The following is a 143,883-nucleotide window of genomic DNA, read 5'->3' on the forward strand; positions in this document are numbered from 1 at the left end:
CGGAAAATTAATGCGTATATTAAAGGTGCTATCTCAAAGTTGCATAATGCTGGTTTCCAGACAAAAATATTCAACTTTTGCTATAAAATGTAAGCATTATACCTTCAACTCTATACCCATAAACAATTACAATCAAATAAATTAATTTTCTAGTAAAAATAACAAACAAAATACCCAAAACATTTTCATTGAAGAATCTTTAGAGAACCATCAACGAAATTGCACGCGTTCAGATGACCCGAACACTCCTTAACGTTATGGGAAGGGAAGGGAACTGTATTAGCGTGCCCACATCCTTACTGTTCAGGCACGCCCACCATGGAATCGGGTTCTGACTTCGCCAGCCCACGATTCCATGGCGGGAAGGGGGGGGGGTGGAGTTGGGTGGATAATAAGATGATTGGGGACAATTACCAGATTTGGACGGTAAACCGGGTTCTAAAAATCCTAATATTAATAATGTTAACGTTATGTTGAGATAAGCGTACGGGCTCCCATTTTTATAGGGGGCAGGCTGGATTTTGCCTGAATTAAAGGCAAATGCCCGAATCTGGATAACAACATTTATTCACATTAGCATTACTACCAAACAGTTACACTGGGTTGCAAACGAATCACTACGCATTTTTACACGGATTACAATTAATTTTGAGGGTAGAATGATAGAAATATATGGGAAAATGGTCTCATGTTAGCACATTTTGCCCGAATATCTCTATTATGTTTGCCCGAATTTGAGGTTTTGCTCCAGCATTTGGGGGGGGGGGGGGGGGGGGGGGTCAGTTGTCCCCCAGCTCCCTGTCTCGTACGGTTATGTATGTCAGGTGTATGTTACCGACAAGGTTGCTGTTTTGTGCAACTCATCTGTATCTGACGGTCTTATCTAGCCGCAGTCAGTTATCCAGATTTTGTGAATTCTCCTGTTTCATAAGATGAATAAGATATGAATCTAACTGTACTGAACACGACTTTGTTTACACGGCGTGAAATAACATCTTCGACATTCCCGAGTTATTTATGCATACATTATGTAGTTTCTTATCACAAATCAAGGTATAAATCGTAAAATACGGCACTTGCGACAATGATATAGCAAGAAATTAATGCCATTGTTTTCAACCTAAGAGAAGAAACCCACTATTTTTACAGAGGCTACTCTTTTTGATTAGCATATGGTGTTTATATATTCAGTGCATGAACCACATTTGGATAGAGGCACGTTAATAAAATTACGTAACATAATATATTCAGTCTTCGTCAAACAGGGTCAGACATAGAACGGCTTTTGATATACCAGTCGTGGAGCATTAGTTAAAATATGAAAAAATATGAAAAATAAATATGGCATAAAGCGCAATGCCATTTTGTATAGGCCAAATTAATATCAAAGTTGTTGATGACACGGAATACAGCATGACGTGGCCTGGTATCTCCTGCTATCATCATTTGTTGTCAGATGATAGTTTGTGAAGGTCACGTGCTGTGACGTAAACAGTGAAGCAATTTAAGGGGGTTTTCTCTTAAATTATCGTTTCAACCGTATATCGACTTTATTTAACAATAGCAATACTACATCATACACAATATTATACCTCTGCTAAGACAGCCCAAAGTATTAGTGCGAAAAACCTAAACAAGAACGAGCATATATCATTGCATTTGCAAATGAGCGTATTGTCACTTCAAAACTTTCTATAAAACGCCCACAATATCCTGAATTCTGGAACTGATCCGCAATATTCGGATTCTTTTTTGCAAATTCGTTATTATTTTTTAAAAGAAACCATGGGCAGCTATTTTCACGTACCAACCATTAACCCATGACTGGTACGTCAAAGGCCGTGGTATGTACTGTCCTGATGTCTATATGAATGTGAATAAGAAATACATCATGCTTCTTTGAATAGTCTATTTGGCGGCAGTAGAGTTCGTTTCTCTCGAAATCAGGTGTCGAAATAACCACGTTTGACACCAAACAGCCACATAGGCGGGCCGTAGCCCAGTGGTAAAGCGCTCGCTGGATGCACAGTCGGTCTAGGATCAATCCCCGTCGGTGGGCCCATTAGGCTATTTCTCGTTCCAGCCAGTGCACCACGACTGGTATATCAAAGGCCGTGGTATGTATTACCCTGTCTGTGGGGTGGTGCATATAAAAGATCCCTTGCTGCTAATCGAAAAGAGTAGCCCATGAAGCGGCGACAGCGGGCTTCCTCTCCCAGTATCTGTGTGGTTCTTAACCATGTGTCTGATGTCATACAACCGTAAATAAAATGTGTTGGGTACGTCGATAAATAAAACATTTCCTTCCAAACAGCCACAGTTTAAACAACGCTGAGGTTTCATTAAACAGATTTTAATGTTCCTTTCCATGTCTACTAGTATGTCGTGAATAACGACACTCACACACAAGTGACTGGTGTCAAGTCGCTTGCTACCACCAGGCACCTATGACGACTTTCCCGCGCGTAACTTTTACGGAGTACGAATACTTTGATACCGAGCATTTCAAAATTCGTTTTCAGACATCACGTTTGATAGCGCCATACTAAATGATATTTTCTGGCCTGAAAGCAAATGGTGTTTGCAATGGTCAAACCCAGTGTGTGTTACTCGTTTTACTATACGGAATAATCCGCGACCATCGTAACCGTGCTTTGACCTTCCTTTATGCGGTAATCCACCCTTGTTTCACAAGGCGGCCTCGAGTGCGTTGGGTGTGGCGCGCCAGTTTGCAAAAGGGCATAATTTGAAAAGAATGCTTTGGAGTACCTTTAAGTAATACATGAAAGGTGTTCTTCACCAGTGTTTGCAGTGCGCCTAACCTTTGGTGTCCGCTCAATCTGCCCTCACCAATGGCTTAACACCGAATGTGTACCTACGCTCTCGTGTGTGTATCACAAGATAACTACTTCATATTTGTTTGTTTGTCTTATAATGGCCATTGATTTCCTATATTTCCGAGTAAGTCTGGCGCTATTTTGGGTGTACACCAACACAAAACGGGGGTGGATCCGGAGTAGGGTTCTGGAGGAGGTACGACGCTCCCGAGCGTTGCTAGTGTCATAATTACTAACACCTTAGAGTACAACCATAGACGTACGGGCTCCCATTTTTGTAGGGGGTGGGGGGAGGAGGCAGGCTGGCTTTTGCCCGAATTCAACGAAAATGCCCGAATCTGGATAACAACATTTATTTATATTAGTATTACTACCAAACAGCTATATAGGGCTGCAAACAAATCACTACGCATTGTTACATGGATTACAACTAATTTTGAGAGTAGAATGATTGAATTACTTGGTAAAAAGGTCTCAGGTTAGCACATTTTGCCCGAATATCTGCATAATTTTTTTAAGAATTTTAGGTTTTGCTTCAGGACTAGGGGGCAATTGTCCCACCTGCCCTCCTGTGTCGTACGCTTATGAGTACAGCGAATTTATGAAGTGTCATTATTACTAGTACCCTAGAGTACAACGAATTTATGAAGTGTCATAATTACTAGTACCCTAGAGTACAACGAATTTATGAAGTGTCATAATTACTAGTACCCTAGACTACAACGAATTTATGAAGTGTCATAATTACTAGTACCCTAGACTACGACGAATTTATGACCAGCCCGGCTAGTACCTCTTGTTAGCTGCATTCCCTACCCCAAAATTCAGGATCTGCCACTGTCGCTTTCGTCAGGACCCTCAGAACGTCTGATCAAAACTGCACGATGATACTACAGTGGATCCCTGCACATGTAGGAGTTGCAGGCAACGAACAGGCCGACCAACTGGCCAAAGCAGGCTGCTGCCTTCCACAACCCAACTCATCGCTATCATATAGTGAAGCCAAGACAACATTCAAATGTGACTGGAAGACGAGGAATGGTGGATACAACCCTGACTGTGACAGCATTATCCAACTAGGCAGAAAAGAACAAACTTTAATCGTCCGTCTTCGCACTGAACATTGTGGTCTAAAGAAGCACCTAAAAAGGATAGGACTTGCAGAGGTGGCCCAGTGTGAATGTGGTGCTGAAGAGCAAATGTCCGGAACACGTTCTACAAACCTACCCGCACCTAGAAGAAATTCCACAGAAACTTTGGACGGAAAACACGTCCCTCAACACCAAACTCTGGGGATCTGTCGACGACCTCCAGAAGACGGCAAACTTCATCGCCACATCCGGATTACTGATATGATGGCCGTAAAAAGATTGAAACGCAGAAGAAGAAGGATCTACCACTGTGAAAATAACCAAAAATAACGTATATGAAATAGTGAAGCTCAGCTTAATGCAGATGTGTTAAAATATAAGTATTCCTTTCTTTTCCGTATCAAATCCGATATCCACCATGATCAACATAATGGACAATAATTATATTTGGCGAAGCGTAGCCCAGTGGTAAAGCGCTCGCCTGATGCGCAGCCGGTCTGGGATCAATCCTCGTCGGTGGGCCCTTTGGGTTATTTCTTGTTCCAGTCAGTAAAAGTAAAGTTTGTTTTATTTAACGACGCCGCTAGAGCACATTGATTTTGTATCTTATCATCAGCTATTGGACGTCAAACATATGGTCATTCTGACACTGTTTTTAGAGGAAACCCGCTGTCGCCACATAGGCTACTCTTTTTACGACAGGCAGCAAGGGATCTTTTATTTGCGCTTCCCACAGGCAGGATAGCACAAACCATGGCCTTTGTTGAACCAGTTATAGATCACTGGTTGGTGCAAGTGGTTTACACCTACCCATTGAGCCTTGCGGGGCACTCACTCAGGGTTTGGAGTCGGTATCTGGATTAAAAATCCCATGCCTCAACTGGGATCCGAACCCAGTACCTACCAGCCTGTAGACCGATGGCCTACCACGACGCCACCGAGGCCGGTCCCACATCTGGAAGAACAATGATGTGAAGCAGTGCTAAACTGAAGGCGGCATCAAAACAAGATCACCCCTCAAACGATTCATGCTGATAACACTAAGTTCAATATTGCGGCGAACACTGCGTAATGTGCTATTTAACTGCTGGAAACAGGTTTTTGTTAAGGCGGGACGTTTGCATTGTTTATACCTGCAAGTAAGAATAACACAATATTATTGCATTACGCACAACGGGATAATGGCAGTCGAGTTGGTACAAGAAAATTAATGTTTGATTCATTCATGAAAAATATTAATTCGCATGTTTTCGCTTGAGTATGGATTGTAAATGTTGGATTACCGGCTTTTTTCAACTAAAATATTGGTGTAAAAACATGATTTAGAATCATAAAATATATTCTTACATCCAGCCTTGGTTTTAAATGAATACGCTATTCAAATTTTAATGGCATCTAAGATGAACAAAGTGGGGTTACATAACCGTTTAAAGGTTTACAGCTTTACAAATGTGAACATCAATATGCCTTATGTTTTGCTTTATTCCATGGTAGTTAAAAATACAATTTAAATATTTGAAATGAAAATGTGGATAGCCAAACAAAACAAAAATGAATGAATAAATGAATGAATGAATGAATGAATGAATGAATGAATGTTTAACGACACCCCAACAAAAAATAGAGGTCGGCTATTAGGTGTCAAACAAAGATAAGTACATCATCATGATTATTTAAAGAAAACGAATTGTATTATAAAAATAATTTAAAAACCCAAAACACGCACACACTACACGCACCTCCCCCCTCAAAAAAAAAAAAAAAAAAAAAAAACCCCAAAAAACCCCGCAACCACCAAAAAAACCTAAAACCCAAAATAAAACGTCTCGACATTGTCAAAACGCCCTTTGACTCTGATCTGTGCAGAGATACGATTTTTTTATTACTTAGTACAATAACCATTTTGTCTTTCAGATTTATTCTGTATGATTTTCTGTTGACATGTTTAACATGTTTGCTGCCATTTCGGCACATCTTATCAATCACAGAACATCTTATTTTATAAACCTTTTACCACTGCACGTACTAAATCAACTTACCCGTATTAATATGTCCTACATCAAGTGTCAAATGTCTGCTTAACAATGACACATTTACTATGCAGTATTTGACCCAAGAAGAACCCCGTTTCGTCTTACTATTTAATTCAATGGCTCTTTAATCCCGTGCAAGAGAAGCCGCCCGTATGAATGTGTCCCAGCGTTCCGTGCGACACGGCTGCTAACTCTTAGTTCGCCGCATTGTGTGGTCTGCAAAAACAGCATAACAAGACAGTAGAAGAATGACAGTCATGTCCCATCCCCAGACGTTATTATTGTGCCTAGTTGCGTACAGGCAAAACCACAAAAACGAACATGCACGCACGTGCACATAGAGAGGCGGTAAAGAAAAATTGACAGATGGAAATTGAGCGAGAAAAAGAAACGGAGATGGGAGAGAGAGAGAGAGAGAGAGAGAGAGAGAGAGAGAGAGAGAGAGAGAGAGAGAGAGAGAGAGAGAGAGAGAGAGAGAGAGAGAGAGAGAGAGAGAGAGAAGAGTTAGATATTAGAGAAAGCATAAGGTGGGATGGAAACATAAATATTAATAATATTGATTTAATAAGTATATTGAAGGCCACAAACTACTGGTATTCTCCTCTAATACATTTACTAATCGTGGATTCTGTTATGTGTATTCTGAAATAATTTAAAATTAATGTCTCTGCCATTGTCATACCTGCAAAATGTCACACGACCTTCACGTGTGATGTATGAATGCATGAGTGACAATGGCAAAGTTGAAGTTTAGTCGATGGTGCAGTTTAAATAAATCTAGATAAATATTCGCAACCACGAAAACAAATCCCGCACACATGCCCAAACCTTCACCATGTAAAAAACAAGAAAGAAGTTTTGTCAAAACCAGTGTGGCATCAAAGACAGACCAACTAATGTAGGCATAAAATATAACTATGTATTTCCTTTATTTAAGATTTCAAAAATACCCTATTTTTCAGTTCATACATCTTGTTGCTGCTGCTAATAGAATTTCATTTTCGCAAGCATATTCATTTCGTATAGCATACTGCATTTCGAAGTATACTGCACGGAATGGTACCTTGGCTTACGCATATGCCAGAACTTTAAGAGTTTTGACTGCACAATATAATAAAGTCTCTTTCATTCAAATAGCTTGTACGTACTATCCTGTCTGTGAGATGGTGCATATAAAAGATCCCTTGCTGCTAATCGAAAAGAGTAACCCACGAAGTGGCGACAGCGGGTTTCTCTCGCAATATCTGTGTGGTCCTTAACCATATGTCTGACACCATATAACCGTAAATAAAATGTGCTGAGTGCGTCGTTAAATAAAACATTTCCTTCCTTCCTTCAAATAGCTTGTAATTAAAGTCCTGAGTTTGGACCATACCATTTTACAAGCAATGACCCTGATTCACGACCCTTTTAGTGTTTGTTCTATTATTATAATAGTCTGTCGCCATACCCTCCTATATCTTACGGTTTGAATATAATATTAATAGCTATAGCCAAGCTGAATCCTTCACTTTGTTCAAATAGACTGGTTTGGCGTAAGTAAGACAGAACAAGCATTGTCAAGTGAAGAGTACCAGTGTATTCCACTGCCCACTGAATAACAGACACGTGCAATGACATGTAAGTCGAATTACAAGACATTCTTGTCAGGTGTGCTGGAGGTGTGTCGCAATTATCAGCGTAAATCTACCCCGGAATTACATTAACCTGCAAATCCCCTACACGAGACATGAATATGCTGTCTTCACCACATGACTACGAACGTCCGACACAAAAGCAAATACAGATGTTTATTCTTGAAAATGTAATAGTCGAACAAACACTCGCAATACTACTTTTGTGCATAAGCCCTACTTACAAATAATAGGTCTTAGCGACGTGAAATAATATGGTGTCATCATCCTAAGATACAGTATTAAGATTTGAAATAAAACACATCAACGCAAGATCGAATCTTTTATTCGATGGATCTGATTTGCGAATTCGGTAATGCTTGGTCTTAGTCTTAATGTTTTTAACATGCTCCTATACCACTAGGGCTTCGAGCATGACCACCCCGGGCTCGGCATCTGGATGCCAGTGACCCAGTCCGGGGCTTGGTTTTTTTTTTACAGCGGTGATGCTCGTATATGAATTTGCTGATGATTGTCTTTCGAGGTTGTGGTTCCTGATTTGACGTTAGTAGTGATCTTAGCGCTAAGCACGCTTCCTAAAAAAGGGGCCCAGGTCTTTAGGTTCTGTAAAATTCGTCTTGAGATTCGGTAAAAATATAATTTGCAATATAATTCGGTAATAATCGTTTTGACATCAATGATGATTGACTTCGAATTCAGCGATGGCTCATCCACCCTTTACTAATCAAAGTGGGGTTGTTTTTTTAATAAACGTTTAGACACATAGATGGGACTCTAATAGGTCTGTATGCTGTAACCTCACCGTGGTGCAGGGGTGTAACATTCTCTTTGAGAATGGCCAATACAGCACAAAATTGAAGTTTTTAGTAAAATTCAGTATCCGTAAAATTCTGTGATATTTGTATTTTTGCACAGTTCTTTACAGTGTTTTTGTTTAAATCTTGAATTTTTATATTGATGTTGATCATCACTTTATTTATTTGCATGACCATAGTTTGACACCCAATAGCCGATGTATTTTTCGTGCTGGGGTGTCGTTAAACATTCATTCATTCATTCTAATAGGTCTGTAAGTTTCAATATGTACGGAATTATGAAGGTATCATTCATAGGTAATGGAATTTTGGGAACAAAACATTTCAGATGGCCATCCAAATTCTGTTTCAATGAGACCATCTACACTAGCTGATAGCAAGTAGACAACCAACAGCCAAAACCACAAGTTCACAGCGACGACAGTAGCATGTACATAAAAAAATATTTATCAAAATAAAATCAGCATGAAGAAGATTGGGGTTGTTTTGTGACAGTCTCGTGTGGCAATATAAAAGTGAAACAGCCGAACAATGCTTTATAAAATAAAGGGCAATAAAACGATGCGCAATGTTATGGTCTCGCGCGAGGCCAGCACGCGCAGTAATGTAGGTAAGTAGCGCGCGCGTAACTCGGGATGAATCACTTGACCGTGTCGGCATGTGCAGTTTAAAGACCGTGTCAACAACTGTTTTCCTACACACACACAGCTTCAAGTTGTTTACGGGTTAAACGCCTTATAATCATGGCTAAACAAGAATACTTCCACAATTTCCATTCATGGGCAACAAACACATGTCGGCGGCAGGTAGATAATGTATGTAGGTATGAGGATGACGCACTGTTTGGTCGGCCCTACCTCTCCTCGTACCTGGTCAGGCCTGTTCAGCGAGTCTGTGTTATGCACCTAACGACGATTTGAATTTTTTTTAAAAAGAAAACGAATTAACCGTCAGATTAGACATCGCGTTGACCGGCCTTGGTGGCGTCGTGGTTAGGCCATCGGTTTACAGGCTGGTAGGTACTGGGTTCAGATCCCAGTCGAGGCATGGGATTTTTAATCCAGATACCGACTCCAAACCCTGAGTGAGGGCTCCGCAAGGCTCAGTGGGTAGGTGTAAACCACTTGCACCGACCAGTGATCCATAACTGGTTCAACAAAGGCCATGGTTTGTGCTATCCTGCCTGTGGGAAGCGCAAATAAAAGATCCCTTGCTGCCTGTCGTAAAAGAGTAGCCTATGTGGTGACAGCGGGTTTCCTCTAAAAAAAAAAAAGTGTCAGAATGACCATATGTTTGACGTCCAATAGCCGATGATAAGATAACAAACCAATGTGCTCTAGTGGCGTCGTTAAATAAAACTTTACTTTACTTTTAAGGCACACTCGTATCGCATGCGGCCAGTTGCGCCGTGGTACGAACTATATTGGTCACTCTTCACCGGCCTCGGTGGTGTCGTGGTTAAGCTATCGGATATAAGGCTGGTAGGTACAGGGTTCGCAGCCCGGTACCGGCTTTCACCCAGAGCGAGTTTTAACGACTCAGTGGGCAGGTGTAAGACCACTACACCCTCTTCTCTCTCACTGACCACTAACAACTAACTCACTGTCCTGAACAGATAGCCCAGATAGTTGAGGTGTGTGCCCAGGACAGCCTGCTTGAACCTTAATTGGATATAAGCACGAAAATAATTTGAAATGAAATGAAATGGTCACTCTTCTCCTAAAGACCCGAAGTTTGTGTAAATGCAAATTTAATGTCAACGATACATTTCAATAACACACTGTTGCTAACTCACATTAGAGTGCGTTTGTAAGTTTGTGTGTATTTTATAGCAAAAAAACACCAACATTACACTGGAGAAATTTGTTACTGCTTAGAAAAGAAAATAACAGATATTAAACGTCAGGCTTTAATATTATGGCTTGCTTTTAAACATCCATATTCTCTGTCGTCAGTGGACTTGTTCATCCTTATAAAGTAATATTTACGCAGACTGGAATAGTTCATGTTATTACTAAAGACACACAAACGCCCACACAGAAGCCACTGTAAAAAGCAATAGTTCTTTTGATATATATTTTTTGTTATCTTTTGAAAGCTCTCTTTTCTGTTAATACACGTAACATCTGCATGAAAATATGCACTAAATTATTTAATATATTAGTTTATAAGAGTGTGAATCCTTATATTTGTTTAAGTACAAATTCCAAAACTCAATAACAGGACTGTTACGATGGAGTCTCGAACTGTCTTTATTCACTTTATTTCTTTTCATTCATTTATAATGTTTTAAATTAAAGGATATATTGGGCCAAATTTAAAAAGCCTGTTTTAGACTTACACGCGTTTAACTACATACATTTACAATGCTGAAAAGGTAAAGTTTGTTTTATTTAACGACGCCACTAGAGCACATTGATTTTTAATCTTATCATCGGCTATTGGACGTCAAACATATGGTCATTCTGACACTGTTTTTAGAGGAAACCCGCTGTCGCCACATAGGCTACTCTTTTTTACGACAGGCAGCAAGGGATCTTTTATTTGCGCTTCCCACAGGCAGGATAGCACAAACCATGGCCTTTGTTGAACCAGTTATGGATCACTGGTCGGTGTAAGTGGTTTTCACCTACCCACTGAGCCTTGCGGAGCACTCACTCAGGGTTTGGAGTCGGTATCTGGATTAAAAATCCCATGCCTTGACTGAGATCCGAACCCAGTACCTACCAGCCTGTACACCGATGGCCTGCCACGACGCCACCGAGGCCGGTTTACAATGCTGAAACACATGCGTTTAAAGAGACATTCCCGAGTTTGCTCCATTGTAAGATGTTTCCGACAAATAAAATATTTCTACGATTAAATTTAAATATTAAATATATTTTCTTGTTTAGAATATCAGTATCTGTATATTCAATGTGTTTCTGATCGTTTTAATATTTGTAAGAAGCCCAAACTGGATTTTGTCTTCAAATAATTTCGTACGTACGAAAAAATCGTTTTTAGGAAATAAAATGAAATTTAACCTTTTACAAATATTAGAACGATTAGAAACACGTTTAATATACAGCCACTAATATTTTATACAGAAAAATATATTTGATATGTAATTACAGTCGTGAAAAAGCCTCTGTTAGTCGATGACATCTTAAAACTTGCAGAAAACTCAGGAATGTCCCTTTAAGAAAAACAGGCTTCGTAAAATCGACCCCATATGTCTAGAAATATGATTGTAACAGAATACTATATGTTGTTCGAAAAAGTGAAGTCTTTCTGTTTGTTCCAACATGTTTCTACAAACCAGTTTAGGATTTTAAATATGTCCCTACATACCACTGTTATATAAAATTAATTCCGTTCAAACAACTGCCAATACATTCCAAAATATATAACACTAAGGTATGTTTTATTGTATGTCCTTGGACATTAATAATTATGCATATGCAATTACGCCTGAAAAGAAAAGCTACGATTTTTTAAAAAAAAATTTGGCATATTACAGCAATCTATGTTGGAAACCGCATAATCTCCAATCTTATGTAAAGATCATACTCCTCTATTTTTCAATATTCCGTCGACAGACCTAGAGAATTACCAAGGGACAACTCGACCATGCGTGTTACAAATGTGATTAGCGGGTTTACATAGTACACCGTATTCACCCATTGCCTCAACCCATGCCAGGAAGGCGATTTTAATGAATAAATTTAAATGTTTCAAATGCCTGAAGTACAGTGAAATGGGAACGCAGAAATTCCCATGACACTGATTGTACCACCATGATAATTATAACACTTCTATAGAATTTAAAAAAAATTTATTTGTTGTAATTAGGCATTGTTCTTTATTCATATATTTGATTATATCACGAAAATGAAGGAGCTGAAAATGTCAGAACATAGTGATATTCACCTAAGAGAGAAATATGGAGTCTATCGTTGCAACATTCAACTTTAAAATAGAAGTGATATATATTACACCTTTCTACACAGATTTGGTTTTGTCTGGCATTACTCATCTTATATAATTTATAGGGGATCAAGTCATGCTCCCCCGGAAAATATATTGAAAAACATCGCTTGAGCAGGTAGAGATTAATTTTCTCCTGCACACTCGTCTGTATTTTGTATAATGAAAATATATCCGTATTTTGGTTGATTCAAAAGATGTTAAACGACTTTGCATAAATTGTGACATTGCCCTCAATATGTCACTGGTATCGAGAACTGAGACGTAAAACAATGAAAATAAAGAAGAGATGACATAAAATACAATCAGTGAGCGCACAACATATTACTACGTTATCTCTCCATGGAGTATAAGTTGTCCTGAAGAAAAATGCCAAAATATTACCATATTTAGTTTAGAGGTACCCTTTTTGTCTAGATAAAGAAGACTAGATCTTCATTAAAAATAATATAAAATAATGAAATGTCTTTTCAAATCTTCCTTTGATGATTATATGTAGGCTGACCTCTGTAGCATTTAAACAACTCATTGGTTTGAAGTTACTTGTTATTTTTATCACTAAATGATAACAACTGTGTATGTGGTATGCTGCCGTTTACATAACAGCAAAATTAAGGGGTGCTCTGGCTTAAGGGTGGATAACTTAATTTTTATTAGGCTATCTCAATGTTTTTTTTATGATAGTTACCAAGCAACTGTACTTCCTAAAAACAACAGTTATGTAGTTTTCTATATACTGCGCTATTTTTAACTGAATGTATTGTGATATAAAAACTGTATTGAAATTCACGAAAACGTAAATGTTGGTGTGCATCCTACATTGCTTTATTTCAATTTTCTTAAAACCTGTACCCACAGTCATTTTAGGATGCACTCGGCCCTGCTTACTGTATTCGTTAAGCGTGATTGCAGCGGGTTTCCGCTCGTACCCTCTAGGCTTTGTTAGACACCGAGTAGTTGTAGTTTAAATTATGATGAGGTCTCCCCTGACAAATATTCCTCCAAGTTCCTGGTAAAAAACTTTTTATATATAGATAAGAGTTAATTTTTAATATACTTTTTAAATCTTTTTGGGCGTTGCTCATTTTTCTTTCAAACCGGCCTCGGTGGCGTCGTGGTTAAGCCATCGGTCTACAGGCTGGAAGGTACTGGGTTCGGATCCCGGTCGAGGCATGGGATTTTTAATCCAGATACCGACTCCAAACCCTGAGTGAGTGCTCCGCAAGGCTCAATGGGTAGGTGTAAACCACTTGCACCGACCAGTGATCCATAACTGGTTAAACAAAGGCCATGGTTTGTGCTATCCTGTCTGTGGGAAGCGCAAATAAAAGATCCCTTGCTGTCTGTCGTAAAAGAGTAGCCTATGTGGCGACAGCGGGTTTCCTCTAAAAACAAAACAGTGTCAGAATGACCATATGTTTGACGTCCAATAGCCGATGATAAGATAAAAAATCAATGTGCTCTAGTGACGTCGTTAAATAAAACAAACTTTACTTCTTTTTTTTCAGAAAAAAACCCCATTATAAAGATTTGTATAAGTAATACGATCAAAATGTGTTTACGATATTATCTACATGAAAGAAAGGTAATGGGCCGACCTTGCGAAACCCTGTTTTTCTTAAACACAGGTGCTCAAGCATTGTAAAATGTATGTATTTACACGCATGTAAGTCAAAAACAGGCTTTGTAAATTCAGCCCATGTTGAATACTGACCGCACCAAATGTCGAGATGTATGTTAAGACATCAAAACAGCCAGTTTAAAATATGCTGAGTTGTCGCTGAACACACCTTCCTTTTCATTCATTTACTGTACACACATATACATACTTTAGTATATAACACAACGTAAGCTAAGAAAACTAGTGGTTAATCCCTCGTGACCTAATATTGGCTAGTCTCGACACCCACGCACTTATGTACGTGTAAATAGGCCATCCCAGAGATACTAACTGCTTTACTGCTAGTAGTCCGCGGTTGTTGTGACTCAAGAATGCAGAGGTGAGCTACTAACGGATATTCCGGCCCCACACCTGCACCGGAACTTAATACTGCAGACCATACAAGTTATTGTACGTAATTAACGAATACGTGAATTATGCAGGTGGAATAGCCACATATCAGTATGTTTCATGTTGTATTTTAGTCACATATGTGCTTAGCATATGCGTTAACTGTTAGATAATATATAAATATAAATATATATATATATATATATATTTTTTTTTTTTTTTTTTTAAATTTTTTTTAGCATGAGCTTATATATACATATATATAGTGAAACTCCTCTAAACCGGACACCCTCGTGACCAAGTAAAATGTCCGGTTTTAAGTGGTATCCGGTTTACAGAAATTTAAAAAGGGACCATGAAAAATGTCCAGTTTTGAGGGGATTCCGGTTTATAGAGGGTCCAGTTTTGAGAGGTTTCACTGTGTGTGTATGTATGTGTATATATGTATAAAGCTCATGCTAATTGACCATAAATACATCTTCCACCTACTTAACATATGGCTATTATAGATCAATGTGCATTTACCATATGCTGTACATGCTGACATATGTCTCAAATATGTTCATACTCCCTTTGATGTTGCCAGATCTCTATTATTTAGCTTGGTCTTCTTTTTGTTTTAGGATGTAGTACCCTGATTTATTTTGCAAAGTCCATTTTATTTTGTCAGAACTTTTTCATTTTGCAAAGTTTCTTTTTTCTTTCTAGCAAGGTCTTTTTCCTGTTGTCAGAACCTTTTGTTTTCTCTCAATGTGTCTTTCATGTTGTCAGAACCTATTGTTTTCTCTCAAGGTGTCTTTCATGTTGTCAGAACCTTTTGTTTTATAGCAAGGTCTCTTTCATGTTGTCAGAACCTATTGTTTTCTCTCACGGTGTCTTTCGTGTTGTCAGAACCTTTTGTTTTATAGCAAGGTCTCTTTCATGTTGTCAGAACCTACTGTTTTATAGCAAGATCTCTTTCATGTTGTCAGAATCTTTTGTTTTCTCTCAAAGTGTCTTTCATGTTGTCAGAACCTATTGTTTTCTCCCAAGTTCTCTTTCATGTTGTCAGAACCTTTTGTTTTCTCTCAAGGTCTCTTTCATGTTGTCAGAACCTTTTGTTTTCTCTCAAGGTCTCTTTCATGTTGTCAGAACCTTTTGTTTTCTCTCAAGGTCTCTTTCATGTTGTCAGAACCTTTTGTTTTGTTGCACTTTAGGTCCTTTTTATGTTACCAGAACCATTTTTTCCATTTACAAACTTATTTTTGCATTATCAGAGCCTTCGGTTTTTTTTGTGCAAAGTTTTATATCGGCTGTCAGAACCCTTTTTATTTTGAAAGACTTTTTGTGTAACCAATCTGGGGTTGCTTTTTTGTTGACGACATCCTCTTTTATTTTGTAGGGTCTCTTTGTCACTTTGCTAGAACCCTTTTTTATTTTACATAGTTATCTGCTTTATCATAAGAGTCGTATCCTTTATGTTGGCAGGCTCATGTTTTATCTTTCCTGGTATCTTGGTTTATTTTGTAAAGTCTGATTTTATTTTGTCCGGCTCCCCTTTTATCTTATTAGATCTCTATTTTACGTTATCAGGTTCCCTATTTTTAATCTGGCTTGCTTTCTAGATTTTTTTTTTTATCAAATGATTGTACCAGTAACCTAATTTTCGCTTCCTGAATCACACATTTGAATTTATGGCTTTTTTGTGCTTGAAAAGAAAATTTCATTTTGATGCAAGGTAACCAGATAATCTATTTGCCACCTCGCGTGAAATCTGAACTCTATGCATCATACACTATGTGAGAATACACAGAATAAAGGAATGTCAAAATTACAGTGTGTATCTTGCAACAAAGAAACATCCTGAAGCGTCTTCAGAAATTCCAGCCTGTGGTATGCATTCGTTTAAACATATAGCCAACGAGCTTTAAAGTGTTGTTGTTTAAGGGAAATACCTGCATTTGATAGCCAGTTCAGTCGTAAATTATTAAGTGTTTTGATGCAACTGTGTTTTAAGACGGATTTTTCTCCGTCAAGATGCACCCATGTATGACGAGTCGAAGCTAACCGCAAAAATGTAGCTTTTTTTCTACAGTATTCTAAAGTCATTTGGAATTTACAAACGGATTGAGAACAAGACACAATTACAAATGTACTTCAGAAATATTTTAATCCAGTATTTAAAAATATGTCTGGGGTGTCATTCATTCATTCATTCATTCGTTCGTTCGTTCGTTCATTCATTCATTCATTCATTCATTCATTCATTCATTCATTCATTCATTCATTCATTCATTCACTCATTCACTCACTCAACACCCACCCATCCATCCATTCATTCATTCATTCATTCATTCATTCATTCATTCATTCTTTGTTTGTTTGTTTGTTTGTTTGTTTCTTTCATTCATTCATTCATTCATTCATTCACTTATTCACTCACTCATCCATTTATTCATTCATATATACATCCATTGACACAAACGCATGTCGTGGTTGTGGTTTACAACTCATGACTCAGATGTTTTATTTGTTATATATTTAAGGTTGCACATCACCATTAAGTTCACCATGCATTTCAATTCAAAAACTACGTCGGAATAAATAGTGTCAAAACAGAGAACAGTTCATGACATTAAATCATGCTAACGTTTCAAGCCATTGATGAAAGAACAAAAGTTGTTGTTTAATAACATGTTGGCATGTTTTATACTATAGCTAACTTAAAATGATTACCGCAATTAATTGAAAGGAGAATAGGAAACTCACTACCTGGTCATTAACGTAATCAAACCGAAAAACGTGGAACCAGGAGGTATCATTTGCACTTTCCCAAAACAGCATATACACCGGCATCCGTGGTGTCGTGGTTAAGCCATCGCACATATTATTGGCAGGGTGTGCCCAAGACAGCGTGCTTGAATCTCAATCGAATATAAGCACGAAAATAAGTTGAAATGAATTAATAAAAACAGCACATACCACTGTATTCGATGTTTCCAGGCGCAAGAAATTGTACATGGAATCGATACAGTGGCGAGTGAAGTTTCTACGGGGGTTCGTGTCACGGTTTATGCTTCCCCGGAAATAATAGATTTTAAATTCGATTGGAGCGAAGGTTCGACCACTGAACCCCATCTCCTCTCCGTGCACAAGCACCTGGTTCCATTCGTGGGACACTAGTATAATTGGGACAGGAGAACCCCGAATCTATCGACAAATCGTTACATTGACTCTGCATGTTCAATCAATTCAAATGCAATCAGTTAAGGGTTTTTTTGTGGGTTTTTTCTTTCAGTCTGTTAAATCTTACATGTGGGAACCGTCTGTGTGTCAATCGGGCTTTACGTGTATCGTGTTTGTTATTAGACCTGTCTAATATACAACGAGATATTTGACAGTCCTTCACAAGTACCCGGGCTTGAATCGCTAAGATATGTAAATTCGTTTGGACATGGCCCAAGTAATGAGTATTGCACCCGGAATAAACTTGTAAACTTGTATACCCGAAAAACACTTAATCAGTGTATTCTTATGTAAATACGGGTTGTTTTTCTAGCACAAGAATTCCATATATTTTCCAGTAAATAGCATTTAACGAAATGTTACAGCTTCGTGTAACGTTTATTACTCGGATCATTTTTAACTAGTGTGTGAATCATCTTTATACAAGTGCGCATGAACTGCAACACTGTGAGAATTCGTGATTTAGTTAGCGTAATTTAACAGAAAATAAATCACATGCAGAATAATAAAATTTAAAAATCTCTTTAAAGAGGTTTTCCGACCAACATAGCCGTTTTAACCTTTAATGCTATGCTCAGACTGCAGCAGAAAGTTGCCCAACTCGACGGTTGCGTTGAAATTTATTCAACTCCCGACTTACTTGGCCAACTTTCTGCTTGCAGTTAACAGTCTCATCCTAGCATAACACATTTTCTTGTTTAGAACATCAATGTCTTTGTCAACAGTGCGTTTGAGGTTGTGCTAATATTTGTAGTCTTAATATATATATATATATATATATATATATATATATACCTGCAAATATATATATATATATATATATATATATATATATATATATATATATATATATATATATTGCAGGTATATATATATATATATATATATATATATATATATATATATATATATTTTGAATGTACGATGTAAGGGTACTATGGCAACACACTGAGCACAACCTCGTTTATTATTGGCATGTTTTGTTTTTCATACACGTGCAGTAAAATATATCTCTAAAATGTGAAATATTTCATGGAAGATAGTCGTAGAAGACAACTTCACAGACCATATGATACTATTACGTGAGCTTACACTTCAAACTGCACTGTGTGAACGCATACAATAAAAGAAAAATCAGCAAACATATCTTTTATTTTTATATAATATGTAGCATTTCTAATATCCGCGGGCAAAACGACAGGTTTACCTATCACATAAAAGTTCGAAGAAAAAGACATTAATTGGTAGAGCATGACTCAGATGTAAATGTTTGCAGTGCATACAGAAGCATAACTGTCTAAAGCAGGATTCTGTACTGTATGGCCTATTAAGGTCCTAAAGGAGTTAGCCCTTGATGGCAGAATATGTATGAATACAGACCTGTCACTTACAACAAATCCAAACTCGTCAGTAGCTAACAAGCCAAGTCTTTATAATACCTCACAGACATCGACATCAGATGGGACCCTATGGACAGACCAGATACAACACCATTAGCTAACTTTCTCTCTCTCTCTCTTTCTCTCTCTCTCTCTCTCTCTCTCTCTCTCTCTCTCTCTCTCTCTCTCTCTCTCTCTCTCTCTCTCTCTCTCTCTCTCTCTCTCTCTCTCTTTCTCTCTCTCTGATAGAACTGTAGCTACAGAACGCCAAAGAGTAGCGGGCAAACAATAGAAATTATATTTTAATGATGAAGGGTAATATCTGCAAAACGATTATAGGCTTCGTGATGGCTGATTTTATTGGTTACTGTTAGACATCAGTCTAGAAAACCAAATTCTAGAAATGAATGAATGAATGAATGAATGAATGTTTAACGACACCCCATCGGCTATTGGGTGTCACACTATGGTAATGTAAACAAATAAGGTGATGATCAACATCAAGGTTTAAATAAAAACAGTGTAAAGAACTGTGCAAAAATACAAATATCACAGATAGATACGGACTTTTACTCAAAATTTCAATTTGTGCTGTATTGGCCATTCTCAAAGAGAATGTTACACCCCTGCACCACGATGAGGTTACAGCACGCGCAGGGAAATGCCAATAATCACATACAACAAATACAATCCCTGCCCCACTGATGTTTGAGGACACTGACTCACAGATAGATAGCAACACACAGCCAATAATCCGACCAGTTATTTATAGTCAAAACGTTAAACAAGCTTAAGCTAACCATAGTGCCTGTTCAGTATGTACTGATTTCAAAGAGCACAGTTGCAATCTGCCACTGAGGTCTCAGTCGGGTTTAGCCATTATATGATGTCTGAAGGAACACGTTTTAGAGACGTTATTTAAAGACTATTTGCAGATTTCTCACATCATCAACTAATACACATATGTTTTCTGATGCAATGCCCTGAACCACCACCAACACCTGGTGTTTATGAGTGTTTTCTGTCACGACTGTCATAAAGTCATTAGAATTTTGTCTAAATTGTGCGAAATATGCCGCTTTGTCATTCTTCTTCTTCTTCTTCTCGTTCGGTTTCATATGCTCACTAAACCCTGAGATGTGCTGCATCAATGAACTGGATCGTCAGTTGGAGACCACAAGGGCTGCCCCATAGTTTTTCTTTGATGCTCTTTTATTCTGGCCAGATGTTTTGTCTTATGTTTTGGAGGAGACCGCAACTTTGAAGAACGTGTTCTGGTGTCTGAGATCCACTGTTGCAGGGACATTCTTCTGTATGTTCGAGAATTAGGCGATGGGGGTGAGCCTTTAGTCTACAATGTCCAGTCCTGAGTCTACAAATGTGGACTTGCTGTTTTCTTTCCAGGTGCCACATTGGGTCCGATGGGTATGTACTACCTGCTTTGTCATTCAGATTTGCTGAGTGCGTTTTAAGAGGACATTCTTTCTTCAGACAAAACTGACAGAACAACCTTGGGACACTTTGTTAAAGATATGAGTTTGGGTATACTATACTAATGGTTTTGTCGTTCAGAATCTCACTGAAATCAACAGTAAGAGAAAGCGATTATATATTTGACAAACGTCTGACAGCATAAGCTTCAGATTATAATATCTAAGTAATACAGTCGGGTATTGTGTAGACCCTGTCGTACATATAAAAAAAAAACCCTGCGAAACCACAAATTGCAAAACTATTATTTAATGATGATATGGACAAAGATACGATATGGTTAAAAAATCTCTGGAAACAGGCTTAAGTTTACATCATGGGAAATGTCTGTGTGTATCCCTGAAATCCTCATCATTTACATTGTGAACATAATTTTATATGCACGGTGGTATGCTAAGGAGTTGCAGCCAAAGTCCAGTATCCACCATCCGATTTTCGCACAGTTCTTTACACTGTGTTTTGATTTACCTCTTGCATTTTTATATTCATGTTGTTCGTCGTTTTATTTTTGCATTTACCTTGGTTTGACACCCAATAGCCGATGCATTTTTCGTGCTGGGGTGTCGTTAAACATTCTTTCATTCATTCATTCATTCATTCATTCATTCATTCATTCATTCATTCATTCATTCATTCCACCATCCGAACATGGTAGTTCTAGTTATCATTCGTATATCACAACCTCTTCCAATCTGTTGTGATGCACTTGCCTGAGTCCATAATTTAACAGCCACAGAGCACTAACCGTTGGGGGAATGCTAGACCTAATGACACGTCCATTAATTCAGCGAGTACCAACCTCTGCTGCGAAAACCTAGTGGGCAGTCCGTTAGTCCAGCGTACGTCGACCTTGGACGCTCTAGCCCACCAGTCCAGCGAGCGCCTACCTTTGCACCTATGCGAACTCATTCGTCAGGTTGTCAGCCTAGCCTGAATCACGCTAATGGAATAAAAGGTTTTTTCTTCCAGCTAGTCAATTAGCCTATCGTGCACCAACCTCTGAATGTTGTTGTGAACCATTTGTCAGCCTAGTGCTCCACTTCAGTATTCCTTCAGATAAACCGGCCTTACTGAAAACCATTTTCCATCCGCTACTAGTGTACGTGTAATAATCTTAGTTATCGGTCTTGTTTGTATATATACCGGCCTCGGTGGCGTCGTGGTAGGCCATCGGTCTACAGGCTGGTAGGCACTGGGTTCGGATCCCAGTCGAGGCATGGGGGTTTTAATCCAGATACCGACTCCAAACCCTGAGTGAGTGCTCCGCAAGGCTCAATGGGTAGGTGTAAACCACTTGCACCGACCAGTGATCCATAACTGGTTCAACAAAGGCCATGGTTTGTGCTATCCTGCCCGTGGGAAGCGCAAATAAAAAATCCCTTGCTGCCTGTCGTAAAAGAGTAGCCTATGTGGCGACAGCGGGTTTCCTCTCAAAATCTGTGTGGTCCTTAACCATATGTCTGACGCCATATAACCGTAAATAAAATGTGTTGAGTGCGTCGTTAAATAAAACATTTCTTTCTTTCCTTCAGATAATGTTGTCGAGCGTCATGTGGATGGATGTCGCTAGGCCTTTAACGACACGGTCCTCCTTATAAATATTAGATCGCATATTTGTTGCTGGATTTCTGAAGAGATATCCTTGGTCATTGTCCCTTTATGCAGATAATGTATTTCGTTGCAGGTGTATGCTTTAGGTTGATAGTCCTTTCAGTCGTGTGACATTGGTCCTTTGCCACTTAGATAGATATACTAGTATGTGCTCTAATATACTCTTCAAAAAAAGAAACGCAAAAGGGTACAAATGGGTTATAACTCCGATTTTATGTTTCCTACCGGTTCATGCTTTGTGAATATAAGGTCATTGCATGTCCCAAACACATTCCCACGGTTACATTCGATAAAACGCAGCTACTGTACAATAAAGTTCCAAAATGTGAATATTCGCAAAAACGCAGCCACGTGCAAACCATGTCACCACTGCACGTGCGTTGTCTGCACGTGCAACATGAACACCGACAGTATAAAAGTGCAGGGTGTTCGCTTGCCTGGCCTCTGTATCTGGCCGACAGTTGACAATCCAGGACATGCCACGTCTCAGTGAACCGCAGAGAAACAATGCCATCGGCCGACTAGACGCAGGCGAATCCAGAACGGCCGTTGCCAGGGCATTCCATGTGTCCCCAAGCACCATCTCCAGACTGTGGGACCGTTACCAGCAACATGGATCAACACGTGACCTCCCTAGATCCGGTCGACCACGGGTCACTACCCCCGGGCAGGACCGCTACATCCGGGTACGCCACCTTCGGGAACGATTGACTACTGCCACCTCCACAGCCGCAGCAATACCAGGTTTGCGCAGGATATCCGACCAGACCGTACGGAACCGCCTACGTGAGGTAGGAATTCGTGCCAGACGTCCAGTTCGAGGTGTCATCTTAACACCACAACACCGTCGACTCCGACTGCAGTGGTGCCAGATTCATCGACAATGGCCTCGACTGCGATGGAGACAGGTGTGGTTCAGTGACGAGTCCCGATTTCTGCTCCGACGTCATGATGGAAGATGTCGCGTGTATAGGCGTCGTGGTGAACGTTATGCGGCAAACTGCGTGCAGGAAGTGGACAGATTCGGCGGGGGTAGTGTCATGGTGTGGGCAGCCATCTCACACACTGGCAGAACTGACCTGGTCCACGTGCAGGGCAACCTGAATGCACAGGGCTACATTGACCAGATCCTCCGGCCACACATCGTTCCAGTTATGGCCAACGCCAACGCAGTGTTCCAACATGACAACGCCAGGCCTCACACAGCACGTCTCACAACGGCTTTCCTACAGAACAACAACATTAATGTCCTTCCTTGGCCATCGATATCACCGGATTTGAACCCAATTGAGCATCTATGGGACGAGTTGGACCGACGCCTCCGACAGCGACAACCACAGCCCCAGACCCTGTCCGAGCTGGCAGCAGCCTTGCAGGCCGAGTGGGCCACCATCCCCCGGGACGTCATCCGTACTCTGGTTGCTTCAATGGGCAGGCGGTGCCAGGCAGTTGTCAACACACGCGGAGGCCACACCCGGTATTGACTCCAGATGACCTTGACCTTGGTGGTGTGTCCTATCACTTACTCACAATGGACTAGAGTGAATTGTGAACAATCCTGCAACATTTGGTAATTATCGGACTCACCATTCAATAATTAAATCAATTCTCCAAATGTTACGACAATGTGGTTTTGCGTTTCTTCTTTTGAAGAGTATATAATTTAGAATCATGTAATAGTATTCTTACCACCGCTGTTTCCGTAATTCGTGGGTGCAATCGTGCTAAGACGTCCTTTCGATTTGCACTGCATAAAGATGCCGCCTTGGCCGCGATTACTGTTTTGTCGATTAGATCCAACACCACATTATTTACAATCTGAAGAAACGACACATACTGGGCATTGTCATCCAGTACAGAGAGTGGAACACATGCATTTGGTTGTATGGGTAAAACACAGGTCCATTTTGCCACTTGGAGACATATTGGTCTATGTACTAAAATAGTTAGGAGTCCAGACTCGATCTCTAATGACGTCATACGCATACAATTTGCATGGCGTTGTCATGACATTAGTGTCTCAAGACTCTAAAAGAGTTATACGCACCAGGCCTAGTATGATATCTGTTTCCAGTGATACGAATGCATGCAATCACGACTAGTCAAGACCTCCCTTGGCTTGAACATTGTGTTCAGATACGGCCTTGACTGCTATATCTGTTTTGTCGTTCAGACTGCAGTAGTTAAATCTCTTTTGAGGTGCGACCGTCATCACACCCACGACTGAACATACTAGTAGATCTAACTAACCCTGCTTTGCCCTGAACGCGCGGGGTTCCATCTACGTCAGACCAGTGTCACTTTCTCGACTAATCTTAAGCCACATTATCTACCAGTTGTTGGTGTCCATCTGCAGGTCAGGGAAGAAAATATTTGTAGCTTAGTACGCCTAATTGATCTGCACAGTCTTACCGCCCGTGGCGGGTACACGGGATGGTGTCTGTGTATCGTGTTTACGAGAAGATAAGCCGGAACAATACAAGCAGACGCCGATGTGGTTTAAGACACTCCTACTCAACATTTCTATAAACACTAAAAACTGGAAAGTATTCAACATACAACTGGAACACAAAATACTGAGGAGCAGCAGACGATGATCGTCGAGCGTGCGTTCAAGTCCTAAACGCGGACCTGTCATGCCTTGTAACCTGTCTCTGGCGAAATTAGAGGTTGTCCCCACGACATGCGTGCTTGAAAGTTTTCTGACGGAAGCATGCTAATAATTAATTACCTACACCCACAAATAACGACTCTGTGGGTAGGTGTAAGGCCACTACATCGACTTCTCTCTCAATAACCACTAACCGTATCTTCTGGACAGACAGTCCAGATAGCTAAGGTGTTTGTCCAGGACAGCGTACTTGAACCTTAACTGGATATAAGAACAAAAATAACTGCGTTTTATCATGGAAACAGTAATCACATTGTCAAAATCCATTTTTGACTGCCGTGTGAAGACATATATACGACTGTTAAAACGTTACTGCTTTTCTCGTTCATTTTTTTTATTATAAATTATTCAATATTCACTGCAATTTAGGTGTGTTTCACAAGGCTAAGGGATAAATACCTTTCAAAATGTTTTAGAGAAGGGATGATACAAAATAGAGACAGTTTTATTAAATATTCAAATGTATAGCCTCAAGTCGTTAGCAAATTGGCATCCCGTAAATTGATTTCAGCGCTTTGGTATTTGTAACGTGGGCGAAAGAAAGGTGTTCACTTGTATGAATTCATTATCTTAATCTTTACGCCGGGGGTAAAATATCCATCAGACTGACTAGAACAAAACGTGTCACATACTAAACCGCATTTAATATACTGGTCAACTCGACTTGCTGACCTCGGGTGACTGGTCCTACTTACCTAACTCACTTGGGCTGCCGTAGTCTGGTCTGAATGAGAGCGTCTTATTTACGACATTCACACATTGATGTATTGCATTCATCACCTAGGTCTGAAGCGAAGTGATCGTCCGATGTTATGAAATAAACCGTCCTGGTGAAAGACTTCTAGTCTAAACAGATCCCATCTAGGAAAAGGATTACATAATATATATGCAAATTGGAACTCATGACCCCAGCCATAAACAGAAAGAAAGAAAGAAGTGTTTTATTTAACGACGCACTCAACACATTTTATTTACGGTTATATGGCGTCAGACATATGGTTAAGGACCACACAGATTTTTAGAGGAAACCCGCTGTCGCCACTACATGGGCTACTCTTCCGATTGGCAGCAAGGGATCTTTTATTTGCGCTTCCCACAGGCAGGATAGCACAAACCATGGCCTTTGTTGAACCAGTTATGGATCACTGGTCGGTGCAAGTGGTTTACACCTACCCACTGAGCCTTGCGGAGCACTCACTCAGGGTTTGGAGTCGGTATCTGGATTAAAAATCCTATGCCTCGACTGGGATCCGAACCCAGTACCTACCAGCCTGTAGACCGATGGCCTGCCACGACGCCGGTGCCATAGACAGAAGTGTGGTAGGATTGAGAAGGCATCTTATTTTGTTTCACGACACCACGAGAGCACATTAATTAATCATCGGTTACTAGATCTCAAACATTTGGTAATTATGACACGTAGTTTTCAGAGGAAACCCGCTACATTTTTTACATTAGCAGCAAGGGGTCTTTTACATGCACTTGCCCACAGACATGACAGTACATACCGCATACGTATTTTGATATACCCATCGTAGGCAATGAATGAGACGAAAAAAAGTCAATGACTGAAACAGAAACGGTGTTTGATTAATTTAAAAGATGGTAGGTATTGGGTTCGCTTCCCGGTACTGGCTTCCACCTAGAATGCTTTTTCAACGGCTCGGCGACTCAGTGAAATCTCTCACCAAGGGCCGTTTTCCATGTGTAGTTTTTGGTGTTGAGTAGGCGTAGTGCGGGCGCGGAACACAAAAAGCGGACACATCAAGAAATCGAGTCACTTGTTATCAGTATGACTGTTTTCATTTATACGCGGCGCACGTTTTCTTAACCGCCCCTGTACGAGAAATAGCTCAATGGGCCCACCAACGGAGATTGATCCTAAACCGACCGCGCATCAGGCAAGCGCTTTACCACTGGGCTACATCATACCCATTTATACAAGTATACATTAACCATCTATCCTGGACTGACAGCCCAGAAAGATATAGTGCATACACAGAAAAGCGTATCAACTTTATTTAAGCATGAAAAATATTCTAAAGCTTCGAGAATGTAATTTACCATTGTTTGGAATCTTGCTACTTTTACAATATATATGAAGCATCGCTAAAAAAGAAAAAAAAGGTGCAATGATCAGTATAAGAAAACAGTTCCACAGAAAATGTTGAAGAGCCACATCTGTCCGTCCATCAACTCAAAACTAAATGAATTTTCTGTTCAGGGGAAGGGGCGTAGACCCGTGGTAAAGCGCTCGCTCGATGCGCTGTCGGTCTGGGATCGATCCCCATCGGTGGGCCCATTGGGGTATTTCTCGCTCCAGCCAGTGCACCACGACTGGTATATCAAAGACCGTGGTATGTACTACCCTGCCTGTGGGATGGTGCATATAAAAGAACCCTTGCTGCTAATCGAAAAGAGTAGCCCATGAAGTGGTGACAGAGGGTTTCCTCTCTCAATATATGTGTGGTCCTTAACCATATGTCTGACGCTATATAACCGTAAATAACATGTGTTGAGTGCGTCGTTAAATAAAACATTTTTTTCTTTCTTTTTGTTCAGAAAAGGTTATTCACCTCCCGAATGACTCATAGTTCTATGTTCGACATAGCCAGGATTTTATATTTGGAGACTCCTACATTGCAGGGGTGGGGTGGGTGGGGGTGGGGGGCAACATGTACACTATCTTTTACATGCGTTATTGGGCGACAGGCAAATATATAAACGTTGGATGGGAAAAAGGTATGATTGGGCGGGGGCAGAACATATCCTTCTCTCTTGATATGTCAATGCTTGGATCATCGTGGGTCTATGTAATCAGAAGAGTTTATGGCCATAAGTTAATATGGCTGGAGTGCAGCTTAGACCCTTAGGTGCGATGTGTCGTAGGGTCATTTGCCCTAAGTGGACCCGTTACATCCCCCTTCCAATATCACCCACCAATACCTCACGACTGGTATATCAGAGACCGTGATATTTGTTTTTCTGACATTGAGGAAAACGCATATAAAAGATCAGTTATTTCATGTCGGTAAAAATATGTATCGGCAGCGGATACTCGATCTAGACCAGGTGAAACAACTAACCGTATGCTAGATGTCACCAAATATCCATAGTTTAAAATGTGATGACGTTTCATCAAAGAAATATTTCTTTCCTTTTCATAAGGTAACGCGAGCAACAAAGAAATAAATCCAACGTGCATTTTTATTGATCAAAAAGGTGTTACCACAGGTGGAAAATGTAAGCGGTCGTATATCTATATGCATTCAGTACTACACCATTACATTCCACACTCGTCTTTTTCAGTTAATTCGGTATCACGTTTCGTGTTCCTCTTGTTACCAAATGTCATAGCAAGCGGGATAGCAAAGCAGTCGTACATCGTCTCAAATAACGGGCACATTAATGAAGTGCTTTTTCTTTACAGCTAGAAACAAAAAGGAGTCCTTCCAAACTTAAAGGACACTTCGTATTTCATTTTTGAGGGGTGGAGGTGGACAACTGCATCTTCTGCCACCCGCTCGCTTGATGCGCGATCGGTTTAGGATCGATCCCCGTCGGTAACTCCACTGGACTATTTCTCGTTCCTGCCAGTGCTCCACAACTGGTGTAACAAAGGCCGTTGTATGTACTATCATGCCTGTGGGATGGTGCATATAAAAGATCCCTTGCTGCTAATCAAACAAGAGTAGCCCATGAAGTGGCGACAGCGGGTTTCCTCTCTCGATATCTGTATGGTCCTTAACCATATATCTGACGCCATATAACCTTAAAATAAAATGTGTTGAATGCGTCGTTAAATTAGATATTTCCTTCCTTCTCCCACTAGTTACGAACCTGGGCCCAGATTTTCGAAGCTATCTTAGCACTACAATATCGTAAAACCGTAGTAGGGTATGGCAAGCGACGTTGTGACGTCATAGCTTACGACGGGTTTACGATATCTTAGCGCTAAGATGGCTTCGAAAATCTGTAGCATGACCAGTTGGTAGGGCCCTCGCCTAAGGTTCTTGAGTGCACCACGTCTGGTATATCAAATGCCGTGGTATATGCTGCCTTGTCTGTGAAAAAGTGCACATAAAAGAGCCCTTGTTGATAGTGAAACAAAAATGTAGCGCTTCCTTTGAAAACTATGTCAGAATGATCAGCCGTTTGACCAATAACAGATGAGTAATTGAGGTTAAAAAATGGGGGGGGGGGGGGGATTCGAGAGCGCGCCGATTTTTCTTTAGGAAGGACATGTTTTATTTAACCACTCACTCTACACATTTATTTTACTGTTATATGGCGTTGGACATATGATTAAGGACCATACATAATTTATATTGAGAGAGGAAACCCGCTATCGCCACTTCATGGGCTACTCTTTTCGATTAGCAGCAAGGTATCTTTTTATATGCACCTTCCCACAGACAGGATAGTATATACCACGGCATCGAGCATTGACTGGAACGAGAAATAGCCCAATGGGCCCACCGATGGGAATAGATCCACCACTGAGCTACGTCCCGCCCACATTTCTTTAGGTAGCATAGATCGGCTTTTTCATTAGTCCCCGTCGGTTTCTACCAGTCCAACCGGAAGGAACTATAGGTTTCATATCCGACCATTTATCCGTCCGTACGTCTGTCTGTCTGTCTGTCCGTCCGTCCGTCCGTCATATAGTTTTCCAGATCTTTTTTCAGAATGCCTTGACATATTGAGCTAAATGTTTGTGTGTAGTTATATCATGTAATACAAAATAAGTTTGACTTTCATGGCGATTTACTCATTTTTGACAATTATAGCCCGGGTTGAGATATGAACTTTGTTTTCCCATGTTGTTGTTGTTTTTTAAACAATACTTTGAGATACTGAGCTGATATGTTGTGTATAGCTTTATCGTGTTCTATTGCAGATCAAGTTTCACTTTCAAGGCCATTTACCCATTTTCCACAGAGTTATTGTCCTTGAACGTAGGAGATACGAAAAAAATTATAATTTGACAAATAATATTGTCTAGAAAGGGTCGGGTTCACAGAAAAGCATTTAAAAAAAAAAAAAAATACGCATAATCAATGAGCTATAACGGGTTTTATTAAACAAAACCAACTTGTAAATATCTGCTAATTTTGTTCCTGACATGTAGATTAAGAACTAGTTTACAGGTTTAATTAGTTTTCCGAAGAATGCCAGCTAATTACAAAAAGCAGCCAGCTGCGTGAAAGTGTTAATGTCAATCACGGCATGACGTGCGTTGAACAAAGTTTGCTGCATGTTTCAAGATGGCTAACATGATGTAATGGTCAGCACTAAAACTCGGACCCTGTAGTGCTAGTGAGACGCACGTGGTTTGATTTAATAGGCTACGTCAGTGACGTAACTTCACGTACTGTCGACATGGAATTTAACGAAGCTAGATATATCAGCACAGTTCTGAATACTTGCCATCATTACACAAACACCTAGATAAGCTCCGGGAGTAATTAAATGCATTATTTATGCAAAGGTTTTGGTGTCTATTTAACAATGGGGCGGGACGTAGCCCAGTGGTAAAGCGTCTGATGCGCAGTCAGTCTAGGATTGATCCCCGTCAATGGGCCAATTGAGCTATTTCTCGTTCAAGCCAGTGTACCACGACTGGTATATCAAAAGCCGGGGTATGTGCTATCCTGTCTGTGGGACGGTAATGCACAGTATATGGGAAACTGCATATAAAAGATCCTTTGCTACTTTTCGGTATTGTGCGCCAGGGGGTTTCCCCTCTCTCTCAACCAAGTACTAGATACCAAACGGCCGTGTCGTTAAAAACGCAAATTCCTATAGTTGAGTGGTCAGAACGCCCCTAAAGTACCATTGGTCAAAGGATCGATTCCTGTCGGGGTCCTTATTGGGTTTTCCCTATTCCAACCACTGCTCCACAACTGGTATATTAAATTTAAGTCTTCGGATTTAAGGCTGGTGGGTTCTGAGTTCGTGTATTTACTGTCTCTAACCATTGAGAAACGACCGAATGAATGAATAAATGAATGAATGAATGAATGAACGAATTAATAAAATGAATGAATGAATAAATGAAATGAATGAATGAATAAATGAAATGAATGAAATGAATGAAATGAATGAACAAAATGAATGAATGCATGAATGCATGAATGAATGAATGAATGAATAAATAAATAAAATGAATGAACAAAACGAATGAATGCATAAATGCATGAATGAATGAATGAATGAATGAATGAATGAATGAATGAATGAGTACAATGAGATGGAACCTTCACCGACATGTTTTATCTGTCCCGAAACTGACCTATACCCAGTCGGCTTGTCTTTGTAGAGCCGGCGAGCTATGATTAATGGACGGCATCGGTCAGAGAGATGAAAATGAGATAATTTATGTCTGTTTGTTTTATTATTTCCGCCGAGGCTCAAAGCAATGCATTGTGTAAGAACAAACTGTAACTGTCACAAACAGAATAATCCGGTCCCAATATTAAAACAAACTGGTTCTCGGGGACATTCCATCTCAGGATGATCGCACACATTCCGCATTAACTAACGACAGGACCGCAGATTTTTTTTTTTTTTTTTTAATAATAACAAAAAATAATAAATAAGTAAGTTACTTAAATAATAAAGTAAGTAGTAAAATAAGCAAGTAAATAAGTCAAAGTTTGAATAAATAAATAAATATTCAGTACATAAAAAAGAAAGACATGTTTTATTATTTAACGACGCACTCAACACATTTTATTTAAGGTTATATGGCGTCAGACATATGGTTAAGAACCACATAGATACTGAGAGAGAAAACCCGCTGTCGCCACTTCATAGGCTACTCATTCCGATTAGCAGCAAGGGATTTTTTATATGCACCATCCCACAGACAAGGTAGTACATACCACGGCCTTTGGTATACCAGTCGTGGTGCACGGCTGGAACGAGAAATAGCCCAATGGGTCCACCGACGGGGATCGATCCCACATCGACCGCACATCGAGTAAGTAAGTACGTAAGTAAGTACGTAAGTAAGTAAGTACGTAAGTAAGTAAGTAAGTAAGTAAAAGTAAATAAGTACGTAAGTAAGTAGTAAGCAAGTAAGTAAGTAAGTAAGTAAATACGTAAGTTGCATTTATTTATCTATTACCCTGTTACAAGAAGAGTAGCGCAGATTAAGTTGCATAGTAGTCCTTTAGTATTCAAAATTAAGTAAGCAGGGCAGAAGGGTCGGGCTGCACATCACAAGGACACTCGATTTATATAACAGAATTTGAAAAAAAAAGCTGTTATGGTAAACATTTTAATAAAACAGTTAAACGTTAGAACATTTTGATTTGTGTCACTCAACTTAATTGTAAGTATGAATGGACGCGTACATTTGCGTTTTGAAAGCATCATTAATAATTTTTACCTGGTGCACGTTAGAACACATTATTAAAATATTTATGCTAATACAAGGATGGATTGAATACCAAAACATAAAAAAAATTAAGTAAATAATAAAATAAAATGAAATAAAATAAAATATATAAAAAAAATAAAAAATAAAAATAATAAAATAAATGAAATGAAATAATAAACCAACAATTAATCAGTAAATTTTACTCTTTTTTTAGTTTACTGATAAACTGAATAAATTCTCTTGATAAATTAAATATATGTTACTGAAGAATTGAATAAATTATATTAATATTATAAATCAATCTTACTCAAATTTGAATACGTATTATTAATAAGTCCCGGACCCTCCGAATCATGAATCAATTGAACAGTTTTTAGTAAGTTCAATAAACTTTACTGATAACTTGATAAAATGTTAGTGATAAATTCTGCTAAATTTTATAGACCTCCTACAATCTTCATTTTACTTCACACGAATAAAGTAATTAAAAATATATTTTCCACAAAAAGGAAACCCACTCCAAAATATATAACACACAACGTAGCCGTCCTCAGCATTCAAAATTGAATTAAGTAGGACGGAAGGGTCATGTGACATGTCACAGGGTCACTCGACTTATATAACAGAATTTGAAAAAAAGAAACTGCGAACGTTAGTATCGTGTAAACATTTTAATAAAACATTTAACGTTAAAACATTTCTAGTTTTATTAATTATAAGAACGAATGCACGCTTACATATGCCTTTTGGAAGCATCATTAATCATTTTTAACTGGTTATTAAGGATTTATTCAAACACGTATGTTAATACAAAGATGGACAGAATACCAAAACATCCATCTGTATGAATCTTCCGCCATCTGTATTACTAATAAGGCTAAAAAAAAAAAAAAAAACCTCTATATAATAAGTAAATATTAATTACATTATCGGCGCCTTTAGATACGCTCGTTTAAAAGCAAATTTTGTTATTTACTAAAAACATTTAAGTTTTATTTTCAGGTTAATATATACAAAACCCACTCCTAGCGAGTTTTAGCGGCGACTGACTCAGCCCTCTCTGCTCTGCTGGTAGTCTGTCATTGTTCGGAGGTCCGCTATTGGCTACCTGTGCTCAGGTAAACAGCCATTGACGATCGGGCTTCGTTTTGACTAGAGAGTCGGCAGGGCTTTCGGACTATTTCGAGCGTCGAATGAGAGTCGATACGGCGTTACAGTGGAACAGCGCAATTCAATATGAAGATAAAGCGTTCTACGCCACGGCGATGGATTGGGAATATGTTTCGGCAAATTGGAGGGAAATTATAAACAAAGAAAGCCGAGTTTGTTCTGTGTATTGTTACAAGCTGGATATGTTAAGTGTGTGAAAAAACAACAACAACAACAACATGAATTCACAGGCTAGTTTGGATTATATTATAGAAAATGAGGAGTTTATTCGCAAGTTTTCGGATAGTAAGTTATTATTTTTCTTTTTTGAATGTATGCTTTAATGCATTAGTATTTTGTAGCACGGCTTTTGATTACAGGACTTAGCTGAAATTACCTATCAACCGTATGGCGATTGGTTTGGTTAGTTTTATTAGAAAATTGTTTATAAGTATTAAATGCTGCAGATGGAATCGTAGGAGAAGATGGGATGAAAGGGAGGGGGTAACCTGTGATGAAGTTCGATGAAGAACATTCCCAGGAATGGACCAAATCAGATATTTGTTCTTGTTAGTGGATATTTACTGTGAAAAAGAAACATTCATGTCGGAAAGGGTCCATTTGTCAATATAACTTGGCTGCTTTTCGCCGTCATTTGAAACAGGTGTGTTTAAGTCCGTCCGGAAACCGGTGACCGTCTCAGACAGGTACTTGCCAAACGTTCTCTTTGATGTACAACATTCAAATACCGCTGCCCGGGCTCTCATAGTCGGCTTTTCTCGCCAGGTAACACAAATACAAGGAATGGGCTGAAAATATACACGATATGTGCACCTTCGCCGTAATTAAAAACAACATTTAGCAGAAAAAAAAAGAAAAGAAAAAACATTTGTTCTCTTCTGGTTTCTTTAAGGAAAGAAGTATTTGAACAGTCATGAGTGACGTACCTGTGTTTGGTGTTTGGATTTCACCATGGTGGTGCAAATTCAAACGTAGAGGGTTTGGTAGTTATAAAGTCAATACTATTATTATTATTATTATGAACACAAATTTTAATAAGTAAGCGTGTACAATATAAAAGATTAAATGCCGTGTCAGATGGTCCTGCGTTATACATTTGACATCTTTGTTTTAACACGTTAAAGTTAAAAGTAAATTGTTACTGACGCGATGACAACTGTATACTCTCTCTCTCTCTCTCTCTCTCTCTCTCTCTCTCTCTCTCTCTCTCTCTCTCTCTCTCTCTCTCTCTCTCTCTCTCTCTCTCTGTATGATTTCATTCAATTGGTCAATATGAATATATAAAGATATACTTTCCTATTTGAACTACAACGTTTCAAAACTCGAATAAATCAACATTTATCCAATTAGTTGTCTGTTGACTAAACATATTGACAAGTGAATTTGAACACAGTGGTCCGTGGACTCTGTACTGGCTGTAGCTGGACTACGCTGGAGGTGGCTGTAACTGGACAGTCGCCAGTCCTAACGGGTTCTGCATATTTTCCCAGGATTCAGTTGCAGGATGCGAGCCGAAACTTCAAACATGTTTTATCTGAAATGGGGCTTTCTGTAATCTTGTCAAACATACCGCATATTCAGTAATCTCAATCATTTTGACAATTATAGGTTTGTTTCTTTCTTTTTCTGTATTCTTCTTATTTTATAAATCATAGTCATTTTATGTTTGCAAACCGAATTAAACTTGTTATCTACATTCGGGTATATCTTCGTATGAAAGCGTGGGTTGGGTTGTACTATGGTGGTGCACTGCAAGTGTTCGTTTTATACGTTTCCGGAGTTACTCGATTACATTTATTTCAGTGGGTAGGGTTATAAAAAGAATGATAGCATACGTTGGGATGGTGACTGTGGGTATCTAAAACGATAGTTTGCGGTTATGACTTTACAGGAACTGCCTTAATGTAAATATTGAAAAACTATTTTGCCTTACGGCCAGTGGTATTTCGAAAAAAAGTTATGAATCTAATTTTAAATATGTATACGATGTAGAAAAGGATAACAATTTAGTGTTTTAGTATTTGCTTTACAATATATTATAATGTGTTAAAATTTCAAGTCTGAAATATGAAAGAATCTCAAGATTCCAGGTATGTCTACCAAAGCGTAACTGACTTTCACTTCTGTTTGTCCAAGACAGCGGGTCGATGGTTAACAGTTAGTGGTTAGTGAGGGAGACGTCGTATAGTGGTCGTACACCTACCAGCCTTATTTGTCCGAAGACTTAACCTAAACACCACCAAGGTCGGTTTTTACTGGGCTGTTTGAACCTTGTACTGGGCTGTTTGAACCTTCTACTGGGTTGTTTGAAACTTGTACTGGGCTGTTTGAACTTTGTACTGGGCTGTTTGAAACTTCTACTGGGTTGTTTGAACCTTCTACTGGGCTGTTTGAACCTTCTACTGGGCTGTTTGAAACTTGTACTGGGTTGTTTGAAACTTGTACTGGGCTGTTTGAACCTTCTACTGGGCTGTTTGAACCTTCTACTGGGCTGTTTGAACCTTCTACTGGGCTGTTTGAACTTTGTACTGGGCTGTTTGAACTTTGTACTGGGCTGTTTGAACCTTCTACTGGGCTGTTTGAACCTTCTACTGGGTTGTTTGAACTTTGTACTGGGCTGTTTGAACTTTGTACTGGGCTGGTTGAAACTTGTATTGGGCTGTTTGAACCTTCTAATGGGCTGTTTGAACCTTCTACTGGGTTGTTTGAACCTTCTACTGGGCTGTTTGAACCTTCTACTGGGCTGTTTGAAACTTGTACTGGGCTGTTTGAACCTTCTGCTGGGCTGTTTGAAACTTCTACTGGGCTGTTTGAACCTTCTGCTGGGCTGTTTGAACCTTCTGTTGGGCTGTTTGAACCTTGTACTGGGCTGTTTGAACCTTCTACTGGGTTGTTTGAACCTTCTACTGGGCTGTTTGAACCTTCTACTGGGCTGTTTGAACCTTGTACTGGGCTGTTTGAACCTTCTACTGGGCTGTTTGAAACTTGTACTGGGCTGTTTGAACCTTCTACTGGGCTGTTTGAACCTTCTGCTGGGCTGTTTGAACCGTGTACTGGGCTGTTTAAAACTTGTTCTAGGCTGTTTGAAACTTCTACTGGGTTGTTTGAAACTTGTATTGGTCTATTTGAAACTTCTACCGGGCTGTTTGAAATCTTCTACTGGGCTGTTTGAACTTTAATTGCTTCATGGTTTACACAGCCGCTCACTGCGGGCTCGAGAAAGACAGGTAAAAAGCTAACGCAGATAAACGCAGGTATAAATTAAGGGGAGTAGACGCAGTTACAAATTAAAAGAGATAGATACAGGTGCGAATTAAAGGAGATAGACATAGGTAATAGCTAAGGAAGATACCCACAGGTAAATATTAGGACAAATGGACGAGGATTTAACTCATTAAAGCTGTTTGTCGTCGAGTCGTCCTAACCGGATCTCTGCAGAAACATCCTGGTGTCGATCCCCGCGCTATAGAAAGCGGTCCATCCGAGAAGCTAGATGGTCAGGGTCGTTACAAAACGGATCACATGGGGCGGGGAAGAACCGTAATTGCTAAATAATACATGGTGGGGTCGCTTCCAATGTTTCACTATGCATACTTGCTTTGGATCAGAGTAGATTCTAGTTAAACCAAAGTTTCTCATGTTCACTTAAGAAGAAAAAACAACAACAAAAATGCCACACACACACACACACACACACACACACAACCACCCACACACACACAACAAAACAAAGAGGGTACATGCATTTTAAAAAATCTTTTAAGTTTAAAATTTTCTACAAAATATCACAAAGAACAAAGGAAGGCACTTAAATTTGAACAATTAAGCCAACTAGTATTTTTGTTTTCAGTTAAAATAGTAAAAGAAAAATACGTTGTATCTTTAAATAAGTTTCTATAAACTGAATTTGTTTTCTTTAATTTAAAAAATGTGTTTACGCAGTACAGAAGTAAACACTAATTAATAATATGAATATATGACCATAATAAACCGGATTATCTAATCATAAACCAACCCCGCCTTTTGTACATTAATAAACCTATACTTATAAATTTTATAAAGTTTATAAATGAGAAATTTCACCATTTTTAAGCTTTCGCATCTCCAGCTATTAGACAAATGAAACAATACCCTTCTCGCGTTTAGTATAAATGTGCAAGATGAATAAGGAAATGAAATAAGCGAACAATGCATGTATCGTTTTCGTCAAACGTAATCGTAACCGGGTGGAGTCCTGAACGTCATGATTTACATGACAATCTACCTGTGTAGTGTCATCCGAAAAACATTCAACATGTCATTTCATTTCAACTTATTTTCGTGCTTATATCCAATTCAGATCCAAGGACAGCGCGCACACCTCAGCTATCTGGGCTGTCTGTCCAGGACAGTGGATTAGTTGTTAGTCGGTTAGTGGTTCTTGAAAGAGAAGATGGTGTAGTGGCCTTACACCTACCCATTGAGCACTTAAGAATTCGCTCTTGGTTGGAACTGATACCGGGTTGCGAACCCTGTACCTACCAGCCTCTAGTCCGATGGCTTACACCACTGCACCACTGAGACTGGTGATCGTCTGCTTTACGCCGTTTGGAACACAGAACTTTCATTGATCATTGAACAAACAGACGATTACTAAAATAAGAGAATTGTGAGTGACGTTAACTGGATTAAATAATGCAATTCCGTATTATCACATCTTAAAGGGACATTCCTGAGTTTTCTACAAGTTTTAAGATGTTATCGACTAACAGAGGCTTTTTCACGACTGTAATTACATATCAAATATATTTTTCTGTATAAAATATTAGTGGCTGTATATTAAATGTGTTTCTAATCGTTCTAATATTTGTAAAAGGTTAAATTTCATTTTATTTCCTAAAAACTATTTTTTCATACGTACGAAATTATTTGAAGACAAAATCCAGTTTGGGCTTCTTACAAATATTAAGACGATCAGAAACACATTGAATATACAGATACTGATATTCTAAACAAGAAAATATATTTAATATTTAAATTTAATCGTAGAAATATTTTATTTGTCGGAAACATCTTACAATGGAGCAAACTCGGGAATGTCTCTTTATGGCAAGATTTAAAGGGATGGGATCCAGGTCAACCAAACCCTCTATTTGGCCAACATTTGTTTTTGAAATATGAATTTCGTACTTTTCTTTCAAATCAAATGCTAGTACCTTACGTATTTTACATTGATTCCACATGAATGGTTCTTTCTCAGGATGACTGATATACTCTGGACCCCCATACAAGATTCTTTCTGTCTTTGATTTTTGGAATTCCATTAATGTTAGATATTAAAATGTACACACCTTTCAAAGTTCCTAGATCCGCCACTAAGGTTAAAATTTAACAATTACGAACGAGCACATTTAAGATTGCGTGACCTGATGCCAAACCAGAACACATTCAACAACCTATCTGTATTGTCTAACTACTAGCAGGGCAGGGGACCACTTGTTTTAAGAGGCTTCAACTGATTATGATAAGATCGTGTATGCCTGTAACACGGGTACGAGTGGAGAGAAGGGCCGAACTGTAGAACTCCCGAGTCTTGACGAAGTTTGACGAAAAACACGCGGGCTCGTTAATGAAACTCGACGTTAAGTAGCTCGGGAGGCTCCGCGAATAATGATGGACGTAACTGTGTCAAATAGGTCAAGCGGCAGACCCCACCTTTGTCTGACCTTGCTGCATAACAGGTGACATCAATCAATTGTTAGAACTAGACAGTTTGCCCATGTCTTTGCCCAAACACAGGGGAGGTACTTTAGATCTAACCATGTTGGGATAACTCGTTTGGTAGATTTCCACGTTACCAAGCAGGGCGATCAGTACTGGACAGCCTTTGAAAAGTTAAACTTTGTTTTGTTTAACAACACTACTAGAGCACATTAATTTATTAATCATCGTAAAAGCCTTTTAATACCGAGTACTATTACAGAATTAACAACAACAAAAAACTGGCTTTTGAAACTAGTATGCCATATGTTATTATATTGTGTCGTGTTTGTTTCTTTTATTTCTTCTTTTCAACATATTGGAGCAATTCCATTTAATTTTTATAGTTTTTTGTTCAAGCACACATCTTAGCTATCTGAACTGCCTGGGTTAGTGAGAGAGAAGTTGGTGTAGTCGCCTTACGCATACTCATTGAGTCGTTAAGCTTTTTCTCATGGTGGGAGTCGGTGCCGGGCTGCGAACCCAGTACACAAAATTACTGTTCAGATGTGATCAATTTTCAGTTGTTTATCATAAACGCTGGTAATAGAAAAACTTTGGTATTCCGAGATACACGACATGAAGAGAAAACACGAAACACACACACACACACACACACACACACACACACACACACACACACACACATACATGTTGAAAGAGGACCAAGTATATACAAAACAAATCTGTGTTATCACAATTAGTATTTCATCTCTATCAAACAAAGTTTATAATGTTTTAAGTAAATCAAATTTGTAGTTATGATGAAAGGTCTTCTAAACTAATACCAAATATGACGTAAATCCCTTCATTCAACCGAACTCGTCAGAAATTATTACAATCGCATTAATAGTGTAGTAATAGACTTACTGGGTGATTTGGAGGTTATGTCATAGTTTTGTTTAAAATACCCTTTGATAAATTATGGCTATAATTTGTTTTTTTTGAGGTTTTGACTAGTTATTCACGTATATGTTAAAATATCCCATGATTAACAAATCAATGTGCTCTAGTGGTGTTGTTAAACAAAACAAACGTTAACTCCGCAATCCAAATCTGAACAGGCAAAAACCGTAACACATTATCAAGGCCGTATTTCTGCACAATACAGTTAAATTGGCATTTGAAAAAAAAAGTGATTGATTCCATGAATATCTATCTAGTGCCTCGTCTATAGGAGGACAGCCACTTCCGAGGAGACCCTTTTACTTACGATTTTATCCCTCTTTTGACAAGGTCGTGACTGTATGCTCTCACGAATTACTTTCGCGTGTTTTATAAGAGGACTGCCACTTTCCAGGACTAAATGTAATTTGTCTTTAAGAGGACTGCCACTCCGCGGACTGTTTAGACAAGACAATGCTTGTTTGTCTGGATCAGTAATTATTTACCTGTATTATTTATCTATTGTTCAACTGTCTTGTTTTCTCCTGCATGTACATGATCTGACTGACAGTTCTCAGGTTGTGCTTCGGGACATATATTTCATTTCATACGTTTTGGTTCATCTTTAGGACATTCAGCCCGGGGAACCGAAAATGCGCAGTGCTAAAAGGTATCAATGAAAAGTTGCATAGGACAGTATCTTATATAGAGATAAAATAAAACACTGGATACGGCAATGTTTTTTTTCTTTTCTTTTGAATTATTAAATAAATTTATTCTGATCCAATACAAAGCTTACACAATTTGTTTGTTAGGAGTATACGTAGAACTGCAATTGGAAGGAAGGAAGGAAGGAAATGGTTTATTTGACGACGCACTCAACACATTTTATTTACGGTTATATGGCATCGGACATATGGTTAAGGATCACACATATATCGAGGGAGGAAACCCGCTGTCGCTACTTAATGGGCTACTCTTTTCGATTCGCAGCAAGGGATCTTTTATATGCACCATCCCATACACAGGATAGCACATACCACGGCTTTTGACGTACCAGTCGTGGTGCACTGGCTGAAAACTGCAATTGGCGACTGGATATGAAAAAAATACCCGGTTGTAAATCAATAGAAAAAACATTTATTTTATGCTTTTCTTCAATTTCCCTGTTTCAGTAGAAAGCTTGCATAATTTCTTTTAAAAGTATACGTAGAACGATTAAATAAGAAAAAAGACTGTTGTAAATCAATTTTAAAAAACACTAACAATTATTTTATTCTTTTCTTCTATTTCCCCGTTTCATGTAACTTAAAGTTAATGGGAACGTAAAAGTGAAATGGTATATCTGTGTGTTGGAAACCGTTTACCCCGGGTATTATTCTCAATGGAAGTCAATTATACCTGGTTGGCCCGCTTGGGTGGCTAATGTTTGATGTGTTCAGATGTAACTGTCTCTGACTCACTGAACAACTCATCCCCCGGGCTCTACCACGCTGTTGCCTGAAACCCGTAAAGAAAACCGCCCAACTTGTTGATTTACATTTTAATCGACTGTGTCGAATCGAATGAAAGGACTATGCAATTTAATCCTCTTTGCGCTTTGCGATCCCTCGGATAGAACACTGTAAAGATGGACTTGCCTTGGCACAAACCACCACCTAGAAGGTTAAATTGGCGCCGCGAACAATGGCGAACCATACGCCGAGCGATAGGCGATTAATCCAGGTGGCATCACTCAAGTCCCGGGTAACAAAAGGTGGCAAAATCGTTGCATGAGTACTCGGATAGTCTGGTTGACTGTTAACACGTAGTCTAGTGGTCAAGTGCTAGGATGGTGCATATAAAAGATAGCGGGTTTCCTCGCTATGACTATATATGTCGGAATTACCAAATGTTTGACATCCAATAGCCGATGATTAATAAATGAATGTGCTCTAGTGGTGTCGTTAAACAAAACAAACTTTGAAACTTTTATGAGCACAGTCCGATTGTCAGCAGGGGCAGTATAAACGTCTGCTATGAGGGGTGCTGTGTCCCTGTCTTGGGTAGAGCTTGTTTTATTTAATGACACCACTAGAGCACTTTGATTTAATAATCATCGGCTATTGAATGTCAAACATTTGGTAATTTTGACATATAGTCTTAGAGAGGAAACCCGCTACATTTTCCCATTAGTATCAAGGGATCTTTTATATGCACCATCCTACAGACATGATAGCACATACCACGGCCTTTGATATACCAGTCGTAGTGCACTGGCTAGAGCGTGGGTAGAGGCACTCTGTAAGTTTACTGTTAGCGAGAGCATAGCGAAAGCTGGTTCAGTTTTTGATGAAATTTTTTTATTTGGCACACCAAGACGCTGGCTCCTATGACCTATCGCACATCAAGGCATCACACGCCCTGGACTCGGTCACTGGCTAGAGCGTGGAATAGCCCTGTCTTGGGTAGAGGCATTCTATAAGTTTACTGTTAGCAAGAGCATAGCGAAAGCTGGTTCAGTTTTTGACGAAAAATGTTTATTTGGCACACCACGACGCTGGCTCCTATGACATATCGCACATCAGGCATCAGTCAGAGGATGGGCCCAGGGTGGATGTGTCTGAACCTTAACTGAACAGGGCCACGCTAATATTGTTTGGAACTGGAATCGGACGTCACATAAAATCAGGAGGTGAACTGGTGGTTATAAACGTGGCAGATGATAACACTCACTTCACGATCGCCAAATAAATACAACACGAGTTGTACACGTCCTCCACTAAGTCAATAAATCACTATGATTATAATAATGATGATGATGGTAGTGGTCATGGTCGTGGTATAACTAAAGCTTGCATTCTATTAACTTTCAGAGTTGTCTTTCTGTTATGTAGATTTTTTTACTATTATCAAAATGACAAAGCCATAAGCATATCCATCAATCTGTTCAAGGCAGACTCCTATGGATATTTACACGAAGCAGCGACATGACCACAAACCTTGTGCAAATATGAACTGTGCTCCACTTCGCTAGACATGAGATACGACTACAAAATAGCAACGCGAACTACAGTAAGATTGTCCAACTACACGTAATATATAGACAATAGTATAAGCTGTTGTAACGCCATACACATATACTGGACTATTACAGCCCCCCCCCCCCCCCCCCCCCCCCGTTCTCATTTCTGTACAAACAAGACCTGGGTATTCGTGATGACAAAAAGCACAGACTTATGTTGGCATGTCATGGCTGTTGTACAATGTCAGCGTGTCGAGTTTTGCTTGTTTCAAAAGTTTGCCACTGGCAAATGCGATCTCCTTTATGTGTGTGAACAGCCAAGTGACAATACGGAAAAGGGAGTTTTGGATCAATAGAGTTATTGGAAAGAATCAACTGCGCTCTCTACACTGGATGTACACAGCATGTTGGTGTTACGAGTCGTGCTTGTTGCTCAAGACCGATTGCACAGTCGAGTAATTGCTTGGGTTTTTTCACCTTCGTGTTTTCCTATTGAACACAACGAACACACTAACGACCGCACAAATATTCGAGACAGCCATGGTCTCTCTTGGGAAACAAATATTGCCCATCATTCTAAGAATAACACGTTTTGTACTTGTTTCAAGATACGAATTTCAAGTCAATGGAAATGTAGGTTTGATGAACAGTTAGGTATTCGATTTCCAGTTGTTTAAAGTTTAACTTTAAAGTTCACTGAGATTATTTTCTTGTATTTATTTGACACGCTAAAGTCAGCTTGTGTAGTCGTGTTCAGAACCTTATCGCGATTGTACTTTGTACAGAATAACTAGAGGTGCAGTTACACAAACACCCCCCCACCCCCACCACACACACACACACACAGACACGAAAACAAAACCGCAACAACAAAACAAACAAAAACAAACAAACAAACAATCAGAGTATAGTAATTATAGGGTATTTTCTGAGTAGACAGAAAACGGCGGTTCTAAACGGGTGAGGCGGAGTAGGGGTGCAGAGAACGGTAGTCCACTGTCCCTTTCTATTTGCAATGATACTGTCAAGTGTTTGCCTGAGGCACTTGTCACAAATTCTAATAGTATTGCCTCACAGTACCTATAGTAGATTTGATGCTATTGATGTTAAACTAATTGTCAGTAGTATATGTTTTGTGTGTAATGCAGTTGTATAAGGAGAGATACGATTGCAGTGTTAGAATAGTCTTATTGGATTAATTGCCAATAAACAATATTATTTTAACGATAAACCTTTACTAATTGCATATTTCATAATTACAAAGTGCGAATATCATTACTAATTATATTATTTAGAAAAAAGAAGAAGAAAACAAGTTATTTGTGTTTTAAATTCCGATAAAATATGTGAGGGGTTTTAGAAAGGATTTTTTTTCTTCTGTTTATATAATGGCAAAATGCTTCGTATTAATGTTTCTGTTTACCTTGACGATGTTTCGTACATTCTGTGTGATGTGCTAACAGCGAATGTTTACTTTCGTATTTCAGCTCTAGACACGGAAAATGAAACTGTTAAAAAGCAAGTATTCGAAATACTGTCGGCGCTGTGTGTGTATTCCGAAGAAGGGTATGCACGTGCACTCGCTGTCCTCGAGCACTACAAGGTGAGTTTGTGTGACGTCACAACAATGCACGGAAGTGACGTTCTTGGCATTGTCTCCATTGCGGCGCGGCGCAAGTTCAAAGCCGAGGTATAGATCACTGCTTTGGCGTATTTGAATGTCTTCTTAATGCGTGTTTACACCGTACACGGCTACAACACTGGCTCTATGTTGTATGGCAGGAAAGTAATGTAGCTGATGACTTGAAAGCTGCAATTCATGGGGACTTGTCAGTTGTCACATGACTTGGCAATGAGAAATATTTCGCTTACAAAACAAATTGAGAAACTGATGTATTTGTGAAAGAAAACTACCAACAAAGTCTCTATTTACGGTTAAAAAAAAAAAAAAACCTAGCTGATTGCGTTTTGCCAGTAACGTCCTTATTGCTTTAAGATCAGTGCATAATTTTATTAGCTTATTATTTATTATAATTCAGTTTTCTTTGTTAATGGTATTGGCATGACCTTTTCTACACACAATATCGCATACTGAATCAAATACACAGTACATATTCATTTAGACACACAGCAATACTACTCATGATAACCTCAATAAATTTGAACATGGTTTCTGAACTTTAACTGAATGAATTCTAGCTTTAACGAGCCAGATAAAACATTTGGAAACATCGAAAAAAATTGTACAAATTGTGTAACTAAACATGACAGCTTTCTCCAATTTAGTTTAAAAAATTCCCTGCATCAAAACTGCTAAAATCATCTGTGAAATTGTGATATTTTATAAGATAAATCCAAGCAGTATATGTTTACTTAGCTAATTAAGTGTTTTCATCTATGCACTCGGTAGCCCAGTTTGTTAATCTAAGATTTATCGGGCTTACTATTACCTGTGTAACCTGCCGCAGTTATACCCTTGACAATCCTGCTTGCCCAATATTCTTTCATATCTGTCGTAAAGTGCGTAAGCTTCTTTTTTTCAAATGAGTGCCGCTGTACAGAGTAGATATTTATCATCCGAGTGAGTTTACATGTCGCTAATCACAAATCCTTTACATATACCATAGTTATGCAGTGCTTTTGTACATTAGATTTATATGTATTCTTTGAAGTCTTGGATTAGATCGAGATTTAGCACGTCCCAGTATTTAGCCATTCTCGCTATAATCCACCCGCCACGGCTGTGAGCATAACGTATTAAAAGGTCTGTAGACGTAACAGCAATCAAAGGTAATGGGGTGAACTTCCGCCAGCACGGCGGTGTCTGGAGGAGACAAGATCGCCGCCATCTTGATTTCTGTGACGTCACTGTAGTATTATGCGCAGTCACGACTAAATGCTCGGTGTCTGAATTGTAAATGGATTTTATATTTAAAGTGTTGTGATATGGTTTAGTACGTACAATGGAGACCATCCGAATAACCTACAGAAGACGGAAATACCACACACATTATTGAACAATGTCCACTTTTGGAAAATATTTTATCCATATCTGGTCTCAAATATCAAAGAATAGCGATTTGGTGGCACTGAACTACGAAAATGTTTTACGAAAGAATGTGTTCCAACATTTGTGAGAATTACTTGAAAAAGAATTTTTTTATCGACATACCTGCCCCCACCCCCTCCTTGACAATACTTCGGACCAATAAAAATATATTAGTTCTGCTTATGCGATCAAATACAACCTATACGACATACAACTACGACACATACGGCATACAAATACGATAAATACAGTGTGTAAGACCCAGAGTTCTATGCAGAAAGAACATATCTGAGCCCTGTTTTATAAAGCGATCATAGCGCAAAGATCACTTTAAAAACATAACTACCTTAAGGTGATCATAGCGCTAAGTTCACTTCGTAAAACATGGCCCTGCTCATTTGGGGCAGGTTCGTCATCTCCGTGTAGTCTTACTGCACCCGGAAAAAGGTTCAGGCGGTAAATATATATATTTAAATGGCAAAACATTAGTTAAAGGAAGGACCGTGTAACTATGTTAAAGTATTTGTAGAATGGCCCCACGTAGTGGGCCTGCTAAAATGGTGGTTATTTAGATTGTTTAGGAGTGTTTCACAGGAGAGGTGTAGGGTGGCGTTTAACAGTATGTCTTTATAAATGTTGTGCTGAATTTTTTTTTATTGCAGCGATTTTTCAAATTATTTGTGCTGTGATAGAAAACCCACCATACCCCCACCCTTCCTGTGTCATCATTATGGAACAGCCCCTTCACAGGTTTGTGGCTTTGTGGCCATTCTTACCCACTGCTGTCATGTTATTTCATCTACTAGTATCATGACGCCTGTTTTAATTACTTCATTTGATGAATTTGCTGTCAGTCAAATCGGGTGATTAATTTGAAACGGCCAATAGAAACCACACAAATGCAAACAGATCTCCTCGTTAAAGCAATAAAGCAAATAGTTCACCTGTAAATAGTTTAACAATCTGTGCATTTGGCAGAACATTGCGGTTAATGTAAGGTAATTATTATTGTCGTACCAAGGTTGTTGACATTTGTAACCGAACAAAGGTGTGAAATGGGGCCATATTTTCCAATTTTCATGAAAGGGAATTTTGTTTCACACTGAACATTAAACAATTAACCATAAATCGTGAACGGGTATATATGTAAGACGTCCAACATTTCGATAAACCCACCCTGCATTTTACTGTCTATATATAACACCCTGTTACTCAATTATATACAAACAATGCGGCCATTATATTCATCTGACACAACTATTTGCGGTTGCGTTTGTTTGTTTTATTGGGGGGGGGGGGGGGGGGGGTGTTCTGTGGGGGTTGTTTTTAATTTTGAAGTAATCATATTTAAAGTATGCTTTTAAAATACCACATTTGAACGTTTGGTTTTTTAAAGGTTTTAACATAAGGTTTAAATATGGTGCTGGAAAATGGTATTAGTCTTGAACTTAGGTCAAATCCTTTGCCTCCTTTTTAAAATTAGCGCTTTGGAGGAAGGGTAGAGTCTTCTGGAAAATATGTATAATTTGTATTCTATAGATAGCTAACGGTTGTTTAGGAAAATTACCGGCAGTGTATTGTGGGAAATTCCATTCACTGAAAAAACCAATGAATACTAAATATGTAATTATATTCTCTGCTGGCTGCTAGCAAAATGACCCAAATTACCCTAACCCGCCCTTAACCCTATTTTTTTTTCTGGAACGGCCCTCGCAGATTGAATTTCATGTTGGGTGAAGCCGGGGCCGGTTGGTTACCTGGCCGATACACTGGGTGCAGTGCGAGTGACAAAACGTCTGCTGAATACATCTGATCATTTGGCGGGATAGGCCGACCTCTGTTTGTCTTCATTGTTTTGGGATCTCTTGATCTCCGAGAAGACAATGCAAGACATCCACCAGGCGAAATTTCTGTTGACAATGGCTTTCCCGGAGAGGTGACACAGGACTGGGAGCACACAGCCAGCTCTGACGATATTACATACAGAAATATTGTTTAAAAATTATTACACTCTCGCAAACATGGAATATGGGAAAATATTACACATACATGTAGAGTAGATAGAGTATTAAACTTTGGACATTCGATAGTTGAATATTAACATTAGTAGACATTATTATACGCTACATGGAATATGAAAAATATTACACAGAGAGTAGATAGAGTATTAAACTTTGGGCATTCGATAGATGAATATTAACATTAGTAGACATTATTATACGCTATATGGAATATGAAAAATGTTATACATAGAGTAAATACAGTATTAAACTTTGCACATTCAATAGCTGAATATTAACATTAGTAGTCATTATTATATGCTACATGGCATATTGAAAATATTACACATGTATGTATTCAGTTAATAAACATATGAGATATACATATATATTTTTTAGATATACCTATTATATATCCGTGTTTTCAATGAACTGAACGTTTGTCATTTAGACACACGATTGATGGAATATTAAAATTATTAGACATAGTTTACCAACGTTAATTCACACGTCATGCTGAAATATTGATGTTATTAGTCCTATTCGGGTTGGGGTACCGGTATTATTATATACAAAAAAAAGAAAAAAATGAAAGAAATGTTTTATTTAACGACGCACTCAACACATTTTATTTACGGTTATATGGCCTCAGACATATGGTTAAGGACCACACAGATTTTGAGAGGAAATCCGCTGTCGCCACTACATGGGCTACTCTTCCGATTAGCAGCAAGGGATCTTTTATTTGCGCTTCCCACAGGCAGGACAGCACAAACTATGGCCTTTGTTGAACCAGTAATGGATCACTGGTCGGAATGAATGAATGAATGAATGAATGTTTAACGACACCCCAGCACGAAAAATACATCGGCTATTGGGTGTCAAACTATGGTAATGCAAATAAATAAAGTGATGATCAACATCAATATAAAAATTCAAGGTTTAAACAAAAACAGTGTAAAGAACTGTGCAAAAATACAAATACAAATATCACAGAATTTTACGGACACCGAATTTTACTCTAAACTCGATCACTGGTCGGTGCAAGTGGTTTACACCTACCCATTGAGTCTTGCGGAGCACTCACTCAGGGCTTGGAGTCGGTATCTGGATTACAAATCCCATGCATCGACTGGGATCCGAGCCCAGTACCTACCAGCCTGTAGACCGATGGCCTACCACGACGCCACCGAGGCCGGTTAATATACAAAAAAGACCGATAACTAAGATTATTACACGTACACTAGTAGCGAATGGAGAATAGTTTTCAGTAAGGAAGATAATTGTGTTAGAAAGTTTATTTGCATATGACTCTTTGTTGTAAAACGTAAACATTATTTGACACGATCAAAATACTTCATCCCAAAAGGTACGGCAAACAGTGAGTCACATGGCCTTGAGTTACAAAAATCATTCTTGAAAAAGTTTGTGTAGCGGTAAACTTTTACCTTCAGACATAAATTAATGGTTTCGTCTTTCGTATTTTCGTTGAACCTAACCGTTTTCGTTAGATGTTGATTTGGGGAGGAGCCCCCCGGTCACAAGATTATGTTATTGTCGAGTGTATTTCTCTGAGGGATCTAAAAACTTGTGTTATTGTATTTCTCCTAGGGATGTAAAAACTAGGTCCACTGGGGTATAGTGTTTATGCTACACTCAGCTTTTAAGATGTTGATTCGGGGTTGAGCCCCCCCAGGTCACAAGATTATATGTTATTGTGGAGTGTAATTTCTCTGGGAGATGTAAAACTTGTCCACTGTAGTGTGGTGTTTATGCTGCACTCTGATTGTGGGAGGAGATAGAAGTTGGAGTGGGGGGCGAACCAAGCCATGTAATTGAGTTTTACTCGGCTTGGACCTCGGATTGTATCTGTTCTTGTTACCGGCAACAAAGCTGATCCCCAATTCACAAATATTTAATTAAACTATTGTGTCCGTCTCACAACCACTTCTTTTGTGGATACGTTCGAATAAACATCTTTAGTGGCCGTTCACCTTCCTCCGTATAGCGTACCTGTGAAGCGAGCGTTCTCTTGTCTCTCTCTCGATCGCACTTCCAGAACCAGATGGTCGTGGGACGCCAGCCTGTATTGTACAGGACACAACGTTATCGGCTGCCATCTAACAGGGGCGTCTTGCATGGACTCATTTACTAGGAGAAACTACAACAAAAAAACCCCATTCCAAGTCTTTTTAGCCGTTTCAAGTTTGCTCGTGCTAACCTGAAGGACTCCCTCAATTTACAAACTGTGTCGTTACGAGTTTCTTGTCGACGAATGAGTTAAAATGATTTAACTGAAGATGAACACACATCGTTGTAGCGAGTGTATTTAAATGATAATGACCAGTTATGTAATTATCATCTGAAATATTGTCCTATTTAACTATAAAATTAAATATTTGAAGTGTAACAAGGCATTTTTTGTTTAATACGGAATATCAGGTTGATTGCAATTCAAGAATGTTCCCTAAGCACATACTGATACTGTCCTTTAGAATTTACCTACATTATACAGGTTCTGCCATACATTGAAGAATTCGGTGAAGCAGGTTCCTCTCTGTACGATTCTTTTAGACAACATGATCTAGGTCTGGGGGGGGGGGGGTGGGGTGGGGGGGGGGGGGGGTTGTTTAATTCGAAAGTTACTGTAAGTACCCCCATAATGGGCACGAGCTCTGTCCAGTGGCATATTAGCGGTCAGTGTCACAGTCAGACATCAAAGCATTTTCACACCTGTACCGTGTGCTCGTTACCATTGTTCCCGACATGTACACATGACAAAGTGAATATGTAAATATGCTTTAAGTATGTTCTACCAACCACTGCCCGTTTGCTTAGTGTTCCTCGAACTGATTCTGTGTACTATAACAAACACGCACACACTGCATTAATTAACATACCTGGAACGGAATATAGAATAAAGGTGACAGTGGACATATTTGTTTATCATCACTGACCATGATACCAAATATATACATACCATCAGGGATGTGAGACATGATGTGGTGAATTGGCATGCTCGTTTAATAAGCCGGATGTGAAATGAAACAAAATGTCTACACGAATCTGTGTGATTTCCATTAGAAACATTTGTGTGTACAAGGAAACATATTTCTTCGTTGAGAAATATGACTACATCTTTTGAACGGGTCATGTACTGCCGGCGTGCTGGTAGTTGCTGATTTCACAGATAAACCTGCACACCTGAACAGGTGTCGTGTGTCGTCTGTTGAACGTGATCAAACACCGCTTAGCCCCATGGGATACGTGAGATACCAGCTCGCCCAAATGTCTGAATTACAGCCATTCAGAGATGTGCACAAGACGCGAATCTGACACCGTTCAGTTAGTCAACTAACTGCGCTGTCTATTGTTGGCGGGTTGCAGGAGTCACCAATTGTATCGTGGAACACCCACAGCAATAACCCAAAACACGGGATATTTCAATCACCCACAGCAATAACCCAAAACACGGGATATTTCAATCACCCAAAGCAATAACTCAACATCTGGGGTATTTCGATCACCCAAAGTCATGTCTCATCAGCCACAACTATAACTCAAAACTTGGAGGTATTTTGATCATTCACAGCAATAATTCAAAACCTGGGGTATTTCGATCACCCACAGCAATAACTCAACACCTGGGGTATTTCGATCACACACAGCCATAACTCAAAACGTGGGGTATTTTGATTAACCACAACTATAACTCAAAATTTTAGATATTTCTATTACTCACAACCATAATTCAAATCTTGGGATGTCTCGATCATTCATAATTCTAAACTTCAGATATCTCCATAACCCACTACCATAACTCAAACTTCAGATTTCGCCATCACCCACAGTCATAAAGTTCTCAAAACTGGAAATATGTCGATCATCCATAGCCATAATTAAAAAGAAGAGATATTTTGATCACTCACATCCACAACGGGAAACTAAGACATTTCTCGATTCAGAAACACAGAGCTCAAGACGTTTTAGTCAGCAATAAACTGCCTTTGTATTCTCCGCCAATCCTTTATTTGACTATAATGTCTTTATTGTTGGTTTGTATCAGTGGTTGAATGTCCAAGACGTGAAGCAGTCCATAATTCATTTGATCTGACCTGAACTCGGACCCGATGACCGCTACCTTTAGGTATCTCAGACATTTCGTACACATTGATGATTCTAGTTTTGTCTTCTTTTTTTTCTTTTCTTTCTTTCTTCTTCTTCGTCGTTAAAAAAAGAAAGTTGTTTGTGGTTTTGCACTCAGCGATATACACTGAACAACAAAAGAAATGCAAATATTAAAATAATTTTCTATAATTTATTTTAAATTATTCAGTTTGAATCCCAATATGTTTGTGTTCATTAAAATTACCAATGTCTTGTAAACATATCATATCCATTTTACTTATTTAGCTGTATCAAGAAAAAAAGTATTTTAAAATATCGCGTTTTTTGTTTCTCTGTTTAGTATATTTCACTTGGCCAGATTTGAAGAGAGTTGCATTTCTAGCCATAAACCAAGTTTTAGTCGGGATATAATACCAATGGTTTTAAAAGACCAAGTACATGTACTTTGAATAGGTCAACCATAACATTTTCTACATAGTCTTATGAATGTTTTCTTTTTTTCTTCAAAGATACAGACTATCACATTTATTACCTTTTGGGCTAGAGAAATGCATTTCGCTCTTTAAACTACAAAATATTCTTTTGCTGAACATAATGATAACTTTATCGTGCGCTTTCCTTCATTCTACTAAGTGCTGATTTAAGTATGTTAGCTATTATTAGTTTTTGTTACTCAAACAAATCAAATAAAAAAAAAAGTCTTCATATTACGGTCACACTTTGAACGTTGGTATCTAAGCATAAAAAGGGTGTCATCGGGTTTATCTATTGGAATAGTGAACCACTAAAATCTGTGATTATTGTAATGACTGTCCTATGTCTATGGGTGTTACCAATATCTTCGTACGTACAACGCAACCACTCTTTGCTTTCGTGTCGCAGGTCGTCGGCTTGTCTCGTCCTGCTTTAATCGCATTGTTCACCATGTCGTCGTTAAAAATATTACAGCCAACAAAATTATCTTCTTTTTTAACGAAATGTGTCTCAACCTTTGTGTTCTAATGTCGTGTCATACATGTTCGACGTTATTTAATAGATGTGATACTTTGAAGACACGTCAGTGATCCTTAATATAGTTTAACCTTTTTTTCGATTCTTTCTGCAGTTGCTACTTTGACAGTTTTGTGGACATTTACGTTTCCACATGACCGATGAATGAAAACGCTGTTAGCAGTACTCGCCATTTTTATAACCTGTATGTGTTTTTTATTTATCCACGTGGAAAATAAAACACGGCGTCATTGTGTGTGTTTGCAATCGACACTAAACCAAAAAATTAATATTCACATTTTATGTAAACGTTTTTGTTACTTAATGGAAATACACTGGTAGAAGGGTGTAAAAGAGCCATATAGCGGTTCCGGTGTTTATAAAGAACCGAGTTACAGGCACAGATATGAATACAGATGAATATTTTGTATAACAGCCGCATGTCTGTATGTATAATATCCCAGGAGGAAGATCAAACAAATATTTTTGGGGAAAGGGTACAACTAAAAAATGGCATTGCCTTGAAATGTCATTTTTGGGGGGTAAATTGACCGTAAGTTCATTGACCTCTATAGTAATCAAGGCACCGTCAGTCTTGTTTCGCTTAACCGATTTTTCGTTCGCACATTAAATTTAGGACATGGTCGTATCAGGTTACGCAAAATGAAACGGGTTACCTGGTTTATTAATTTGTTTTTCTTTCTCAAAATATGTAAATGCAAATAGTTCAGTTCTTTTACGTGACAGAATACATAGTCGTATCAAGTTACGCAAAATAAAACAGATTACCTTTTTAGTTGTTTTTTTCAAAACCTGTAAATGAAAAACTTTCGGTTCTTTTCCGTAATAGTATACGTAAATCTGTCAGAATGTAAAGAAAATCGTTTTATGTTGGTACTTCCCCAGTTTCCCTTATTTAGTGTATGTAATTAAAGGGACATTCCCGAGTTTGCTGCATTGTAAGATGTTTCCGACTAATAAAATAGTTCTACGATTAAACTTACATATTAAATATATTTTCTTGTTTAGAATATCAATGTCTGTATAATCAATGTGTTACTAATCGTGTTAATATTTGTACGAAGCCCAAACTGGATTTTGTCATCAAATAATTTCGTACATGTATACAAAAAAATCTTTTTTAAGGAAATAAAATGAAATTTAACCTAGTACAAATATTAGAACGATAATAAACACGTTTAATATACAACCACTAATATTTTATGCAGAAAAATATATTTGATATGTAATTAGTCGTCAAAAAGTCTCTGTTAGCCGATAACATCTTAAAAAGTGCAGCAAACTCGGGAATGTCCCTTTAATGAAAAAAAGTTTTGTTGTATGTCTGATGTGTAAAATATGACACACATTTTCCCCATGACTGTTCGGTAGGTGTGAAATGCATATTTCAGTTTGCCCTTGGCTCTTTAGACGAAATGTTTCTGTTTTCGGTACATTGTTATTACCCAAGGCAACACCGAAATAGATCGCGGCATGGTTATACTTTGCACCCATTGATTTACGACCCTAGAATGCAATGTTGTGTTTTGTACAGTGAATTGCTATATACTGACTTACAGAAAGATATACCATATTTATATATAAACACTCAGTGAATTGCTACACAACAAACTTTAGTGTATTCATATACATATGTACTGCCATACAAACGAATTTGGTGTGTTTATAGAACTACTCTCGAGTGCTGCCATGGAAGTGATAAACATAATTACAATTACAATGTGAAAATTAATGAGTTTTGTTGTTGTGTACCGCCCCCTGTATATTTGTGTAATTTAACGGACACTTAAACACAATGGTCGGCTACACACAACTAGCGGTTTAGGTTTGTTAACCATACTGGTTAGGAATGGAAAATAAAATGGTATTTTATATAAACTATACGATGTGATATAGGATTGGTTATATACTTATCTTTTAATGGTTATTCTGCAAACATATTAAGCAAAACTAATGAGGCTAACATATATACAGACAACCATACATACAGTGATACAATGATACAGTAATACATACTAGCATACATAGATATACACACAGACAACCATACATACAGTGATACAGTGATACAATAATACATACTAGCATACATAGATATACACACAGACAACCACACATACAGTGATACAATGATACAATAATACATACTAGCATACATAGGTATACACACAGACAACCATACATACAGTGATACAATGATACAATAATACATACAAGTATACATAGATACACACACAAACAAACACACGCGCATACACATATACATCAGGGGACACATCCTTTGAATTTTTTTTCTTGTTTCCATCAGTACCCCACAACTTATATATCAAAGGCCGTGGTATGTGCTGTCCTGTCTGTGTGGGGAAAAATGCATAGATGAAGACCCCCTTGCTGCTAATGATGATACATATATGCATACATGTAACGTGTATGAATAAGTTACCCTACTTCGACTAGTTTTATTTAACTAACCAATCCTATATTTAACAGTATAGTTACATAAAGAAATCTACATGTTCGACATAAAGGTGGTAGTTAAAGTCCACGTGCTTCACGCCGACTGGTCACGAAAATGGACTGCCCGTCTCAGCTGGCTGAATCCTTTGGTAAGCGGCCAGTGTGGATGTCATACAGATGGGTAAGCGGAGTATGGGCGTTACCCGGATCAAGTGGGTCTCGATCGGAGCGCATAATACCACACTTTATTCTCTCTAAGTAATGCAGCTGAAATGTAATGGATGGAACTGACACGAAACTCCCATTTTTATACAATATATTATAATATGGCTGTCACTCTCTCATTGTTACCTTCGCGGCCGCGAGTGCATCATGTTCAAAGTATTTGACATCGTTTTTGTTGAAAGAAAAGATATCTTGTCTGTGGTTCATGTGCTAGAACGAACGTTTTGATTAATATTAGTAGTAACTTCTGAATCCAGTACCATTGATTTAATTATTGGAGTCTGGATATATTCCACCGGCAAAATTTGAAATTGGGGGGTGGGGGGGGGGGGGGGATGTGGTGAAGGGATTTTCTTTTATCTATAGCATAAAATTAGCATTTAAAAAAAAAAAGAGTATGGCAATAAAACAGTTGCAAGTTCTAATGGGCGTCAGGTATCTTTTCGTTTATTCTTGACACAGGGCAATAAGGTCACCAATAAAAACGCAAGAAGCAAATAAACCAGTAATATTGTCCTTGTTGATTTGCAATATATATTATAATTTGGTTTCATTAACATATATTATTCATGATTTCAAATAAAAACACGACAAATCCGTGCGTCACGTGGCATAACGATGGCACGAATCGCCCGTGTTGGCGGCCACACACACACGCCGAGTTACAGAACCAACATCTGCACCTTTTGTCGCCGGTCACCAACGAGCACCGGACGCTGCCACCTCCCTGGCTCGTTCACCCCTCGAGATTCTCGTTGAATGAGTTTCGCCTGCTTGCCTCCAATTGAAGAAGGATTAAGTGGAAGGCAGGGGTCCACTACAAGATGCTGACCTGATCCGGCTCGGCGGTCACGGGTCGCTGGGATACAGGTGGGAACCAGGTGAGGTCCCCACACCTCATCTCTTTGATAACAGCATTCTAAAAAAGGTTTCGGTTTTCACAGACCGCATTAATCTCATATGTCCTTGTTTTGGCTGTCACTGGCCATTCAGTATGGCTTTTGAAGAATAATACATGCTTATTCGGATTAACAATTGTAGAAAATATTCGGTTTTTTTCTTTCTTTCTTTTTTTTTTTTTTTTTTTTTTTTTTTTAATACCCTTCAGACATTTGAAAAGAATATTATTCTAATCATTTCCATGATCTTTTATTTGCATTTTATTTTTTGTGGTGTTTTTATCTTTTGTCTTGGAAAGACATTCCAGACTCATTGGTTGTGTATCCAAGAGAGCGTGTAGGAATCTTAATTGGAAATAAGATAAAGAACAGCCCTCTCAAAAAACCACACACTATTTTTTAAAGTCCATATCGTAGTTTTTATTATTACTGTCTCGGATAAACTTAGACTTGTTCAAGATGGACGTTAAGTGACCATCAGCCATCAAACCACACGTGTCCAACACTTGGCAGTATTCTACCTTCTTTTCCCACACATCGAAGTCAGTACAACCAGTCACGGAGTTTTGTTATTTCATTTTCAAACATTTGTTCCATTTGTTCTTTGTGATTTGATCGATTACTTTCGAACCTTCCGATCTGCAATCAACACATAATGATGCCCTCCTGCCCCCTCTCTCTACCACCCATCTCTTTCTCAGCTGTAATTACCCACATTCCACGTCTCATGGATCACGTCTTCTTGTTATGCCCCTATCACTAGTTACATAGTCGTATCAGTGTGCAACGAGGGGAGGCTTTTACAGTTTCCCTACCCAGGTGAAGCAAACATTCCTAGCATGCTGATTTAGCATGACAAGAGACAGAACGAGGCAGGAGGCGCACATAATAATATGGAAGGACAAGACTGGTACATGCGTTGTATTCCGCTTCACAGCCATCACAGGAATGGACTGATACTCTCGGAACCCAAGTTCGTGACCTTTTCAGTCAAGTGTTACGTCACATGATATATTGCATTGTTCTGTACGGTTATTTGACAGAGGCATCCTGTAGCTGTTTTGTGTTATATTTAACCAGGTTGTGTCATTTTGCATATACATTTCACTGACCAAAACTACAAAAAGCCATATGCTAACTAAAGCAATCAAAATGGGTGTTATATATAATTATACAGTGAATTTCGTTTGAGTTTTACTTTAATTTAAGTCAAACTAGCAAGATTTTTTTTCTTTTTAAAAATTGGATATAGGTAAGCTTTTCTGATAAAATTATAAATGTATATTTTAGGGTTTTAAGTGAATTTTGTATTCTGTCTGTCCAGAACAGTGGGTTAGTTGTTAGTGTTTAGTAAAAGAAAAGAGAGTGTAGTGGTCTTACACCTACCTATTGAGTCGTTAAAACTCGCACTGGGTGGGAGCCGATACCGAGCTGCGAACCCAGTACCTACCAGCCTTATGTCCGATGGCTTAACCACTACAACACCAAAGTCCGGTACCACGTAACAACTATAATGGTAACAAAACAACAACACCAGATTAATATTTCATAAAACGCAATTAAACCACGCCCTCTGTTTTGATAGAAGTGGTTTTTTCGAGGCTTGTCAATTTGATACATGGATATAAAAAACAGTAGTAAACCTATATAAAAAGTATATGTAAGCATAAAACGTTAAGCATTTGACAATATTACTCATTAACGCGTGTTTCCCACAATGTAGTTTCAAACAAGTGTCAGTTTATCAAAACAGAGTGTCCCGTTATGTATATAGCAGACATATTTATAAACATATTTGATTTGTCCTCCGTGCCATTTACATATTTATGAACATAATAGGTTTATAAATATGACAGTGATGCATAAGTTCATGTCATCACAACTGCACTTATTTTTAATTAGCTCTGTCCGGTGCTAGTTTTGATTTCGTAAACTAGTCTTGGAGTGGCAGTCCTCTGTGTGGCGATGCAAAAAGAGATAAAATCTCCAGTAAAAGATCTCGAGAATGGCAGTCCTCTTATAGACGAGATGCTAGAATATACCACGATTTTTGTCAAATGCATTTTCGTCTTCGCATTGTGCAGAGATACGGCCCCGATCATGTATTACGGTTTTGTCGTTCAAATTTAATTGGGTTGTCAACAGCATTTGCACGGGTAAACACATAATGCCATAAATCTAAAGGTTGTGGTATGTGCTGTCCTATTTAATCAAAATAAAACCAAACAACTGAGTCTGAAGACATCTTTAATTAATTATAAATACCAGTCCAGAAAGTGTGGGGGGGGGGGGGGGGGGCAAGAGGGGGCATGTGACCACCACTTTTCAGATATTTTGCCTTGTATTTGCTTTATAATAGTGTAAAAGTGTGTAAATATAAAAGTGTGCCCCCCAACACTTTTTGGCACCTTCTTACGCCACTGCATGTAGATAGGTTTAAATAACGGTTATTCTCATCTACGTTTTCTTCACACAAATGATATTTATGTTCTCATATTTCATATCTTCCATTGTCATCTTACGTCATTTTCCGTTGTCATATCATATCATATATGCGAACCTATTTATGTAACACACATCGTTAATATTGCGCAATCCGTTCTATTTATATATGACACACATACACTAGTTCTACACCATAATTATCATTCGCGTTTGCAGAGTGAAAAACATACCTACACCTACACTATAGTGTGTACGTATACACACCACTGGACACCATTTGTGTACGTTTCAAAAGTACTCGAACAAGTTTAGTCTTTGTGTGTTACTTACAGGACCCAAATATATTACCTATAGGTAATGGGTTTACGTGGCGCTATTATTTCGAATCACTTTGATACTATTTTAAGCCCCAGAATACATTTATTACTGGTATATTTATAGCATTTTTATTACAATGTGATCAGTATCGCACTCACCAAAGTTAAGTGCCGTAAACGTTTTAAGCTATTCATGGTTGCTGTTTGCTAGTATTAGTCACTGGGAACACTCGGTCGTAATGGACCGATCTTTATGTGCAATAGTCGCTCACGGACATAGAGGCACCTCAGAGGTTGTAACTATCATAGGGTCATTATTAAATATAAGATTAAAAATCACCTCTAATGATCAAGTTGCTGGTGTGTGTGGGGGTGTTGGTATGGGTTTTTTTTGTATTCTCATGAAGCAGAATGCAGGGTGTTGCTCAGTATAAATCGTTCGCCTGAGATTGTGGGATCGATTACCCTTGCTGGACTCTATTTTTTTCCTTGCCCCAACTAGTTTCCTACGGATGGTAAATACCAAAACCTGTGGTACGTACTATCCTATATATGGGAAAGCGAATAAAATAGACCCCTTGCTGCTTTTTGGTAGGAGTAGTCTACTACGTAGCGTTAGATCTATGATTTCCTCTCACTTTAACACTTGGGGGTCGATCTCCGTCGGTGGGCCCATTGGGCTATTTCTCGTTCCAGCCAGTGCATCACGACTGGTATATATCAAAGGCCGTGGTATGTGCCATCCTGTCTGTTGAATGGTACATATTAAAGATCCCTTAATACTACATGTAATGGGAAAATGTAGCGGGTTTTTTTTTCTCTGAGACTAAATATCAAAATTACCAAACGTTTGACATCCAATAGCCGATGATTAATAAATCAATGTGCTCTAGTGGTATCATTAACCAAAAGAAAAAAATATAACTTTAACACTTAAGACCAAATTTCGAAATAACAGGATGTTAGACATCAAATGGTCTTAATTAAACAAATATTCACAGGTATTCCTTTACTTTCTTCATGAAACAGTTGTGAAAAGAAAATAAGATACAAAAATTAATTCATTAAAATGTATACTACGTATCTGGTATAAACAAATATGGTTTTAAGTTGCGTTTAATGTCAATAGTGTCCTTTTGTAGGTATTCTAGCATGGATGTCCAAAGAGTACCTTATCTAAGTAGTGGGTAAATTATGAACCACGGTGTAATAAGTAATGACGAAGGATTATTGTTAGGATAAAAATGGCTGGAAGGTGTAGCTTCACCAACCGTTATAACGCTACTAACTAAATTACAGATATATTCATACATTTTTATAGAAAATACAATATGTAGCTAATATGATAATGTGCGTCAGAATATATAAATAACAGCATAACCTTTGGTCATTATGTCATTACTGTTCTTAATCATAACAGCGCATGCGCGAAATTGGTCTCGATAACGTTACAAATTAACCGCAGGTGTTGTTAGAGTCCCAAAGCTGGATTTGCGTAAGTAAATGAGATGACGTAATAGACTACCATGGCATGACGTAATAGACTACTACGAGTTGACGTAACGTACTTCTTACAGTCAACAGTGTAAATGCACCTTAACATCTAGTTTACTTATGGGTTCTTATAACACGTGTGAATTTTAAGTTCCCATCAGTTACACCATCAGTGTGTGTGTTCTAGGGTTGGTGGTGACTAGGATACATTAAGAAACTCGGCAAAGTATTGGCATCGCCGAGATGAATGACTTCGTGTGTCTTCGGACATTAGGGTGGTAGGCACTAGGTTCGCATTCCGGTACCGGTTCAGATCCAGATTGAATTTACGACTAAATGGGTAGGTGTAAGGCCACTACACCGGCTGTTCTCCCACTAACCACCTGTCCTGAAAAAGACACCCCAGATATTGATATCGGTGCCCAGGACAGCGTACGTGAACCTTAATTGGATACAAGCATGAAAATAAATATAAACAAACATCATTATTTTAGGAATCATTTTATGTATTACGCTCGCCTTTACCCTTCAACAAGTTGCATTGATATTGAATTTTAAAATGTGTTGGTTGGGTTTCTTCTTTTTTTTTCTTTTTTAATCCAGAATAACTATTCTTTGAAACATTAACTTTTGAAAATCGTTATGTTACGAGTCTATGTTCTACTCTACAGATGCGCAATTACCGAATACAGAAACATCAGACACATGTTGCATAGTTCTTCTTTGTTTCTCTGTCTATGGGATGGTGCATATAAAAGATCTCTTGCTACTAATGGAACAATGTAGCGGGTTTCCTTTAAGACTATATGTCAGAATTACCAAATGTTTGACATCCAATAGCCGATGATTAATAAATCAATGTGCTCTAGTGGTGTCGTTAAACAAAAAAAACTTTATAAGCACGACAATACGTATAAACAAGCAGACATCATTACGTTAGGATTCATTTTACGCTAGAAACAGTTTTGAGGTTAAGCTAATTTATTTATAATCTGTTTCGTTCTTTAAATATTATAGCAAACATTTTCAAGATAAAAATCTTTCGCTAGGTTTTGTGTGTTCTGTAAACTGCTAGGCTTCCGTCCGGGGAGTTGGATTATATTGCTATAAAAGAATCTTAGTGGTCTGAATTCGCCATGTCATCTCGTGGAGACGTTCAACCAAACTGAACTGCACTAATCTTGGGCTTTATGTGAAGGTCAAAAGGCTAGCGCAAGTTAATAACTATGACACAGGAGAAAACCACCCACCTCTTGGACGGTCGTACAGTAAACCCACTGTCACACTGAAAACTATAAAGTTTCATATCTTTCTTGATCGAAAAACATGATCACCTGGGTTATATTATCAGTAGTCCGTATCTTATGTGTTATACAAGTAGGAATATATCAGAGTTTTAGCATAGTTTTAATGGTAAAGAGTTCATTGGTATTTTCAACAAATAATGAAATCACAGATTTGATGAAGTCTGGTTTTGTCCTTCAGACATTTTGTTTTGTTTAACAACACCACGACAGCAGATTGATTATTTAATCATGGACAAGTGGACCAATGGCAATGGATATCAAATATTTAATTATTCTGACTGTCTCGCACAGACTTTGGGGGAAATCTGCTTCATTGCCCTCCATTAGCAGCAAGTGATCTCTTTTTTTAGCATTTTTTTCCCCATAACCAGAGAGCACCTACCACGGCCTTTGGTATATGACCCAAGTACCTAAGGCGAGTGTTTTACTGACAGTTAGATCCCGCCCAGTTTTGTTTTCAGGTGTAACAGTAAACATTGTAGTAGTAATGTACACGTGTTACAGCTATTAGGTATACATGTGACGTACAAGTCTTTCGACGTAGGTTTTTTCAGACACGCACTAACAACGTAAATCTGCGCAGGGGATTACCATTTCGAGTGTTTGATTACTAACACTGTTGGATATAATATGCAAGTGTACCTGATCCTTAAAATGGCTTAACCGTCAACGTTTAATAACCTTTAAAGGAATAAACTTTTATTTCAAGGGGCCCATCTGGTTTCTCAAACAAACCCCGATAATTAGAAGTGCTTTTTGAATACACACACACCTATTTCAAGTGACGTTTGCAATAATATATTGCGCTCAAATAAACATCCTGCCAAGACGAAATAGTCACATTTATTGGATAGCACCTATTTTATTTTTATAAATTGCATCAAGCAAAGGGTCAATTCGTAATGTGTCGTGCGAATTAAAACAGGCTCGAGGAATAATATATGTTGGGTCATTTATTGCACCGAGTCAAGATTCGAAGTGTTTAAATCGCCGTTAAGTTGGCTAACATGTTTACACAAACTTGTGTAAAACTCGTGTACAGCTTACCTCTGTTGTGCCAGTTTGAAAGAGCACTTTGTTCAACGGGCTGTGATTTACATTCGAATGACTTCGGGTTGTTTTCACCTTATCATCGCTACCCTACCAACGCAGATCATGCTCGTGTCCATGCAAGTTAATTCGCTTATCAAAGTGGTTGATTTCTTGTTCCATGGGTTTGATGCTAGTCATCGTGTACTAACATAAAGGTTTTGATCTCCTTTCGAAATCTGATAATGTCTTTTTATATGTTGTTTGCTCAGATAAGCCCCAAGTGTGACGTTTTACAATTTTGCATGAACAACTGAAAACTGGAAATAATACTAGAGCTTATTGTTTTATATGAAAAAAGAAATTGAACTTTCTTCTTGTGTTACAAATATAAAACGCATTCCAAGGACCCTTTTCACCAAAGCCATGATGTTATCACTGGAAATATGCATTCTTTTTTGTTGCTGTTGTTCGGGTTATAACATGCACAAGATAAACTAGTAAACATTTTATAGCAGGTACACATTCTGCATTGGCAACAGCTTGCACAAAATAACATTAAAATGAATGAATGAATATTTAACGACACCCCAGCACGAAAAATACATCGGTTATTGGGTGTCAAACTATGGTAAATGTAAACAGTAAGTGATGATCAACGTCAATATAAAAATTCAACAGCTAAATTAAAACACAGTGTAAAGAACTGTGCAAAAAATACAAATATCACAGATATATAAAACTAAAATTTAGAGTAAAAGTCAGTATCGCGTAAAAATTGTAAAACAAATTCTGGATGGAATCGAAATGATTCCATTAAAACATGCTACAAAACATCAGTACAAAAATTATATTGCTCGAGAATAGCATTACATGTAATGAAATGTAATTAGTTAATTGGAATAAGGCATTGCATCAGACAGCATTGTTAGAGTGATCGAGAAAAAAATTGCTGTATCTAACATGGAACTTCACGAACAGTGTCAAAGGCGCTATGTCAGATATAGAATTTGTTATACAGTGTATTTGATATTGCATTTTGTAGGTGTATATTATATTGTACATATGGTGTGCATGTATTGTGTATGCCGGTGACATATTTAGTGTTTTTATAATTGAAATATGCATTGCTTCAGACATCATTCCTAGACCGATTCATAAAGACGACTCTGTATTTAACACAGATCTTGACGGACAGTGCAGGACATGACAATGGAAATTATGATTTTCTGTATTTACTAACACATGCATACTGCATTTCGGTGACATATTTAGGCTTTATATAATTCAAATAAGGTATTGGACTAGACAACATTTGCTAGAGTCACAGAAGAAGAACAAACTCTCTCTATCCAAAATTAAACTTTGCGGCCAGTGTAAAACATGGAAGCCATCCATGATATACTCTGTTTGCTGAAACATGTGTGGTGCATGTCGGTCACATATCAGAAAGACGGCTGTTGGCTAGGAGGCGTCTGGTGCATTGTGGCCCTGTTGGTATTTAGCCGGTGATCTCTCCTCCTGGAGATCTGACAAGCAGAAGGCTGCTCTTGAGACTTACAAACCAGTGTCTTGTTTACCCACAGTCCTAGCACAGCTGGCAAACGACCCAAACCGCAGTGTTTGGACGAGCAATATTTGTGCTCTCTCTCCCCCCCCCCCCCCCCCCCCCAGTCTCCCAGCACGGGGTCACTGGACGTGTTCTCATTCATTAGTTGACATTGTGTACATGTGTCAATTACGTAGTACACGGAATATTGACACTCATATGTTTGAATGTGTTTCACTGTTTGTCCAGTCTGTTTACAGTGCTCAGCTCCTCTTTAGAGCAGAAATCGTACGATGTTTGTCATATGCATTCATGTTGATATTTTATACATTAGCAGACAACTTAAAGTCTTTGCAATACGTTTTTCTTTTTTGTTTAATTTTCGCATTTCACCTTCTAGAATTGTGTTGTTATTAAGTATGCCAACACTGTCGGACAGAGTCTGTCTATGGCTGTGAACAAAAAACGAAATGGGGGAGAGGGAAGATGCAATGCAGTTCTCTTCCAATAGGGACAACACACAAAACAGTATGAAAATTATTTACATTTAAAATAAAAAGCAAATCCTGCAGACCCACCAAATTAATATTTTGGGGTCAGTGAAACTTAACACGCCATGAAAGCAAACTTAACACACATGCACGAATGCATATCTAATGTTCAAAGACGCATCAGAAGTACGTGCGTCGAAGGTCAAGGCCGTGTGATAATTAATGTGACAAGTAAACATTTAATTGCGATGTAACTGTCGGGATTTTGTTGTTGTTGTTTGTTTGTTGCTTTTTGTGTGTGTATGGGGGGGGGGAGGGGTGTTAAGGGGAGGGTTGTTTTGTGGGTGTTTTAATGTATTGAAGGACATCGTCTATTTAATGGTGCTTGAACCTTAATTGGATATAGGCACGTTAATATGTTATCCATCCATCTATTTAATGCTGGTGTTAACTTTTAACTATCACCTTTTCTTTTTACCAAAATTTCCCTTCCTTTTCTTCTTCTTCTTCTTCTTTCTTCTCACATCTGACGTCTTCAATGACCGGCGACCAGACACACGGGTGACTTTCCCTGGTGATATATGTCGTTCTGGTAACTGGTACACCATGCTTGACAGTCGTCTGTTACCCTGCTTCCACTAAAGCTTATCATAACTCACAGGGACATGCTAAACTGTCCACTGTTGATAGACTGATTTCCACCTATCTGGGGCGCTCGGTTTTCGGCCGCGTTGCACTTCAAAGTAGGTCCGTACGTGACGAGCGTTGCCGCAAGGTGCCCAGACCTATACGTTACCTACGACACCGTTTTAATTAACCGGCAATCGTTGACCACCACGACGGCCGCCAACAGCCAGTTGTTGGCCCGGTAGAATATGTCCGTGATCTATGGACTAATAGCACTAATCGCTTTGTTAAATACAAATGAACAAAAGGAAGTAGACTAAAAGAAAACCGCAAACAAATGGCTCTATGGGATTATGTTGTTTTTCACCATATGGTATATTCTCGGCTTATGATAACGTGAATGACGTCATGAAAAAACCCGGCAATACTAGCAGGTTAAGTTTTGTGTACATGCACATACATTTAAACAAAAGTATATGTAATTAGGAGAAAAACAAACATTTGTGGGAGTTGTCCTTTGTATAGGGATTTTGTTTTACACTTGTTTTAAAATATATGTTGGTGGTATGTATAGATATATGTTTGCATGTGTTTTTGTAGTAATATGTCACGTCGTTCGGCTGCCTTGTTTAAAGATACGACTTTGGATATGCTCACAGTTTGTCGTATAAAAGGCTCATCCGAAAATATTCCGAAAACTATGGTATTACTAACTTGTTTATGTCACCGCCATCGAATGACGTATATACTTTATTACGTACTGTGTCTTTTTCCCATATCTAGTCTTAAAAGTATTTATACAATGTTAAAATGAAATATCAGCTTTTCAAAAACTAACACCACTCTAAGGTTGTCTAACTGTTACTGGTTTCTTACTGAGCAGCACACTTAGTTACTCTACCATTGGTGTTCATAATAGAATCTCAGTTTGCGCGTTGTTGCTTGCACGTGTTTATAGGGTATCGTGGTCTAAAAGTAACTGTGCACAGGCTGTTTCTAGCACAAACCCATGGCGAATATAAATACTCATTTGCATTATTAACACCTAATTGATGTTGCCCAGGGGTTCGTGTTGGCCGAGCTACAATCTGTGGATATACACAATAATCCGGGCGCACGGAGGGCTTTATGGCTACAACAAACTGTGTACCCATTGAACACGTACACTGGTTACTGGTATCACACAGGAAATAATACTGTGATATGACTCATACGTAAACAGAAAGAAAGAAAGAAGTGTTTTATTTAACGACGCACTCAACACATTTTATTTACGGTTATATGGCGTCAGACATATGGTTAAGAACCACACAGATTTTGAGAGGAAACCCGCTGTCGCCACTACATGGGCTACTCTTCCGATTAGCAGCAAGGGATCTTTTATTTGCGTTTCCCACAGGCAGGATAGCACAAACCATGGCCTTTGTTGAACCAGTTATGGATCACTGGTCGGTGCAAGTGGTTTACACCTACCCATTGAGCCCTGCGGAGCACTCACTTAGGGTTTGGAGTCGGTATCTGGATTAAAAATCCCATGCCTCGACTGGGATCCGAACCCAGTACCTACCAGCCTGTAGACCGATGGCCTGCCACGACGCCACCGAGGCCGGTCATACGTAAACAGAGAATGAGAGAGAGAGAAAGAGCGCAAGCGACAGAGAGAGAGAGAGAGAGAGAGAGAGAGAGAGAGAGAGAGAGAGAGAGAGAGAGAGAGAGAGAGAGAGAGAGAGAGAGAGAGGCAGGCAGGCAGGCAGGCAGGCAGACGGACCGATGGAGAGACAGATACAGAGGGAGGGAGGCAAGAGATAAATAGAATGAATGAATGTTTAAGGATACCCCAGCACGAAAAATACATCGGCTATTGGGTGTCAAACTATGGTAATGCAAACAAATAAGGTGATGATCAACATCAATATAAAAATTCAAGATTTAAATAAAAACTGTAAAGAACTAGATATGGCGAGATGATGCAGAGAAATGCGTATGTGTAGACGTACCCTTAGAAGGGTCATCAGCATAAAATACTATAAATTATTTATTGTTAAACAGCCGTGGTACTAAAATAATAATAAAAAACAACGAACAGACAAACAAAAAAGAAGAAATAAAATAAAACGAACAACATATCACAGAAGAAAAACAAGACATTTTAGAAATAAATATTTTATGGAAGGAAACATTTTATTATAGGTCAATGCTTTGACAATTTCCCCAAGAGAACGTGTATGTTGCATTCACCGTGGAAGAAACTTCACAAATAACGTGTCCACCCGTATATCGCGTGTACAGCTTAAAGGAACTGCGATCCTACGGGAAACGAATTCGGTTGTACCAGAAATGATTGCTGACATCAGGTAAAATAAGACAAATACAAAGACACAAAAATTAATTATTTTCAATTTTGTGCGAGGCCCTTGATTTTTCGATTCTGTGTGGCCTGCCTAGCACGGTGATATTACGTGATTGGTGTCAATGAAGCTAACCGAAATACGTCAATGTTTGCCAGTTTGGGAATGGGCAACCCATTGTTCTCCGGGTATCGCATGACTCCCTAAATTTTGAAAAGAGCGGCGCCACACATGTTATCTTGTCTTGTCGGAGATCGAAGAATGTATGTGTCTGTTGTAGGTTGACTATCTCTCCATATTACGAACCGCGCTCTGATTTTTATCTTGTAATTTATAGCGCGAGTCGTGTGCGGGACAGGACAGAACTCAGTACCTATCAGTATAGAGGCCATCGGGACAGAACCACACACTTGAGTAATTCCAGCCTTATATTTCATAGATGAAAGACCATCTCGCCGTGAGTGCAGTAATTTATGCTTACGAAGACGCACTAAACATGTACGCTATAATTCATCTTTGAAGAAACCCGGATTAACATGTACGTCATAATTCATTCTACGCATCACCGGTACACGAAAGGCATGCAGTAAATAATGTGCCTCGTCATTATTTAATAATTCGCGGAGCTGCAACGCCATTACACCTACCTGCGTCGCTGCAGACGTTGTAATTATGGAGTGCACTGGTTACAGCGTTGATGGCCATTAAAATCCACTAGTAATTTATTACCAGATTTTGCTTGGATAACTAGGAACTGCCTGCGGTCGTCTTTACATAATGATGATTAGTTTAATCGCGGTTATATATAAATTTAGGTCGTCTTCACATAATTATGATTAGTTTAATCGCAATTACATATAAATTTTGTCATTATTATTCAAGCCCATAAAGTTACTTAATTAGGCCCACGCGTTAAATCATGCAATCTCGGTTGTGATTGATAATAAAACTTTGAACATGCAATTATTTTATAGTACATATTATAATGAAACAAGCGTGAACTGCATGATGTAGGCAACACTACAAACTGAGAAAATTTCCTTTTAATCCGTTAAATATCAATATTTATTCATAGTGAGAACTTTCTTGTATAAAGTACGATTTCGTTACACTGGTTGAATCCAAATATAACTGGATTTTCAGTAAATCACAAAATGCTTCAAGAAAAATATGCACTCAGTCTAGGACTTAATGGCTACTTGTTCAGTATCTGTATTAAATAAAAATAATAATAACAAAGATACACAAAACCAAAATATAAGAATAGACAAGTACTATAGCTTATTATAACACGTCTGTTTGAAGTTTGAAGTATTAACTTCCATTTGGTCTTTCAAACATGTCAGTTGAAAAGAGTTTTCTGCTGGTCTATGTCGGCTATGGTTATTTCAGTATGACAACCAGTTTTCTAGTTCACTGAAGCAGAAAAGTCCATCGCCATTTGAGAACCTAGAGATATTGCTCACACGTTTGGCATTGTGTCCATCTCTGACGATTCGGTACTGTACGTACAACGCGGTACCCACTATCATTGTACCACCATCTCTAAGCCAGAATTAGGAAAAATACTCTGAATGAGAAAATGTTTATTCCATAATAGCGATGTTAAGTGAGCGTAACTGATCCACTGGTCTGTTGTATAACGCCATAGCGCCCATAGTGGAATACGTTTGGCTGCAGACACCAAGCGTCAAATTAAAATCTGTTTAGCGATAATCCCCATTCCACCCAGTCGTAGTGCAGACACCAAGCGTCAAATTAAAATCTGTTTAGCGATAATCCCCATTCCACCCAGTCGTAGTGCGTTATTACTGATGTTTATTCATCTCAGGACATCTTGGATACGTGTCGAAGGTTATGCGTAATCGTGTCCACAGTTATAAGCTCTTTTATGAATATTTTCCAGTATCAATAAAGAAAAAAAAATCCATTTTTTTCTAGGACAAAGCATAAAATGTATTTATTGTTTGATGTCATACTGCAAAATAAACAACAGATTTTCAATTATATGTATATAATATTACGAGGATATGCATTGTGTTTCTCACTGTGTGTAAAGGTTTCTGTGACGTCTTAACTGGTGTAGATACGTAACTTTATCATTGAAAATTTGATGACCTGATCGTTTGAAGTAGCGTAAGTCTCAGACATATGGTTAAAATAGAACCGATTATACTACAAATAAGTAGAGTAATGATGATATACACACAAACACTATATTTTAATAATTACAATAAAAACTAAACAAAACACGTATAAATCTGAGGTTTAGAGTAAAGGCAATAACACTACCTGGCTGCACGTGTGCCACAATGACTTAACAATGTTTAAATGACACTAAATATATTCCAGTAGGCACGTTAAATGATCCGCACACAGATACTAGATTTCAATAAATACAATAAAAAATGTAGTGTAGCGAGTTTAATATTATATTTATTACCCATAATTGATCTTAATTTATATCACTCATCTCGTTTCGTTGACGTTTCTGTAAGGCTGTGCGCCAATTGATGACGTCATCGTGTGACGTCAAAAGTGTTACGTCCCACTTGGCGTTCTAGCGATATTTTTAACCATATGGGTAATAATATATTATAATAAGCACAGCAATGATGACACTATATTTCAATAAAAACATTTTAACAAACCACCCAAATATATCTAAGGTTGAAAGGAAGGCAATAACAATACCTGGATGCACTTGTGCCGCAATTACATAATGTTTAAATGACATTCGTTATATTTCTGTAGACACATTAATGATGATCCACACACATATATTATATTTCATATAATGAATTAAAAACAAAATCTTCTAATGTTTAAAGCAAAGGCAACTACACTACCAAGATGCACCCACGCTGCAGTAACTTAAGTGTTTAAATGACATCCATTATACTAGCAGACACATTAATGATGATCCACACAAAAATACTATATTTCAATAGATACAGTAAAAAAAAATCTTCTACGGTTTAGAGTAAAGACAATAATACTACCAAGCTGCACTCGCGCCGCAATGACTTAACAATGTTTAAATGGTCCACACACACACACAGTATATTTCAATAAATAGAGTAAAAAAAAAGCCCCATATCCATCGTCTACGGTTTTGAGTAAGGGTAATATCACTACGTGGCTGCTGTCGTGCCGCCATGACGTGCCCTAAACACACACAGAGCGTGAGAAGCCAGCAACCCAGTTTAACGGTTTGTGGCCTACTCCTGTTTGATGTGTCCGACCAGGTGACACCTCTGACCATCTGATCGCCCCGTCTTTAGTCCGCGCCAGGCCGAGTAACGAGGCACTCATTTAGGACTTGATGGAGTGGGTGGCCAGGCCGCTTGTACTGTAGTAGGTTTAATCTAGACGGATTGGTGGCAGACACGTTTTTCCTTGAACGATTTAACAAGGAAAAAAAAAGCCCACCTCGTGTATAAGTGCTGTCGGGAAATCGTCAATTGAATGTTCCCATGTAAATAGACGGTCGTGATTCACGTCTCGCGATACAAACAAATCACTATTTATATTTATAGCAACAGGTTGCTAGAAACAATTGCACCCAAAATGTCTTTCACTAAACTGAGCTCGTGAATGTAAAGAAATCCATTGGCGTACTTTATCATGCTTTAAGGAACTTTTAATGATTATACTTAGTAAATGTACTTCATATTTTAATCATATCATTTTAAATATAATTTTATAAAGTCGTGGAACTTTAAGCTGTATGTTAAAAAAATATGTTAACTATGAAGTAAAATGTATACATATAATTTAATGGTGTAAACAAATGGATATGTATAAAAGCGAATAAAACATACTGTGATTCACAAGTCATTAACATTTAACAAGGTGGCCTATATGGCTAAAATACATAGATGTTCCCAAATATTAAATTGAAGCAGTGGTAAAAGATATAAGAAAAATAGGGTCGTACCCTCCAGTGTTCCTGATAATCTCACTTTTTCTTCTTCTTTTTTTTTACTCCAGAAAATAGCATACACATCTCAGGATTTAATTTGTATAGTGTTTCATTTGTTTATAAAAAGTAGTGCCCTGCACCCTTGGATTTTGATCAGGGTACGGCCTCGAAAAACACTTACACGTAACTACATACGCTCTTCCAAATTAATTATCATGCATCATTAGGTTAAAATGCCCCCCCCCCCCTCCCCTCCACTATCTATTACTTGCTGAATGTTGAAAAGGTGTTTCTCTGTTGACACGACACGTTTCCAAAATATTAATTTGAAGCTGTGGCAATATATGAAATGAAAAATAAAAATCTATTTAAACAAAACTACATATACACTATTTTATTAACATTAATTTCCATGCACCATTACGTTAAAAATACCCCCACTGTTTTTAAGTTTTTACCCTTTGTGTTTTGGACGTTGTTTCCCTGTTGACATGACTCTGTTTAGACAATCGCCAGCGAGTTCCCACGAACTGTTTGTCAACAGGTAAGTCAATACACCAGGTGTCATTAAAGCGAAATGTAAAATACAGCTAACTGTAGTGAGAGACCACTCACTATGCATGAAACCTGTGTGAGCCGGCGACGGCAACGCGAGTTATTGAGTTGGATGTTTTGTCTACGAACCAACCACCACGTTCAGCCAGCGAACGTTTCGCTAACGTTCGCGAAAACTACTTGATTGGTTCCTGACGTGGTCATATTGGTTTACCGTGAAGCGCATAAACCAGTCTAGCGGACGTGTTTTTGTTTTGTTTTGCTCGGTCTGGTTGAACGCAGCCACAGGTGTCCGGCATACTGTAACACCTTTTTTTTTATTGGATCGATCAAACGGACAAATCCGTCCAGTTGGTCGCTCGAAGAGGGTCAATGAATGTTTGATATGCATACTCATAAACATGGACGGGCGGACAATGCGCTCATCGAGTGTCCAAGGGGTATTCTTTCCGCTTAAGTTGCCTCCAAAGGCCGATTTGTCCACTCTTACCACCTCTTGAGTCTTAAATCATGTATCTTAAGCACCGTGATGACATTTTTGACACAAACAAACCCATCCGGACAATGGCGCCAGCTCACTGTGTTATAATACGAAACTAAAATGTTAGCTGGGTTTATATTAAGGCAAAGAATGACCAGTCAGATATACACACACACACACACACACACACACACACACAGAGAGGTGTTTTTTTATCTGTAGTATATATCACTGTGGTGATATTCTGATGTCATCAAACTCATCCACACAATGGCGCATGCTTAACATGTTATGATACGAAACTAAAATGTTAGTTGGGTTTATATTAAGGCAAAGAATGACCAGTCAGATATATATATATATATATATATATATATATATATATATATATATACACACACACACACACACACACACACACACACACAGTTTTTTTTTTATCTGTAGTATATATCACTGTGGTGATATTCTGATGTCATCAAACTCATCCAAACAATGGCGCATGCTCAACATGTTATGATACGAAACTAAAATGTTAGCTGGGTTTATAATAAGTCAAATAACTATCCAGTTGGAATTGTTATTTATTTGTAATACCAATGTTATATGGTGACATTCTGATATCAACAGACAACATTGGCAGAGAGAAAACCAAATTTAAGTTAGATTTTTTATTAGAATTGTACTATACCTACCAGTATAAGGTTTTTTTTTACGATATATGCTACAATAATTTGTAATCGTTTACGTAGAATTGCAAAATGAAACTTTAGAATATATCAAGACGAAAATATTTTTTGTCTTTTAAAATATATACAAGCGAGCACTCGGCCGACTGAGCTAAATCCATTTGGAGCTTGCCTTCCATGTAACATGTTTGTTAAGAAGTCATTTTTAGGAGATCCTTCAGAATGACGTCATAGACAACATGTGCAAATGTGACAACAGTTAGACAAGACCGAGCCCCCATCACCGCACACATTAGGATTATTGAGCTGTTTGCTCGTTTGTCCGAGTTAATCGTCGCATTCCCTATTTGTTGTTTAATAACTCTTTTAATAGTTCTTATCGACTGCCTAATGTCCACACCCACACGAATAGCGTCCTTCAAGTAGGAGTTGAAGATATTTCTGGACAGTTCAAAAATACACATTAGGTGTCATATTATTATTATTATTATTTTATTAATAGAAAGATTTGTAAATGCCATAAATACAGTGTGTTAAAAAAGGGAGAGAAGTTGGGGGGTTTTTTTTAAGGTGAGAAAAAAGATAACTTAAATGTTCTTTGCATTTTGGTGTTAAGCCAGTGTTTGTTTACATTGTTATTATCTTGATAAAAAAAAACCCACCTGGCAACATTATCACAAAACACGTTTACGTACGCACAGACACGCATGAACATACTTATACGCCCATAGAGACACATAACACACAAACACATGCATACGCATATACTCTGACATACACACATATGCACACATACACATACACACACAGCCAAACATACAAATATACACACATACATACGCACACACACACACACGCACACATACATACATACACTTATGGCTACACAATACATAATCGCATACACACATAAGCTTGTTGTTGTCGTTGTTGTTTAACTAAGAAAGTACTGTTACCATGATTTCATTGTTGTTTAACTAAGAAAGTTCTGTTACCATGATTTCATTGTTGTTGTTGTTTAACTAAGAAAGTACTGTTACGATGATTTCATTGTTGTTGTTGTTGTTGTTCTTATTTAACTAAGAAAGTACTGTTACATTGATTTTGCAGACGACAAAGAAGAAGCGATACCGGTTCTCGCTGCTGCTGGACGACCTCAGCCACACCGACAACGTGGCCTTCAAGACCATCCTCCTCGAGTTCATCAACTGCCTCATCATCTACACCAAGAAGACCGAGGACCGCATCCGTATCAGAAACGAGTTTTACGGTAAGGCATTGTGGGACATTTTATTCTTTGTTTGTCTTCTTTAAGATCATTTTCCTAGTTATTAGGCAGTTAAATATTTTCAGCTGTTATAGATAGTTTAACTAAGACGTTTAATCACTCATTATTTACAATCTGAAACATAAAAGAGTTATTACAGTCAATATGTTATCTTTGTAAAATACAGAGTCCAGTGGATGTTGAGACAAATTCATGATTTCTCCTGTGAATCAGTCATGTGTTTTGTTCAGAGGACAACTAATTGCTTAAATTACCAATGTTGGCAAATTTAGTGGGGTTTTTTCGACGTTTTGGTGTTTGTGGTGACTCCAGAGGGATTTTATGTAAAACTGAAAATCTACGCATAACAAAAATTAAAGTCAGCGACTTTAATGATAAAGCAATTTATAAACAATATAATTTTGCAGCAATATGTGAACAAACACCCAATGGCACCGAATTTTATATGCCATTATATATATATGCGTTAATTTGATGCCCTTTTTTCGTAAAAAGACACAATTTTGAACGTACATGTGATACAATTTGTTGTTTGGATGATATACATTTATATGTTGTCCGTACAAGCTAATCGTTACTTCGATTATTCTTTTGTAACATATTATATTCAGTGTTTCTGTATATTAGCACGAATAAAATTGGGTTCGAAAAAAGAAGTTCAGACACTAATTTAGCTGGGATTGATCAGTCCATATTCTAGTACTCGATGTGTCGTCGTGTTTATTGTATTTAAAGATGGTGCGCAACGTCCACCTTGCTTAGCGGTCACTACGACAGATGCATAACGATTATCATACAGAGAAATGCGGCAACCACTTAATTTATGCAAACACTTCGCACAAAAAGAAAAAGGTTTAGTGTAGGTGGTCGTAGTAAAGAATGCATGGCAACGTCGTTGCTTTGCCAACTTAAATTTGAAATGTTGACCAAAGTAAATGAAGAGTTCTCCTGCTGTGTGTGTGTGTTCTCGCGGCATCAACACCAGAATGTGACAAATAAACACACAAATCCGAGTCTTTCTTCTAAATTGTAGGTTTTAACAATGAAGTCCGTTCTGGTAATTTTGCCCATGTTTATTTGGCCACAGAGAAGTGTTACGGGCGCCCTGTTGACATTGGAAACCCACGTATGTCCATTTAGTGTGACGTGCACGGCTATCGGCCTTGTCTGTGGTTTGTTTCACAAAGCGGACATCGTAAAAGTACAAGGCGTCGACGTTTTACACGGCTTGTGACGTCTGTGTCAAAAAGTGGCAGAACCCTGTTTTGTTGGCCAATGTTTTTATTTTTATTTTTTATTATCGTTTGGTTTACCTGCGATCATCAGGTTCCCTGTTCTAAGTTCCATAAATACACACAAAAGAGAAATAAATATTTTTGAAAAATCTATAAATCTGTCAAAAGAGGAAGGAAGGAAGGAAATGTTTTATTTAACGACGCACTCAACACATTTTATTTACGGTTATATGGCGTCGGACATATGGTTAAGGACCACACAACAAGAGATCTTTTGTATGCACCATTCCAGAGACAGGATAGTACATACTACGGCCTTTGTTACACCGGTTGTGGAGCACTTGCTGGAACGAGAAATAGCCCAATGGGTTTGCTAAAAGAGAAAATATATCAAAATGAATGAAAGTGTTTGTATTCCTTAAGCGACCTTTCAAGGCACGCGTGTCGATATACGTATTACACTACAAGATTAAAGGTTAAACTGGAATGGACAATACGCAAATTTAAAAAACAGAATTGTTACTTAACGTAAGCGTTCATCGCCAGCACTTGACATTAATTTGATGAAGTCTGCAAAGTGCGACCCACGAGGCGAGTGGACGCGTTTAGAATAAAGTCAGTTTATTCCAGGCAGCAGGTTGTTTTAACAGTGCAAATAACAGCGCTAATTACACGGTTTTCACGTCCTGACCTTACTCTTGGGCGTAACATTAGACTGGTGTTCTGCAAACACGTCTTTCCCCGTCAGTTGTTCGCTGGATGTCAATGTATCCTCCGCCACGTTCACTCTAATAGAAGTATAATATTATTTCTGTGACAGTGAAAACTATTGAGATGAACTTTGCCTCTACTTTGCATTTGTCCCACGTATACTGTTTCAAAACACCGTTGGTTTACGCATAATGTGTTTTCTTATTCTAATCCGTGTAAATATTACATATCATGATTGTAAATATAAGATATTCGTTTAACGAGTTGTCAAAGACAAACTTAGTTTCTTTTACAAGATGGAAGATACTTTTGATATGCATATAAACGAACATAAAATCTATGCTATGGTATGTAGAGAATAATGGAACTTTTTTGTTTATCCATTTATCAAAGACACCTTAGTTTCCTTTACAAGATGGAAGATTCTTTTGAATATACAATTAAACAAACATAACCAATGCTATGGCACATAAAGCATAACCTTACTATTTTTTTAAATTTAGTTTATTATGGTGTAAGAGTATTTGTTACTTTCTCCTTTAACAAGAAAAGTGATATATTATGAATTTATTAAGAAAACATACGAATGAGCAGTTATTGAATTTCTTGGCCTACGATTGAGTGAAAACATATTTTATTGCAAATAATATTGATTGAAAACATATTTTATTTTTCCTAATTACAAAAATTAAATTGTACAATAATGGCGACTGCAACTTTCAATCAATAAATCAATCAATTAAAGTAAGCCTACGATTATACACAAAAGAGTCTAGTAGATTAAACTGTAGGACAAATGTAAAAAACATTTGTTTAAAACCAGCAACTGTTCAAGGATTATTTAACGAATACACGGGTGTCATCAGTATATATGCAGTCTGTTCGTGCATATATCTGAAACCATGCTAACACTTTGAATAAAAGGGTTGCCTTGAGAAAATGCAATGTCAGTGCCCATACAACAAATAGTTATAGACGTGAGCTGTTTGCGTATTTTAGGTCGTAAGTTGCAGGGAATAGATACATATTAAAAATGCAATGTCAGTGCCCATACAACAAATAGTTATAGACGTGAGCTGTTTGCGTATTTTAGGTCGTAAGTTGCAGGGAATAGATACAGATTAAAAATGCAATGTCAGTGCCCATACAACAAATAGTTATAGACGTGAGCTGTTTGCGTATTTTAGGTCGTAAGTTGCAGGGAATAGATACAGATTAAAAATGCAATTTAGTCGACTGGTTGAGGGATGTTCGTGACGAATACAGCTCTATTCATCCCGCCATTGTGTGGGTGTCTTGTGTGCTGTGTGTCTGTTTTCTGTTTGGCCGTATTTATAAAGATTCTTGTTTCATGCGCGTTTTGACGGCCAGCCAGCCGGCAAGTTCTTGATAATGCAGATTTCTTTGACAATAATTGAAACGCTGGAGCTCTCTCAGAAACGAAACTTTTCACTTATAATTTAATAATCTTGAATAAATATAAGCAGGTTTCGCATTGCTGAGCATAGGGAAAGCAGGTACGTGTGTTTGTCTAAGATGTATTGGAAGAGCAGACGAGAAAGGATCCCACTAGTGTTAGCCAGGCGGGAGGACATTAAATATTGAGTACAATGGTGTATGATTCATACGCGATTCACCAGCTATATCAGGCACACGGGCGCTACGTTCGAATGACGAAATAGAAAATTTCAATGAGTATGCTTATTCATGTAGGCTCTTGGTAATGTGCGTTATCGCAATGCGACTTGCAGTAACGATTTGTAACATATTATTTGTTGCACTCAGTTTTTTGCTCATTTGTCGTTGTTGAGTGCGTCTAAATTCGTTACGATTTAGCGGTTCTCACAATACGGTTGTCTCTCGTTTGTTATAAATAGTATATGTATATATTTCTCCCATGCCGTTGTGCAACGACCCGCGTGTAAATAAATTCTTGTCTTGTCTTGTATGACACGAATCTCTAATATAAACTTAAGTGTTAGTGACCAGTACAAACGTTACATGAACTAACGCAAACCTATCCGAAATTTGGAAGTTTAATGTGTACTCGTGTACTCCATGCTAATAAAACTAAGCCTGTGGTATCAGGTTTAAGAAACTACGACCATTTAGACATCTGAAATTTCTAAATTTACAATTTATAACACTAAGAACACTCTAGGCCTATTCTCACACATAAACAGATAGGTTAGAGGACGTTCGAGCTAGCAGAGCACAAAGGAGCATGTGTATGGTGAAAATGCATGTAAGCAATCCCGTGTTGCTTTTCGCTGCGAGTAGTCCGTTTGCTGGTAGTGAGTTCACATTCCCTAAAACCAAACATTAAAGGAACAGGCCTTAGTCTTTAAACTCAACAGCATAGTTTTCGCTATTAGAGCCGTTTATGATCACTGAATCAAGCATTACTTATATTTTATTCTTTAGATTATCCATTCCCGTAGAACCGAAGTGTTTCTGATCATCCTGGTGTTTCTAATAAAAAACAAAATGCATTTTTCATATTTTTAAAAATGCACGTGCATCTGAGAAGTAGCAGTTTACTGATTGGCTTTAACGTCACAGTCTCTTCTTTCACTCTATTGTAACTTTATCCAAATGAGTTACAGGTTTGTAAATTAACTAAACTTGGTGTCCATTGTTTACGGGTTAAAAGTAGCGTCTGCGCCTTTAATACATCTATATATGTTAGACACCAAATAGCCGTATTTTATACTGTACTGGTTAGTTACAGTCCTCAACATAACCTATGCTGCCCCAATCCACCTCTAGAGCTCTGTTCAGTGGATTCAGATATACTTCTAGTGTTATATGGGGTATGGACAGCTCCAGGAGATGCTTTATTGACGCAAAAGATGCGGTTTTCATTAATTTTTATATTCTTTTATTTATTGCAGGACTAAAGTTGCAGGAGGTCCTGAACAAACTCAAGTAAGTAGGCTTTGAAACGACTATAATCCACTTGATTCACTTTTGTTTAGTACGAATACCCTCATAAACCCGCATTTACGTCATATAATTATGTTCAACAACTAAGATAACTTTCAAAAATATCAACTCGGTAAGTTTCTGAATGCCCAAAATATTTTTATTCTTCATTCTTAAACGAATTCCAGTGTCACTTCAATAGTATAATTCTATAGCTAGTATCTGAAAACAATTAGTTATGACCCTTTCTCCAAGACACGTTAAGCATTACAAATTTGTAAATGTAACAATATTGGCGTTAGTTGAAAATTAACATGGCTTGTAAGACATCTTATACTGTTGATGCGCCTGTGTGCCGGTGTTGGTGGGGTCTTTGTTTTTTTGCCCTGTTCACGCCGCAGTGTGGTTGTTCACAGGAAGGAAGACGACCCGGGACTGGTTCTACAGATCGAACTCTTTGATGAACACAAAGCGAGTGATGAGGAACAACTTCCCGGGAGAGGTGTCGACATCAGCAGCCCACTTGACGTGTTCTATGCTGTTTACAAACAGGTAAATACATATAGTATATCTCCAGATGTTTACAAACAGGTAAATATATAGAGTATATCTCCTGATGTTAACAAACAGGTAAATATGTATGTTATATCTTCTGATGTTTACAAACCGGTAAATATGTATAGTATATCTTCTGATGTTTACAAACATGCAAAATCATATATAGTAAAATAGTAAAACTCCTTATGTTTACAAACAAGTAAATATATATATCTCCTGATGTTTACAAACAAGTAAATATATATAGTGAATCGCCTGATGTTTATAAACATGTAAATATATATAGTAAGTTGTATGCTGCTTGCAAATAATTAAATGTATATAGTATATCTTGTGGTGTTTACAAACAGGTAAATAATTATGTATAGTTTCTAAGTGGATCTTATAGTGTAACTGTGTATATAGTATGTCGTATGCAGTCTACAGACAGATGAATAAATACATACAATTTGTTAGAAGCTGTTTACAAACGGGTAAATATATACAGTATGTCACATGCTGTTTACAAACAAATAAGTATCTATAATTACGTCATAGATTTGTTAAATTTGCCGTTTACAGAAATACGCGAGTCTGTGTGTTTTGTGTGTACGTGTATGTTTCTACATACGCATGTGTGTGTGTGTTCGTCTGTGTTTTGTATGTACGTGCATGTTTGCAGATACGCATGTGTGTGTGTTCGTCCGTGCGTGTGCACTGCTGTGTATAATTACCTCATTACCGTGCGCACTCGCCGCATGGTACGTTGTAACCGTGTGTTATATATCGCTGCAAACACCGTTGTTTTGTATTTCACAAACAACATTACAAAGTGTTTATATTCATGTTTGGACGCCTTTATCCAAACAGCCATGTTTTCGCCTGTTTAGTAACCACCTTTCTTGTAACAGCTAACTTGTCCCACCATGATGATTCCATACAGCTTCCATTGAAATCACGCTGAAAGCCGTTATTATATAAAAGACGCTTCTGGTCGTGTTTTGTTATTATCATTTCTTCAAATATTCATATACCTTCAAAATTTGCCAGAGTTGGGGTCAGGCAGGGTCGCATTTTCTAATATCCCAGTGAACACTGGTGTATACGTCCCTGTGTTTAGCGGTTGCTCGAACGTAGCTCCTGGTGGTACCACTATGATTTTATTGTTCCGTTTATAGACGATAAGAATAAGACGAGTATGTTTATGTAGACAGATATCACCTTAAAAAAAAAAAAAAAAAAAAAAAAAAAAAAAAGAAGCAAAAGAAAACTCCCCTGATATTCATTGAATTGAATTGGGTGGCAGGAGTATCCAAGATTTATGACAATCCACTGAAAATGATAAAGAACAGCAAGCCTATGTCACTGTGGTTTTTAGACCAAACTAACAACGCACTCGGTTGGGCGCATAACTACTGTGTTCAGAATCAGTTTACGAAGTCAACGATCATTGCTTATGAAAAAAACCCTCGACAGTTTTCAATATTTACCTGTCACATCAAATATAATTACTTTGGGACTTCAGCTTATTCCATTTAATGCAAGAAAATGCCGTGTTGTCTCAAACAGTATTTATTTAATGAAAATACATATATAAATGTTTTAACTAAAAAAAGAGGTGAGGATTTGGCAACTAGAACATAATCTCATATAAAGCCGTCTTGTCTTTGCTTGATGCCGACGTGGCATTCTTTACAAGCTTAAGACTAAACTTGATGATACGCATTTAAATACAGACCCACAAAGCCAGTCATGAGAGATTCCAGTAAGTACTGATGCACCGAATGCGAAATTTGTTCCCTCGCGGGACAAGAAACGAAAGGAATGTGCGATTTATGTTTACACCCCAGCACATTGTTAAGTCGTTGGCGGCGACATTGTGTCTGAAATATTTGTTCCTGTCACTCGGTCTAGAAGGTGAGGGAGACATTTTCCGATGAGGACAAAGGCACTGGGAGTCTGTAGAAAGTGCATGCTTCAACCATAAGCGTATGGATATTTAATACTGTAAAAGTAACAGCAGTATAAAGTTAAAGTGTGTTTTGTTTAACGACACCACTACAACATATTAATTTATTAATCATAGGCTGTTGGATGTCAAATATTTGGTTAGTCTGACATATACTCTTAGATAGGAAACTCATTACATTTGTCCATTGGTAGCGACGGGTCTTTCTTATGCACCGTCCCATAGACATGATACCATATACCACAGTTTTTCATATACCAGTCGTGGTGTACTGGCTGGAACGAAAAATAGAGAGATTTTGTAGCCATGTCATGTATTTGTCAATATTACTATTAAACTGACCCGCCCCCTCAGCAGCAATATTTAAAAATAACCAAAGACCCTTTCCCCCCTCCCCAACCCAAACTGAAAAAAAAGAGAAAAAAAAATAAAAAAATAAAAAGATGTTAATGATTGATTATTCAACATTATTGTTTCATCATCAAGAGTTAAAGTTTGTTTTGTTTAACGACACCGTTAGAGCACATTAATTTATTAATAATCGGCTATTGGTGATTCTGGTATATTATCTTAGAGAGTCACTATCAAGCTATTTGTAAGTGGTTCGGGGGTAGGGGTTTCGGTCTCAGATATTGACCTGTGCTGGACCCTCGTCATATGAATCATACCCAAACTTACGGAGTTGGAAATCAGTTGTCAAGAAAATACTACTCGTGCGATCAAACTTGATAAGATTTGGCGCGGTCTGTACAGAAACCTGTAGAAATCGCGCCGTGGGAAAGTCAGTGTTTCATTTCAGTGTTGTTAGAGTTTTGTTCCAAACAGAAAACACTCATTAAAAACAGGCCGAAACACGGGTGGAAACAAGATAAGAACTAACTCACATACATGCTTTGCTGTGTTTTCACAATAGCCAAATAGTGAGAGTCACGCACTGCTTATAGAACGAGACTTGAAATTGGCGTGGGTCGAATGCTGATATCGCAGATACCACCGCCCTTTCACCGGGCCATTTCGTTTTCTTGTTAATATGGATCACGAGTCAATTATGTTTCATAGTATAGATCATAACTAATGATGCAGGGGGGATTATTTCTGGGCTTGTTAGTATATAGTTTGTGATTTATGCCTGTGTCCTGTGTTCTAGCAAGCGAGAGAATGGGTATCATAGGCGTACGGGCTCCCATTTTTGTATGGCGGAGGGGACAGACTGATTTTTTCCGAATTAAACGACAAACGGATATATATAGATATAGATATAGATATAGATATATAGATATAGATATAGATATAGATAGATATAGATATATAGATATAGATATAGATATATAGATATAGATATATAGAGTTGGAAACGAATCTCTACGCATTTTTACATTGTGGGTAGAATAATTAAAGTAGATAGTGAAAAAGTTTCGGGCAAGCTGATTTTGCCCGAATATTTCTATCTTTTTTAGCCTAAATTTAGAGATTTAATCCAGCCCTGGGGTCAGTTGTCCCCTTCCCCCGCCCCCATGTTTCGTATTCGTACAAGGGGTATGGGTTGGGAGAAATATTTTTATATCAATTATTGTTCAAATTTTACATGTTACCAATCATCATTTAAAACTGCTGTATCATATTATATATGATAAAATCTGCCTTGTGAAAAAAGCGTTTTCCCCCTCTACATGACGACAAGGGTTGTGCACTTTGTTGATGCATATCGACGTTATAATTAGCATAATTTACTAACTCCTTACCCTGAAGGAAAACGGTTAACTACGACTGTAGTGTGCTACAACTAAATAACGAAAGAACCGGGTTAAGCACAAAAACGAACGGAGCAATTTTAAAAGAGAGAAAGCGGCCTGGCAGTTATGTATCGTGTGACTGATCGGTGAAAAGTGATGTATTTCTCCGACTGTAATCGCCGTTTGTCCATTGTTCAAACCGTTTATGTTGTGCAACGATTGGAAAATGCGTCTTATTTCATGACCTACTGAGCACAAAACATTTACTTTGTTAAGAAATTACTTTGTCGCTTTGTAATGACACAGCAGGGTAGAAAACATAATCAGATATCAGCGGTCATTGTTCGATTTTGGGAGTTTTGGGGGTTGGGGGGGGGGGGGGGCAGTTGAAATGATTGACTGTTCCGCCTCAATAGAGAAGAGGACGAGTCATTTTTTAAAAATATATATATACTTTACTTTTTCTCTCTGTTTTTTTTTGCCAAAGGAAGCTTGCGTCACGTGCTTTCTTCTCACCATGTTGTCGCATCACTAATCAGCGGGTCGCACCATCATGCTAGTCGTGTACACAGACTCGCCATTGTGGTTCGTCCCATTCGGTATTCCCCCCATTGTGGTGCGCCGTACTCTGTATTGCCGTCCACCGTCGTCGAGATTATGCAAGTGAATAAACAAGTGTCATTTATTTCCTCATCACGAAGACATAACACATGTAAAATCGTTGGAGCACTCGGGTTAAATGAAATACCCAGGGTGTGTCGCACATAACCTCGTGTTACGCCGTTTGCGATGCACAATGGGGACTGGAGATTCACTCAATGGCTTACAGTCGGCTGGGTAATTTGTGATGTATGTCGCAATAAAAAACCAAACATTCCGAAATACACGACGACATCAAAAGGTGTTAAATTTTAAAATTGCATACCACCTTTCCCAGACACAACAAACAAGAGATTGTGTGTACATAATTATAATCTCGTGTTTCTACCCCAATGCTCGCGACAAACATTTATTAGTTCCAATAGGCACAATACATCAATTAAAAGTGCCATAAGACAGTTTTATGCCAGATAAAAACTGTTCGGACTTGATTTTTAAAAAATAAATAATATGGGACGACACCTGAAATTTAGCTTTTAGAATTCGGTTCCTAACCCTGTAATATTATATTTGATCAGTCCGTCTACATTAAGTATATCAGCGTTCTAGAAAACCTAACTCAAACAATGCATTTGGGTGGTGTAACCTTAATGTTTATATGTAGCACTACATTTTCTAGTGCTTGATAGTTTTTACACTCGCGGATCATTTGTTAGTATTATCATCTTGAACAGTATCTGTTACTGCCATGTTGCATGCATGGTTTTATATCATACACTTTACAACTGTTTGAGTAATTCCATATTATATCGTTATAGTTGCCTCTTTAAAATTTTATGAATCGATTTTGTTAATACTGTGGATAGTAATTTTCCATGCTCTCTAGTCTGTTCGGTATGTACATTACGTACGTAATATGTATATTAAAATAACGAAGCGTTTTAACGAAATGCTGCATCTGTAGAATACAAGGACGGGACGTAGCCCAGTGGTAAAGCGCCCGCTCGATGCGCGGTGGGTCTGGGATCGATCCCCGTTGGTGGGCCCATTTGGATATTTCTCGATCCAGCCAGTGCACCACGACTGGTATATCAAAGACCGTGGTATGTACTACCCTGTCTATAGGATGGTGCATATAAAAGATCCCTTGCTGCTAATCGAAAAGAGTAGGCCATGAAGTGTCTCTCAATATCTGTGTGGTCCTTAACCATATGTCTGACGCCATATAACCGTGAAATAAAATGTGTCGAGTGCGTCGATAAATAAAACATCTTCTTCTTTCCTGTGCAAGACGGGGCTATTAATGAATATCAGATAACGTCAACAGTATTCTCAGAGCGACAACAGGTACAACGGGCATGGGTCTATATTTGTTGAAGGCGTTTGATACATCACATGCATGTATATGCATATATAATATAACGCACTTTGTTATTTATTTGTTTTAGTTATCTTGGCCATGTGACTTCAGTAACTGAAATAAAGCTTTTGTCTTATCTTGTACACCATTAACTGGTACACTGGACATTATTTTATACTTGTTTTTTTTTGTCTTGCAGGTTTCTGACACGCCACAAGAGCTCCGGTTTCTGACGTGTCTTCAACACATGCTGAAGATTGACGACACGGACGGAATAGGGGAAACAATATGGCAGACGGTGGAGGAACTGGTATGCAAGGCCACGCTGGTGGAAAGCAAGATGGAGGCGCAGAAGCTGAAAGCCATGTCTTCACGCAAGCTGGAAAACGAAGCCCGGTGTACTTGTTCGTGCCATAAAGATGGCGGATCGACTGGACTTCTGTCAAAACAACGCAGCGGGAGATCGTCTGCTCCATCCACCCCTGATGGAGATCGCTCCATCCTGGACCCTGTTTCCTCACCTCCAGCACCACCGCCAGCCCCCGCGCCTCCCGCCCCACCTCCTCCGCCACCACCCTGCGGGGTACCACGACCCCCTTCGCTCCCTGGCATTGGGGGTCCACCACCTCCACCGCCGCTAGGAATGAATATGTCTTCGCCGTCTGCAGACTTGCCGCAACAGAAGGTGCCTAAACCCAAGTCGAAGATGAGAACTTTTCAGTGGCAAAAGATATCGAGCAACAAGGTTGCTGGCAAGTCAAATCTGTGGACTTTGGTTGGCAAACTGTTTGGTAGCTACAAGGTAGATTACCATAAGATGGACGAACTCTTCAGTGTGAATCAGCCGAAACAAAAGACAGCTTCAGGTCATGACGGCAATTCTGCTTTGGAGAAGAAAAAGAAAGAAAATTCTGAGGTAAGAAAATACTTCTAATTCACAAAGCTGTCTTATGTTCTAATAATGCAATAATGCAATTGCGTGTCTGTTTTTACACTGGACTGCCAAATCGCAAAGTTTCGAGTATGTAGTGAATCTGGCCCCTAGTAAAATCGTATCTTTGTACTAAGGAGCGTCAAAGGAATGTTTGGTATGGTGGCGATTGCTCTGATGAATCACTGTGAGGTTCTTCATCTGTATGCTCCGATGACGTGTCATAACCAGAATAATACATGTTACTTTGTTTATAGGAGACATGTTACACCCCAGGTCATTTCAATTCTCTTTCTGTAGATCCCATTAACCTCGCTGATGATGATCTCATACCAGTTACATACTAGTCTATGTTTTGTCTGCTAGCTCTAAAAAAAACTGGAATATTTAAGTAATTGTGACTTGTCTGTCTCTTGCAAGCTACACATCAGTCTGTGTTTTGTCTGCTAGTCGTAAAAACTGGAATATTTAAGTAACTCTGACCTCTGCATCATCTTGCCTGTTTATCGAAAGCTACATAGCAGTCGATGTTTTGCATGCTAGCCCTAAAAACTGGAATATTTAAGTAACTGTGACTGGTCTGTCTCCCGCAACCTTGTTTTGTCTGTTAGCCCTAAAAAACGGAATATTTAAGTATTAAGTGACCTATGTATCATCTTGTCTGTCTCTTGCAATTGCAAACTATGCTTCTGGACGTTTAGCAGGCTGTGCACTTGACTGCATTTATGTAAGCAATGTCGCCGCTAATTTTAGCTGTGTCAGTGAACAAAGGGGGTACTGTGTGTTTTGGGAAGCTCTGAGTATACCGTGTCATCCCCAGACAGTAGTGGCCCTGAAAAGGTTGTTTTAACTTCTTCACAGAAATGTCGCAAATACCGCGCAGTTAGTTCGATTCCCCCACTCGTTACAACTTGACCGGCCTCGGTGGTGTCGTGGTTAGGCCATCGGTCTACAGGCTGGTAGGTACTGGGTTCGGATCCCCGTCAAGGCATGGGATTTTTAATGCAGATACCGACTCTAAACCATGGTTTGTGCTATCCTGCCTGTGGTAAGCGCAAATAAAAGATCCCTTGCTGCCTGTCGTAAAAGAGTAGCCTATGTGGCGACAGCGGGTTTCCTCTAAAAAAAAACAGTGTCAGAATGACCATATGTTTGACGTCCAATAGCCGATGATAAGATAAAAAAATCAATGTGCTCTAGTGGCGTCGTTAAATAAAACAAACTTTACTTTCGTTACAACTTGGTGTGAAGGTGGTCTAGCACAGAGGTGGATATGAATACACTATTCTATAAACTAAATTCATTTAATGCTGTTCTGTTGTGAATGTTGAGTAACTATTTAATTAAGTCAAATCAAAAGTACTATAATAATTATTATGTATATTTCAAATAATTGATGCTGGGTATCAGTATCTATAGACCTATAATTTTAACAGGTGGCTGTCATTGCGCCAAGTAATGTAAGCAATATCTAACAAATCATAACAGAGAGTTATTTATATTATTTTAAATAAAAGTTACCGGATATATATCCAACAGACAAACAATACTATTTATAATAATAATAATAAATAATAATAATAATAATAATCTCAATACAGCAGTCAGAAGAGAGAAATATTCCTAATTAGTTTTCTTGGTTTAATTTCAAATAATGTTTAAAATAGTAAATTTATTAGAATTGTCTTCTTAAGGAATATCACCATTTGTCATATTGTAGATTCATTACGATCTGTTGGCGTGATAAGTGATTATTAACCTATGGTAGTGCGGTTGTTATTACACGATGTGAAAGTAATCGAAACTACATTTCTTTGGAAAGGTCACTAAAAGCAATTGACCCTTTCAGTGTTATGTGAAATTTATTGACCAAGAACAAAGTAATAAGGCAGTGCCAGAATGATAGCGTCGTGCACGTACATGCACTTGTAGTCTGAAGTTTGATTAGCATACTCAGCCGTGTGTAATGTTCACAAACAACTCGTATATTACGTGTGGATACAGTACTTACATGCTAAGTAAGATTTACATAATCTACCAGTTGACCAAGTCTACATTTAGTCGTAAATACACAAAACTGTGATTGAAAATATAATCGAATCTATGTGAAAAACAAAGTACAAAAGTTGTTTTTTGAAACGAAATCCAACTCAGAAACTCGCATCAAGACAATACATAAACCTGTCACTGTAAATATTATCGAATCCATGCGTATAAGAAAGTTCAAAAGTAAAATCAGTTGTAAATAGAATGGAAGCTAAGCGTGTGGCAAAGTCAAATGTTTTACTTTTTTTTATCATTATTATTATTATTTTTTTAAACTAAACCAACTCAGAAACTCGCACTCAAACTGTACACCGAACTGTAAACTGTGTAAATATAATCGAATATATGCATATAATGAAGTCCAAAAGTAAATCAGTAGTTGTACATATAATCGAATATATGCATATAACGAAGTCCAAAAGTAAATCAGTAGTTGTACATATAATCGAATATATGCATATAACGAAGTCCAAAAGTAAATCAGTAGTTGTACATATAATCGAATATATGCATATAACGAAGTCCAAAAGAAAATCAGTAGTTGTACATATAATCGAATATATGCATATAACGAAGTCCAAAAGTAAATCAGTAGTTGTACATATAATCGAATATATGCATATAACGAAGTCCAAAAGTAAATCAGTAGTTGTACATATAATCGAATATATGCATATAACGAAGTCCAAAAGTAAATCAGTAGTTGTAAATAAAAATGTATAATCGAATCTATACATATAGTAAATATAATCGAATATATGTGCATAACAAAGTACAAAAGTTGTTTTTGAAAACTAAACCCACCGAGAATCCTGCACCCAGACAGTACCTCGAACGACCGGGTATTAAGTTTGACCTACATTACCGCCATTTTGGAGGTGAACCTAAATGTCAGGTGTTGTGTGTTTCACGGCGATTCACCTGCAGTGCCGTGTGGTTTAGCGTCCTCGGTGTCAGTGACACCCCAGTTCATCATTCTGCTCGCTACACTGTACGAGCCACGCGGAAACACATCTGCTGTTAATAAATATGTCTTGCTCTTAATGTCTTCAGTTAATAAATCCATCTGTTTCAAAATACATGTACACGCAATGCTGAAACAATTTATGTGAAAAACGCCACTTAAACATGGGTGTAGCTTGTCTTTGTCATGCGTAAAGAAAAGAAAAGGATATTTTTTAAAAGTGATATCTCTGAATATTTTCAATTAAGGCCATTTGGTGTATAATATAATGTACAACAAAAAATAATTCGAAATGTAGATTGTCAGAATGGGCCTAAAATGTTTACAAGACATTGATAATTTTAACAGACACAATTTAGTGAGATTAAAACTGAATGCATTGTCTGCATCATATAATATAACCCGCATGTGCTTACATTCATGATTTGGTAACAGAGGTGGGTGTAGTGCAGTGTAGCTCGGTGACAGCCGGTCTGACAAATTTCATCACCGGTAGGGCTATTGGGTTATTTCCGGTTCCAGTCAATGCTCCCTAGATGGTTGTTCAAAAATCATGCCATGTGTATTTCCCTTCTGTGGCGATGTATATAAGAGAATATCAGTGTCACTGTGTTCCCAGGGCAATGCACCTAAGACAGTTTACCCAGGACAGTGCGATTGATATTTGGTGACGCCAAACTGAATAAGGCGAAACTCATGACAGTGCTTCGTGGTAGCAGTCCCGCATCGTCCACGTTGTCAAAACGTCCCTTTGCCTCTACTTTGTGCAGAAATACTATTTTTGAATATAGTAACCGTTTTGTCGTTCGCATTAACTACATTATTATCTGATATTTCTTCACAATCCTATGATTAATTTCGACATTTAGGTACCACTTATCAATCATAGTATTGGCGTAGGTTCTGCTCCTTCTGTAGGACTTTGACCGGCCTCGGTGGCGTCGTGGTTAGGCCATCGGTCTACAGGCTGGTAGGTACTGGTTCGGATCCCAGTCGAGGCATGGGATTTTTAATCCAGATACCGACTCCAAACCCTGAGTGAGCTCAATGGCTCAATGGGTAGGTGTAAACCACTTGCACCGACCAGTGATCCATAACTGGTTCAACAAAGGCCATGGTTTGTGCTATCCTGCCTGTGGGAAGCGCAAATAAAACATCCCTTTCTGCCTGTCGTAAAAGAGTAGCCTATGTGGCGACATCGGGTTTCCTCTAAAAAAAAACAGTGGCAGAATGACCATATGTTTGACGTCTAATAGCCGATGATAAGATAAAAAATCAATGTGCTCTAGTGGCGTCGTTCAATAAAACAAACTACTTTTTTCTGTAGGACTTTGAGACAAAATAAGGGGTTGAAATTTCCATACTGTCACCTGACGCTCGTGACAGTTTCTCCTGTGCAATACGTTGACATAATATTTATTCGTTAGTATTGAATAACACGGTATTTAAATAAGCATTACCCCGACTGGTGTAACAACATCATATATTTAAATATTGCCTATGTTGAGTAATACGCTTGACCCTCTGCGGAGATAAGATCAGCTGGCGTATGCATGTATATAAATCAGATGAATCAGAGCCAAAATGACGCGTATCTTACAGACAGATCAGTAATAAGAGCAATACGTAAGTCAGGGGCGGGTCCACAAGTAAGACTATTACATCTACTTGACAAGTACACTTAACTACAGAAAATATGGAAGGAAATAAAATTATTTGTGTTACCGACATCCCTAGAACATTAATTCAACACAAGATTTCAGAGATCCAAGAATTCGCCATTAATGCCATATTTCGCATCGCCTAGGTTTAACCCCCCCCCACACACACACACACATCCCACCCCCACCCCCGCCCATCCAAATGTGTCGAAGACAGTGTTCAGTTAGATACTGATAACGATGATGGAGAACAAAGGAGAACGGTAGAGAACATATATTTTTGCAGCCACAACCGAATCTACCCCCTCAAAATTCTGTTTAGTTTCGCCCCTGATTATGAAACAGCCTTTATTGAAACAATGACACAATAAAGCAAACTGATAGAATTACGTTTTTCAAAGCCTGCTCGCCCGTGGAAACACGCATGGGTTTCACACTGGGATATCAATGAATACCTGGATGTGACGGGGGCGTGGCCTCGGTACCCTCCCTGTCCCCACCGCGTGAAGAGCCTCTCCAATCCCCTGCACCGTGCATTGTTTACGACAGACAGCTTCAAGTCTTGGTCTATGTATTAAATCGTCAGATATGACAAGGGTCGAACTGTCTCGAATCAACCTATGATAGGCGGACACCGACAGCGCCATACTAGAATGGTGTGGATATCGCCGATTGGATCAGCAACTAGCAGGGTTCTGACATCACAATGACAAGGCACTTCTTGCCGGGTCTTTTATTCCATTCTTTGACGTCAGCCATTTCTTAGCTAGTCTCTGTTTGTACGCAGTTGTTCAAAAGTTCAGCCCCGCCCACATTTCAAATCGCGAAATACAACACCGTGTTATAGTAAATCACGGCTCTGTGTATTTTCATTTGGTGTTTAACTTCAGTGATTCTTTTATATCATTTAGAGCTGTGTAATGCTGTTCCAAATATAAGCCGATGTTTTTCGATCGTAACGAGATATGATCTTATGAGTAGTCAGCAAAGTACTGAATTAAGTCAGATAAGTTTTTTGACATGCCTAATATGAATGAAATGATGTCTTTATTTAATTCAACGGTATTAACCACAAAATTGAGGGAAATAATATCCGATTTATAAATAAAAATAGTCTGTTCTAAAATTGACAGTTGTTGTTTAGAAATGTTATTGATATTGTTTGCATTTCAGTCAGTACTTCTGGTTAAATATTACCTGTAATAGTTGTTGTTAAAGATTAAAGGCAGGCATCGAAAGCAGACTCATAATTCACAGCACCACCACCCCTACCCCACCCCTCCACACACACACACACACGCACGCACACACAATGAAATACGAATTAATATATAACTGATCTCCACCCCCACCCCATTTGCTTCCATCTTTCAACGCCTATATACTGGTAATAAACTCTTTATTAATCCGATTTCTCAGTACTTTGGTAAACTATTTTACTAAATTAAAAAAGAAATACCGGTATGGCTTTTCACATGTTCTATGTTAACTAAATAACACAAACATTAGTACTGTCTGAAAATGGTCTAAATAACTACATAAATATGGATGATATTTACAAATAATATGGTGCTTTTTGTAATATATAGTATATACATTGTAATACGAATATTTCCCTCCTTTCTAATAATGAGTCGTTTCGCCTTGGCTATAGTTATTTCAATTCTGTAATATAATTATATATATCATTTCAGGTCAACCTGTTGGATGGCAAGAGGAGTCTGAACGTTAACATATTCCTGAAGCAGTTCCGGATGCCAAACGAAGAGATAGTTCGTCTGCTAAGAGAAGGAGCGAGTCAAAAGTTTGGAACGGAGAAAATGAAAGGCTTACAGAAGATATTGCCAACCATGGACGAGGTATTCATTTTCAATGAGGGTGTGAAATACACGATACACAACATTATAATTTTTATATTATATGTGATATATGACAGGTTGGACATTGTTTTAGTATTGGTCCAGTAACAGAATTTAAAGTAAAAAAATGTATATTCATTGTTTGAAGTTAAAAAAATAATGCCAACCATGCAGTCATATTATTATGGCATCGTAAAAGCTATATTCAAACTCGCCTTACGGTATTTTAAGAACATTTACTAATGCCAAATACCAACACAAGATATTACAGCCATATCGCTATCAACATTAATGTGATTGGTGAATTTGGTGTGTATTCTAGATGGTTCAATATTCTGAATCATTACGTGTTCTTAGATTACCATCACTACTAAGGGCAGGATGTATTTTTGTATAATGTTTTAGATGTTTGTAGGTTAATGTTATGACACTAACACCTCCCCTGTTTTCAGATTGAACTGATCCGATCTTTTGACGGTGATCGAGAAAGGCTTGGAAACGCAGAAAAGTTCTACATGTGCCTTCTCAGTCTTCCCAAGTAAGTTTTGATTTTATTACTTGTCAGGATAGTAATTAAGGTTGGGATAGGGGTCCGAAAAATACCCCAAACGTTTCCTCTTTGTCTTCAACGGTTCTCTTTTTAATGCCTTCTTTGTTTTCAACAGTTCTCTTTTTAATGCCCTCTTTGGTTTCAACAGTTCTCTTTTTAATGCCCTCTTTGGTTTCAACAGGGTTTTTTTTTAATGCCCTCTTTGTTTTCAACAGTTCTCTTTTTAATGGCCTCTTTGGTTTCAACAGTTCTCTTTTTAATGCCCTCTTTGGTTTCAACAGTTCTCTTTTTAATGCCCTCGTTGGTTTCAACAGTTCTCTTTTTAATGGCCTCTTTAGTTTCAACAGTTCTCTTTTTAATGCCTTCTTTGGTTTCAACAGTTCTCTTTTTAATTTAAATGTTTCCTTTTTGTCAAGCCAGAAAAGTTCAGGGGCGGATCCAGGAAGGTTGCTGGGCTGCACACATCCTCTTTCGAACTCCAAAGTACCGTGGAAACCCTCTATATAATGCGTGTTAGTGTACTTTGGAATACCGTATATGCCCTATTGGACGTTGCACTAATTCCCTACAAAAATACTGCAGCCAGTCCTTAAGTCCCTGTACTAATGTACATGTGCCCTGATTCCTTCTTATGACTGTTTAGTTTAGTTTAGGCTAGCTACGGCCCTGGGGTCGTCCCGAGGGGTATTTGTGGAGTCCAGTGACAAGGCTACACGTCGTAAACGTCTTCAACGTTTCACTCCGCGGGGTAACGCGAGAAGGATTTTGACACCAAAACGGCAACATTTTATCTCCACTGCGTGAGGAAGGGAGAACGTTTGTGGCTGGTTTCTTCACTAGATCTGTCACCTATGTGTAACACTGACATCATTGTGGATGATTGATGTCACGTTAATCGGACGCCCCTGGCTACATGACCAGATTTCTCCTGCACGAGAGATTTGTCACATAGATAAGAGTGTGTCACTTTCAGGTTTTATTAAAAATAAGCTTATTAGATGGTGGTAAGCGGCCATATTGATTTTGTGGCTTTATCTATTGATTGTTACATCCGGTTGCGGGTGTCTGTGTAACGTAGATCGCATGACGGCTAAACAGCATTGTGTATTTAGCCATAATGGCTTTGTCGAGGAGGGTTTACATTTAATTGAAAGATAAAGAGGAAATTTGCAGATGGCACCAATGTGTTAATGTATGTTCACAGTAACAGTTTGATTTGAAACTGTCGATGACTGATATGTAGTTTTAGCTTTAAATAAATGGGTTGTAATTGTATGTGAATATATAATTATGATGCATGGTAAAAGTATTTTATATATCAATTTATACAGAGAAAATTTCGATTCCATTGCTCATTACAAATGTAGCACGTAACTACAAAATACCACTCTAATAAAAAGATAATTCACTCAGATACACAAAATCAACATTCAGTTAGGAATACACTCCATTCAGTTAAAGGCACAGACCCTAGTTTCAACCCGTAAAAATTAACACTAAGTTTAATTAATCTACAAACCTGTAACATATTTGGATAAAGTTGCAGTTGAGTCAAACATGACTTTGAAATGGTGAAATACCCTATAAAAATATACTAAAACTCGACTCCATAACTGTTACTTAAGTATGATTTCAGTTACCAAAAACGGCTATAATAGTAAAAAATATCCCTTAATGTTTAAAAACTAGGGTATGTCCCTTTAAGAATACACTCCATTCAGATACACATATATTTCATTCACATACACATTCAGCTACTTGTACTTCATTCAGTTATATATATACTTCACACACAGATGTACAGATACTTTATATAAATACGTATTTCATTCAGATACATAAATACAGAGTTACAGTATACAGTAAAGTCTAGACCAAATATCAGTCTTTTGTTGGAGTCCAAAAGCTAGAAAGGACAAGAGAGGGTCAGAATTGGTAGCAAGAAAATGAGTTTACAAAAGAAGAAAATTACTGAATGAATTAGTCTGTTTGTTAAAACTGGATGGTCTTGCAGGTTTCCAACTTGTTTTTGCATTTTAGTATCGAGGAACAATACACGTTGTTAACAGTGGTTTTGCATTAGCATGTATCACAAAAGAGTAAAACAAAATTATCCTTGATATAGCAAGTATATTTCTTGTATATTTACTTCTAAACAATGTTTTTTTTCCGCTTTCCAGTTACAAGTTACGAATCAATGGGATGTTGATCAAGGAGGAATTCAACACTAACATGGAATGGATTAGACCTTCTATAGAGGCCGTCATCCATGCTGCAAAAGGTAATTTTTAAAACAATGTCCAATCTTGACCTAGACCCCAATCCACAATCATTAACCCTACCATTCCTATGAAACACTGGACCAGGTAATCTCAGAAAAATGATTAGTGCATTAAAAATAAAATTCCTAAAAGTGAAAGAGTTAAAATTATTCAATTTTTTTTTTTTTTTAAACCGTGGGCTACGTTTGTCAGCCCAAATACCCGTCCACCATTGTTACATTTTAGATGTTATAAGGACATCTTGTGACAATTTATATGACTTAACAAATCAGAACAGTTACCACATTCGAAATTGCATCTCTGATTCTAGCTGTAGATGGCATATATGGCACGCTGTTTGGTAATTATTATACTTGTTCAATGTGTTATAGTGTCTTCATTGCCATATACAGAATTATTCTATTGGTTTTGATCATGTAGTGGGACAAAGGAATTGTATACTCTTCTCAGTAGAACAAACAAGAATTACCTGATGCTATGTTGCCGGTGTGACTTCGGGTCTCGAGTCACTAGCTATGTGGAGTGGAGGCGCGTTTAGCTTTGATGACATGGTGCAAGTCTTACAATGGAAGGAGTGTCGCTAATGAGCGCTGTTTGCCAAGAAGCTCTTCTCAAACGTCACAGCTGTCTGGGCAAACAGGCTTAAGCTGGTCCTGATTGTTATTTTCTCGTCAACATTACCTGCGGAATGTTTCCAGTTCCCCGCCGGTTAGCGGGAGGCACGGCCACTCCACAAGTCCATTAGCGGCTGTATGAAAACAAGTGTGAAAGGTTTACTTTAGGGTGCAGTTGCTAATGCCAAGTCGAATGGACCTTGGGTGGTATGCGCAACAGAATGCCGTGTATGGCCGAAAGTTCTACACTTGTTGTTTGTTTTAGAGTACGCCTGCTCATTCTTTAGTACTCGTTAGAATGTATGGCTTGCAAAGTATCTTCTCTATTAGAATACGTTTTGTGAATGTTCTAAATGGTCTGGTCGTTAGAGAATGATATATCACTGTACTGCATACTGGTGGTCGTCAGAACATCCAGTTCAGTATTTCACCATTGATAATATTACCTGTTAGTCTGTTCTGAATTATATATATTTTTTTTTTCAGAGATCAAAGAGAGTCGTCTTTTGCGGGAACTTATATATCTGGTGCTAATTGCTGGAAACTATCTGAATGCAGTGAGTTTATCATTAATATTGTATTTAATGCTATTAAAATAATAATTAGTCAAACCTTGCAATGTAACTGAAAATTGTTGTTGTTTTTTGTGGGGTTTTTTGTGTTTTTTAAAAATAGGTAAATTTCTTTATTTTCGAATGAAAGCAGCTGCTTTGACATTGACTTGTGTGGAAGGTAAATGTTCTGATGCCATGTTTATATCCCTGACTGATTCTTTTTCAGAACAACTCTGCTGGAAATGCTGCTGGCTTCAAGTTGTCTTCCCTACTCAAGCTTACAGAGATCCGGGCTAATAAACCCAGGATGAACATGCTCCACTATGTGGCTCAGGTGGGTGTTAGATGACACCTCACACACTAGTATGCTACACATACTAGATCCAACACATGTTCCACCATGTGGCTCAGGTGGATGATAGACATAACCTCATATATTAATATGTTACATAAACTAGATCCACGATATGTTCCACTAGGTGTCTCTGATAGATAATAGATGTCGCCTCACACATTAGTATGTTACATACACTAGATCCAAGATATGTTCCACTATGTGGCTCAGGTGGGTGATAGACATCACCTCACTTGCTTGCCTCACACATTAGTATGTTACATACACTAGATCCGAAATATGTTCCACTATATAGATCCAATGTATGTTCCACTAATTTCCTCTAGTGGGTGATAGACATCACCTCACTTATTTGTATGTTACACACACTAGATCTAAAATATGTTCCTCTGTGTGGGTGCCAGATGTCACCTCACACACTAGTATGTTACACACACTAGATCAAAAATATGGTCCACTGTGTGGCCCAGGTGGGTGCCAGATGTCACCTCACACACTAGTATGTTACATACACTAGATCCAAGATATGTTCCACTGTGTGGCTCAGGTGGGTGCCAGATGTCACCTCACTTACCTGTATGTTATATACACTAGATCCAAAATATGTTCCACTCTGTCGCTCAGGTGGGTGCCAGATGTCACCTCACACACTAGTATGTTACATACACTAGATCCAAGATATGTTCCACTGTGTGGCTCAGGTGGGTGCCAGATGTCACCTCACTTACCTGTATGTTACATACACTAGATCCAAAATATGTTCCACTCTGTCGCTCAGGTGGGTGCTAGATGTCACCTCACTTACTAGTATGTTACATACACTAGATCCAAAATATGCTCCACTGTGTCACTCAGGTGGGTGCTAGATGTCACCTCACTTACTAGTATGTTACATACACTAGATCCAAAATATGCTCCACTGTGTGGCTCAGGTGGGTGCCAGATGTCACTTCACACACTAGTATTCTACATACATTAGATCAAATATGTGTTCCACTGTGTGGTTCAGGTGGGTGCTAGACAGATTTCTAGGATATTAAATATTGGAAGTTATAGATAGAGGAATATGGGTCCGATTCTTCAGACCATCGCTCCTCAGTAAGTTAACATATATTTTTAATAGAATTTGAATTGCATTATAGTGCATGCATTTTTAGTGATGAACAATATTTTAATTGTTACAGTTGTATATATACACTTGTGACTTTATATCTATCTTTATAATGCCTTGTATAATAGCCACTTTTCTACAAAGAACATTTGAAAATATCTGTCTATAAAATGCATTTAGTTTACTCTGTCATAACGAGCGCCTGTTCTTAAAGGTCTTGTTTTATAGTTTGTTGGCTGTTATATATCTTTGACTGTATATATTTTAAATGTCTCGAAAATAACACGTGAATTTAACACATTCCTTAAAGTGTAATTTATGAAGGAGGTACTTTGTGGTGTCTATCTATACACTGTGTCATTCATTCAACAGGAAGCAGAAGAGAAAAATTCCAAGTTGCTGAAGTTCCCTGATGAAATCAAGGTTCTGAAAGACGCTGCGCAGTATGTATTTTTAATGTACATCTTAAGAAAACGTTTTCTTGTTCATCTCTATCATACATTCTTTTGTATGTATTATCATTTAGAATTTATATTACATGATATTAAAAAAACATGTTTAGTTAAATGCTGTACTGCGACAGAGTGCTTGAACGCAGAAACCTTTTTTGTTGATGAAAACGACTGAGGTAATGTAACTCCAGGGTTCCTGTCCTGTTGTATGCACATTTATAACAGACCGCGATTGACACGACTATGGGTTTTAATCTAACACAACTCTCTTCCTGTCCTCAAAGAGGCAAACAAAGTGAGATACCACGTGTGTTTTTGCGTCACACTGGGGGAGTCTCTGCCTCACTGACTACAGCTTCGTCCATGAGTCACTGGTCCATTTAAAGTTAATTATGCAGTAAACCTGAATAAAACAAATACACAGACATATATATAGTCTGCATAATAAAATACTAGTAGGGTCTCTTTTGTTGGGTGATTTTTCACTTCTGTTTTGTGGGGGTTTTCACAACATAAGAATATTTAAGACTTTTAAAATGTATTTATGGAGCTATGAGCAGAATTCATTTGATAGAAACTGTGTGAAGCAGTGAAGCGTGTCATGGTATGCAAATAAAAAAAAACCCTCTTAAATTAAATCTTTTTATGAATGTTATTAACATGATTTGCACACTTTATTCAGAACTCTTTTAGAGGGCCATACACTGTGAATTCTGCGACCCACCCCTCTTGAAAACCCTAAAAACAAATAAACTATAAGAAACCGATAATAAAAACAAACATAACCAGTGGAAATCGTCTTTGTGCATCTATATACAACGTCATAATGAAATAAATTACATCATTCATTAGAGATATTTTTCATAAACGTTTACAATCTTCTCTACAGAACACCGATTGAAAATCTGATCAGCGAAATTCACAGCCTAACGGCAAAAGTGAAAGACATTTCCGAACAGATCAGTAAGACTGGAGACGACTTCAAATCACAAATGGCATCTTTTCTCATGGTAAGAGTCCGGTTTCGTTTAGTATATTCTCAGTCATGTTGATAATTTAATTCCTTAAACTAATTTAGTTGTAAGTACCCATTTTAGTTTTTAAAAGTTTCCATTTTGTTTAGCTAGAGAAGACCTGATGTTGCTGTGTCCTGGTTTCTTTGTTACTCTCCCCTGTAGTTTGTTGTCTTAGGGTAGACAGGGCCATGATTAAAACTCGAAGTAACCCATGAAATAGCGACAACAGATTTCATCTATAAAATTACCCCTGTGGTCCTTAACCACATGTCCGGTGGTTAATGGACCTAATTATGAAGCCTTTTTTTCTGTCTTTTTTTTTAAAACAGGTATTAAACATGTTGTAAATGTATGTAGTTACACGCGTGTAAGACAAAAAAAACAGGATTTTTAAATTCGGCCCGTTATATGGTATCCTGGCCTAAGCCCTTATCTTCGAAGCACTCTTAGCCTACGAAATTGTAAAAACATCATAAGTTATGACGTCACGATGGAGTGTGCTATAGTGACGTCACAGCCTACGGTGGTTTTATGGGCCCTTTACTTATTTATACTTGTACTCACTCTTGCCAAATACAAAAGTTTTTTAGTTTCAGATGTGACTGTACGTGTGTGTATCTGTGCGTGTGTGTATGTGTGCGTGTGTATATGTGTGCGTACGTGTGTTTGTTTATTTTTCGGGGAGGACGGGGAACGTGCACAAAGTAAAATAAAAACAGGACGTAAAAATTTTAATATTATAAAACTATTGTTAAACTGACGGTTCATCTGAGCGTGTGGGTGATTCATACTTTGTGGTATCGATTTGTTTTAACATTTTAAGTATGTGACCTTGGTTAGTCATACGCGGATTAGAACACGGAGTTGGGTGGATTTCAGAATAAACGTATTCAGACAACGTGATCACTGCCTTAAGGCAACCTTGTAACGCGCGCACAATAGACCCACCAGCTAGTGCATCTCTTATCATAACTGAATTTATTGTGGTGTACTTGTTTTTACTCAAAAATAAGGTAATAAAAATTTTGGTTTTTATTTTTTATTTTCTCTTATCATAACTGTATTGATGGTTGTGTACTTGGTTTTTGTGCAGAAATAAGGTAATAAAAACCTGTATTTTGGTGGGGTTTTTTTATTTTATTATTTACACACTCATTTCAACTATTAATAAAACATGGATTAAATGCAAGCGCAGCATGCAGTGCGTGAATATAACAGAGCAACTAAGGGGTTATATATATGTATGTATATATATATATATATATATATATATATATATATATATATATATATATATATATATATATATATATATATATATAATATATATATGATATACCCAGTCAGCCAAGATAGTAAATCCTTACCACTAAAAAAGAATTAAATTATCTGTTAAACACTGGATTTTGAAGTTCAGGAGGGGACGTAGCCCAGTGGTAAAGCACTAGTTTGATGCGCGGTCGGTCTGGGATCGATCCCCGTCGGTGGGCCAATAGGGCTATTTCTCGTTCCAGCCAGTGTACCACGAATGGTATATCAAAGGCCGTGGTATGTGCTATCCTGTCTGTGGGATGCTGCATATAAAATATCCCTTGCTGCTAATTGAAAAGAGTAGCCCATGAAGTGGCGATAGCGGGTTTTCTCTCTCAATATCTGTGTGGTTCTTAACCATATGTCCGACGCCATATAACCGTAAATAAAATGTGTTGTGTGCGTCGTTAAATAAAACATTTCCTTCCTTCCTTCGAAGTTCGGTGGAAGGGTACACCCCCCCAGCACCCAGCACTGAATAATGTGGTGTTCTCTCATTAAACGAACATTCTAGTTCTTTTATTGAGCAATTTGTACGCACATTCAGAAGAATGATATATGAACATATATGTGTTTAATGTTGCAGGAAGCCAACGAAGAGGTGGTAGATCTGGACGAAGATCTCAAAGAAATTAAAGCTTTGCACCTCGAACTGTCAGAATTCTTTTGTGAAGATCCCAAAACATTCAAGATGGAGGAATGCTTCAAAACTCTGCAAACGTTTTGCGACAGGTTCAAGAAAGCAATCGAGGTATGTAACGTGCAACTATGTAAAATGCAGCTCAGCATGTTATATATTGTATAAATGGGATCTAGTATTTATAAGTTCATTGTAAGCTGTGTTAAGAAATATCGCCTGCTCATATTAAGCACTAATTGAACATCTTTTCGAAAGCCTTGTATATGGAGAGAGAGAGAGAGAGAGAGAGAGAGAGAGAGAGAGAGAGAGAGAGAGAGAGAGAGAGAGAGAGAGAGAGAGAGAGTGTGTGTGTGTGTGTGTGTGTGTTTGTGTGTGTATATGTGAATTAGTGAGTTACTCTCTTATTGAATTTTACATGTGACAAAAACAACTACAGGTTGAACGTGAATTTATATTAGTAGTCAATTTATAATAAATGGAAATGCATATTTTTTATTTATCTGATATTGTTTAATTGTTGTGTTTTCAGGAAAATAAAGTTCGAAAAATCCAGGAGCAGAAAGCTGAAGCCAGACGAAAATTGCGAGAGGATGAAAATAATAAGAAATCCTCACGTAAGTATTTTGCATTTCTTTCATTAACAGCTCCCCCCCCCCCCCACCCCCCGTGGTTGACAGGGTAATCATTGTCTGTTTACATATGTAAACAAAAGGTTTTAAAATGCCACACATTTTCAAAAAAGTATTTTACTGTATATTTATTTCTGTTGTCACCTATTACAAATATGATGTATTTTATAAGGTAGATCTTTCATGAGTATTAAAAAATCCCAACATTTCAGACACAATAAAGCTAATTTGTTTTATGTAGGGGTTTTTCTGGTGTCTGTGTGTGTGTGTGTGTGTGTAACACGATTTGTCTGTAGTCTAATATTTTAAAATATTATTTTACTGCGATATTACTGTTATTTTTTCTATATATTATATTATTTGTATTTATATTTCAGAAGATCTCAAAGAGCCGCTGGACCAGGCTATGGACCGAGCATCCGGGGAACAAGATGGTTCCATTGTCGATATTTTGCTCGCAGACGTTCGATCTGGCTTCACAAACAGGAAGTTTACCGAGGGCTCGTTCTCCGTTTCAAAAGTCCAGAAAATCAACCTCGATATTGTCAGTGGAGTTTCGAGTGGCAAGGGAGAAGCTGTGAGTCCCGGCACAGAGCATAATGGTTCAGAAAGTCCTGGTTTCGTCCGTGGTGGCTTTGGTCGCAGAAGCATGAGAAGGAGCTTGAGGAGATCAGAAAAGAGCGACACACTCGACAACACGGACAGTGAGAGCACGTGCAGCAGCTTGGAAGATTCTCACGCCTCGGATCTGCTCCAGAAGCGGTCTCGTAAGAGTTATGCGACTGAAGACGACGACTCTTTGATCGATTTCTTGTTAACCAGTGGGAACGGTGATGTGAAAAAGCCAGAGATGTCATTTGAAAGATATGGAAGTCTTCGCAGAAAGAGAAAAGAAAGAAAGGGATTGTTAGATTCGGTTATCGTTGACAGAGAAAGGGCAGCTTCACCAAATCTACTCACCATGGAAACTAAGAGCACACCGGGTTCTGACATATCCAACGGTGGCTCATCCAGGCTTCAGGATATTGATACAAAAAGACTTAGTTCATCTGATAGACTAAAACCCGATTTCAGTGATAATATAACTGCATCGCGTGGTATTCGTCGAACGCGTAGCATGCTGGATAAACCATCCATCCATCATGCACTGCGAGATACAGCTAAAGATGAAGTGGACACTCCTGTCTCTAAAACGAATGATGATGAGGTGATAGAAAGAATCAAGAGAAGACTTTATGGTAAAAATGATAAGTCTCCTGCAGACACAGAATCTAGTGGACGAAAACTTCCCGAGACACCTGTCAGATTGTCTGCTGATGACGAAAATGACTTGACACGATCTCCTTCGAGGTGGAGATCCTCCATTCCTGGATCAGAGTCTCCCAGACCTTTGGAAACAATAGATGAGAAAAACAAACTGAATACAGCGGTTCAACCATGTGATAGTGTATCAACGAACTCTGTCATTGAACGAGGCAGAGAAAGACTTGCACACCGGTTGAGTGGTTTAAACCCAGCAGAAGTGCTCAAACAAATGGAGGAACAGCAAAACGGTGATAAAAAGACCTCCAGATCAGCGGATGATTCTAATGGTACTGACAATAAAGTTTCCATTTCAGTGAGGCATAGGATTAGTAAGAACATGGGCACTGATATAGACGGGGTGCTCAAGTCGATTGAGGCCACAGGTCGCCAGATAGACAGTATTGGGGTATCAGGTCCTATTAAACGACCAACAAGTTGTGGTCCTGAGGTTGAAAGTAACACTCATCGACCAGACACACCAAATAGTGAAGTTGTCTTAAAGAATAAAAGAGATCGCAGAAAAATGCGGTCTCAGCTATCAATTGACGAAGTGCATGCTGCTCTAAAGGGTCTTCCACTTGGCATACCAAGAGAAACTGCACAGACCATAATGGTGAATCACGTGACGACTAATGACACGCCGATACTGCCTTTTAGACGAAAATCTATGGAAGATGAACCCAACAAAGTTTCACAGGAGAGTGATAAAGCTAAAAGTACTGATAAAGAACTCAGCAAAGCTGCAAAAATGGCCGGCAAACGAAAGTTTCGAGCAGACCGGTTTGGTGGCAAAGAGAGTGCAGCACAAAAATCTGCTGAATCTGCTTCTGATAATCTCCGTGCAAAAAGCAACGTGGAAACGGATTCTGTCGATCAAGCATTGAAAGATTTTGTTTCGAAAGGAGGTATGAACAGATCAAAATCTTATGATGAATCCGTCGCCAGAAAGGCTCTAACTGAAAATGATGAGTTCAGTATCCGAAATACAGGAAGCAATCCAGACACACAGAATGAGAAGCATGCTATTCTCAGAGCTAGCGCTAACCGACTTTCTATGGATGGTCGGAGAAACGGACTGTATGTTCCCAGTGATGATAGTGATAGCGAAATAAACCAAATCCCACAAAGACTGTCCATACTTTCCAGGAGTGAAAAGAAAAAGTCCGACAGCAGACTGTCCACCAAATCTGCTAACACATCCACGGAAACACTTCAAGCTGACAACATCAGTGACAGTGATTCATCGCCAGAATCGCGGCGGCGAAACACTACCTCGTCACAAAATTCATCGACCGAACGCCTTCGACCTGCAAGTGTTTCAGGTTTTAGTGATAACACGCGTGTGTTCAGTCATCCAGATACATCAGTTGGTGGGTCTGTGGCAAGATTCAGAGACTTCGAGACTAAGCTTAGTCAGTATGGGGATGATGACGAAAGTCCATTTGCTAACATTGCCAAATGGCGCTTAAAGCGTGAAAAGAAGAGACTTAGTACGTATGACAATGTTAGTGACCAGGAAGGACATACCTCTCCGCGAAACAGACTAAACCATGACAGCAGTCACGACAGTAGCATTTTGTCCAAGCCTGATGACATGAAGCACGAAATAGGCTCGAGAAGCAGCTATGCTAGCAGTTACGCGAGCAGTACTGACCGTGATGAAGGTTTTGAAACCATGTCAGGAACAGTTTCTCAAAGGACTTCTCTCAGTAGTACCCTTGATTCGGATATCATCGGTACACCAACAATGTCGCGAAAAGCAGACACCAAGAAGCTGCATATCGAGCCTGTGCATAACAAACAGAAAATTGACAATGAAATTATTGTGAATTCTGTGTTGTCTGTGGAAATAAGCAGGAAGCAAAGGACTGAATCGTGGACTGCATTAACTGTGATGGCTGGTGGTAACACTAACAAGGATTTGTCAATTGATTCGTCGGTGGATTATTCAGCCTCATCTCCCGACAGTGGTCATGGCACGTCCAAGGAGGATATGTGGAGTGAGTCCTCTAATGCCTCTCCACTAAAGCGAACACAAAAGGTCTCTCCTAGAATTTCAGAATGTTCCGAGACGCCCAGCGATACGCCCAAGGCTCCAAAGAGGAGAAGCACTAAAGCTCCAAGTTACATGAAAGGCACTGCAAGCAGTTCTACTCGAACTGTCATCGACACGGCTGCCGAAAGTAATGGAAGATCAACCCCTACTGCTAGTGCTTTGTCTCGCAATATATCTTCCAGAGCTTCTATGAGAGCTGAGGCAGCCAGCAGAGCATCAACAATGAGTCCTACTTTCCAGAGGAACACGTTTGCCAGAACATCGATGAGAGTATCCAAAACAAGCAAGGCAACAGGTCTTAACAAATCAAACACCGATTCCAACACCAGCATCGTGTCATCGGCCAGTGCAACATCAGATGCTAATCAAGCTGCTAAAAAGAAAACACCTGGAAAGTCAGACACAACTACACACACCAAGAGAGTTGCGCCATCTCCACCGACACCGACACATAACACATCACTGTCATCTCCTGCATCCAGACCGACTACTCCATCACTGCCGGGAGGTAAAAGCCCTCTGACGCGGACCCAGTCTATGAGAACACCTACCAGACGGTCTCTACCAGCTGGAGACATCCAGAGAAGTGTTACTCCTCAACCATCATCTCAAGGCGAACGTAAGACGTCGTCGGCAAAACGGTTTGGGTTCATGGCACCCACAGCATCGTCATTATCTCAATCAAAAACTGACAACTCTCCTCAGACATCAGCCAGAAGCACGCCAGATAAGTCTAAAGCAAAGACATCTACCACGGGTGCTTCCAGCAAAGCCAGTGCTTCTACGAGTTCGTCACCATTAAAACGACACGCAAGCTTGAGACTTCCATCAAGAAGTGCCACTAACTCTGTGTCACCAGCAGCTCACGAGGAGCCAGTGGGACACAAAGACAAGCTGCGCGCTGAACGTAGTGTAAATCCAGTTGTTGGCAGACGTCTGTCGGACTCCACGCCAAAGGGACATATTGAATCTCCTCATAAGTTATCCACTGTAACAGAACAGGAAGAGGGAAATGTGGACCTTCACGAAAAGGACAAATCCCCTTCTTTCCTGAAAAGAATAGGACTGACGAAAACGAAAGACAGAGCATCAGTGAAAGGCTTAGTGAAAGGTGACTCCAATGAACGGAGTCCTGATAAAAAACGAAAGGCTGTAAAGTAAAGACTGTTAATAACTTTATTATAATATTAAATATGTTGAATTATGCACATAAACATTTGACACGTGTAAATGCTGTAAGATAAACGTCAGGTTGCATTGTACTGGCTCCATGTGTCGTGGATTTTTGACAGTTTGTTTTATGTTGAACATACTAATATGGCTTTCTGGGGATTTTCTGTGTTATTCACACAATCCATCAGTTAATGTGTAGCTCACTGAGCTGGTACATTGCTGTATTATCACAAGCTCACGTTTAATTTAACATAGATGGCTTACACTATTAATACAATAATTAAAAAAAAACGTATAAAGTATAATCATGACAAAGCAGCTCTGAGAAAAAGTCCAAGTAATGTTTTTAAATAAAGATGGTAGTTCGTGTATCATAGTCGGAGAAATTAATATATCACGTTCACATGGAATCGGACTGATCATTTTTTGTATCATGTACGTCTTAAGATTTAAGCAGAGTTAAGCCAGACAAAGTGATCCTTGTGTTTAACGGTAAACCGAATTCCGACATTACAGATCATTCAAATGTTCGCAAACGTTAGCGTTGCTCGCTGTCGCTGAACGCAGGTCCGATGTCAATATCGGAAAAAGTAAATCCACATTTAATGTATTGATAATTTGCATTAGATATTGTCAAAACCAATGGTATGAATTTGAATATTTTATGTAATTACGTTTATCAACATATCACATTTATATAAAATTACAATCCTAGCCGCTGTTGGTTTGTATGCAACGTGATTAAGGCTTTCTTTTCGCCAAAATCTTGTTAAAATATATGGTGGACAAGTCTTCGAAAGTTCACAGATAATTGATGGATTTAGCAAAAGATGAGCTTGTTTGTTTTTGGCTCTTGTTATAACGACTTGGCCATTGGAAACAAAATGTGCTATAGCTTTGAACCAGACACGTAACTCCCGGTGCTTTGGTGTTCAGCAGCAAGCAATTAGTTCTCGTTAATTAATAAAGTCTGATCTTTGCCCAGACCTGATACAATCCTAGAATAGTCTGCGTTTTGATGTATTCAACATATTCTTTGTAAAAAGGTATTTCATTTATTATATTTGTATATTTACATACACAGCATGTACATAACATTTGCATGTCAGCTGCTATTTATGCGACTTTCATCAGACGAAAGTCTTGATACGTCTTGTTTTAGTGCATGCTGATATCAATTCAATTAGCTTGTGAAATGTATTTGAACACGACTAAAACCACACACGTGTACTATAAGTAGACACACTGGTGTATTCCTACTGACAGCATTAAGCCAAAATACGTGGTATATGATATAGAAGATATTTCGGTGCCAAACGGTTGGATCCAGTGAGAAATGATATTGCATTGCGTCAATACAAATTGATTTTTAAACACTAAGTGATAATGTTGAGACCTGGATTCGAACCCATAGTCATCAAGCCAACATGCATTTTAGGCATTATCAACAATAATCAAAACTAGCCAAACTGATCTAGCTTAAATGCTGACAGACAATAAACGAAAATAATCGATTACTATATGGAAGACACACGCGTGTTATTCATATTTATAATACTTGCGATTATGATGTAACCAATTATTTAATTAGATCTTACAGATCATCAACACAAAAAATTGACTGGATCTTACAATGTTCCATTGTAGGGGATTATTTTATTGCATCTAACCATTTGGTACCCGATTGCGGTGATTGACATATTATGTCATTGCCGATGTTGTAGTTATGCTATGGAAATGTGCATGTGCTGACGATATCCACTTGGATTCATGTCTAGACGTAGTGGCTGCTGATGTACAGACTGTGGTAAATGTTTTCTATTTAAGCGAGTGACGTGTGCAACGAAGTGGTTGCCTATTAGCATAGTGATTAGACCACTTCCCGGTATTGGTGCCATCCCATGACTCCACGATGTTGTACAAACAGACATTTAAACGGTTTGTATAAAATCACTGGTATTTTTTTTACGACAGGCTTTTCCCTCCGAGATAATGGGCATGCAGACATTTTTAGATGGAATTTTCCTCCATTTTTTTTTTCACAGAAAGCAATGACAAAACCTCATATTGTAATATTTTGCAACCCAAGTAATCTGTCTTCATAGCAGTTTTCTCTGAAAATTAGTTTGTTTAGATTAATAATTGACCATACAATGGTATAAAATGAATACACAATTTAAGTGTAATATTATTGGTACTAGACATCAAAATTATTCGAGTAACGGTAAAATAGTTGATGCTTGTTTGATTGAAAGAAAAAAACCCAACTAGTAATATTGTAATATATGTAAAGAAATGTCAATATTAATAGCTTCAAACATGATCAAATATTGTATCCGTATATATTTATAGTAACTGATGCCACAGTCACTGTCTCGGTGAACCAATAATGCAAAACATGAAACGTGCCTTAAATAATGTTTATATTTAAACCGACTTTTACTTTAATTATTATTATACGTTCTTCGTTGTGTACTAAAATAAATATTCACAATGCAAAAATATAACTTTATATAATCATGATTATATATATATATATATACATGTGCTCTCACACCTTGATTTTTAGGAATTCAAAACTTCGAGTTCCAAAATGTCCGCCGGACATTGATATTTATACCATGGTCAGCCATTTTACTTACTATTGTATGTTTATATTTCTACAATCACCCCCTCCCCCTCTACTTATGCAAATGTGTTTTGTCTTCCATTATACCAACACATGCCTTAATATTGTTGAGGATGATGTATCGCATGCTGTATAGTTTGTACAGCTGATAACAATAACGTGTTGTGATATTAAACCATTGTGTAATATTTTTGTATCACATATTTGTTACATTTTGTTAAGAAGTTAAGTAAATAATATTTGCCTCTTCCCTGATTTGCGTGTATTTTGTTTCTGTATGTATATATATATATATATATATATATATATATATATATATATATATATATATATATATATATATATATATACAACAACTCTTAAAAAAAGTAGGGGAATCTGAAATATTAATGTTAGACCGAACATTCGTTTTGACCACAGACATCCTAGTAAAGAACGTTCAGGTCTGTTTATCTAACACACCGAAACATACTCCATAGTTTACGCATGCATCACGCAGTTGCACCGTACACGTACGTCGGGTGTCATTCATGCTTTTGACAATTTCCAGGAATTTCCATTAATCACTGTGGAACATTATTTCTGTCGATCTTTTTCATTCTGTTGATCATACAGTTGTTATTGTTTTGTTTTCAGTCATTTTTATTGTTTGAATTTGCGATTTACTGATAAAGAAACGTCAACTTTCAAATTTCACTTCTGACTCCAATCGTCCTTCAAGATCTTTGGTGGTCATAAAAGCAATGTAATACTGAAGTACCGGTTGTAATGTTTGCCCAATTAATTCACTATTATCATATAGCCATTTCCCACAGCTAATATATCTTACAATTTTGGCAATTGTAAATTTTTATTAGAGTTCCCCTACTTTTTTGAAGATTATATATCATCTACAACTATATAGTAGTAGGGGTGTATAAAATGGTGAAAACATATTTTAGCTCAAACAACTATTCAATTTGTACAGTACATGAAAAAAGAAAGAAAGAAATGTTTTATTTAACGACGCACTCAACACATTTTATTTACGGTTATATGGCGTCAGACATATGGTTAAAGACCACACAGATTTTGAGAGGAAACCCGCTGTCGCCACTACATGGGCTACTCTTTCCGATTAGCAGCAAGGGATCTTTTATTTGCGCTTCCCACAGGCAGGATAGCACAAACCATGGCCTTTGTTGAACCAGTTATGGATCACTGGTCGGTAAAAGTGGTTTACACCTACCCATTGAGCCTTGCGGAGCACTCACTCGGGGTTTGGAGTCGGTATCTGGATTTAAAATCCCATGCCTCGACTGGGACCCGAACCCAGTACCTACCAGCCTGTAGACCGATGAAGTGAACAATGTCTTCTTCTCTCAGATTTGGGGACGGGATTTAGCTCATTCGCCTGGGGTGCTTGCGTCGCAGGATCGAATTACTTGGATGGATCCATTGAACTGATTGGGGGTTTTCTCGTTCCAACCTGTGCGCCACAACTGGTCAAAGTCCGTGGTATGTGCTTTCTTGTCTGTAGCAAAGTGCATATAAATGATGCCTTGCTGCTAATCGAAAATGTAGCGGGTTTCCTCTCTAAGACTACGAGTCAGAATTACCAAATGTTTGACATCCAATAGCCGACGACTAGTTAATCGATGTGTTCTAGTGGTGTCGTTAAACAAAACAAACTTTAACTTCATCTCTAAGATTTAAATATGTAAGGGGCGTAGCCAGGTTGGTTTGTAATTTTATCGTGTACTTATTGCTGGGTGGAACAGTGGCGCTGAAATTCAGAAACCTTACAGGAGTCTGGGTGTATGCCCACCCTAATCAAGATATTTCACAATCCCATTTGCTGAGAAACAATTTACTTCATTCTAAAAATTTACTTCATGGTCGGAAAGACAATGTCTGGGTTGACAGAAGGCCTCAACAAGTCCAAGATATTGGACTCCGAGTATTTGAGGGTCGAACCCGAGTACCCGACACTAGATGATAATGAGACTAAAAAATTAAATAAAATGGCGTTAAGCATCTTAATTCCAGCGCTGAACATGGATGCCAAATCATACCATTGTTTTGCATTTCACACTGTCGACTTTTATTTTCCCTCCATGTCTCATATTCCTATAATGTAACAGGCGGCAAGTATATGGCAAAATGACGTAAACAAATATAATTAAATGAGAGTGCTCTTCCTTACACGAGTACTCGAGTCATCTGAACGGAGTCGAGTCTTGCTTGACTCGGCCCGTGCCCGAGTATTCGTGGAAATCCTAATTGATAGCAAAATACTGTTTTTTTTAAATATGAGATGCTGTCAGTGTATGAACAATTAGATCATATAAGGAAAGAGGACAGTTCATAGAAACACCGATTTATAATATAATTTAGTATTGAGGACAAGTTGTTTTCGTTATGTACTTAGAATTAACACACGAACAGTGGTGTAGTAGCCATCACGATAATCTCATGTACGTCATCATCTTCTAATAGTAGAACCAGGGCCCGTGCTTATAAAACTTTAAGTCCAGACTTTAACGTAATGCTATTTGAATGGCGTTGCCATGACGTTAAAGTCTGGACTTTATTAAAGTCTGGACTTTATTAAAGTCTAGACTTTAAGGTTTATAAGCACGGCGCCAGGTATATTAACGGGGATAAAGATCACATATATAAGATGATGTGTGAAAGAGAAACAAGTAAAGAAGGAAGAGACATTTTATTTAATGGCGCACTCAACACATTTCTATTTTTCGTTTCTTATTAACCTATATATGGCGTCGAGCATATGGTTAAGGACTACACATATAATGAGAGATAACCCGTTGCCGGCACTACGTGGACTACTTTTTACGATTAGCAGTAAGGGATAGTATATGCACCATCCCACAGACAGGATATAACATACCACAGTCTTTGTTAAGAGATATCCCAGTGGGCCCACTTATGGAAATCGGTTCTAGATCAACCGTGCACCATGCGAGCGTTTTACCAGTGAGATACGCCCACCGCCTCCAAATACAAAAACAGACAGACAGCCAAATAAGGAAGTAAATGTTTTATTTAACGACGCACTCAACACATTTTATTTACGGTTATATGGCGTCGGACATATGGTGAAGGACCACACAGATATTGAGGGAGGAAACCCGCTGTCGCCACTTCATGGGCTACTCTTTTCGATTAGCAGCAAGGGATCTTTTATATGCACCATACCATAGACAGGATAGCACATACCACGGCCTTTGATGTACCAGTCGTGGTGCACTGGCTGGAGCGAGAAATAGCTCAATGAGCTCACCGACGAGGATCGATCCCAAATCGACAGCGCATCAAGCGAGCGCTTTACCACTGGGCCATGTCTCGCCCCTACAGCGAAATAAAGTAATGGAGGGATGTGGAGCTATTTTTATATTTGCATTTTAGTCTCCTAAAATCCCCAGTTGCTTATCCAATCCTTAATTGCACAAAGGTAACAAACTAAACTGCATCATATCTTATGGTGTTGTTCGAACTCGAATTTGGGCATACAGTAGGTTGTTTCATTTAGGGGTGGACGGACAATATTTTGTTTTTGTATCCTTACAAATTCGATAGGCGAAGCTTCGCTAACTCATGAAAAAAGGTTTAACATATTTGCCCGAACATCATTACATTTAATTTTCATAGTTCCATATTCATGTCAGTAACAGACGGTCTAACAACCATACTCTCCCTCCCCTCCCCCAATCTCTGTCCCCTTCTAGCCTTTGAACCAAGACGTTTGTCAAGTTGAGACTTGTAAAATATACACCTTGAAGTGCGATGCGCCTTGAGCAATGACCCCCAGAGCGTCTGACTTTTCTCACTGGTACAGAGTTGAGCTACAACACTTGTACAACAGAGGTGATTAACCCAGATCGTTATCCTTTTAAACATAATTAGGCTGTGTTGGTCCGTGTGAGTTCGACGTGCTGCACTAAAACTATTTCATTAAAATTATCAAAAGGCCTAAGGCAAATCAAATAAATTCCCTGAATATGTCACTTAGATCAGTTTATTTTTTAAACTATATTTTTAAATATTATACGAAATATATACATACATACATGTATGTCAAACATATAGTTATGAAAAACATAGGTGTAGTCACTAAGTGCTGGCACATTAATGGGGATGGGGTGAAGGTCGGAATGAATTTTCCTAATATTTTCAGGTTTCCTTGATTTCAACATAAGCATTATAAATATTATGACGCAAATAAAATAAAATTGAGGTTAGCAAAATCAATTACATACGTGGTAAGCAACTGACTCATTTCAAGCAATAAAAATAAGCGTAACATGTTTGAAGGTTTGGTCATCCCCACAAAAACAATCAGCCTTTATCCCAAAATGGAAAGAATCCTTTTATACCAAATCTTATATTTTGGAAATATCAAACACATGTACATATTCGGGCTGATTGCCGCCATGGAACAGTATAATATTATTATTACAAAAAAACAACAAATCGTGTTGCATTTGCGCTTCAGATTTATTAAGGGAATCACGTTTTGGGGGGAACATAATTAGATGAATGAAGAACTATCACAGGCTACGTTTAGGGCGCGGGGCAGTGTCCTCGAAAGAGCCGCTAAAAAAAAAACGTTTTAAAAAAGCAGCTACAATATATGACAGGACTCCGATAAGCACCTGGTAAATTGTGAAAGGACAGGGTGAATTTGAAAGGTCCTAAAACCGGTAACAGTTACACAGGGAGCGTTTTAGTGTGTGCCTGTCAAAAGGCGGTCCAGCTTGCACGTCTGCGTTGAGACAGTTAATTTCTTTACTCGGCTTTAGACGTTCGCCCCGCTAACAATGAAGGTGGGCCGGACAGGTGTAAAGCAGGAGGTAGCGGTGGAAATCCCACGTGTTAATCTCATCAACAAGACTCCGGGTCTGTGGGTCAGGGTTGTGCCAATGTATTCACGTCCCAAGGCATGGTAATCGGGAAGGGTTTTCTGATAGCTACTTCCAGCAAGACAGTTCACAAGTAATTATAATGTGTATGCCTTCCTATCCCGGAATTGGTCACTGGCGAAGTCAGAGTCTAAGTCCGGGGTGGGCGTGCCTAAATTTCTGTGGATACGCGCACGTTAATACAGTTCCCATTCCCATAATGTGTATGTCTTGTGAAGATGAAAATATGGATAGCATATGTTAATCTAGAAAAACAGGTATTCTCTCTCTATTTTTCTCCTCCCTCCCTCCCTCCCCCCCCCCCTCTCTCTCTCTCTCTCTCTCTCTCTCTCTCTCTCTCTCTCTCTCTCTCTCTCTCTCTCTCTCTCTCTCTCTCTCTCTCTCTCTCTCTCTCTCTCTCTCTCTACTAAACGCCGATTTGGTGTCACAGGTTCGAGTCCCACCAACAACAATATGTAAGGCCAGAAAGATTTTAATTAGCCCTCGTGCCAGTACGCGTGTGCATCATTTACATATATATACATGCATACATACACACACACACGCATGCAAACATACATATATGTATACACACATACATACACGCATGCATGCACGCACGCACGCGCACGCACGCACGCACACATACATACATACATACATACATACATACATACAATATATAGATATTCATACATCAATACATACATACATACATGAAGAGTCCACGGGAATAACCTGTGATGTCACAAATTTTGGTAAAGTGATATTTTGTTACTTCTAAATTTCACAACTCTGCAATCGTGGAATATTGACACATAAGAAAGCGTAATGTACAAACAACGTTTAATGATCTACCATAATTGTAGATTTTTTTTTATTTAGTGTGTTACTGTGACCTTCACATACACGATCGTTATAATACTGACTATCAGTTTGGACGTCATAGGCTATTCCCGTAGACCCTTCATATACCCATCAACATACGTACATACATACACATGTACACACGCAAGGGCACAAACACACGACTGTATTTGCATACAGAGTAATAAAGGAAGTTATATTTTAGTAAAAACGGCTTTGGTGCCAAAGTTCTGACATATTATAACCCCACCCAATGTTCTATTTGTACGTTGTCACCGAATGTCGATTCGCTCCAATGCTTACAACACAAAACCATTGTTCTCCACTACTTATTAATGCGGCATTTATTATATAAAGTCCTTCAAATTATTTAATATATTCAGTCTCATAACGTAATAATGTCAAGAGAAATGGCCCTCGTTTAAAAAAAAAAAAATTATTTAGGCTCAAACGTGCGGTCTCCATTTGAACGATATGCAAAAATATGTGCAAAGTTTACATCTATGAAACTTTAAAGACATTTTATGCATATCATACGACACTTGAATTTAATCGGCTACGAAACAAATATTTAATTGTTTAACGGAATATTTCAGATTAATAAAAGAATAGCAAGAGTGTAGCTTTTGTCTGGCATAGTGGTTAAGACATAGCTTTTAAGCTGGTAGGTACAGAGTTCGTGTCCCAATACCAGCTCATTAGAGAGGTCAGTTTGGTATACCGATTCATCTCTCACGAGCCACTAACCATTGATGGATCACACAACTATTGCAACTAAACAGTAGCATGTAGGTGACGACTTCAGTTCCACTGAAACGAGTGTCCCTTTTCTTTATTTTATTTTACTGGAATCAAAACTGATTTTGACTGTTAAGTCATGCAGTGTTAAAAGGGGACCAATTCCCATAATTATGGTCTTAAAAAAAACCAAGATTGATTCCTGCACCTAGAACTGAATGCAACAACATATTTTATTTATTTTCATTTCAACTTATTTTCGTGCTTATAACCAATTAAGGTTGAATCACGTTGTCTTGAGCACACACCTCAGTTATCTGAGCTGTCTGTCCGGGTCAATAGGTTTGTTGTTAGTTGTTTAGTGGTTAGTGAAAGAGAAGAGGTTGTAGTGGCCTTACACCTACCCATTCAGTCGTTAAAACTCGCTCTGGGTGGGAGCCGGTACCGGGCTGCGAACCCTATACCTACTAGGGCTTAACCACAACATCACCGAGGCCGGTCACAACATATAAAGTGTGGATAAATGAGAGTTGCTTCCCTTTTCAGACCCCTCGAAATAAAAAGTGATAAAATTTACAACAACCGGCCTCGGTGTCGTCGTGGTTAAGCCATTGCACATAAGGTTAGTAGGTACAGGGTTCGCAGCCCGGTACCGGCTCCCACCCAGAGCGAGTTTTGTGTGACCAGGACAGCGTGCTTGAACCTTAATCGGATATAAGCATGTAAGTAAGTTGAAATGAAATGAAATGAATATTTACAACTTAAATATTATTTCCCGTTTGTTCAATGACGTGATTGAGGCTGTTATCTTCTTCTGGGATAGAAAGTTAAACAAAAATTACGGTTTTATTGCTACGTAGACTAATATATATATATATACGCTCGGCTACATAAAACCTAAAAACAATAGTGCTGTGATATCTGTAACGTCGGTACACCGATTAATCTCTCGCTAATGACTAACCACTAAACACTCCTTCTTGTCATTAACATCGGTCATTAACATCGGTCTTGAACAGACACAGTCTCTTTAAGGCCCATAAATCTTAAAAGAAGCAAAAAAGACATCATAAACGTATACTAAACACGGCACTGTACATGTACGTGATGTCTAAATCAGGATTTTGCTTCGTTGCACTTTTGTGTGGTCAATTCCGTGTGCTAAAGGCTCACTGTAAACGGACACAGACCATAATTAATTATGCTATATGTTTCTATATAGCGTTAGTGGCTATTACATTTTTATTAATATCAGCAGGCCCATGGATTTTTGTATGTACCTTTGCCTGCCTGGGGGAAACATACTCTGAAAAGGACAACCCCCGTTGTCCAGCTCTTTCTCTCAGGATATTGGTTTAAACAAACACACCCACTAAAACTGGCCGGAGTACACCCATTTTACACAAAAAGCACTACTTTTGCATGGGCCGGAATTACCACAAACAAGTCTTCAATGTCAACAAGTCTTTCCTTCCTTTCACCGGCCTCGGTGGCGTCGTGGCAGGCCATCGGTCTACAGACTGGTAGGTACTGGATTCGGATCCCTGTCGAGGCATGGGATTTTTAATCCAGATACCGACTCCAAACCCTGAGTGAGTGCTCCGCAAGGCTCAATGGGTAGGTGTAAACCACTTGCACCGACCAGTGATCCATAACTGGTTCAACAAAGGCCATGGTTTGTGCTATCCTGCCTGTGGGAAGCGCAAATAAAAGATCCCTTGCTGCTAATCGGAAGAGTAGCCCATGTAGTGGCGACAGCGGGTTTCCTCTCAAAATCTATGTGGTCCTTAACCATATGTCTGACGCCATATAACCGTAAATAAAATGTGTTGAGTGCGTCGTTAAATAAAACATTTCTTTCTTTCTTTTTTCCTTCCGTTCATTCATTCATTTATCTATTCAATCGTTTATAATTATATACATAGATGAGTTATAACGTGTAAAATTAATTTGTTTAGATCATGTTCCTGCTTCGTTCCCCCCCACCCCCCACCCCCCTCTCTCTCTCTCTCTCTCTCTCTCTCTCTCTCTCTCTCTCTCTCTCTCTCTCTCTCTCTCTCTCTCTCTGTCGGTCTCTCTCTTTGTTATTGTGGCACGGTCGAACTTAGACTAAAATAGGTAACAATGGGTGCAGTACAAAAATAAAAAATTAACGGACCTCCAAATATTCCCCTTGCACCCTTCTGCGGTCCTGTTGTGTACACAGAATTGATGGAGTTGGTTTGAAAGAGAAATATACTCTTCAAAAAAAGAAACGCAAAAGGGTACAAATGGGTTATAACTCCGATTTTATGTTTCCTACCGGTTCATGCTTTGTGAATATAAGGTCATTGCATGTCCCAAACACATTCCCACGGTTACATTCGATAAAACGCAGCTACTGTACAATAAAGTTCCAAAATGTGAATATTCGCAAAAACGCAGCCACGTGCAAACCATGTCACCACTGCACGTGCGTTGTCTGCACGTGCAACATGAACACCGACAGTATAAAAGTGCAGGGTGTTCGCTTGCCTGGCCTCTGTATCTGGCCGACAGTTGACAATCCAGGACATGCCACGTCTCAGTGAACCGCAGAGAAACAATGCCATCGGCCGACTAGACGCAGGCGAATCCAGAACGGCCGTTGCCAGGGCATTCCATGTGTCCCCAAGCACCATCTCCAGACTGTGGGACCATTACCAGCAACATGGATCAACACGTGACCTCCCTAGATCCGGTCGACCACGGGTCACTACCCCCGGGCAGGACCGCTACATCCGGGTACGCCACCTTCGGGAACGATTGACTACTGCCACCTCCACAGCCGCAGCAATACCAGGTTTGCGCAGGATATCCGACCAGACCGTACGGAACCGCCTACGTGAGGTAGGAATTCGTGCCAGACGTCCAGTTCGAGGTGTCATCTTAACACCACAACACCGTCGACTCCGACTGCAGTGGTGCCAGATTCATCGACAATGGCCTCAACTGCGATGGAGACAGGTGTGGTTCAGTGACGAGTCCCGATTTCTGCTCCGACGTCATGATGGAAGATGTCGCGTGTATAGGCGTCGTGGTGAACGTTATGCGGCAAACTGCGTGCAGGAAGTGGACAGATTCGGCGGGGGTAGTGTCATGGTGTGGGCAGCCATCTCACACACTGGCAGAACTGACCTGGTCCACGTGCAGGGCAACCTGAATGCACAGGGCTACATTGACCAGATCCTCCGGCCACACATCGTTCCAGTTATGGCCAACGCCAACGCAGTATTCCAACATGACAACGCCAGGCCTCACACAGCACGTCTCACAACAGCTTTCCTACAGAACAACAACATTAATGTCCTTCCTTGGCCATCGACATCACCGGATTTGAACCCAATTGAGCATCTATGGGACGAGTTGGACCGACGCCTCCGACAGCGACAACCACAGCCCCAGACCCTGCCCGAGCTGGCAGCAGCCTTGTTGCTTCAATGGGCAGGCGGTGCCAGGCAGTTGTCAACACACGCGGAGGCCACACCCGGTATTGACTCCAGATGACCTTGACCTTGGTGGTGTGTCCTATCACTTACTCACAATGGACTAGAGTGAATTGTGAACAATCCTGCAACATTTGGTAATTATCGGACTCACCATTCAATAATTAAATCAATTCTCCAAATGTTACGACAATGTGGTTTTGCGTTTCTTCTTTTGAAGAGTATATTAACTTTGTAATTTATGCAAAAGCAAATCAAGTGTGACAATGCTCTCTCTCTCTCTATTAAGTGGTGTCAGAAGTTGGAAAAAGAACGTATTAAAAAAACTAATATCCCGGTTTCCAAGGTTTACGGTTGCCTCCGCTGCATGCACCCGGTTCAATGGAAACAGCAGACTAATTTATTGTTTTCCTCCGTGATTTCGAGAGCACACATTTCCACACTTCTGCTCCTCGGTGGCTACGTGATCAAAGGGAAATTAGTCAGCGTATTTAACTCTTTGATAAAACTAATGACGCACGAAAAGAGAATTACGCTAAGTCTATTGAAATTCGTTCGTGATTTTCGGCACTAAATTAACCGGACGACAAGCACTGCTGTATACTGTCAGGCCGACGATGTCATTAACACTAGCTAAATCAACGAAACCGCTTAAATAAATAACGAAAATAGGCCAATTTGGCTATCGAAATTCAAATATTATATTGCAGTTTTTGTCACGTCACCTTTAAAATTAGCAATGGTGTCAGAGAGTGCAAACCTAAGGTAGATATATATTTTGACAAAAAATTTGAAAACTCGTTGATGTTTTCTTCTCTTTTTTTCTTCTTTTTTCTTGTTTTAATATAACATTTAAAATATGATTCCTTTTTATTAGTATTTAGAAACAAAGTTCAATTTTTACAAAAATATATACATATTTAAATGATGGCTTTCGTTTAAAACAGTCATTAGTGTATTAATTATTAAGACATGTAATTTTGTTATCAAATGACAAAGAAACTAAATCTTTGTAAACTATATAATTATATGGAAGTAAACAGCTGTATGTACCTGGAAACCGAAAATACTAAGTGCGGGTTTTGAACTCATGACCTATCGCAGTGCAAACCAACAACCCGCAACATTGCTTTATTAACACTTGGTGTTTTTATATTTGTTAGTCCAATGTCATCCAATATGCGAGATGTAGTGGGATTGGTCTTCATTAAATGTACTCGTTATGTTTTATTCCCGTCATTCGCCTGGTCCAGGAGAGGTTGCTAGGATGCGCATCCTCTTTCCCAAATTTTAATGTATGAACATAATGAATGTATTATTTTAGTGAAGTAATAATCATAATGCACGTTCAAAAAAGTTTGTTTGTTTTGTTTAACGACACCACTATAGCACATTGATTTATTAAGCATCGGCTATTGGATGTCAAATATTTGGTAATTTTGACATATAGTCTTAGAACGGAAACCTGCTACATGTTTCCATTAGTAACAAGGGATCTTGTATATGCATCATCCCACAGATATGATAGCACATACCACGGTCTTTGATATATCAGTCCTGGTACACTGGCTAGAACGAGAAATAGTCCAATAGGCCCACCGCCAGGAATCGATCCTAGACCGACCGCGTATCAGGCGAGAGCTTTACCACTGGACTACGTCCCTCCCTTTAATACACGTTAAAATGCTGTTAAATATTATAGGTGCCATTTTCAAAATCATATACTATTCCGCTGCATACCTACTGCACTGCCCTTTCTTAGATGAGGCCATAGAAATTCCATAGGCGACCATGTTAACGTTTGTGTTTAAAAACACTATATGGAATATATCAACCAAAGTATGACCCATAAATATCAGTACTACAACCCCTATCTCAAAGTATTAACTGAAGAAAATGGTACTTTCCATGGCTCATTTTCGGTATAACCAGATGTTTTTACAACACCCCTAGTTTCGCACAAAATTTGAGTACTTTGTTTTACATGTACCCCATACATGTTCCAAGCACAAGGCTACTTGACACAGTGGTAGCCTACTAGATGAAATAAAATTGCATACATTTTTAGCCCAGATGAAACTGATTTTTTTTTACAACCAATCACAGGACTCGTGGTGTTAACTTCTCTATCAAAAGTTCCTCGAACTTTGACCCAGCCGGAAATTATTTGGTTTAGTGCTACCTCAACAGTGTTACTAGGCTAATGCTAGGATCAGACTGTCAACTGTCACGACGAAGTTCGTCAACTCCACGATTGCGCTGTAATTGTTCCTAACTCCCGACTTACACTCAGATTAACAAATAATCGTTGTATACGACGAGAATCGGGGGCCCATTGGACCCATTGGACTATTTCTCGCTCCAGCCAGTGCACCACGACTGGTACATCAAAGGCTGTGGTATGTGCTATCCTGTCTATAGGCTGGTGCATATAAAAGACTCCTTGCTACTAATGAAAAAAACATGTAGCGGGTTTCCTCTTCGATAGCCGATGATTAATCAATCAATGTGCTCTAGTGGTGTCGTTAAACAAAACAAACAAACAAACGACGAGAATCGAGTTGTAAGAGCGCTCAGACTAGCAAAGTTTTTAAAGCGGTTCTGTTCGTATTTCCATGAATGTTTAAATTATCAAGCCAGTTATATTTAGTCACCTCATTTTATTTCAACAGAAATTCGTCATTAATCAATTTACTCCTGCATCCATTCGTTTGTGTTTGACATCAAATAGCCAGTGATTAACAAATCAGTATGCTTTAGTTAAACAAAACAAAGTTTTGCCAGATGCCCATTCGACTCTGCATTGTGCAGAGATACGGTCCTGGTCATGTATTATGGGTTTTTCTTACATAGCCGTTGGTGAGAACACCATGCGTTATTTTGGTAACACATGGGTTGCTTACACATGCACGCGCTTTAACAATTTCAAGATATACGACTGGCTGCTCCTAGGTGATGACCAGGTCACCAATGCCATACATCCAATGAAAACCTACACGATGGAAATTGATTACACTGTGACGTATAGTTAACTGGCATTCTTGTGTCTTGTGTCAGCTACTAGTGCAATGGCAGTAAATAACCTTTAGTCGAAAAAGATGTTAAAGTTTGCTTAAAACCTGGTTTTTGAGGATACGTAAGAAAAAGAATAATACATTTGTTTCCGATTGCTACCATTTATCTCACAACTCGTTGTGAGATAAATGGTATCTAACGGCCACTCAGGTATTATTCTGTGTTGTTCAGATAGTTTAACCATTTGTTAGTAGACCTACTGTATTCATTCTTGATCACACCAGGACCTGATCTTATAAATCAGTTTAAAAGTCTAAACTTTAGACAAATCTCAACTACTGCATGCAATTCGCATGGCCTTGCCATGATGTTAAATATTCCGACTACAAGGAAGCCAAAGTCCCAGCTTTTAAAAGTTTTACAAGCACTGAATATCCGTGTAGTTCGGTTATATAACTGATATCTGTACAAAGCAATTATTTTTTGCCTTGCATTTACAAGTTAACCAATGTAAGTAATTCCGCGTTTGCTATCAGTCACTCTATCTTTGGGTTTTGGTGACCACTCGGACACTGGATATAGTGCATAAGTGGCTAGATCGGTGTCTCGTTAAGCTGGGCTACACTTTACATGGTCGTTACCAGCTGACCTGTCTGGTGGAGGTGGCCAAGACCTCACAGAGAGACAGTGTGGCGGTACCCGTGCGTGGACAAGTCCCCGTTCGATCCTATGGCTACACTCGCCACGGTTTACAGTTTATGGAGCGTTTTATCACCTGGATCATTTGATCTGGTCACGTTTATGGAACCGGAGTGCTAATGTCTGAGGCATTGTCCTGGAGATGACCCGATGCCCTGTCCCAGGCTGACCGACCCCGGTCTCACTCACCGCTGACAAACCGTAATTACCCTCTGTAAAAATGGCTAAAGAGAAGTCTACGTTTTATGTGGATGACATATCAATTAGGAGTCGTCTTTCTGTATGTGTGAGGCGTTAGAAGCAGGAGGCTTTAGTTCTTATTTCAAAGGAATAAACGAATTCTTCCGATATCCACGTGTCAAACGAAATAATATTATTTCGATAGAATGTCTTCTTCAAATAATGGGGTAAATAAACTATGGGTCGAATCTATAAAGCCTGTTTTTTTTATAACCTTACACGCGTATTTATAACTATGTGCATACCCAACGCTTATAAACACCTACGCTTAAAGGGACATACCCCAGTTTTTAAACACTGAGACATATTTGGACTATTATAGCCGTTTTTGATAACTGAAATCATACTTTACTTAGATTTTATGGTTTAAATATCAACTTCCGTACATTCGAAGTGTTTTTGGTCATCCTGGTGGTTTTCATATCACAAAATGCATTTCTCATATTTTTTAAAAACGAACGTGCGTCTGAGAAGTAACAGTTATGGAGTCGAGTTTTAGTCTATTTTTAGAGGGTATTTCACCGTTTCAAAGTCAAATAACTCATGTTTCACTCAGCTCTAATTTTATCCAAATGTTTTACAGGTTTGTAGATTAACTAAACTTAGTGTTAATTTTAACGGGTTGAAACTAGGGTATGTTCCTTTAAGAAAACCCGTTGTTCATAAATACGATCATATATGTTTTTATTAACAGTCGCAGATAATACACTTAGGTTTAAGAAACGACTGAACCCTGGTGTTATTATTTTCTTCAAACTCATTATAATTCTTGGCTAAAATGACGGACAGCTTTTCGAAGGACTACCAAAGATGTTTTATTATAGTTATCACCTGCAACGTATATTCAGTTTCTTTATTAGCAAAGTTATATCAGTTGTACACCAAACTTAAAACGTATTTTGTTTGTCCTAGGTTGTCAAAAAGTAATTTTACATGGGAAACCGTCCAATAAACTGCTTCAAATAACATGAACGAATCTTGGTAAGTTTTCATGGATAAATCTCCCAATTATTTGCCTTGAATTACCATGTCTCTTTTAATGTAGGAGAGGGTGTCAACATCTAAGAAAGTATAAAGCAACACACCACCAATATAGTCCGGTTTAGGAAATAGTTCCTCATAATTTAAAAAAAAAACCCTACAAAATACTGATATGCTTTTAGAAATCTTTCTTTGATGATTACACGTAGGTTGACCTCTGTAGTATTTAAATAACCCATTGGTTTAAAGTTACTTGTTATAAGTAATACTAACTGATAACAACTGTGCAAGTGGTATAGTGCCACTTGTGTAACGGCAACACGTGGCGGTGCTCATGCATGAGGGTCGTTACCTAATATGATTTTTACACGGTACTTGTCAATTTGGAATACTCCCTAAAATTAGTAGTCACATGATGCTCTCTACAGTGTTGTATATTTCACAGAATATATTCTGACATAGAAATTGTATTGAACTACATGCACTAATTAATGGTGGTGTGTAACCATAAGGGTTAAGCTAGTTGATATGCGTCAAGCAAAACGTTCATTCTCATGGTTGCACTATACCAATTAATTTCCGGCTGGGTCGAGCGTCGAAGTTCGAGGTGCACCGAACTTTTGATAGAGACGTTAACACCACAAGTCCTGTGACTGGTTATAAATGTGAGTGTGTTGGTTGTATGCAATGTATGTAATTTTATTTGATGTAGTACCACCGTGTCAGGTAGCCTTGTGCTTGAAACATGTATGGAGTACCTGTAAAAAAAAAGTACTCAGATTTTGTGCGAAACAAGGGGTGTTGTAGAAACATCTGGTTATACCGAAAATGAGCCATGAAAGGTACCATTTTCTGCAGTTAATACTTTGAGGTAGGGGTTGTAGTACTGATATTTATGGGTCATAGTTTGGTTGATATATTCCATATAGTATTTTTAAACACAAACGTTAACATGGTCGCCATTGGTATAGTCCAACCTCATGAGCCAGTACAAAGTGGCAATTATTTAACTTTTACACCCTTTCGACTTCTGTCTGTCTGTCGTTGCGTATCTGGGTATTGCAGTTGCCTGTAGCATTTGTCCGAAGGAGGGACGGGACGTAGCCCAGTATTAAAGCGTTCGCTTGATGCGCGGTCGGTCTAGGATCGATCCCCGTTGGTGGACCCATTGGGCTATTTCTCGTTCCAGCCAGTGCTCCACAACTGGTGTAACAAAGGCCGTGGTATGTACTATCCTGTCTGTGGGGTGGTGCATATAAAAGATCCCTTGCTGCTAATCGAAAAGAGTAGCCCATGAAGTGGCGACAGCGGGTTTCCTCTCTAAATATCTATGTGGTTCTTAACCATATGCTTGACGTCATATAACCGTAAATAAAATGTGTTGAGTGCGTCGTTAAATAAAACATTTCCTTCCTTGTCCGCAGAAGACATTGAGAAATACGATTGAAGTACATGAACAATTCAACCCTTGGGGGCGGAATGGAGCTCTGTGGTTGAGCAGTGGCCCGAGGTGGGTGTAGACTCGATCATCCTCCCTCCCTCCCTCCCTCCCTCTCTCTCTCTCTCTCTCTCTCTCTCTCTCTCTCTCTCTCTCTCTCCTCTCTCTCCTCTCTCTCTTTCTCCCTCTGTATGTCTCTCTCTCTCTATGTCTCCTCCCTCTGTCTATCTCTCTCTCTTGCTTCTCTCTGTCTGTCTGTCTCTCTGTCTCTCTCTCTCTCTCTCTCCCTCTCTCTCTCTCTCTCTCTCTCTCTCTCTCTCTCTCTCTCTCTCTCTCTCTCTCTCTCTCTCTCTCTCTCTATTTTGTGTATTGTAAGATATGTGTTGTACGTCATGACAAGTAACAAAATTCAGGAACTGCCTTAATTCTTCTTCTTAATATTTCTTTAACCTGACACTTGCACCTTTCATACAGTGTCTTCAAAGTTTAGAATCAGTTTGAGCTGAGTTTAAGTTCAGTACACAATTAATTAAGATACAAGATATAAGTTTGGGACAGTTCATCGCGTCATCAAAGTGTGTCAAACTAACGGCCGGGGGCCACAGCATATTCATAAATTTGCCATTTTTCTCCCCAAGACATAATTAACGTTCTCTGCATACCGTTAAACAAACACAGTTTTCATTTATTGATGACCATGAACCGAACGTGTGCACTGGTTTGTTTTACAACATTTTTACGACCGTGTTTTGACAGAGCCTGACGTACGAAGGGCTGGTCCAAGCAAAATGCCTATCATAACTAAATAATACCTGTGGCCTGAACATTTCCCTTCATGAATTTTAACTTTTAACAGTTGCTTTTATTGTGCCTTAAAGCAATCTGAACGACAAAACCGAATTCTCATATCAAAATCGTATCTCTGCACAAGGCAAAGTCGAAAGCACGTTAGGTACAATCGTGATTGCAATTACTTGAGTGCATAGGCGTACGGGCTCCCATTGTTTGCGGGTAGAAATGCGGGCAAATTGATTTTTTTTTTAACTCTAATTAAACACAAAATGCTCGAAATTTGGATAACAGTGATTATTCATATTTGCATTAATACGAAACGAATCACTACGCATTGTATATGGATTACATCTAATGTTGTGAGTAGGATGATGGAAATTGACGGTAAAAAGTTTTCAGGCCAGCTCATTTTGTCCGAACATCTCCATCGCTGTTGCCCAAATGCGAAGAGTTGCTCCAGTAGTGCAGGTAGTTGGGGCAGCTGACCCCCTGACCCCCGTCTCGTACGCTTATGCGCGTGCATAATAGTATGTGTTGGGAGTGTCTCAGCTTCCGTTACAAATTTATGTTACTCAGTGGCGGATCTAGAATTTAAAAAAAAAAATTAAATATCAATATAACTTTCGCAAAATTTAGGGGCCCGAGTCCCTGGAGCCTCCTTTAGATCCGCAACTGTTACTGCTGAGCGTGCATTGCCGAAACTAACAGAAGGGAGGAAGCAGATTCCACCCCATCCCCACCTCCAACAAATACAAAACGTGCCCTTTTAGTTCAGAAGTGCCCATTTTGATGTTAGATTATTAAAAAGGGGGATACTTTTTTGACGGTATGGATGCCTCCCCCACCCCACCCCCCACTCCGACTCGAGCAGATGCCTCAAGCTTTCATTTTTAATGGCCTTCAATGCAGCTTAAATCGAGACTAACTTTTAGAAGGCGACTATCATCTGCGGATAAAAGGAAAGGAATGTTTGTTTAACGAGACCTCAACATATTTTAAACTACGTCTACTTGGTGTCTAACATATGGTTAATTGATATTTGATCAAAAGAGAAAGAAACGAAACCAGTTAGGCCTACTGCCACAGAGGTTGCTCTTCCGAAAAGCAGCAAATGGTCTTTTATATGCACTTTCCCACAGAAAGGAGAATAGGTACACATAACGGTTTTTATGAACCAGTCATGGACCACTGGTTGTCTACGCAAAAAAACACACACAAAAAACAGAGTTCCCCAAGGACGATTGAACCTGCTACCCATAGCTCCTAGGGCAAGCGCTACATCCAGTCAGACCTGTGGTTTATGCGCATTTCAGACGACGTCTGCACCGAGACGTCATCGGTTGTCCTGCAGGCATGAACCTTAACCCTAACCACGTGTTGTCTTGATAACACACCAGGTTTTGTTAGACGTGCCACATTTTTTCATTTACTGCTTAGTCACTTGGCGTGATGGTGTAAATTATAATAATATACCTCGGGGTATGTGATTTTGGGGTTGTTCTTTTGTGGGGAGGTTTTTTTGTGTGTGTTTTTTGTGTATATAATCGTGTGGTTTTAAAACATATTTTATTTAACGGTGCATATACAGTTCGTATAATTATTTGATTAATAAATCTAAATCGTGTAACGATCGAAACGGTATTAAGTCAAACAAAACAAAGTACATTTGTACACAGAAAAAGGTCACAGTTTGTCCTAGGAATGCAAATAAAAAAGGACACAATTTTTTTTTTTATTATTATTTTATTATTTTCATAAACACAGACAATTTGTAATGGACATGATGTGTATTCAGCAAATGAACACTTGCGCTAGACCTAAATTATATTGATGTTTTAAGTGAATGTTCTACCAGATGCCAGAGGTCATCTAAGTTAATGGTGCAAAAGTTGCGAAGGCGCTCTTGCAGCTGCACATGGCGTCAAGGAACTTATTTTTAGATGGATTATCAGATGACGGTGCTCAGTATGTTCTGCTCACACTGAGACCATTAATTGAGGATGAAGAACATACTGTTTAACCCTTCACAGACGTTTTAGAACGAGGATTGCTGTTCATGATGGGTCATGAACGTCCAACATATCAGCAGAAAGCATTGGTGCAACACCGAGAAGCCCAACAGGGGTCGCAGCGTTTATTGGTATTGCAGTTGGCTGTCTCCGCATTTGTCGGATGGCGCCATTGCGAAAATACGGTTTACGAACATGAACAACTCAACTCTTGGGGGTGGAATGTAGCTCAGTGTTGGGTGGTGGGTGTAGGGTTTAGACTCGATCATCCTCAGTGTAATACGTATATCGACACGCGTGCCTTGAAAGGTCGCTTAAGGAATACAAACACTTTCATTCATTTTGATATATTTTCTTCTTTATAATCAGTTGATTCATGAATGTTGTGCCTAATTCAACACTCCAATTCAAAATCTCTCTCTCTCTCTCTCTCTCTCTCTCTCTCTCTCTTCTCTCTCTCTCTCTCTCTCTCTCTCTCTCTCTCTCTCTCTCTCTCTCTCTCTCTCTCTCTCTCTCTCAGGTCTTTACGCATTGTAAACACATGTAGTTACACAATGTAAGTCAAAAACAGGCTTTATAATATTTAAAAATTCAAAGTGTCAATTTGTGAAGTTCTGCTCCATATAACCGTAGTTACAAATTTGTTGAGGTGTCATTAAAAATATTTCTTTCCTTGCCTCGACTTCTTGTGAGGTGACATCTTTAACGTGTGTTATACACGTCATCGACATCATCTTTTGGCAAACATCAACTGACAAAAACTCATCAACCATGTGTAGTTTAGTACTTCCGGTACATGAATAATAAAAAGGTAGATATTGAGAGGTGTGTTCAAAATAGTTTAATCTTTTTTCCCTACGTTTCTATTTACCTATTATTATTTGAGGGAAAGGTTACGATTTTCATACATAATAAGGATTTAGATTGCACCAAAGTGTGACAAAAATAAATGTGCCAAAAATAAGCAAGCTCAAATAAAGTACAGACATTCTAACATCAAAACATTTCACCTCAAATCAGTGGAATGTTAAGCTGTAATTAGATTAAAATAACATGACATGCATTTCTGAATATGTACAACTCTTTACCAGCTATTAACATTGCTGCACGGAATATACATTGGTGTACTCAGAACAGGTAAAAAGGTCTGTTGTGCTCAAATTAGTGAGATCTAAAGCCCTGACATATCAAAATATTTGATTAAAGATTTATAATGAATATTATATGATCACGGACTGTCATGGGATCTGCATTTTTGCGTAACAGTTTGAAAACTGGCTGGCTGTTAAAATCTTCACGAAACAACTTATGTACCAGGATGATATGGGTTGCCTTGTGGGCAAATCAGATAGCAGTGAATCGAGAACACGCTGTTACCGGAGTGTATCAACAGCCAGATACTATAGTTAATTTGCATCAAAAGGAGACATGTGAGTTGGCATGTAACTCTCTAAGTTATAATGCTAACATAAAAATATCATTACACCAACTCGATGAACATTTAACCATAAAAAAAATGCAGTTTGCCTGTTTTATATTTTGCAGCAGTCGCCTTCATCCTTTTATTAAAAGGTTTAAGGTGATTTAATCTATTCAATTTGATGGTAATTTGTTAAGAAAGTTTTCTACACGTGTATTTCGATTGCATATTAACGTAAAATGACTGCTGGTTAGTTTTAAGTAAAAACAAATTTCTTTTAAAGGGACATTCCGGAGTTTGCTGCAATGTTTAAGATGTTATCGACTAACAGAGACTTTCTGACGACTGTAATTACATATCAAATATATTTTTCTGCATAAAATATTAGTGGCTGTATATTAAACGTGTTTCAGATCGTTCTAATATTTGTACTAGGTTTAATTTCATTTTATTTCCTAAAAAAAAAAAAATTTCGTACGTACGAAATTATTTGAAGACAAAATCCAGTTTGGGCTCCATACAAATATTAAAACAACCAGAAACACATTGGATATACAGACACTGATATTCTAAACAAGAAATTATATTTAATATGTAAGTTTAATCGTAAAAATATTTTATTAGTCGGAAACATCTTACTATGCAGCAAACTCAGGAATGTCCCATTAAGAAATGTTATGTTTTGATAGAGCTTTGGTAAAACAAATTTATACTGATATTCATAAAAGTTTGTTTGTTTTGTTTAACGACAACACTAGAGCACCTTGATTTATTAATCATCGGCTATTGGATGTCAAATAATATTCATAGAAAAACAAATTGAATATAACATTTCTTATTTTTACGTAGATGTCAAAGATCTTTGTAGAACAATTATTTGGACATTTATTTGCAGTGAGGCAACAGGTTGAAGACAGGGCATGGTAAATAAAATAACATTAGTGTATGCACATCTGCACAATTTACATCTCTGCTTGTTTACACACATTTTTTGTTGGACTTCTTTGTCAGTTTGTTGTCCATTGTTTCTGGAGTTCAATGACCGAGATTAGGTGATAGTGTTACCTTGTGCTGCCTGATTAATAACCTGACGGGAGGCTGTGACACAGGTTGCCTTGGGATTCGTGTGGTCGGTGATGCAAATGATTGCCGTGGCGCTCCAGTCTTATCTCCGCTCATAACAATCAATCGTTACTGCGCCTTACTCTGCCTTTCATAACTGGAAATGCATATCTCGTTTAAGTCCCCACGTTACAGGAAATGTGATAATTGGCATCATCCATGATGTTTGTGCTTAGTCAGTAAATGATATCACTCGACTGTGATTCAATATTCTGTAATGAAAATCTTAGCCGATACACATAGTTTTAACGGGGTATCCGGTTTATAGAGAATCTCTTTTGTACTGATATTAAAAAAGGGACCGTGAAACACAAAACAAACACCAACAACATGAACATCTGTTTAGCAAATTGTGGAATGTTTTCAGCATCAGATAGTTGAATTATTTCAATGCTAAGGACACTGTCAGTATTGAAGGAAATGTTTTATTTAACGACACACTCAACACATTTTATTTACGGCTATAAAAAAAAAAAAAGAAAAAAAAAAAAAAAAAAAAAATTGTTATATATATATGGCGTCAGACACACAGATATTGAGAGAGGAAACCCGCTGTCGCCACTTCGTAGGCTACTCTTTTCGATTAGCAACAAGGGATCTTTTATATGCACCATCCCACAGACAGGATAGTATATACCACGGCCTTTGTTAAACCAGTTGTGGAGCACTGGCTGGAACGAAAAATAGCCCAATAGGTCCACCGACGGGGATCGATCCTAGACTGACCGCGCATCAAGCGAACGCTTTACCACTGGGCTACACCCCGCCCCTGTCAGTATTGATGACAAGAACATAATCTTTACAAAAAGTTGTTTGTTTCCACTTTCATCTTCACCTTTTCTGTCAAATTAAAGCAGAAAGAATAATGTGATGACTACAAGAAGAACCAATCTGTATGCTTTATCAAAATGAAATATGTATACACACCTACTGTCATTTCATTTCAACTTATCTTCGTGCTTATATCCAATTAAGGTTCAAGCACGCTGTCCTGTTCACACACCTCAGCTATCTGGGCTGTCTGTCCAGGACAGTGGGTTAGTTGTTAGTTGGTTAGTGGTAAGTGAGAGAGAAGATGGAGTAGTGGTCTTACACCTACCCACTGAGCCCTTAAGAACTCGCTCCGAGTTGGAGCCGGTACCGGGCTGCGAACCCTGTACCTACAAGCCTGTAGTCCGATGGCATAACCACTGCGCCACCGAGGCCAATCACGTACTGTCAAACCCAATCTAATTAAAATTAGATCCACTGGTTAATTACTATTACCTGTGGATCTAATAGCACCCCGTTGGAGCTCATGTCCAGTTGACCTTTCATTCGACCAATCAAAACCTTACTTGCAAAATAAAGCCAGTGATTTGAAAAGAATTTGAAAACAGAGATTATGCCGAGAATATACGAAATGATTTGGGTGAATTACGAAGTATGCCGGAAACTAATTTCAATATAAAATTTTATATAAAATTCGTTTCAAACCGAAAACAAACAAAACGTGATGATATGGCCATAAAATATGTTTATACTAGTATACAATCCAGAGTTTATTACTGCACTTTTTCCACTGTTTTTTTTAATGTTGAAATAGACCAACAAGTTTAGAATTTGTATGCTCCCGAATAACGCTATAAAAGGCGAAGTGTAATTGGTCGATATTTAAATTGTTATTTACAGATGGAATGTCACCTGGACATGGGAGTCCACGCAATGCTGTTAGATCTACTGGTAGACCAGTAGAGCTCATTTTAATCAGATTGTGTCAAACCAGCTCTATAGACGCTGTTTTTGTAAGGGGCAGCAGAAGGTCGTAACAAGTCGTCGTTTTCTGTTAGCATGTCAACACGTGTGCTATAGCTAATGAATATTAATCAAACGCTTTGACAGAGTTCTTGAACCTCAGCCGAATGCTCGACTGGCTGGATATAGTAATGTGTCACCAGAGCAAACGTGCTTCAAACATAATACTGAACTGAGCTACACTGTTGACATATGTATAATATGCAGTATAACCTGATTTACTGACGCCCCCGAACACAGTTCAACTAGCTGATATGTCCAGAACTAACGTGCTTAATACTGAATTGAGCTAAAATGTTGACAGAAGTATAACTCACTGTAAAATCTGATTGACAGATGTCCTCGAACAGATAGTTCAGCCAGCTGATACAAATACCCAGGACACGCGTGCTTCAACCATAATACTGGATTCAGCTACACTGTTGACACAAGTAGAAAATGTTGTTTAACATGATTTGCAGATGTCCTCATGCAGATAGTGCAACTAGCTGATATGTGCCCAGGGCACACGTGCTTCAACCATAATACTGGATTGAGCTACAATGTTGACACAAGTAGAAACTGTTGTTTAACATGATTTGCAGATGTCCTCATGCAGATAGCGCAACTAGCTGATGTGTCCATGGCACGCGTGCTTCAACAATAATACTGAACTAAGCTACACCATCCACGTAAGCTGAATGTTGTGCACCTTGATTAATAGCCGACTTCGAATGGGCAGTCAAAATAGCGGGGGGGGGGGGGGGGGGTGTCCAGGACCACCGTGCTTCAACTATTTATGATAATACTGAACTGAACTGAACTACTGATGTTACACTGTTGGCGTGAACTTGATTTACAGTCGGATGGCCTCGTTCTGAGCCCAGATGCCGAGCGATAACCTTTCCACGTGTGCTGAATTCTCCGACGCCGAACTACATACAGGGTTCACGGATGACTTGGATGGTCTGAGCCACGCGAATATAGCAGCCAATTAGTCTCGCTCAGTGTGTGTATATCAAACACACACTAAAAACACCTTAAAACGCGGACCAGTCAACAGCTAACCCAACAATCGGTTACACTGACCATTAAATGTCCACCATATTGTTGTTGAAGAAAAAAAAATTGTATTTTTAAGAGGTTGTGGATTTGCTGAATTCTGACATGCACATTAATAAGACTACTTGGGATTGACATTGTGGATATTATATACTGAACAAAAAAAGAAACTTCCGATTTGTACATATAGTATTTGTTGCGTTAAAGAATTCATTGTGTAATGAAATTATATAGGTAGTATTAGCCTTGAGCGGTATTATCAGGATTCATGAATTTTATCGATTATTTTTGCACTGTTAATCGTCGACAACGTGAAATTCAATTTGCACGTGCATGCATGGTTCGACATGTCCCGTGTAGTATTCGGTCAATTTGTTTTACTTGTCTTACTGAGATTGTTGTCAAGTGAACGAAAACGCTTCAAAATTTGTAAAAAAAATGAACCTTTTTTTACATTGTAGCATTTTTAGTATGCCAAGAATACCCAATAATTTACGCGAACGGGCGATTGGTATGCTTGATGCTGGTATGTCGACAGAAGACGTTGCATGGCATGTTGGGAGTTCTAGTCGAGCGATACGAAATCTTCGCGTAAGATTTCGAACGACAGGAAGCACCAACGACTTGCCACGTCGTCGACGTCCGCGTGTTACAACGCGTGGTCAAGACCGCTATATCATGAACACGCATTTGCGCAATCGATTCCAAACTGCCACTGCTACTGCTGCTAACACACCTGGGCTTCATAATAACCGAATCAGTGGGCAAACTGTTCGTAATCGTCTGCGGGAGAACGGTTTACATGCACGACATCCTTACGTCGGATGCGTTTCAACGCAACGTCATCGTCTTAATTGGGCATGTGTACACACTCGTTGGATACGGCGACGCTGGAATACCATTCTTTTTTCGGATGAATCCAGATTTTCTTTACAACGTGGTGATGGCAGGGTGCGCGTCTACCGTAGGAGAAATGAACGCTATGCTGACTGTTGTGTTCTTGAACGAGATCGTTTCGGGGGTGGGGGTTGTGTCATGGTCTGGGCAGCCATTGCCCATGGCTATCGTTCACCACTAGTCGTCATTGATGGCAATTTAAATGCTCAACGTTACCGCGATGACATTCTCGCTCATCACGTCATTCCTCTGTTCCATAACAACGCCAACATCTCGATTTTTCAGCATGATAATGCCACCTCTCATACAGCTAGAGACACTGTAAATTTTCTTAGGACAAATAACATTGATTTCATTGATGACTGGCCCGCTAAAAGTCCTGATCTCAACCCCATCGAGCATGTCTGGGATAGTCTGGACAGACGATTGTGGCGTCGTCCCAACCCACCCGCTAACGTCAACGAACTTCGTCAAGCGCTCATTCAGGAATGGAACAATATTCCACAGGCAGAAATCGACACTTTAGTCAATTCTATGCGTCTGCGATTTACTGCAGTGGTCAATTCAAGAGGTGGTCATACCCGTTATTAAGTGGGTTTTTTTTTTTTTTAACCCCTACCACACTTGGTCAAACTTTCTCCCAGTTTCTGTTAACCTATGGCCATGATTTTTGCACTAAACGATGCATCATGGAACTAATAATATCACTTCTGTTAAAACTAAACTAACATGAAACATGGATTTAGTTTTAAAGCGCAGTCTAGCCGATCTATTCTAGTAGCACATATAGCACATGCTATGGTAACCCGCGTTTCAGGGAACCCCGCGCTTCAGAGAGCCCCGCGGTGATGTGTACACTTATTTTCCCCAGGTAATTTTTCCCCTCTGCCCGTGGGGGTTGCAAAATATATATCCTGGGAAGCGGGTCTCGCTGTTTTGTGTGCTACAGGCCCCGCGGATCCTTAAACCGGCTCTGTATTAATACAATTAGAACTATAATACTGTTGTAAACCAACGAAGCATTAATTCACCCTTTTAGTGTTTAGTTTTGGAAGATCTTGCAAACAAAAAACTAAAATATATATTTTAAAATATCATTACAATTGAAGAAGCATGGCCACGGTTGGATCTGGGATGAGCCGCGGAACGAGAGTTACCCCCACCCTACCCCAACCCTAGTCCGATACATCGTCCGTCAAATTCAGTTGACGGCAGATGAATCGGAATATGCTTATGCCCCCTCACCCACCACACACCAGCACACGCATACACGCACGCACGCACACACACACACACACACACACACACACACACAGAGACACACACTTTTCCTGACAATACACTGCTCAAAAGGCTAAGAGTGCAGTATTGGAACACCTGAAATTCAAATTTTCGCAGTGGGGTAACATGCTCTGAACTATCTACTAAGTTGGGGCCCTACGAGCCTTCAAATTTTTATACTCCGGACTATCGCACGGAGAGTGTGCCCACTTATTTCCAGTACAATCCGCGGGCCCTGCATTACATTCTACTAGATATCTTTTTTTTAATACTAAATCACAATTTGAATATTCAGTATTACTGTGAGGGGAGGGGTTATTGGAGTGGGATCGGAGGAATAAGCTATGGGTTATATATATATACACACAAACCACCTATAGACGGTGTCATCTCGACACTGTGCCTCATGACGGAATGATGTCGTGTTTCATCGTACTCTTATTGTTCACTCGCACCACATAACCCACCGTAGATGACCTCGCCGGTTAAATGTCATAAATCATGGCAGTCGGTCTCTGCTATATCTACCTTTATGAATCTAATAAATCTGACATTGACATTTTTATCAGTGCTTTGTTTATACCTGGGAGGTAGACAAACTCTGACATCGAGGCTTACGAAATGGCTTTTTTATTCTAATGCTACACAACGCCCATCTCCGGCTGTAAACTGTTTCAAAAGTGAGAGATTTCGTATGATTTATGCTGGTGATACATTCGTGTAAACATGCTAATTAACAATTACGTAATGTAAATTCTGCTTTTCGTTTTTCATTTATGATCTATAAAACAAATAATTAAAGTCAAAGCGTTAGCTGCGTGTGTAAGTGAGGGAGTGAGTTCGAGGGGTCGACCCCCCTCCCCCCTGCTAAAGTAATTTTTAAGGGGCGCCCCACCTCTAGAAACTTCACTTGCCATACTCTAAACCTCCACCCCACCCCTCCCCCGAATAAAATCCTGCATACGCGCCTGATCGTATCTATGTACAGATCAGTGCCCCGTTCCACGAAGCGATCTTAGCCTTAAGATTACCTTAAGCGCATAGCTACCCTATGCACTTAAATAGTTAAATAGCTACACTATGCACTTAAGTTGATCTTAGGGCTAAGATCGCTTCGTGGAACGGGGCCCAGGAGTTAAACAGATGATTTTCGCGTTCATATTATAATAAAGGTTCCGGCCACACCGATATTTTGTAGTATCAGAGAAATAAAGTGAAAGGAATGTAAGTGAAATAAAATTTCAGCACATTTTAATATCTGGTTACTTAATGTCTAGTGCATGGTAACATGTATACATGCAAATTGCAGAGTTTCCGGTCTTAGTAGTAGTACAGCGCTCGCCTGATGCGCCGTCGATCTAGGATCGATTCCCGTCGGTGTGCCCATTGGGTTATTTCTTGTTTTCAGCCAGTGCTCCACAACTGGTGTAACAAATCCGTGGTATGCACTATCATGTCTGTGGGATGGTGCATATAAAAGATCCCTTGCTGCTAATAGAAAAAGAGTAGCCCATCAAGTGGCGACAGCGGGTTTTCTCCGTCAATATCTGTGTGATACTTAACCATATGCCCGACGTCATATAACTGTAAATAAAATGTGTTGAGTGCGTCGTTAACTAAAACATTTCCTTACTTCCTTTCTGTCTTAGTATTTTGACCAGTCGAGTGAAGAAACTGTACTAGATATTAAATTAGGCACTAAATAGCCGTAGTTTAAAATGTGCTGAGGTGTTGCTAAACAAACGGCAACATGTACAACGAACAACAACAATGGAGAAATGCAGCAGTCGTCGAAAATGGGTTAGTTTGTACTTCTTTCGCCCATACATGTGAATACACAAGACTGCAAAATGGATGCAAATAGCCCTTTTGATTTTCACAGATTTTTAATTTCCAAACATTATATTTTGTTTTGCTACTTTTCCCTTACAATCATATCATTATTTTATTTGATACATGGCTTATCGCATGCTGTGATATGACTTTTTGTTAATACAAGTTAATGGGTTGCATAATCCCAAAGTTCCTAAACAAGGTCATAAATATAGTCGATAAAGGTTTACTGTCTGTGTGAGTAATAATCGCCGTGTTTCTGCATCAACGGATTACGAATTGTCTCAGGTATAAGACGCAACTACGGTGTCACGTGGTCACACCCTAGAAGCCTTGTACTTCAAAGTACTGCTAAGACCACCAAGCGGGTCTGAAAGATGAATTAGGCACCGGTCGTGGTTAAGCCATCGGACATAAGGCTGGTAGGTACTGGGTTCGCAGCCCGGTACTGTCCCCCACCCAGAGCGAGTTTTAACGACTCGGTGGGTAGGTGTAAGACCACTATACCCTCTTTTCTCTCACTAACCACCAACAACTAACAATTAACCCACTGTCCTGGACAGACTACCCAGATAGCTGAGGTATGTGTGCCCAGGACAGCGTGCATGAAACTTTATTGGAAATAGCACGAAAATAAGTTGAAATGAAAAGAATTGGGAGATAAAGACAATGATATCAAACACATGGGATGAATTTGTGACTGATTCATTGATTCATTGATTCAGATTGCCTGATTCATTGATGGATTAATTCATTAATTCATTCGATCATTCATTCATGTATTCATTCATTTACTTTACTTACTTCCTTACTTAATTATTTGATTAATTAATTGTTATATGCAATTTCATAGAGAAAAGTGCAATTTCTCGCTATTTTACATTTGTGACAAATAACTAGTTCAATAGATCACACAGACATAACTGTTGAACAATTAATTTAAGAATGCATGTAAAAATAGAAGTAAACAGAAAACTCTGTCACGTATCCATCAAAATAGCAGCCCGTTTTTCGCCGACAAAGATTTATGGACGCAAACTATGTTCACGATAACTATCACTTCACGTGGTCTTTCTGTAGCTTTTATAACAACATTTAAAAAATGGTATACTAATAAATTAAATTAGTTAGCTGTACATTTTTATAAGAATATAGTTCAATGTATAATCTTTTCATTTCAAAAGAAAAGTTCGTAAATAATTCAAGTTATAATGCAACCGTGATAGGTTACAGTTATTTTAAAGGGACATTCCTGAGTTTGCTCAATTGTAAGATGTTTCCGACTAATAAAATATTTCTGCGATTAAACTTACATATTAAATATATTTTATTGTTTAGAATATCAATGTCTGTATATTCAATGTGTTTCTGGTCGTTTTGATATTTCTAAGAAGCACAAACTGGATTTTTTCTTCAAATAATTTCGTACGTACGAAAAAAAATATATTTTAGGAAATAAAATGAAATTTAACCTAGTACAAATATTAGAACGATTAGAAACACGTTTAATATACAGCCACTAATATTTTATGCAGAAAAATATATTTGATATGTAATTACAGTCGTCAGAAAGTCTGTTAGTCATTTTACGTTAATATGCAATCGGAATACACGTGTAGAAAACTTTCTTAACAAATTACCATCAAATTGAATAGATTAAATCACCTTAAACCTTTAATTACAATCGTTAAAAAGTCTCTGTTAGTCGATAATATTTTAAAAATTGCAGCAAACTCAGGAATGTCCCTTTAAAGTTTATAACAACTGGCAGTCCTGCTCCTAAAACAAAATTGAAGAAAACAAAAACTGCTCAAAATTTACAGGTATTCAACTCACGTTCAGTAAAACGATGGTCTAATCATAATTGATTTCATGTTCCCGGGTGTACAAATGCAATGAGTTATGTGTCAAATTTTTTCAAAAGTGAGGATAATCCACCAGAGACTCGTCTAAAGGGCAAAAGTTTATGTTAATTCAGAATTGAAAATAATTTTAGATAGTACACTCGTATGAATAAGTACAATAACTAATACCACAAGACTTTGCTTTTTAAATTAATTTATTAATGTAAGAAATACTACTTTCATCTTTTTATTTTTTTATTTTGCTACGGTATTTCCAATGTGCTGATCCTTCTTGGAGCAGAATTGAAGGCTTATACGCATGACCATGATACTGATCAAAAGCAGGGACCGAGTCTAGTTTGAGCTCTGTTAATATGTTTATATTCGTAACTTGGAGCCAGGGAATTTCATTAACAACCCCCCCCCCCCCCCCAGTGTGTATGACATTCCTGTGAGGACAGGTATAATTACATTGTTTATGACTGAGGAAAACTAGAGATTCCGCCCAGTGATACTGACCTAACCTTTTAACCTTTAAAAACAATACAATCCATAACACATTTACAGAATATTACAATTTGTAACTTAAAATTGTTTCAAACAATGCAGTTACTTTCTGTTTGTTAACAAATTTCTACTGTTTCACATTTATAAACACAAGAGATGTGTAGTTTAAAAAATATCACTTGTCGAAAATCTACATAAAATATCAAATCTATTAAATAATACAAAAGTTATTCATATTTAAAAACTTAATAAAGTTCGAAATTACGTTAATTTTAAATTAAGGTAGGATCCGTAATCCGTAATCTGTTATCCGTAACAATAAACTTTATATCTATGCAAATGGGTTGAGCAGATTCCATTTATGTACGAGTGTTCGTATGCATCTGCGTAGCCGATCACGCTGTGCATTATGAATTACATTCACGGACTGCAGACAAATGGAATTTGAGCCATAAAATTGAAAGACTCGCTTACTGAACACTCATAACAAATATGAAAGCCAACCCTGAAAGGAATCACAAGTTAAAAAGCAACCAAAGAAATGTTTTATAAAGTTTCAAATGACCTTGGCACCACCGTTATACTACTGAAGATGTGAGTCTAAAATAAATCCATCCGGTGAACAAACACATGAAAGCCATACATTAAAACTATTTAGAGCTAGAGTTAAAAAAAGCAATTTTAGAAACAAATGACCTTGACCTCAGATTACAATAATGAAGCGAGCGAGTGAACAGTCATACTAAATATGAAAACCATGTATTAAAGGGCTCGAGAGCTAAAGGTAATTACTGAAATCTCAACCAAACGGTATACTAAGTTTTAAATGACCTTGGTCTTGCCATGGGGTCATATTACACTATGACACAGGTGAACACCCATGCCAAATATTAATGTCATCAATAAAACGATTCAAGTGTTTAAGATATTTACAGAAAATTTAACCAAATTGTATATTAACGGTTTTAAATGACCTTGACATATTTATAGGGCTAAGTGTGTGCATTAGGACTAGGTGAACATCATGCATACCAAATATGAAAGTCATCCATTAAATAATTGCTAGATGCAATGATAATCAAATTCTAAATGACCGTAACTTTGTCTTGGGATCACATTTATGAAGGTAGAGATGTGCAGTTGAACAAGTATCACTTTGTAAACAGCCATACCGAATATGAAGTCACTCATTAAACAATTTAAGTTTACGGCAACTGGAGAAATTTAAACCAAACTATAACCACGCTTTAATCAAACATTAACCAAACTATAATCACATTTTAACCAAACATTAATAAAACATTAACCCAGCTTAACCATGTTTAAGCTAAATGAAATTCTGCAACTGCATTACAAAATATCCATACTGAAATGATTTCTGTAAAAACTGGTGCCAAAGCAGAAGTAGAAATGTGGCCATATATCAGCTTTAAACACACTTTAAACTGACTTCAACCAAATGTTGATGTCCGTCAAACAGCAGGAAGGTGAACAAAACAACAACTCCACCCACTTCCAAAAAAAAGAAAATTAAAAGAAACGTTTGAAAAATTAAAAAAATCGACAATTAAGTAATTTTATATATTTATTTTAGCTTTGTATTCTGCCTATTACAAAGGAGTACATTAAAAATGAAATTGAAAAAAATTGAAAAAGAATGGACTACTCTCATTTCGACAAAGGGTTGGATATAACCAGTTCCGGTTGTCAGCATTTAATAGGCCTATATTGATTGGCTGACGCGGATAATGGCAGACGTCACTGACATGATCTAGCTCTGGGTCCGTCTACAATTCCCAAAATTAACCACCTGACTCTGCGCAATCCGATACTCGACACTAGTTATTCAATCAGGAACGGCAAAGCCATGCTATTAAAACTCCAAGCGCTCAATAGATCAGATATTATCCTGGAGAAATTATTCAATTTCGTCAGTTGCCGTTCCTCTAACACCACATTCAGTGCTGGGGTTACAGATTGCAAGATTTGTCCAATTGTCTGTCCCGCGGTACTTAAGCAGCGTGAAATAATAAACTCTTTGGTCGCAGGACAAAAGTCCTGCCTGATGTTAATCTCTCTACGAACACCTGTTTACAAACCCGAGATAATTAGCGCACTTAGAAAGTTGACAATTGTATGCTGGCATACGAGGAGGAAAATCGGCGTGTATTTGGTGCAAATTATAGGGGCAGGGTGACCATAACGCTATGAAAGTGGCACACCAATGGGCACAGACCCTTAGTTTATTCCAGTGGTGTTAATAGTCTTAATCCATCTCCTTCTGTATCAGTCAATGATTGGGAGATTATGCAGTCAGAATGTTTGGCCAGTGGTGTCAAATTTTAAAGTGTTTAACAGCTATTAGTTCAATATGTTGTTATCGGCCATGAATGAATGTTTAACGACACCCCAGCACGAAAAATACATCGGCTATTGGGTGTCAAACTAAGGTAATGGAAACAAACAAGGTGATGATCAACATCAACAGAAAAATTCAAGATATAATAAAAGAGTGTAAAGAAC

The 143,883-nt window shown here is 38.5% G+C and overlaps 1 protein-coding gene across 1 annotated transcript; it reads left to right on the forward strand.

Moving 5' to 3' along the window:
* Positions 1-33,299: 33,299 nt before the first annotated feature.
* On the forward strand, positions 33,300-110,723 carry LOC121374102. Its single transcript, XM_041501031.1, has 16 exons — positions 33,300-33,609; positions 44,440-44,555; positions 75,089-75,248; positions 80,107-80,140; positions 80,554-80,689; positions 86,536-87,252; positions 93,633-93,797; positions 94,250-94,335; positions 96,528-96,628; positions 97,730-97,800; positions 98,024-98,131; positions 99,636-99,706; positions 100,605-100,725; positions 102,629-102,793; positions 103,212-103,296; positions 103,689-110,723. The coding sequence occupies exons 1-16, from the start codon at positions 33,543-33,545 to the stop codon at positions 107,831-107,833; spliced, it is 6,348 nt and encodes a 2,115-aa protein (XP_041356965.1). The 5' UTR covers positions 33,300-33,542; the 3' UTR covers positions 107,834-110,723.
* The last annotated feature ends 33,160 nt before the right edge of the window (positions 110,724-143,883 follow it).

The sequence above is a fragment of the Gigantopelta aegis genome, chromosome 6, assembly GCF_016097555.1.
Source record: "Gigantopelta aegis isolate Gae_Host chromosome 6, Gae_host_genome, whole genome shotgun sequence".
NCBI classification, from domain to species: Eukaryota; Metazoa; Mollusca; class Gastropoda; order Neomphalida; family Peltospiridae; genus Gigantopelta; species Gigantopelta aegis.

Bases quoted from the DNA above. Each gene is read 5' to 3' on its own strand.
- LOC121374102 (XM_041501031.1), top strand. From the start codon at position 33,543: ATGAATTCACAGGCTAGTTTGGATTATATTATAGAAAATGAGGAGTTT. The intron at 33,610-44,439 runs GTAAGTTATTAT...TTCGTATTTCAG, and splicing joins TATTCGCAAGTTTTCGGATA to CTCTAGACACGGAAAATGAA. The intron at 103,297-103,688 runs GTAAGTATTTTG...TTTATATTTCAG, and splicing joins AAATAATAAGAAATCCTCAC to AAGATCTCAAAGAGCCGCTG.